General features: G+C 32.1%; 1 protein-coding gene across 1 annotated transcript; it reads right to left on the reverse strand.

Annotated features, from left to right (window-relative positions):
* Nucleotides 1-7,519: 7,519 nt before the first annotated feature.
* LOC129961596 (uncharacterized) lies at nucleotides 7,520-86,993 on the reverse strand. The gene is made up of 2 exons (XM_056075100.1): nucleotides 86,456-86,993; nucleotides 7,520-10,481 (listed from the first exon to the last, which is right to left on the reverse strand). The coding sequence occupies exon 2, from the start codon at nucleotides 10,445-10,447 to the stop codon at nucleotides 8,111-8,113; it is 2,337 nt and encodes a 778-aa protein (XP_055931075.1). The 5' UTR covers nucleotides 10,448-10,481; nucleotides 86,456-86,993; the 3' UTR covers nucleotides 7,520-8,110.
* Between the last annotated feature and the right edge of the window lie 57,186 nt (nucleotides 86,994-144,179).

A 144,179-nucleotide genomic window follows, 5' to 3' on the forward strand; every position in this document is an offset into this window, starting at 1 on the left:
TGAAAAGGTAATTGTTTGAATCTTATGTTATTACAAACATCATTTTTATAGTACATTTGTTTTGTAAGATATAAACATCTAATTCCAAAGGCTAGCGATCGTACTTACAACTCTGGAGAAGGTTAAACCTGTTTTTTCACTCGATTAAACTTTCGGTTTAAAATCTACTTCCTCATTTCCTGTATACCTTTTTTTCTCCTGATAGAATAGACACTTTGTTTACATGTAAACCTTCTACAGAACATTTCTAATGAAACTGCTGCTTTATTGAACAGTTAAGCAAAACGCTCAATTCAGTGTAGCTATGAAACCGTTCAATGAAGTAGTCTGAAATTTGCGGATGGTTTGTTTACATTTGACTGTTGTCATTCGAATATAAATAATAAGCACGATATACTTTAGCATTTTATATATACAGATTCTTGTTTAACACAGGTTTTCTCAGAGGGTTCATTTTGGCCTCTCTGAGAAAACTTTTCGTTAATTTTCTTCAAAAAAATTGTCGCTATGTTTTATGATAATATTTTAATTAATTTTTACTTACATTTATTAGACATATAATCGCAAATCTTATATTTTTCTTTTTCTCAGTTTCGGAGGAATGTATATAGTAAACTTGCTTTTACCGAAGGAGTCATTTTGATCATTCGAATAAATATTGTTGAGAATACATACATTTATATTTAAATATGAGTCTTAACAAAAACATTTTTAAGCTGGCATATTTTCTGTATATTACGTGATGCAAAAATCGCTCGAAAACATTAATGGTTTTAATAGGTTAAGTTATATTAACGACCCGTTCTAATGCAACACTTGGACTATTTTGGAACAGACCCCGTAATTTTGAACCGCGGTCAGATGATGATGATGGCACCTAAGCTGGCCCCAAAACCCCTCCAATCTACACCAGTGGGAGGATGTTTTGGTCCCGACGGATTTGGCGTGCATCCGACTCGCTTACATGGCGATTTTTCTGTGGAATTGGGTCTCGAACCAGAAGCCCTCCGGTTCCGAAGCCGAAACCTTACCACCAGGCTACTGCGGTTCTAACGGTTTTATTAGGAGCTGTCGTAATTGGCTCATAGTTACTTCCTGGCAAATAGGTGCTCATTAAGAAAGACTTTTCCCAAATTTTAATTAGATTCTTAATTAAAAAATTTTTTAACTCTAAGCAATTCACAACGATATTATTCCACAAAATCTGCGTTCATATCATTTTAAAATTTTTAAAAAAAAATCCCTTTTAATGACAGAAATTTTAAAGAAAAATTTTACTTTCATGAATAAATTCTGAAAATATTTGTAGTACAAGGTTTGGTTTGATTATATGGGATTTTTTTTGGCGCAAGAGCCATATTTGGCTAAACTGCACTCATTTATTGTACAAAGGCTGGTGCAATAATTTTTTAGAACTGAATGAACTTTTCTAATGAAATAGAATTTTATTGAAATGCTTAGTATCCTGTTTCGGTTATATGATTACGTTCGGAGTTAATATTTTGAAATACATAATAAAATATTTATATATTGGAATTTTGCATAAAATAGATTGAAAAAATACCTATGAGATAAAAGCAGTTAAAAGTATTTTGAAAGTTTGAAAAGGAAACGTTTTTAAATAGAAAGAAAAAGCATCATATTTAAGATGTTTATCAAATGATTTGTTCAAAATTTTGAAGACAACTTGAGAAATATATTAACTAGTTCCAAAATTAAGAAATAAGCTGTGTTTCTACCTACCTAGTATTTAAATAGAGAAATTCAACTAAAAAATATGAAATTTCCAATTAAAAAATTAATTACAAAATAATTTTAAAGGAACGGATTGTTTATTCTATAAATCAGGGAATGTAGAACATACTGAGAAATTATTATACTAAATGTGAGCAAAAAATATGCTTAGATTTCATGAGGTTTTTCGTTAGAAGAATTCACCAAGATTTAGGATTTGAAAAAATGACGGCTCAGCTCCCGTATACGGCCTCCGCCAAATTGGCGAGAAATTTGGCGATAAACGGTAATTTCTGGCTGCCGTCACGGCTTATGTTCTCTTCTTTATGGTAACCTTAAACCTTAGAACATATTCAGTATTTTTATGTGTTTTTATAAGGAGCAGCTCACATATACAGCTATTAACTTTTATAAACTATGCTTTTAAAATGAAAAAAATATGAATGTTTTAATGAGAACATATTCAACATAAAATTAAGAAATCATTTTGTCCCGGTTGAGGTTCGAACTCGCAACGTTAGGGTTCATAGCCGTGTAACATAACCACTAGACAAAGGAGTTCTCTCTTCTCCGGTAGTTGTTATCTGGCTTATAATGTTACCACCACAATTTTAAAAAATTGGGGCAAAAAATAATTTCGTCATCATTATTTAATATTAATTTTGAGCATTTCATCATGCTTCCTTATACTTATAATTAAACAAATCGTTTCATTTGGATCTTTATCATAAATATTTCAATACCCCCTCCCCCCCGACTTACTCTCGTGTATTTTGTCAGTCCTAGGATTAAGCCTAACATGGCTTCAAAAATTAGAGACAATAATCACGACATTTATCTAAAAAATTATTTAAAAAAAAAGGGGGGGGGGTCTGTATTTTGTCAATCTTAGAAATAAGCCTAACGTGGCTTCAAAACTTCCGGGTAAGAATCACAACATCCTAAACAAACACGCACTATTGGCGACTTCTTGGCGAAAAAAAATGGCGCCAATAGGCCGTATACGGGAGCTGCTCCAAAATGACATTTAAAATGGGAAAGGAGAATTAAGCATAAATTAACAGAACTTCCTAAGGATTCAAACAGTTTTCTAAAGAAGAACTGTTCAAAAATTAAGATTATTATATAAAATATATATCCGATATTTCTTTTTTATGTACTTTTGTTTCAAATTTAATTGAAATATTTTGTATTGCTTTGATATTATTTTATAAATTTGTAAATTCTATACAAATCTGAAGAATCTCTTCTTGTATAGGGAGAACCAAATAATTTATTAAAGGACGCTTTGGTAACAATTTTGGGAAAGATTTTAATTCTTCACAGTGTATTACAGTTGGAAGGTAATTTTTCTTTTCTCTTTATAAGTACTATTGTTTAATTTGTTTCATTTTTGTAACAACGGAATATTGAAATATTTTTTTTTCTTCCCAATGTGTTATAGTTTGAAATTTTGAACCTTTGCACATTTTCGATGGCATTAATATGTATTTTAATACTTTTAAAACCTATTTATCATTTGTTAATTACATTAAGCTATGATTACATATCAGTAACTGAACTTAGAAAAAACTATAAAAAATTTCTGTTGCTTAGTATATTAGTTCATTCTTTTTTATTAGATAACATTACAATACTAACAAGCTTCAAACCTAGTTCATACCTATTCATTAGTTTCGTTTCATATATAAAATATCAGAATCATCTGTTCTCTATATTTTTGATAATAATAAATATATATATGTAGGCATTTATTTTGAAAATTTGATTTTGGAATTTATTTTGCACCTTGCATTGGAAGTTTGGTTTGTGTTTTATAAGATAAAAACATATATATGGCTACACCACGTCAATCTTGCAAGAGAAAAACATGAAGATGATGTCTTAATACAATGAAAATTACCATGCACTTAAATCTTAAATAATTTGACATTTAACTTAGACATTTTGCGAATTGGCTCCAATGTCCAGTTCATATGTGGAAAAAACAACAACAACTAAACAGAATTTATCCTCAAGATAAGAGAATATAATAAAAGAAATATCTCATCACTGTATTAAATAGTGTGTACGTATTGTTTGTTGTGTTCTTGCTTATGGCACTTGTCATCGACAAGCCCACTGACGAATTCAGCGATTTTAAACCGAGTTTTAGCGTCTTTTGTTTCAATAGCGCCATCTAGGGCCAAGAGAACGCGTCACCGCCCTTTCCTCGAATGCAGGTTTCATTCACACATTTCCTTTCACTCATCCACATATCGTAATTTAGACCTGAATCAGAAAGAGATCATCTGTTCCAGTACCCCCAGTTTGGATATGAAGGAATTTGTGGCTACGATAGATTTCATACGTGCACCAGCCACAATATATACGGAGAGGCTTCGGCATGTATTGGTTTAATGTATGAGGCTAGTAATAATTTCCTTTTTTAATTTAAAAATGAAAGCAAATATAAAATGGATTAGCAATATTTATATGTTCAAAATATTAAAGAACAAATTAATCAAAATAATCTATAACTTCCGACTGCATATTCCCTGCAAAGTTGATAGTCCGGTTTCGAAGCCGAAATCATACCATCAGGCTACCGTGGTCCTAAAATAATCGAGTGTTATTATAATGAAAAACCGAAATTAGAGAAAGTCAAAATCCTGAGATAATATCAACTTACCGGGTCTACATATGTCCAATCGGTCGGTGAAAGACCAATCGGCTGGTTGTTTAAACTGCTACAATAGTAAGAGTGTGTTACGTTAATCATTGAATAAATTTATTATTGGTATTATTTTTTTCTCATTTAGATTTATATTGTTCTCTTTAGGTTCAGCTGCTCATTTAGATTAAATGTTATTTAATATACAGGGTGTTCATTAATTATTGTCGGGGTTTCCGTACCTCATAACTTTCGAATAAAAAATATTACGCAAAAACCGATTACGTATTCGTAAAGTACAACTCCAAGAATTTTATTAATGATATTAAAGTGTAAAGCTTGCACAATTTGCACTTTGTCGGCATTCAGCTGAAGGCGATTATGTATTCGTAAATTACAACTCAAAGAATTATGTATTCGTAAATTACAACTCAAAGAATTATGAATACGTAAATTACAACTCAAAGAATTATGTATTCGTAAAGTACAACTCAAAGAATCGCCTTCAGCTGAATACCGACAAAGTGCAAATTGTGCAAACTTTACACTTTAATATCATTAATAAAATTCTTTGAGTTGTAATTTACGAATACGTATTCGGTTTTTGCGTAATATTTTTTATTCGAAAGTTATGAGGTACGGAAACCCCGACAATAATTAATGAACACCCTGTATTTTGATATATTAAAGTAACATTCAACCAGATATTATCTGGTTATTCTCACCAGACTACGTGAATGATGACATTCACCTGAAAATATCGCCATTTACAAGATTTCAGTCTTGAACACAAGCCGATCCACAATGATCTATTGGAATTCAGGATATAAAGGTATATGAAAGTGACAGGGATGATTATGAATCTAGATTTGCACATTGAAGTGATTTTTCATATTTGTGACTATTTTGCAGGGAATGAGTAACTGGAAGTTATAAACCTATTTTGATAAAATATTTTATGAAGAAGCAAAACACTTAATAGCTAATCTATACTTATAAATAAAGCTCAATGTGTGTGTGTGTGTGTGTGTGTGCGTGTTGGCGCTCTACAGGCCAGGTCATTTGACCTACAGCTACCAAATTTGGTACATGTATACCTTAGAGGTCGGGAATGTGCACCTGGGGTCCCTTCTTTTGAATTTTTAATTAGAATTTTAATTATTAATTAAAAAATAACTTTCCCGCCAAAAAAATCTTCCATTTTTCCCACCACCAAATGAGTAAGGCTTCAGTTTTTTTTTTCCCAACAGTAATGAGGCTAGGGTTAACAGTTTTCGGCCGATTATTTTAAACGATTCTATTTATTTTCTTAATATTTGATGCATTTAAAATTTAACATTGTTAATGAATCCATCTTTCAGATTCATTCTGAAGTACTTTTGAATTAAAATAACACAGAATAAAGGAAATTAAAAATTTCTAATCCGCATAGCGTTACCCCAACTGGCGTAGAAAAAATCACGCATTTGCGTTACTTAACTGGCGTTGAAAATTCACGCATGCGCATTGTGTTCCGATTGTTGACATGACAACCATTATCAACGGATGATTTAAATTATTTTTAAGTTAGTTGCATGCTTTTGTAATTAAATTGTATTTATGTTAGTTATATATTTTTTGTATGCTTTGTTTCAGTAAAAAATATTATATTAATTGCAGATTAATTCTTTCCACTTTAATTTAAAGCATAAATTCTACGAGAGGTAACAGAAAATGAGAGAGATACATACTGCGTTATGACTGAAGGCCTTTATAATATTATGAATGAATTATATGACAATCAAAATTTGAAGTTTTAAAATATTTTGATGAAGCTATTAAAGTAGGAATTGCATAAAATGTTTAATTATTAAAATTTAAACGAACATTAAGATTGGCGAACCGGCTGGTCGCCAAAGGCGGCTAGTACTATAATAAACAGTTAGAAATTATATGTATAAAGAAGAGAAAAACAGTCAGTTTTATTTTGTACAACTTTTAAGTGCAAGGCAAGAAAAGAAAATAACAATTTTATCGGGTTTCCGCCCTTTCACCATTTTGCAACTTTTCCGATGATATTTTTTCAATTTATCCCTGTAAACCCTCGAGTAACCATATCCTTTTTTCTTTCTTAACATTTACACTCAAATAACACTTGCACGGTACCACTGTTGCTCCTAGACTTTTGAGGACAGTTCTCATAGATTTCTTCCTAGAATTGGTTTTACTAAAAATTTAAATAAAATATCAATAATTGTATTCAATCAATAATTAAAATCAATATCAGTTCTAGGAAATTAATATGAAAAATTTGAGGAAATGATTTAATAGCGTTGTTTTTGTCTCCTTTCTAAAAATGTCAACGTCCTAGAAGTAATAAAACTCGTACACAAGCAAGCTTTATGCAAACTAAACCTGGCTAAGGAAAAACTAAATGTATTGTTACAAATCTGTAATTTTGCTACCCGGCTCGAATAGTGTCATCCTGGGAAAAACCGTTGTAAGATCTGTCCTATGCGTCAATGACCTGAGAGCTTGGCGGCCATTTGGCGACTAAATGGATCATACTGGAAAGTTCGAGAAGTTTCCCGATCCATCCAGTAGGAACCAAGATACACTCAGATACGCCCCGATTGGTCTGAAGATTTTAGCCCCGCCTCCCGGAACTATAAAAGACGGGCACTCTGAAGCTGCAGTGAGGAACTTGTGTGGTTCGTCTGAAGTTGTGTGTGAGAGGAGTCGGAGTGGCCGACAAGTAAAGAAACTGGGGGATTAGACAGCAAGCAAGCTGAACTATATCGATTAAATGCGTTACGTTATTATGATTAATCGACGGTATTTTGTTGTAGAAAAATTTTTGTAAAAGTATTTTACAACAAAACGCGTTTTCGATAGATTTTAGTGGAAAATATATACGACATTTTCAATGAACAGCTATTTCGCCTAGAAATCAACATCTACAAAAAAATATATTTTTAAAAAGTGTTTAACAATGTGTGATTTATTTAAATTAGATTAAAATCTCATCTTCATGAGTGAGTCAAACTGTTTCATTTCACTAAAAATAGATACATAAGCAACAGCGTTAATTAAAAAGTGTAAATATTAAAATTACAAGCAAGAAAGAAACCAACAAAAATGATGAAACACAACTAGCATATATTATGTATTTTATTATAAAATTAGGATAGCCATTGATTTATCAGTACAAGAATTTTGAACTAAACATTTTTACTAGTCTAGAAAGAGAACACAAAAAAACAGGGGGAAAAAAAAGTTGATTGAGTGTGAAAAATTATCACAGCGTTTTCAAAGTATGACTCGATTGTGTGAATGTGTGTGTGTGTGTTCCCTTCGAAATATAATTAAACAAAAACAATTCCCTTTGTGGACATCTTGAGCTGTTTGCCTACACCGGAAAACAGCTTCGAACAAGAATTCCAAACAAAATGGGGCTAAAATGAAAAGATCAATCAATTCTAAAAAAAATGATGCAAGCACAGTCGCAATGTCTCTTCAAACAAGGTGTAAAAAAAATCTATAAAAATACAAGTTATCACCAGAAAACATCACGTTTGTAGTAAAAACTTGGCTAATAATACATGATCGGAAACAAAAAGCGTTAAAAATTTTTTTTTTACAAACAGAATAAAGAAAGCAGTTCAATTTTCGCACTTCTGAACTAAAACGTGCACCAGCCACGAACATTGTAATTATTAATATTAAACCTAGCACAAAAGTCTTTCATAAATAAAGAGTTCCAAGTTTTTTGGAGTGGTGCGTGCTTCCATAATGGTTCTTGGCATATCTTGAGGAATCAGGCATTGAATAGAATTTAGGACAGTTGATTTCTGGTGGCTTTATGAGATCATTCTGAACAAGATTATAATAGTTATGATTGTCCAATCGCTTCTTTGGCGTCACATCCCCAATCAGATTGGACAAAGATTTAGGTCTGGACAATCTTCTGGAGACTTTACCGTTTCGGTGAATGTCCTCAACTATGTCTGAAGTGTCTTCCAAGCCATCTACATCGTCTTTGGAAGACACAGACAGACTGGATCCAGCTGATCCGGAAGGTTTTTTCCCGGATGAAGTATTGCTGGATTCAGGACTTGATTTCTTGGTATCCATCAGCAAATCCGTCAGGGATTTGTACCTTATGTGGAAAAGTGGAGACGTGGCGATGGTTTTAACTCCACTGTTCACCCACGAACTTTTCTGCGATTTGTTGTTGCGGTTGATCCCGGATACCTCTTTGTGAGCATGAGAGTTGTTCTTGTTGTTCTTCAAGAACCGGGACTTGCCGTTGGAGACATTCTGAGAAGGATTCAGGTGAAGTTGGAACTGACTTTGTCTCTTGTAAGGAAGCTTGGTATTATTGTTGCTGTCGCAGTTGGCACTGCCATTTTGGAAGACCTTGCTAGCACTGTTGGATCTCAGGGGAGCATTGCGATTCGGTGTTTCAAACACCTTCACGAGTTTTAAGCCGTTTTTCCGCTTATCAATCTTTTCGTAGATATGATCATCCGATGACTTTTTAGATTTCTGACTTCGATGCGGATAGTAGATATCTTTGGTCTTGAAAGACGGGGTTCGATTTACAATGCTAACAGTAATCTTCTGCGGTGTGTTTTGGCTATGTCGAACGGTGCCCGTGCTTGCCTTCCGCGCGGGTATCGTCTCAATGGGAGGAGGATCCGGCGGCTTACGCTCACCTGCCTTATTATTTCCATCAGATATTTGTGGCAAGATTTGAGACTTGTGTTCTTCACTTGCTGAAAACTCATTCTTGATATTTACCGGCAAAGGTGCGAAGCCTCTCACATAGTCATATATCTGATCTATCTCGTCATATCTTACGTCATCAGAATCAGAAAATTCTTCATTAGGAGATAGCGAAGCATCGTTTGGGGTCGACATTCCTCTTTCTAAATGAGCCCTTCCAGAAAGATTAGTGCCTTGAGGGTCAGAAGCACTGCGTTTAACAAGAGGTACGGTTCGATAGGAATTGGGAGCTTGGCGACGAGTATAAACATACTGAGGAGAAGGTGGTGCATTTTTAATTTCGTGAACAGAGTGGACATCGCAAACCTGTATACATCCAGTAACCTCCACCATAAGATTGTGGCACTTATTAACGAGAGCTGCGTGCTCTGGCATCTTCATTAAGGTTTCCGAATTTTTAGGAGCCAAAACTTTAAGGGGTGCATTGGATGGAATAGGGACAACACCAGAGTCTTTTGATAGTGGCATGGCTACAAGGCATTCTTCCTCTATTAATGAATACAACCTCATTTCATTAACAAATTGTGAACCAGGTTTGACGCCCACAGGAGGTTTGCCATGCACTAACCGCACCATCAAAGGAAATCTCTTAGTCATCAGCGTCTTCACCGTATGGACACCAGAGATGTTATCCTCCCCAGCGATGGTGCTAAACCTTCCTCTCAGCTCCAGAGGTAAATACACAGTATCTCCAAAAGAAGTGACGCATCCGAGATACTTGCCACTGCCACGATTACCCCTGGATATTCCACTGACGATATCACCGACTGTAAGAACCTCACCGGGTGATATCACTCTTGTCTTCTCCCACACACTGTCAAGGTCATCTGGACGAGGAAGGTTTACTTTGATGCTATCCCGAACCAAGCAGGATCTCGGTTTCCTCCTGGCTAACTCTGCTACGCTCTCTATGCATCGCACCGCTCGACCTTCTTCAGAAAGAATTTCAAACCATCCCTCGTAGTCATGAGGTAAGGCTAATCTAGGTCCAAGGGGTGCCATTCTCCGGCCATCTTTCACCTTGACGCACTGAGCGATGACTTTAAGCTGCTTTCCAGCTGAAGCGACGAGCACAAATTGACAGAGATTAGGAGAGGGCAAGCTAGGTACACCCAGATTCTGGTGCTGCCCCTTGATGATCTTGGCAGGTTGAGGAAGAGGGGTCTTGGCAGCGAACTCCCGCAGGGGTCGTCCCTCATGGCTCCATTGGACGGCGGCCAAGTAGGGAGCGGCTTCAGGCATGGACATGGGAGACAGGAGTATCGGCGGCAGCAAGAGGAGGGAGGAGCTCATGGGAGAGCAAGGTGGTCACCCTTCCGCCACATATCTGTGAAAAAAAAGATGAGAAAATAAATCATCGTGCACATATGTAATCACACAATACAAATACTTTAAGACTGTGGAAGCATTTATTAAATAATTATAATTTTATTATACATTTCACTCGATAATTAATTGCCTCTAGTTACTAAATAATAAAAGTCTCGGTCGAATAATGATCATTTATACAACAAAAATGTACACAGCTAACAAATTAAGTAGTGCGCTACACTTGTTCAAGTTTCTTGCAATGACGAAATTGCATTTGAAATCTGTATTATGCAATACATTTGAATCTCAGAGGAAAACCACCTTAAGTCCAATATTGTTGATTTAGATAGTTTTATCGTATTTGCATAAATCGGGCAATTTTCCGAATAAATAAGAAATCGTATTTCTAAGTCAATAAAAAAAAAGTAATCACTCTAGGAAAAATAAAATACAGCAAAATACAGTTTCATGACATTTTACTACTACAATTATACAATTTCATGGCTTTCAGTTTCTTTATAAAAAAAAATCAAGATTGTAACTTAAAATAATGAAGATGAATTCGAAGATGGCAACTTACTTTATGTTTACTTAATATATGAGTATTCATATTTGAAAAGACCATAATATAGGACAGACAAAAAATTAAAAATAAAACCGCATAACGTGATTTTGAAGCATGACTAAAATCTTGATAACAAATATTAAAAAACAGGAAAAATAGAAACTATGTACAGTAGAACAAGAGATCGTTAAGGAAATGCAAAAAACAGAAATTATCAAGAAAATACTCTTGAAATGAGGGATGGATTCAGTTAGGTACCGGCGGATTTCTCATTCATCAAATTTCACACAAAATATTTACTTCTCATAGAATTTTCCTCCGTAGAATCTATCCCGAAATAATTCAGAAAATATTTTAATATGCGCGCGAGTAAAACATACGTATAAATAGCTATTCATATAATATAAATTATTTAGTTGGAAACCAGTTTAACTTCAATTTCATCACTTCAGGATATCTTTATAAAACAAAGAACTGAGATAATTATTTTATCAAATGGTCCTTTTCATTAATAGAAAGAAAACTAACGATGTTACAACCAAGCTCTTGTGAGCAAACAATTACCCGGCTATTGATCAGGATACCCCCAAATTAAAACCATTGTTCTGAATTCAAGAAGCAATCACCTTCAAAGCATTACTCTAAACCTGTCCGCATATTCTCCAGTAACCTTGGAGGACTCCACCTCGAAATCAAACTCGAGTTAACATTTTCGACTTTGAATCGGTTGTTTTATTGGCTTTTTCAATTTAAAGCCTCCTGACCCGTAATTGGGACATTAAAGGCTGCCCGTTGACAGGCGAGATAAGGCTTTTCTAACAATGGATCGATTTGTTTGCTGCCCGTCTGCCCACACGAAACAGGCTTCTTCAAGGACTGCTCGGTTGATGCAAGCTGTTTTGGAATATAACAAGTGATGCGCACTGCTTACATCACAGCTTTGGGGAAGGTGGGATGTTTGGAAACCAGGAACTGTTTTCTAATAGGCATAGGCATATTGAATGTGTTCGATATAGGCGGGACACGCAAAATGTCCGCAAACCAGAAGTGCGTGCAATCTATCAACCTGCAAAGTAACAATGTTTCGGTGATTTGAATTAGAAAGCCCCTGGTTGTAGGCTTAATTAGATTTTAGGAAGAAGTTTAAGTATAGGAATATTTTTGCAAATAGAACTTACAATAAATAAATGTATAAATAAAACGGGGTAATATCTAGTTTCTGGTGTCAACTAAAAGTTTGCAATCTTACAGAAGTGAGGACTGAACAATAATCCTCAAAGTTCTTTTGAAGAACATCTTGCTCATAATATTAAATATATATTAAATAAATCAATAGTCGATAGAACGACTGAATAAAATTAACGAATATTAGGCGGCTGGAAATAATGATTATTGCGTTCACTTGATATAAATAGAAAAAGGTTTAGAGAACAAATCCATTGAAGTTAGAAAAAATCATTCTCCCCCCCCCCCTCTACAATTCAAAAATACTATCTATTTTATAAGTTGGTTACTCGCAAAACGATTTAAAGATTTCTTGCTGTGCATTCATGTTTTAATCAAACTTGTGTTATTGTCAAATTATTTCAGTACATCAGCAGTATTAGAGGGGTTCCAAAAATTTAAATATATAAAAGCCTCCATTTTTCCACGAACTTCGCAGCAAGTATAACAGTCGATATAACAATGATGGAGACACAAATTGCTAAAAACAAAAGTCAGCGAAACCTTCAGCTTCAAAATTCAGCACATCCCAAGAAAAAACAAATCGAAACCGATTCGGGAATAATAAGGTAATGCTTTCGGAAACGTCTTTAATCTCAGCTGACGTCCAATGGCTCGATAGAGGAGGGTATAAAAGAGGTCGTGTCCCCTTCGCTTGAGACAAAGACACACGCAACAATGCGATTCGGAAAGGCCAGTGTCATAAAATACAGCCTTCCGCATATTAAAGAGCCCGATTGTAGTAATACAATGTTCATTCCGAACAACAAGAGAGGCATTTCTTGATGGCCCAGGTTAAGGTGATCACACAAATTCGCGGATTAATAGACGTAAAAAGAAAGTATTGTCTTCTTTAAGCATTTGGCCACTTACCGAGCGATTGCATTGGAACAAATAGGAAAATATAGAAGTGGAACCATTTTGTACAATTTTAAATACAAAACTGTCTTTTCATACAATGCAAGTAAGTTCACGAGAAATAATGCATTTAGTTTTAAAAACTCGTTTTTAATTGGCCAAAGACTATTACAAAATGAGAAGAAATTTATTTTGAAACTTTAAGATCAAAAGGAGAATATTGCAAATTAGCAGAATATACTTGAATTGTCTTTTTCGTATGTTGCTATAATATGACAAGTTTAGTGTATAACGAAGAGAATCAAATATAAATTTTGACACACCGATTTTACAAGGGTAAAATTAGATCTATAATTATGTTACAGTGAGAGCAGCAAAATACGTTTTGAGTTCGTTTTAACAGGAATAGACAAGCCACAGGTTGTCTATCAAAAGATAAAACTAGCCCAAATTTTATCAAAGTCCTAAAAGGATACAGAAGTAAGATGAGCCAAATTTCGTTTATCAGTGAGCCAGTTATTTTTCACTTGCACATAGACGATCAAGCATACAGCTTTGCCAATGAAGGAGTTTTGTCCTAAATCTCATACAGATAGATATACGAGTGCAAAAACATGCAAATTCCTTCCTCTTCTGAGTTTATATGTACGTATATGTGTAGACCGATAAATGGTCCCTTGACATAATTGGTTTAAAATTTGATACTCAAACACTTCAGATGCTAAAATGTGTTCTAAATTTTATAAACCCAACTCTTTGTTTTATAATTATAGTATCCATTTGTGCTGGAATAAATTTACAAATTTTCATGTAAAGTTTTCGTCCAAAATTTGATTGAAACTTCAAATTTTGGTGAAAATATTACATACCAAATTTCATACGTTTAGCTCAAAGCATTTATGAATTGTGTTCATAGAGAAAGATATTTCCAAAAGTGTGTTTTCGGACTTGGAGAGGTCTGAAATGTGAAGGTGATCAAAATTTCGAGTTCATTTTTTTTTTTTTTTTTGGACGATTACAGTTTCTTGTCTTATATGGTAAGGGGGGGGGGGGCTTTCTATGTTTTAATCCTTTATACGGATTTTTCTATTACCAAAAATTTTAAGTTTTACACGCATTTTTATGAATATTCTTAATTCAGCGTAGCGATAAGCAAATTATTTTTTATTTTGAAACTCGTGAATCCATAAAGGACGTTAAGAGGTTTCGTGGCAACTGAAAAACACTGGAAAAAATGGCATACAAAACAAATTGAAACAAAAGAACACAAAGTAAAAATGATGCAAGTGTTCTCTTTCCAAAATGGGTTGTTCCACGGTACTTGATTGGTTCCGATCAGTTAGAAATGAGAAGGCGGGGTTGTTAACGAAAGCTATTGAATAACGATCCAAAAAGGCCACGTAACTAAACGAAGGCACACAAAAGCGGGAGGCGTTTAATGTAGGTTAAACACAGACGGTAAGTTCACGCACGGCGCACATTAAGGTCGGATAAATATTTTAGAGGGAGAAAACGGTCCGATTGTAAACCTTCCATTGAGGAAGAAAGCCGATGCTGTTTTAATAAGACTTCCTTCAAAAGCTAGGGTGTCTCTGAATATGTATTTCTATAAGAAGGAGATTTAAAACGATTGTTTACGGAAATACCAGGCAAGAAAGTTATTATGGAAGGACATAAAAAGGGATAGTGAATATAGCATCACATGTTCCAGTTTTAGCAGTAAACATGTTTTTCACAATCTTTTCAATTCTTTTTTTTTTTTTTTTTGACAATGTAACTTTTTTTTGGCAATGAAATAAAGGATTTTTTTTGAGGTCAGAAAAGAATAATAATAATACATTCCAGACAATGCACCGTTTTAATTAGACTATCTAATTAGACTCAAAGACCCAATTAATTCCCAAGAAAACTGTTTCAAATACTTTATATTGAAAGCCGAATTACCATTCGGACAATAAGCCTTTGCATTTGATCGATACTTAATACGTTAATGATGTTACCTTGCCGGGATTTTTTATGCATATTAATGGTTAATTTAATACATATGTGTGAATAATAAAACAATGAAACGAATAAAATTAATAAACTTAAATTTCAATAATTGAGATACTGTTTCAATAGAACTTTTCTTGAAAAATACTGGAATTTTAACAAAAATATTTTATAGCCAATTTGCCAAACAATAAAAAAAAATTAATTTTACAGCGAGGCAACAATTTAAAAAGAAATATAATCTTCATCTAAAAACTTATAAATTAGATGAAAAGAAATGTTTGGGTATTTGAAAAAAAATGATATACACACACTTTCATAACCCTCTCTATAGGATACAAGTATTGCATGTGTTACCGTTAAAATATATAATGCAGTTATTTCATAGAATACCTAGTTATTCCATGAAATAACTGATCGTGTCCGTTAAAATGTGTAATATATTATTAATTTGACACTCTAACTAGTTATTCCATGAAATAACTAGGTATTCTATTAATTAACTAATGAGAGACAGTTAAAGTGTAAAATAAACAATTTATCTAAAATGAAATTAAACTAATGATAGACAATTAAAATGAAAAAGAAGCAATTTATCTAATTTATGCAGCTTATAAATGGTATTTATGGAAACGTACCATAAAATCATTTGGTACAACAAGGATTACTAAAATGACACTTGGAATTACAAGGAACATTGTTTCTAAAACAAAAACATTTTTTTGTTGACACACTGGGTTTTACACGAATATTTTTTAAATCCCTGACCAGTACCTAAACTTTGAGCTGTAGTTCATAAATGCAGTAGGGGTGGAAGGTAAATGTATTTGTCGTGCGAGATATACGATATAGATTATTTTGCACTTTAACGGGCTGCAGATCGTTATTCTATGAAATAACTAGTTAAACCATGAAATACAAGAGAGTTTTACACTTTAACGGACACGATCAGTTATTTCATGGAATAACTAGGTATTCTATAAAATAACGAATTTCATACTTTTACGGTAACACATGTATATAAATACAATGATGTATATTTAAAAGCGAAAGTAAGGGAGGTAAACAGAATTTTGTTAATTGTTCTCTTTTACAATTTTCTTTTACTTTCTCGTATTTCGAAGTATATAAAATATTACAATAGTTAAATTAATAGTTTGTCTGTTCAGCTGTCAGTGGAACACGATAATTACGACAGAGTAAAATGTTAGATAAAATTTCGTACATAGTTTTAGCAACAAAGTCCAGTTCGTTGATTTAAATCCCTACGATAGTTCAATTCATTAAACACTGATTACGATGGATGGTCAGTCCTCAAAATGATTTGAGAGCCAAATCCCTCTACGAATTGACTATCTGTTTGTGCCTGCGTCGCAAGAATTCAAAAAATGAAACGACGTAGATCAATTAAATTGATTTGTTAAAAGTGTTACTCATCAAATTTAGGTTCCAAATAATCAAAAAATAAAAACACCCAAAATGCATAATTGGTTTTCTTTGTTATTTCCGAAGTATGAAACGTTCATAAGCAGAACTTTGAAAATAAAATTCTAAACACACGTAGCCCTCGTGATCTTGTTAATTTCAACGAATTTTATACAAGGGGGAGGGGGGATGACACATTTATTAGAGAGAGAGAAAATTTCGGAAAAACTCCTTCCGCTGATTCTTAACCCTTTGGGCCTCACTGGAACATTTATGTCCCGCTGATATTTTTAAATTGCCGAAAGGGTTTAGTTTAGTTTACTTATATCAACGTCCCGTTTGAAAGCAACACTAGGGCTATTTTGGGACGGACCATGCCGCGGTTCAAAATGACGAGGTTCGTCCCAAAATAGCCCTAATGTTGCTTCAAACGGGACGTTAATATAACCAAACCAAACCTCTTTTCGACTGATTAAAACCAAAATGTGGCACAGAACAATTTACATTGCTAAATGCTATCATTTATCTCAGTAGTTGAGTTGTCTATCGCATGCGAATGTGCACAGCGACAGACAGTTAACCCTTTGACAGAATTATTTCAAAATATGATAAGGATCTTATAATTTTGATGACTAAAGTTTTCTCGATTAGCTTTTTATATATTTTAGTTGTGTTCTCATGCTTTCATACAAAGAAACTTCCACAGACTCGATTTTGACTAAATTCTGAGAGAAATTTATCAATTTAGTATAAAGCGATTTGGTATAAAGGTTTGGTTCTAGCTCAAAGCGTTTTAAAGCTATATTCACAAACAGAGAGAAATAATTTCTAAAATATGTTTTCGGATTGAAGGTTGCTTAAAACATGGGGATTCATCTAAATATAGAAGTGGAAATTTCATCACTGCAACGTTTTTTTATTTTGTATCTTCGAGTACAAGAATGTTAACATTAAATAACAATAATTAGAAAGCACGGGGGGTGAATATATAATAAAATTCGAAAACGTAACTTTACATTATTTTAGCATATTTCTGTTTTTAATTAATGCATTGCAAGACTTTAAATAAAGTTGGCATTTCTAATTTTTTAAAGACTGCGGGATTTGAAACCAAAGCTTCAAGTTGCATTGAAACCATTGATTTGCAAAAATTCAAATATACAAATAAATTCGAAAAGTATCTTTATTGTATCTTTCTTTCAACTTCATTCAACGTTAGATATCAAAGATTTGTATATGGTATGTATAGTATTTTTTTTTTAACTTTGTAGCAAACATATCAAAAATAGCAATATGAGTCGTATACAACATTTTGGCACAATCAAAATAACAACAAGTGAAAAAAATTAAGTTGTCCAGCTATACTGATCATTCAATAAAGTCTGAACTACTTCACTGACATAGTAAAGCATATTTAGCTTACTTGTAATCGACGATTAGCAAAAAACTCATGTTGGAAGTGTTAAATACAGACTGTCCAGCTGCATGCACACTTCAGGACATTAATCAGAGGCACGCAAAACCTCTTCTGGTCCGTAAGTTGACAAAACCCACTGATGTGTTTCAATGAGTCATCGATTTCCAAGTAAAAAAACTTTTTTTTTCAAAAGAAAAGAAGAGAATGGGGGGAAAAAAGCACAAAATGTTATAAAAAGAAACAACTGGCTGCTAAACGACCCATTGCCCTCTCTCTCGCCGCCTGCTGTGCGTCACAACAAGCAAATAAGGTTACACCAGCAAAACAAAAATGCTATTTTTTCCGTCACACCATCCACGGTAATCAATAGGTCAGCGCTAACCAGCCAGCGTCACCTGCTGGAGCCAGTGACCTTGCCCGCCGAGGCCCACACGCCATCCTCTTTGCCCAGGAAGTTCCTTTTGGAAAAAAACAGCCGGCTTTTGTCGATTCGGGATTTAGAGGGATCCATTTCCCTGATGGGACCCTGAAAGCTGGAGGACCTTGGACAAAACAAAAATGAGGCAGGAAATTGAGGTATAATGGAATTATTTTATGTAAGCATGCTGTGTTGCATGATGGGCAGTTTATCGCTTATTTCTATCAACGGGCGATAAATTGTGACACGGTTGTTGATGAAGAGTACGGTTTGAATAAGTATTTGTCGAGGTGGTATTAGTTTCGCACTAAAATTATACAATGATCTTTTGGCAAAGGATTATTCTGCGCGAGCATTCTTCTCTGGGTTAAATCGAGCTGTGAAGAATGGACTAGGAAGATTATATTCTAAGGGAATACTATTATTTGAGGAAGAAAAGAAAGAATTGGGTTGAATGCATATTTCAGGTTTAAAACGCATATAACTTTTATTTAAACAATATTGACATATCTTTACTGAAACTGTTATTAATTTCGGTTGTTAATCAACACTGTTATGGCGTCTTTTAAAGAATTTAACAGGTGAATACGATGTGTAAAGCATTTTAAGTATTTTTGAATGATAAAAGATTATAACTCTATACAAAAAAGAAAATATTTGTCCATCAAGTCTAAAGAAAGAGTAGGAAAACAATACAAGATCAGCAAGTTAATCATAAAGAGCTTTCGTTACAGGTATATGCTTATTTGTAAAGTTAATGAAATATTTCAAATTATAATGGCTATCTAAAATCGCTTCTGCATACGAGTTTTGAAAAATCCTACAGAATCCGACGCCATGTGTGAATACTTGACACCCAAATGCAAATAAACAATAGTTAGGATTCACAATTTTTTACACCTACGTTCAAACAGAAATGTAGCATGGAATCAGTGGCGCACTGACCTGGGAAAAATTGAAATAGAAAGTCGGTAAAATAATCACGTGTACCAGGTTTCATCAAATCGGGACACAAGTTACGAATGAAGAAATTCTTTTACATCCCGAACGCAATTTACCCTGGCTATGCCACTGCATTTAGAAGTAACAAATGATATCAATGGAACGAAAATTTTATCAAGTTTCTTCAGCTGATTTCATATTAATGCCTACAGAATAAAAACTATGGTAATTTTTCAATGGATTTTCCTTGTAAGTATAAATGCATATTAATATTGAAAAAATTCAAAACTGGTCTCTAATTTGAGCGCATAATTGTTCTAATAAATTACAAGATTTGTTCTGTTATTATCATTTTGTATTTCCTTCGTCCGGGTAAAATTATGGAAAATGATAATAGTTCTAAGCATTAAATAAAAACGATTCGGTGCCAGTTTTCATTAAAATTAAATTACAAAATACTATATTAAGACTAAAAAACTATATTAAGATGAATGAAATTCCTATTAAGTGCCGGATTATTCAAATGGCGATGAATGTCAATCTAATAGTACATTCCAAAAATAAAATCCCAGTTAGCCATTTGCGTTTTCTGGAAGCGTTTCTTTTCTTAAAGAAAAGCTGAATGTTGGCTACATCTGTTTAAGAAATGGCCACAAAAGAAAGCAAGATAATCAGCATTAATAGGAATGTGAGAAATTAATTTTATTATAAAGGATGCTTCGCCTAACAAAAGCGGACCAATATTAAAAGTAGGTAACAATCATGCATTGAGTATACCCGTGCAATTCCATCCCATCCCTCAAAGTACAAACGATTTATCGTGAACAGTCTTCCATCAACACTTCACGCTACAAAATTCCATTCTACAAAAGTGATCTATAAAAAAGACATCTTCATTTCAAAATTGAATAACTCGACAACAATCGATCGATAAAAGAATAAAATCAACGGTATGTTCATTTTGAAAGCCTAAAAATCTGACACAGAAGTTTAAACATAAAGGCAAATGCTACCGATAGATAAAGAAACTACTGCTAAAAGAGAACTCTGAAGCATATTTTGCAACAAACCATCATTACTAAAAGGTAATCTGCTGTTCGACATATTACAAATGTTACAAAATCGGCCCGTCACTTTGAGGTTAATAGAAGATCGACTTCCATTTCGTATTAACCACCCTATCGTTCCCGTCTCGGCGAATACATTGAGAATATAGTTACTTATCTCAGTTATTCCATATTTACGGCAAGTATGGATACGTCAAATTACACAGTAATCCGTTCATTCTTGACGAATACATCGTGAATATGGTCAACGATATGAATTAGTCCACAGTAACTGCAACAAATATGAACAGACTTTCGTATTCGCAGTACTACTTACTAACCGAAACAATCCTTCCATATTGGACGGAACTGAAATTTTGATATCTTAGGCATATACGTCCACTTCCATCAGCAGACTACAGAAGTTGACTAAAATTTTTAGTCTTTGTATATAATATCTTTGTGGCGGGAAGAAGAGATTGTGCTGGATCTTTGTGCTGGTATTTTGAGCTCATTGTGATGTGACTGAAACGATTGCTCCGATAATTTATAACCTTTTCCTCGGATTCCGCGCTACGATACCTACTGGCATCATTTGAAACCTTTGCATCACATTTTTAAGGTACTCAAAATACTCACTGCAATGTTATTTAATCTTAAAATGAGAGGACCTTTCAGGGACATACTTCTTGCGAAATATCCTATTTATGCTGTACCTTTAATTTTCATTAAGTCATGTTGCTTAACTTACTCCAGGCCTAACAATGTCCTCTAGCTTGCAATCAAGAAATTCTTGCTCTAATGGTACCCCCTGCAGAGTTTATTTGTTTTGAAATGCCTCCTTTACATTTAAAAAATGGTAGAAATCCTTTCAAGTACTTTTTCTCACATTTCAATATAATATAAATTTCTTAAAATCTACATTCTCAAGTACATAAAAAGAGTCGAAGAATACACTCCTGGTAGGGGTGCAGCAACCACTACAGATCCCAAAATGACAATTAGAAATTAAAGAACACTCATTATCAAGATTATAAAAGACCGCGGGAATATTATGGAAGAACATTCTTGAGGTCATAATTCTTCACCAATTAAAAACATTGCTACGATTTTCCAAGACATTCCCAAAGTTGAAGGAAAGTGGAGTAGGGGATGGATGGGTGCATGCAGCGTTCTGTCAAACGGTGCCGACAGAAACTGCGGGACGTCGATGAGATGGAAAAACTCAAGTGAGCGCCCCAAGCCGTTTTTCGCACTCAATTAAACGGCGGCTAATTTTGTATCTTTTTACCAACTCTTATTTCCTTGAGGAGAGGCAGAAAAAGTTTGGGACTAATTACTGTGGGTGGTCTTCCAAATGAAAAAAAAGGAATGGAACAAGGCGCTCGTTTATCGATCGTCTGAGATTCTGCTGCTGCCCCACCCCTTTTCTCGAGTTCAAGGAGAATATTTTCACACGATTAAGAACAGGCTGGAAAGTTAAGGATGATAAAATTATCTGGATGGGCGACGTAAGCGGACTATCATTCCGAAAAAAATGACAGTTAAGGTAACTTAAAGACCGTTAATAACACTCCATAAATCCAGAAAAAAGTTATATAACCTGTATAAGGTATAAATTAAATAACAGTAAACAAAAAAGAAAGTTTCTTTTTTTTTCAAGCCCTTCTCATTTACTCAAAATTATATTCGCAAACATTGATGATTTAAGCATGATAATGAGGCAAGAGGGCATTGGAATATATATCTGATGTTTTTCTTTCTTGCGTTTATATATATATATAAATTAAGCGTTTGTATGAAACTGAAGCGAATATAATTGGAAATCATTTTTAGTAAATAACTTTAAAACTTCTCCCTTTTACTTTTTTGCTTAGTTTGAAGATTTATTATTTGAAGATTAGATTTATTATTTATTATTTGGAGATATATTAAAAAAAATATTTTTCCGTAAAAATTATTGCAAATATATTACGAATTACGATTACTAATACTTATCAAAACAGATTTTTATATTCTCTTACATGACGTATATAAAAAGAAAATATTGTAATTATCCAAGAATTGTAATTAGTACTCAGATTATCAACAAATTTAGAAAAAGAAATTAATCTAAAAAAAGAAGGGTTTGATTTCAAATATTGACCAATCTCCATGTTTCATATCTCAGTGAGTCCGAGAGCCACATTTTCAAAAAATTATGTCATGTTTTCAAACTAGGTGAGACAGGCAAAGTCAAGAACGCTGTAAGCTAGAAAGATGAAATTTGGTATGCAGTCTCACAACAAATATGAAGATTTTTATCATATTTTGAAGCGAGTTCATTATTAGGAAGTTTGCCCCAGTTCCAAGTAAACACGATAGCTACAAAAAAAAAAAAAAAGCCAGAGAGGGGGAAAAAAAATGATATACAGTTTTAGTGTTTAAAATGTTTATCCATTAAATTTTGAGACAAACTAGTCAGCGGGTTGATTATCTGCTTTTAAAAGTGATAACTCAAAAACACAATGGTTCAGGAGTGCGATTATATTAACTAATTTACAATGCTTAGACAATAGATTGCAATTCAAACTTTTTATTTTTCGATGAAAGGTGCATCCGGAGCATTTCTGCGATCCTAGAAGGCAATTATTTGAAAGACATTTTGATAATATCCCTTGCTAAAGTATTCTTTGGCGCTACTCAAAGGAAAAATAATATCTTAAATTATTTATATTCATGGAACCAAAAACCGTTTGAGACTACATTTTTAATAAGTCGATTAAAATCCATTTTATTAAAGTCGTAAAAAAAGTCTATTTAAAGGTCGAAAGTTAAAAAGTCAATTTTCTGCTGTAATATGAAAGTGTTTTATTTAATAATATACGAACAGTTCCTTGAATTTTGTTTCCAAGTCTCTTTTTTTGGACTTTTTTTATATACGTTTTAATGCTGTTTTGCATTTTTAAAAGGTATTTTCTCAAATTCTTATTTTTGGTAGAACTTTCTTATTAAAAAACTCGAATTAAAGTTTAATGCATTTTTTGTTCAAATTTCGGATAATATATCTCGACGTGATTATAATGTAATTTCGGATAAGATCTTAACGGATAGTCTCTAGTTTAGGAACTAGAGATTAAGTTTAGGAATATTCTATAGTTGTTTTAATACTTCACAATCAGAAAAAAAAAAAAAAAAATCGTGTAACTTATCGATTGAACCCCATTATTTAAAGAACGAATAGAAATACAACTGATTCAAGAACTAGGTAATATATTCCTTACGTTATCTGTAAAATTATAAACAAATCATTTAATGAATCTCTAAACCGAAAGATTTTTGTTTTATACTTTCTTTTTATCCCATAAATCACCCTTTTTTCTCCATTTTTTTAAAAAAAACTTTTGCTATTTAACTTGAATAGTTTGGTTTTCATACTTTTTTTTTACAATAATATCTAGACAATATATAATTATTTTAGAGCATTTTTCAAAAAGTTCGCCCTGAACTTAGCCACATGCCTAAACATTATTGAAATAAAAAGAACTTAATTCTATTTTGTCATTGTTAAGCATACGTTAGACAGAAAGGAATTTCACTCGCCTGCAAATTTCCTAGAACTGCAATACAAAAAAATTTTAAAACTCACTTTAGCAGATAAACAAATACATCTTCACTAACAGTATAAGTAGTATAACAGTAGTATTTTGGCATCTGTAGTTCAGTGAGCTTTAGAACAGGTATGAATCACCCTGAATTTCATACTGATAAAAATAAAGATTGAACGGTTTATTTAACTGTTCGTGACAAACTATCATCAGTGGTTCCCCTCCCCCCTGTGCTTATCAGTAGGACGGTGTGATTGTTTCTTGCAACGCGTGAGTCACTCTCTTCGTTCCACCTTCTACTCGACCCTGGCGTTATGGGGTCCACCCCTAGCCGACACCTATCCGGCCTTGAATTTTCCACACAAACGCCTCCCCCTTTGCAGAGACAGCACAACAGGTGTTTGTGTTGTGCAGTGACGCATGACAAGCATGTGGGAAAAAATCAAGGAGATGGAATCTGAAATACGCGAGTATGTCTAATGTTTTATAGCTTCGTCTATATATTACCAGCAGATGTTGATGTCATTAAATACTTTTTTACTTTACTAGATTTTTTTCCGCCCGGGGGGGGGGGTTCGAACAAGATTCGAACTCTTAATACCTTTTTCTTAAATTTCACAAGTCATAATTAACCATAAACATATATGGTTATTTAAAATTCCATATCAGTTATCATGGATAATCAGATACAATCAGTAACGGTACCACAAGCATCTATTACAAGATACTGTTTTTTCAGGATCATTTCGCTTAGAAGTTGTACACAAAGAAGATGAGTGTTTATTGCGTCTTCTAATTCCGCAAATAATCCGAGTTAACCCTATTGCTAAATTTAAACATCTCCTTCCATCGTTCCTCTCACCCCTTTTTTGACGTAATAAATGTCTCCTGACGCATGCGCAAAAGCGTCGAGGGTTACAGAATCCGAGAATGAACAATATTTCATTGTAAGGCAGCGGATCACCACTCTATTAGAAGATAGTTCATATTTTGTGTCAGAAGTTATACTCAATACGTTACTAATCGCTTATGAATTAGTTACAAGCTCAGAAAACGTAATTTAACTCTGAGTTCACAGAGAAATATTATTAGAAATTAATAAATTTGGACGGCTATATCTCTAGGCAATGAATGAGATGAACCAGTGAAAATTTATACGAATTAAAAACATCATATGACATCAAAAATAATACATTAAAAGCCGTTCTCCTATAAATATGTGCATAGTCATATGAGCTAAAATAATGATGGATTTTCGGCAGCTGTTTTAGAAAAAATTTAAATATGAGCAAAATTCCATTAGTTTATTTCTAAACACTTACTTACAGTTTACAAATAATTTCATAACTCATAATACTCTTATCAATCAAATAGACGTGACTATTGTCAATTATAGTCAAAACTATCAATCGTTCCTTTGCAAGACAGACTTTAACACATTGTTGTCATTTGATTTCCTACCTACTAATTGATGCAAATTGTTGATTTGTTGGATTAGTATATAGCATAAAAGGAAATCTATTAGAAGGATATTAACAAACTTTCAGTCCTCACAAAGGTGCTTGATTCCGGATGATTGAAAATTCGGCACCATAGCACAGAGCAAGATCTGAAATCGGAACCTAAACCCTGCAATCTTCAGTTTTAAATTCATCACCAAATTACTGCATTCCAAGCAATCGGAACCTAAACCCTGCAATCTTTAATTTCAAATTCATCACCATATTACTGCATTCCAAGCAATCGGAACCTAAACCCTGCAATCTTTAATTTCAAATTCATCACCATATTACTGCATTCCAAGCAATCGGAACCTAAACCCTGAAATCTTTAGTTTCAAATTCATCACCAAATTACTGCATTCCAAGCAAACAGAATCTAAACCCAGCAATCTTCAGTTTCAAATTCATCACCAAATTACTACATTCCAAACAATCGGAATCTAAACCCTGAAATCTTTAGTTTCAAATTCATCACCAAATTACTGCATTCCAAGCAATCGGAACCTAAACCCTGAAATCTTTAGTTTCAAATTCATCACCAAATTACTGCATTCCAAGCAATCGGAACCTAAACCCTGAAATCTTTAGTTTCAAATCCATAATCAAATTACTGCATTCCAAACAATCGGAACCTAAATCTTGCAACTTCAGTTCCAAATCCATCACCAAATTACTACATTCCAAGCAATCAGAAGTCACAAAAATGAAAGTGGAATGAAGAGTATCATAACACACAATTTATGAAAAGAAAATTCTCTGTTGTATCAAATAACGAAGGAATAAATAGGAAAACATGGTTTGTCTAAAATTAATTTAAATATAATTTGAAAATTATAACTGCAACTAATCGTTATAAATTATAAATTACTGCTTTTATTTAAAAATAATTCCGTAGCAGCCAGGTCAGGAATGGGTTAATGTTTCTCACTGCGCCCGAGTTCTGTCACGCTATCAGTCGGCGTCGTTTCATGTCAATGGGCAAATGGGCAGCTCACCTCGATTCCAAAGCATCACGACGTTCCCTTTCCTTAATGGCTCGCGATCCAAATCGGGAGATAAGAATCGCTCTATTATACTCTAACGACACTGCCTGCATCTCACGCTTCTGATAACCATTTTTAGGAACTACTCAGAAATCCCTTCGCATCAAAACAGCACCTTCTGTTATCAGCTTTGATTTTTCTCTCATTTCTTTTAGAATAAATTTCATTCCTTCATTTGTTTTTTAAAATCTCACTCATTGTATTCTCACTAAATTGCAATAGTCTAAGCCCTTATGAATGATCTCAAGTTACAAAATTAACTGGAAACCATATTTACGTATAATCATTAAATAATCTCAAAAAATTTTAATGCTTCCTCTGAAATAAAATATCTGAAAGACAGTGCTTCATTCGGCAAGGTTTTCTTTTTCGTGCGTGTGTGTATTTGTGTGTGCTGCGTGTATAAAATCGTGTTTTTTTGTTGTTGTTTTTTTGAAAAATATATTTAGATACGAATCCCATATAAATTACATATGATTATTTTTCAATCTTACATATGAAATGGTCATTTAAATAAAAAAAAATCATGAATGCACTTAGTTTATAGTTTATCTTCTATTACTTACATTACTGAACTTACACTCAAAGACTAAGTAAGGCAGGGGCATACGGGGCAGTTGGCCCGGGCCCCCAAATCGAATAGAAAGTTTATTTTACGTTTCCTTCTTTAATTAACTTTTTTTTAAAAAATTATCAGAAAATCAATAAAATGGACAGACCGATATGTCGTCTGACCATTGGAGGGTGGGGGTGGGGGGGACTTTATAGCTATTTTAGATTCTAGTAAATATTCTTGTTATATATCTATAATGAGGTGAAAAATTTAAATACCTCCATAAAGTTTGGTTCTTTATTACTGAAGTAGAAGAAGCATAGGGGGTGCCCCCAAAGAAATTTTTGCCTTGGGCTCCATTTAGACTAAGTCGGTCCCTGCTTGCACTCAGTTTTACCATGGTGAAACCGGGTTTAAGATGGCGCTATATGATATTGTAAGCACGGCAGCAGATAGAAAAAGGCTCCAATATTTAGTTATAAAAAATGTTTTTTTGCTGTGTATGTTCTGTCAAATCGCATTTTTTCAGGAAAGACACATATATAAGATAAAATTAAAAAGCAAAATCTTATCTAAATATAAAATTTGATCCAAATCGTTTCCGAGATGCACGGAATAAATAAATTTATAAATATATATACATACAAGAATTTCTGGTTTAAAAGATAAAATTTTATACACTTAGAAATTAAATATTCTTAATAATGCCTCTCACAACAAATGGATCAAAATTTTTGAGGGGTGGGATGTACTGCGATCGTCAAAAAACACGACTCCCAGGCTTTGTGAAACATGGAGATTCACCCATTTTCCAGTTCGAAAAATTGAATTTTTGAAGTAATGTCTGCGACTACAAGCACTTAATATTGCAACAAACCATTGGGAAGAAATCTGCAAAATGCCTTTGCATCCAATGTGAATTTGTCAGTCTATTCCGCCACGTGCATATGAACAACTGTAACAAAACAGCGAGTTCGACAGATATAATTTGAAATATCATCACATTAACAGATTCGTATCAGATATTTGGATAATAATCATCAAAAGGTGAACTATCAATCGATTTGCTTATTCTACGAGGACCTAAATGAGATTTGATAAGTGATTTTACCATCACAGGCTGATGATGTTAAACTTCAGACTCGATCGACCCAAGGAAAATGATCCGAATAGAAAAAGCGTGTACGCATGAAATGATGTCCAGAGCAGTATACTCTCACTGGTCAGAGCACTGCAGAGCGAATGCCACTCTACTCAGCCGGAAATTTAAAAATAAGAATAAAAACTGAGGCACAGACTCGAAAAAAAAGAGAGGTTGAATTTTGATGCAGACAACCTCGTTTCTAGTTGAACTGGTTCCGTGGCAAAAGTTCCCTTATTCCAGACAAGATTCCCTGGCATTTCGCAAGCGATTTCTTCGTTTTCTCAGTTAAATCGGAATATTCATCTTCGGAAACGCGAATTACGAGTGCAACGGTCAAGGACTCCAAAAGAAGATTATACTTTCGTCCATTCCATTTCTAACCTGATTTTTGTCACCAGCCGGCGTGAAAGTAAGACTCGGTCTAGATGAAATTTGAGTCTGCAATATAAATAACAACTAGCGGCAGAGATCGTCCCAAAATTTTCTCGTATCTCAATACATGGCATTGGTGTACAATAATCAAGAAATATTATTTGATGTAAATTTAGCATTTTTATGGAATCTATTGCATGGTCCTTGGGGATATTTGGCAATTAATTTCAGTCATAGCATCCGAAAACCAAATTTGTCTTTTAGACTTTAGAAATTAAAAAAGGTTCCGTCTGAATGGCTGTAATGACTGTACATCACTCAGTTCGCAAAAAGAATACCGGCGCAAAAATATTATGTTAATTAAGTCGAAAATTCTGCTTTGGAATTCGTAGCCAAAGAAATTTGCTTTCTTCTTTTTAATATTATAGCTTTAACACTGATAAAAGTACCGAATGAAATATTTAACGAAATATAAAATTAGTTTGATTTTCATTGCAAACGATAAAAAAAACATTGGCACAAATTGTGTAAAAAATATTTTTTAAAAATTATTAAAATAAAAGGAATCGCAAGGAAATGAAATTTTTGTCAATGAAAAGATATTTTTTTAAAATTCCGAATCAGTGCAAAAAGAGATTTTATTCGATAATATGCTATCCAATATTATTACAGATAAACGTTAAGGTTATTAAACGTTTCAAAATTCAATAAAATTAAAATTTTGAAAATTTCCTCACATGAGAGAATATTCTATCCAAGAAATAATTACCATCCTATAAGCCCAATGGTCAGCCTTGTAGAACGCAATATTCAGTGCTATATGCTTTGTATATCGCAGTATTCATAGAAAACACGTCAGCGTAAAATCACGTTAAAATTGCAAGTATAAAAAATCAATTGAGGAAAATCACTTTTTTTTCTTAATATAAAACGTACAGGATGATAATTTGCTTATCAAACAACTACTGAAAATATTAACATGATTAAAAATATTACTGAAAACGGCCAATAACTATTTCTCTGCAAAAGTGGTTTGATGAGACAAGAGAAACAATACCGATTTTTAATATTTAATTGATGTTGTCTTCAGATTTGTTGACGACGCTTTGCTATGACGTATGCATCTGCCTTTGAGTATTTACTTTCTGGAAGACACAAAATGGATTCCACCATTAAAATGGCGCGGCACTTTCTATATGCATTGAGTTACTTTGAAGTGATTTAGATACTTTATTTTATAAATTAGTTTTAAATCAATAACGAAGACATATCATCAATGAACCCTTTTCTTAAAGATAGGTTTTCATTGTTTTGATGCATCTTTACTTACAAATGAACGCAACTGAGACATCCAAAAAATACAAAATTTGAGATGCAATTGCAGAACAATAAGAAAACCCGATATAATGGTCTCCCCAGAGCTTTCTCGCATACTTTCCTATAAAGTTGTAATTCTGCTGCATAAAAACAGAGACGTTCTGAGACACGATTTTCGTTTTCAGAATTCCCGTTTCGTAGAACAGTGCACAAAACCGATTCTGTATTTCTGACCCATTTTTATAGACCAACTGAAATCAAAATTTTATAAAGAAATACAATTTTACATACAAGATCACATACTAATTTTCATTTATCTTTTTGTGTATTTGAATTTTGTTCTTATATATTTGGATGGGCAGTCAACAAAAAGACGGCCAACCATTTGGCGATTTCGCCCAAAATACGATACGTATTTAAACGTTTTATATTAAATCCATTTACCAGCTCTTATCCATCTAGTACGTTATGTTTTGTTGCTATCGCCTTTACTTGCACTCTGAAAATCAGACTTCCTGCGAATGGATTTCGCTCAAAATTTGATAAAAAACCTACAAATTCGTAAAGAGCACATACTAATTTCATCCACCTAGCCCAAATCATTTTTTAGAGTTATGTTTACAGTCAGTCAACATACAGATAATTCTAAAAGTGTAGTTTCCAGACTTCGGGGGTTCGAAATGCGTTTTCTAGTGAAAACCAGTATATACTTTCTTTTCGTATATACTTGATATACAAAAACTTAAAAATAATTATTTTTCATTCTTTTTTTGAAAATTATTTCCTGGAATATAAGTAATGTCACACAAAGGAATGCAATTCATCCAATTTTGAAGAAAAGATATATTTAAGTACAATTCCAGCAGTGAACTTAATATGCATAAAATATCGATTGGCCCCCGATTGTTCAACTACGCCCCAATGTACACGAAAAACAAACCAACCCTCAACATTTCTATGCTTACCAAACGAAATATTTACATTCTTTGTACGGAACATCTTTTCATTATATACATTCATAACGGAAAGTTACCTCACACCTTCAAAGGAACCGATTCAGACCAGTTTTCGAACGACCTGGCATAAACAAGAGTAGATCTCAACTCTCCAAAAGAGTTTCAATGGAAGTCGTAATAAGTTCATTCAAATCCCGAAAGAAAAGCGAAGTGTTTAATGAATCCAGGACTCGGGCTGTTTGAAATTCTGGGGCGCAAAGGGCGTGAGTGGGATCTTCTTTTCACAGCAGGGCTCAGGTCATCGAGCACGAAAAGGAAGAAGCCACTCTTCCAGCAAGAGCCTCTCATTGTCTGCACTGCAACATCTCCCGAATCACAGGTGGTTCCGCTCTGTTTGGTAAGCCCTCTTAATGGAAGGGAGAAAGTACACGAAAAGGTGGAACAGGCACCTCTTTCCAACCACAAGCCAATCCTCCCAAGAAGGTTAAACTGATTATATTAGGCTTCAACATACTTTCCAGCTTACAAATGCATGTAATATGGCTATTTATCAATAGCTTAAAAATTAAAGAGGGCTCCCTCCCCCTCTAAAAAAATCTCCAAAAATCAATGGGAATGGTCTTTACGAAACATTTTAGCATACTCCCTAATACAGGTGTTATTTTTTCTCCCCATAAAAAAATTGTGGACCTTAAGCAAGGCAATGAATGGAAACACGAGTATTTATTTTTATTGTCTCGTACACTTGAGCTAATATAATACATTTGAGCTAAAATTCGATACAAACATCAGATAAATGAAATTTGACATGTGATTTTGCATGATATACGAAAAAAAAAATCGTCTAAAATGAATACTAGATTTTTATCACTATATAGAAGTGAAGTGCGGAACTCAGAGAAAAATTGGAGCAGTCGTAGTGTGTTCACAACCATGTCCAAGACTCACAATCTTTATACGATAAGGGCGTTTTAAATAGGGAAAATGCATGAAAATTTCTGGGTGAGCATTCCCAATGGTTTATAATTAGATGGAATCAACTGTAGAAACATTGCTATACCGTATATACTTTATCAAAATACTCTTTTAGAGTCATCTTTCACAAAGTAGATGAAGTGTCGAGACGTCTGGAGACCGCGAACTCTTCAACTACTTAATGGTATGAAAGTTATTCTAGAAAATTCTTTCCGAGAGCTTACGCACTTCATTTCCAAGTACCCTTAAAATTCTGCAAAATGCGTTACAGGCTTAATAAACTGATGGCATATGAATGAAAATTGAAAAATTAAACACTTATTTAATGTTACACTTTGAAGAGTAATGATTCTTCAATGATACATTTGGTATAAAATTAATTTTATACGTCATCTTTCTGAAAAAGCGGAATATTTTTAAAATTATTTCATTCGAAAACTTATATTCTTCCACGTAATGTTTTGGTGAATTTTCAACAGTATTCTTAGCACGATCCAATAAAATGAGAGAAATGTAAAGTAGAAAATCGAAATCGCGATGCAAAAGAAATATAATAAGGTATCTCCAAACATATGTATGTAATAGTTTTAATTCATTCGTGTTCCTAAAAACGATAATTTTCTAATCACTTGAATTCTCTACAACTTTTGAATTGTGTACGTTTTTGCTTCCTTCACTTTTCAGGATTTCCAAATGCTAAAAATCAAAATTCTTTCTTAGCTACATTAAAGGAAATTCCCCTTTTGAAGCTATTTAAGCTCTGAAGCGTTTCCATTTACACTTTTTCTTACTTTTTGCCTTCTTTTTGTAAGGTGTCGCCCACTTTTTTTAAATTTAATAAAGAAATCGTAATCTCTACAGAAGACAAATTTTTCCTAAACCATAGTAAAGAAAGAGATGATTTCGAATTAACTCATCATTTACTCTCCTTTCCCGGAAATTATGTATACATATGCACTTGTTCTCTGCCTTCGGGTATACTCATTTACTAAAACATACTTTTTGTATACGTTTTTGTAAATCAACTTTAAGAATTCTCTTTATATAACAATTTTATTCTGCTTCATGGTTAAACAAAAGATCCAAGTTTAGTTTAGTTTAGTTATATTAACGACCCGTTTTAAAGCAACACTAGGGCTACTTTGGGACGGACCTCGTCATTTTGAAACGCGGTCAGATGACGAGGACGATACCTGAGCTGGCACCCCTCTCTCCACACCACGCCACACCAGCGGGAGGACGTTTGGTCAGGACGTTTTAACGTGCTCCAGACCCGCTTACACGACGGTTCTTCGGTAGAATCGGGTCTCGAACCTGAAACCCTCCGCTTCCGAAGCCGAGACCTTACCACCAGACCACCGCGGCCCAACAAAAGATCCAATTTTTAACAGTAATGAAAAGATTTTGGTTAAATCCATAACTAGAGAGCGACACATTTAGCAGAGCAAGTCGGAAAATAGGAAAAAAGAAACCCTGAAAATATATTTAGAGCTCACATAGATTTCCAGAATTATAATTCGAATGTTTAAGAATTTTAATTAATCATATTTCATTTTTGCAAACAATCAAATCTATTGCTAAACCCATAGTCATAAGAAGGACGTCTTCTATGAAAGGTATTACTGATTAAAATATCATGATAATAAAAAAGCTAATTCATCCATTTGCATTATTTCGATTGCTTGAGTTGGAAAACATCATTAAAAGTGTTTTAAGTGCTGTGTTTAGTGGCCTAAAAATTTCAGTTTTGTTGAACGTCTTCCATCCGTACTCCGTCAAAAAGTAAAATGATCATTTATTATATTAGTTCAACTCAAACCTGTTGCAAGTTTTTGGGGTTATCAGCCGACATAAAACTTTTCAATCACAACTGACAAACCAGCAATAAATGAAACGGGCAGAAATTCGTGACACAACGGGAAAGTAAACCAGCACGCAGTAGCAAAAAAAACCTGTCTTCTGCAAACACTTTCGTTTTCAGAGGGGATATCGGAAATCTTAGCAGGAAAAGGGGAGTATCGGCATCTGGAAGTAAACACCTGCTTTTGTGGTTTCCTTTCGTTCGATCCCAGCTTCAATACCCCTTTAAACTTAGCAACGTAATAAACTGTATTTTTTAACACCGTTATGTCGTAATATTACAGATTTAAAAAAAAATTCAAGCATTGCAAAATGATAAGGTATAGGCATTTAAAATGGTTTCTAGAAAGCTGTATTGCCAGACGAACATTATTAAAAACGACTGCGATACTAGAAAGGTGGAATTTGGATTAGAATAACAAGTTCATGAATATTAAAAAAAATATTTTATGTTCAAATCATGTAAAAATATAATTAAGAAGGAAATAATCCATGCAGTAGAGTTTTGTATCTACGTTAAGAAATGCACGTTTTATTGACAACGTTCCTTCTCCGGTTTTCAAAAAATTATTACATATCTTTCACCGATAAAGGCAATTTATGCAGTCATTCGCCCTTAGTGTGTATATTAAGCTTTCATTCTTCCAAAAATTTTCAAATAAACACCCATATCTAAAAAGACTTGAGTTTATTATTAAATTATCTTTATGGCAAAGTGGGATTTCTTTACTGGAAACAAACTCGTTTATGGTAGGGTAAAGATTTCATTTATGTTTAATACTGGGATTAGATTAACCCCACGTATGCTTGAACCAAAAATAGAGAATGTGTGTGTCCCAGAAGGGTTAAAAAGCACTTCCAAAAACTTTCTACACTTGTTCGCTTTATAACTTCAAAACAAAGGATAACTGTTCTCGACTAACACACTTTAAAGGGTATCTTGTTACATATAATTGCTTTCATCCACTCAACAGAAAATTCTAAACACCCATTCTTGAGAACACTGCATTGACAGACATCTTTCCTACGTCTCCACTTCGTAAACAACCTTACTTGGAGGACACTTCGCTGGTGTCACCTCTTCCCCAAACAACCGATTCCTAGGAATAACCCGCGATTTAAAAAAAGAAGAAAGACAGAACCATTAACAACAAAAGCAAAACCAAAATGGCGGCAGCGAGAACCTTGGATGATGGTGTTCAGACCTTGAAAAAGAGACTAATGAAGTTTCTCCAGGACCGTTAGAAGTGCGTGGGTTGAGTCAGTTGGAAAGCGCAACTGCCCAGAAAGATGGAAGATCCATTATTCTCGCAATTCAGGCAGATGTGTATCGAGTTCCATTATCCCCGAATGGCAAGGGCGATCATTAGATGAACGAAGCAGTTACCCTCGACACCAGTGGCGTTTGGTGCATCAAGGTTTAAGGGATTACGAATGGAGAGGTACGATTCTTTGTGAACTGATTTGTAAGAAAGCAAAGGTTGTGCAATGCGTTACACTGAATGGGGGGGGGGGGGGTGATTCGTTTTCTGTTATTGCTGAATGTTAGTTATGCTGTTACAAAGAGAGAAGGCAAATCAAACAGCTTGAAAATAATCCCCAAACATTTTTTTCTTACCATTTCTTCTTCTTTCTTACCATTTCTTCTTCTTTCTTACCATTACTTCTTCTTTCTTACCATTTCTTCTTCTTTCTTACCATTTCTTCTTCTTTCTTACCATTTCTTCTTCTTTCTTACCATTTCTTCTTCTTTCTTACCATTACTTCTTCACCAATTCAAATTAGAAGAATATTAGCATTTTAACTTCAATACATTAAAAAAACCAATTTAAGAAGATAAAAGTATTTCGATGAAGCTGAGAACTATTTTTTAACATGCAAAAAAAAAAAAAACCTACACATCAAGAGTTCATCCAGTTGGATATAAGTTAACGAAGAGGAAGGTGAAAAGATGAAAATAAATCCAAAATAGAACTCGTTTTCTTGGAATTGTGCAAATAAGTCAATGAATACTGGATATATACGTAATACAGAGAGCATTTTGGTATCAATTATTTGAAATTCGAAACTATTGAAAGCTAACAATTTCAAACAAGTCTAATTTAATTTAGATAGATTAACGTTCCGTTTTAAAACAACACTAGGGCTACTTTGGGACACAATTTCAAACAAAATCTTTACGAAAACGAACAGCACAACTCATAAAAATAATTGTTCCCAAGCATTAAAAGATTAGAAATCACTTGACTAGAATAAGGCATGTTGAGTGATTTTCCAACTGGTGAACACAGAGATTTAACATCTTTATATATATATATTACCACCAGGAATTTAAAAGCCATTAAATGCTAAACTGATTCAGGATCAAAGAGTTTTTAAAAAAAGAATTAAAGATATTTTTATAATAAAAGATGTGGTCAGAAGATACCCTTCTGACCACCATACTCGGTGGTCAGAAGGGTATTAATTCTATTATTTCTAGTCTATCAGTAGTTAATAAACAAAATTTTTGCCCTCAAAATATTAGTTTAAAAATAGAGTGTAAAATTTTTAAACGATTATAAAGCTTTTTGAAGACAAACGCAACAAAGAAATTGCGACGTATGTCATAGGATAAAGGATACGCGAAAGTTGAATATTAAATTTTGAAGAGGAAAGATAAATAGAGGACGAAAGTTCACAAACGTTGAATTAAAAGACATACCAAGTTCCCAAGTTTCGATTTACCCATTATCAAATACTTGATCAAGAGCAGAAAATCATTCAAATCGAATCAATAAAATGCTATCGAATTAAAGAAGATTTGGAACTAAATAAATGATTTCATCAAAAAACTTGTAAAATTGGTAAAACTTGGAATACCAAGTCAGATAATGGGAGAAAAACCAAAACAGCTAAAAAGAATTAAATACAAGAGTATATGGTTATGTGCTAAATCGCCAAAAGGTATTTGAAATTAATGAATCTGTTAATGTATAAATTAAAGGCAATTTGTCATACTTCCAGATAATTTAAACTCCAATGTGTATTTAACATACAATGCAGAGAAACTTCCCCTTCTGAATATTTTTATGCCCAAACGGAAGTATTGCCGTCGTTCTTCGAACAAAGAAAGTCGAACGACATCCGAGGTGAAGATGTGGCGTGCTTGTCCCTGCCCCTTTCGTGTGTGTCCAGAAATGGGTTAGAGCCGCCCTGTTCGGGTCAGGGTCGGGCGACACCTGTTGTGGCGAAACATCGTGGTCAGTGGGACAGAAAGAAAGTGAAAACTTCTCAAAAGCCCACCCTCGCTTGGATTTTCAGTTTCACTTTACACTTGCAGATTTTGAGATTTCCGGCAGGAGAGGTTTAATTGAGGATAATTTTTGTGCCAAGCCTTTAAGAGAAAAGTCGGATGCAAAATGGTTTTTCTCCTTTGCGTCATCCAGGTTGACTACATTTTATAATCCTTTTCAAAATATCTTTGAAAATCTCAAAGCATAGAACTCTTTTTGATCCAAGTATAAAAAGTGAATCAATTCATACCAATACAGTGTAACCTAAAGTGAGTCAATTCATACTAATATAGTGTAACCTATAACCAGTCACTAATGTAACCATGTATATCATCAATGTAACCTTGTAATCTATTGCTTATCTGCCAGATGGAATAAATAAAACAATGTCACAGCTCAACATAAAATTTGCAGTTAAATTTTAGGCCGCATATGCAAATACAATTATGTTTACTATGCCATCTCAATTTATTCTTTTCATTATCGGTAATAATTTTAAACACAACAGTGAAAATCTTGTCTAAATTCCACCAGCAGCAGAAAACCATAAGATCTTTTAGGATCTACTAACTGCACCAGAAGAATAGGCGGGAAGTGCACAATAGTCTTCAATCTGCAATTATTGATGCTTTATGTAAACATGGTTTAAATGATTAAATTTTTTTAAAACTACTAAAACCGGAGTTGCGCCAGGATCAATGAAAGTGTAGTTTATAGTTACGCAAAATCTTTCTTTACTTTTTTGATAATTTTCTCTATATTACCCTAGTTTTCCAAATGCTATAAAATGGCAATCATATCATTATTAATTATCATTTATTTTATCATATTAAAGAATTTTCGACGCGTATACTATGCAAATTTCTAAAATTTAAATGGCTCGTATTAAATAAAGTAAATGCATTTTCTTTCTATATCTTACTAATACTGGTTGAAAGTATGAACATATATTATTGCAATTGATTAAGTAGTACAAAGATACTAATACAATACTGACTATGTAATACAAGGTTACCATTAGTTTTATGAAAGTCTGATATAATTTTGGGATCAATTTTGCCTTCTACCCGTCAATAAAATGTAAATTGCATCAAAATAGAAGAAAAAATATTGAATGTTTACATATTCTAAAATAATGACGGATAGATGCTTTATTAGTCATGTAAGTGCCAGAGGGAGGATTTTAAAAGTCAATCATAACGACAATGAACAGATAACAGATATAAAACAGAACGACAACGTTACAAAAAGTGAACAATTTTATCTCTTAGAATTCCAGTAAAGTCCTCAGTAATAGTAATTTTAAGTAATAATTTCTACAATAACCAGATAGGTCAAAATCAAGGAGATATCTAAAGCTTCTATATCTCAGAGGTTTTGCGAAGGATTCAAGTATAATATATTAAGAATAACTATGTTGGAAGTACATATAAGATAATATTTAAAAGAAAATAGTTACTTTAATAATTTTTATTTGATTTTAACAATAAAATCTGTTCGAAATTACAATTGTATAATCGTGACAACTATTTTGAGAGCTATCATGTGACTGAATAATTAAAATTTCATGCTAAAATCTATTTTTATGTCAGTTTGATTTCATGCTAAAAATTATATAAAAGGACTACGAAAATATATTTTTTTAAGTTTGATGATCGAACCATAAACAATCAGTTTCTGTTAAATTTTATTTTCACTCCTGACTGCAAATGGAAGCTCAGTTTGATTTTCAGTCAATTCTTTTTCTTAAAAAGTTTTTCACGTTGAAAACGTTTTATTTAAAACACTTGAGAATAACAGAACCGTTCCCTTGCGTTAAATAACATTCTGTTTACAAAAACAAGATACGATTCGCGCAATTTTTTATAAACTTTTCTAACACAAACGATTTTTAAAGTTGCTGAATCAGGCTAATTCCAAGTCTTGGTTCAGTTCTGTTTAAAAAAGGGGAAATGCTGTTATTTTTTTTAAGGAGGAACCTTCACAAACATCCTACATTTCACGCATCATTAGATACACAAGCCTGGAGTCATTACCCCAGGGTTGTGTCAATGAAGCATCTGGAAAAGTAAAAAACTTCTAAATAAAAACATTTGTTTCCTTTCGCACTGAAAGACGCAAAGTTACCTTTTCTACAAGATCATTGATATCTTATTTTAACACATCCTAGAGTCTAGGGCCGAGCTCTTTTGATCATATATCTTTGGAAATAATGTTAATACTAAAGTATAAACAATAAAGCAAATGACCTTTTTCACCCTTCTTTGAACCCCCATCTTTTCCTCTTTAATATTCGTAAAAGTTTGAAGATTAAACTCAAAACCAAAATGTAATTCTAAAATCACATTCAATGTTATTTCTGTAAGTTATTTCAAAAATATGAATTTCTTTCAAATAATCTTGTACAACATTAACAGATTTTGACTCTGTTGTCGCTTGTTAGCAAAAATATGCTCATTATAAAAATGTCCACACTTTTTTTCCCAAAAACAACAGCAATAAAACTAAAAACAATAAATATTCGCATCGAAACTTCCGTGCATACTTTACTGTAAAGATGTTATTTCCATCCACCCCCACCCCCCGGCAAAAAAATTGTGGACCTTAGGGCAAAGAGCGTAAATGCAACGATTGTTCATATTATTTTTCAGAGTCCTACCCATGAGCGTTTTACGCTTAGTAGTACAAAGAAAACTGAGTGTATTTGTTTACGCTTAGTGTACTTGTACTTACTACTATGGAATCCATTTTTAATTTAGATTAGTTATATATATATTTTTTTTATTAAGGTCTTGTTTTAAAGCAACACTAGGGTTATTTTGGCTTGGATAACGTAATGTTGAAGTGCGGTTAGACGACGAGGACCACACCTGAGCTGGCAACCCCCTCCCACCTCCAGACTTTCACACTACACCAGCGGGAGGATGTTTGACCCCGACGGATTTAAAATGCACCAGACCCGCTTACACGACGGCTCATCGGTGGAATCAGGTCTCGAACCCGAAATCCTCCGGTTCTGAAGCCGTGACCTTATACCACCAGGCCATCGTGGCCTGGAATGCATTTTTATGACAGACTGAAAACAAAATTTGATATATAATTAAATTAAAATTTTGATATCAATACATTTTAGATTCTAAAACCACGCAGTAAATTTTATACATATAATTTTTTACACTTGTAGTTATTTATACATATAATTTTTTACACTTGTAGCACTAATTTACAAGTTATTGTGTTAACTTGCACTCAGACAGGCAGACAAAATTCCTGAGTATGGATTGCGCACAAAATTTAATAGGAATTTACAAATGTGGTGTAAAGACAAAACCAAATTTCATTTGTATAGCTCAAAATGTTTTTGAGTTATCGTGTTTACAGATAGACATAATTCTAAAAATGTGTTTTTCAGACTCAGAGATGTCTGTAGTGTTGGAGTTCCAAATACTCGAAGTCGAATTATTATTATTAATTTGGCGATTACAATATTTTCGCTTTGCATACTTCGTATACGAGAGAGTAAAAAAACAGCCTTAAAATAAATAGAGCTTTAACGCCAATTCAACACTTCGAAGCTTTTAAAATCTCATTTTAGATGATACATGCTATATCTTAATTCAATCAATATTGCGACATTTCTATGAACCCATAGAATGTTTCAGATATTGTGGATTCTTCGTAATTAACTGAAATTCACATCTACGAATGATTTAATTTTAATTTACAAGTTAAAAGTTATGGCAGTTTGATCCATATACGACATATAGACAAAGCAGTTAAAGAAACAAGTGGTAAAAACAACTCAAATGAGATGGACTTTAAAATAACTGGAAGACCACCAATTTCAAAGAACACATTGTACTGACTTAATATCTGAAGAGTACTTGTTTTAACCTATAAGTCAATTGTATGAACGTATACCGAAATAAATTTAATCCCTTGGCGGAAAGGGGCCTTTTCGGGGATGGACCGTGGGACGAAAGGAAGCAGACGATTTTTACTGGTATCGTATGGTTCCCACTTCCGTGACGAAATGTGAGAATTTTATATCCGTATAGAATTGTTGGCAGGTGGGTAGGGGTAGAGGAAGAGACACTTTCTGTCATGCGATGCGATTCTCTCTCCTCTCCCTCCTACTCCGCCTCAAGTTCGAAGTATTCTCGAGTGAACCAACCGCCAAACGATACAGCACGCAACTCGTTGAATTCGATTTTCCAGGACATTCGCGGAAATCTGTGTTCTTTCTCGCGAAGGAACATTCGATTTTCCCACAGATGCTGGTTCCTTCCGTTACTGCTTTCGAAAAAGAACATACATACCACTGATTTATGAGTATATATATATAAAAAAAATAGATTTTTTTTTTTTTCCTTCTTCCGATTTTAGTGTTCTTTTTTGAAGGTTCATGCTATTCGTTGCGGTACTTGGACGAATATAAATATATGTCGAATAACGGGTTAAGTGAAGGGTGACATTTCGAGAGACTTTTTTAGAAAACTGGATAGACGAGGCCAATATCAGTACCGAGATTTTAATGAAGAATAAATCAGTGAAATAGTAATATATATTATTTTCAGACGAAATATTTTCTCTTCTACTTGACTGTAAAAAAAAAGGAAAAAAAAAAGCCAATTCAATGCTTTAGCATAAAATTGCGGTGGTCTTAACGCTAAAGATTGCGGCATCAATTCCTTTCTGTATTTACGGTACTGTTTCGAAGTTCTCCATATCGTTAGTGGAATCTCATAGCAATAACGCTTGTAGAATGAAATCGATATGTAATGATTTATAACAAGTACTTTGACCACATTTCCTTTTGTTATGTTACATATTTACGTTTATTCCTGTTAAGTGCCGGTATGCTTAAGCATTGTGCAAGAAAGATTTGATGCAATGTCGATGTGACAATTTGGGGTTAAGTTTAGTTATATTAAAGTCCCTTTAAAAAGCAAAACTAGGGCTATTTTTGGGACCTCATAATTTTGAATAACGATCAGATGATGAGGACGACTCCTGACCTGGCACCTCCCACCCCCTTCAAACTTCCACACCTCACTAGTGGGAGGAAGTTCGGCCTCGATGGATTTAACATGCACCAGACCTGTTTATACGAAGGTTCTTAAGTGGAATCGGATCTCGAACTTGGAACCCTCCAGTTCCGAAGCTGAGACTTTACCACCGGGCCACCGCGGCCGTGACAGGTTGGGGAGCTGGGGAATATGGTTGGCACCTATATTAAATTTCATTGTGACATTTTAAAAATCTCCTCTAAATTTTCCTGAGTTTATATCCGAGATACCTCCCCTTCCTGCAGAGTAATTGTTAAACGCAGAATAAGGGGAAAACTATTTTATGATCAACACTGCCTTATATTCAAGTCATGAGTCACACCCACACCATTGCACTGAATCAAAGAAAGAGAAGATAATACTTTCCGGATCTCTACTTTAGCCTTCGATGCATTTCATTCAAGTCGTGAGTCATCTCACCTTCCGACAAAAGAAGAAGTTTTTTAATTTCTGAAAGAGAGAGAGAACAACCGCGCCGTGATTCGACAACAACAAAACAAGAATCGATGGCTGGTGCAGAAATATTAGGAATTCTTGAATGATGACACGAGACGATTTTTTATGGCCATCTCGAAGACCGATGCCTTCTCTTTTGTCGCCAAACGGTTGTTTAGGCAAGTGAACAATGGCTTGCGAGCTGGATGATGTCATCCACGAAGTACCTATTGTCAAGCATCGAAGATGTCGGAAATCGGTGTTTTTTCCGGATATCCTAGCTTCCTATAAATGTTTTGTGGTCATTTGATGGCATCTCCTCCAACGGACTGGTAAGCGGCGATTGTGTAGAAGTATAGAGAAGGAAAAATGCGATAAAAATAGAAAAATACGATATGAAGTCCTCTAAAGGAAAAGAAATACAGGGCGTTTATAAAGTCCCGGACCCATTTTGATGTTTAATAACTCATAAAATAATAAAGATATAAACACACTTATGGCATTTATTGATGGAATAACTCATATATTTTCCTTTTCAGGTTTGAATATTTTTACTTTTGTAAATATCGTCTGAGCGTGTGGTTAATTTCAGATAATTTCATTTTCCAGTCTAAATATCTGTACTTTTCTAAATATTGTCTGCTTATTAATTGCATTTTTCTCTTTTATTTTTGGCAACTATTGCAATGTTATGTTTACTTTTGATGTGTTTGTTCTATGTAGTACTTTTGTATGTGATGTTTTATTCGAGCCGATATTAAGGAGAATGCATACACCACTAGAGAAAGCACCGATTTTATGGTGGTTAATAGAAATGAAATCGATAGGGCAAGCACAGAGAAATTTCAGAAGAATTTACCAAAAAGATCCTCCATCCAAAAACAGCATCTTGCGGTGGAAAAAGAATTTTCTTGAAATTGGAAGTATCGAAGATAAGAAACGTTCCAGACGTCCTTGCACAAGTGATTTTGATGTTGAGCGTGTCAGAGAGACATTTTTACACAATCCTAGAATATCTGTGAGATCAGCAGCAACAGAATTGGATATGCCAATTTCGACGGTGTACAAGGTTATTAAGAAAAAATTAAGACTGCATGCATACAAAGTTCAAATTGTTCAAGTTTTGGAACCGAACGATAGGCCTAGGAGGATGGCCTTTGCAACAGATATGCTAAGGAGGATAGAAGATGCTGCTGATTTTCTGAAGAGCATAATGTTCTCCGATGAAGCATCCTTTCATGTTTCTGGCATTGTTAATCGCCATAATGTGCGCAAATGGCTCTGTGGATGCCGACATGCTTGTCGCTACCTGGCGTGAAATTGACTATCGACTTGATATTCTCCGTGCGACGAAGTAGGCACACGTGGAAGTTCATTGACAAGGGTCATGAAACTTTTTGAGTCTATTTAACCATTTATGTTATTAATTTAAATCTATCTTCATTATTTTATGAGTTATTAAACATCAAAATGGGTCCAGGACTTTATAAACACCCTGTATATATGTTACCGTTAAAGTATATAATGCAGTTATTTCATAGAATACCTAGTTATTCCATGAAATAAACTGGTCGTGTCCGTTAAAGTGTGTAATATGTTATTGATTTGACACTTTAACTAGTTATTCTATGAAATAACTAGGTATTCTATAAATTAACTAATGAGAGACAGTTAAAGAGTAAAATAAACAATTTATCTAAAATGAAATTAAACTAATGATAGACAATTAAAATGCAAAAGAAGTAATTTATCTCATTTATGCAGCGTATAAATGGTATTTATGGAAACGTACCATAAAATCATTTGTTACAACAAGGATTACTAAAATGACACTTGGAATGAAAAAGAACATTATTTCTAAAACAAAAACATTTTTTATTTCTAAAACAAACAAACAAAATCATAAATGCAGTAGGGGTGGAAGGTAAGTGTATTTGCCGTGCGAGATATACGATATAGATTATTTTACACTTTAAAGGGTTGCAGATCGTTATTCTATGAAATAACTAGTTAAACCATGAAATACAAGAGAGTTTTATACTTTAACGGACACGGTCAGTTATTTCATGGAATAACTAGGTATTCTATGAAATAACTGCATTATATACTTTAAAGGTAATATATACATGCAATGGTCTATCAGATCACGATTCTCCTTAAAAACTTATAGAATTATTTTTTTTGTCATTTTGAACATCTATATTCTAGAAAATATTATGTTCAATTTTTTTTTAAAATTTTATTGGAGGTTTTTTTCCCCCCCTCATAAATTTAAAATTTTGGATTTAATATAGGGAATAAATTGTGCAAAATTTAATTTTTTAAAAATCTTATTATTACCAAAATTGATTACAGAACAGTTTAACATTCGAAACTTGACCGAATTAATCTAAGTTATATGCAATCATATAATTTGGTTGCCAAATTGTAAGAAATAATTCAGAACTTTTTTTTTCTCTATTTGTAGCAAGAGAGTTAAACAGAAGCATTTAAGAAGGAGAGATCGTTTCTATCATAGTACCGTTTTTCCGAAGTTACTCAATATTTTGTTTTCAGTTGACATCATAATCGTGTTTTACATTTCAGACTTTATCTTGACTGCAAAAACTTAAGAAATCCACTTGACATCACAATCACAAATCAAATTATACATGCCATCCAAAATTTAACTTAGATGACTGCAACTAAATTCTGGGAACTACGCAAGAGCAGCATTAGAATGAACTTCGCGACTCTAAATCATGGTCAGATGACGAGGCCGACGTTTGAATATTAGTACCTCTTCCAAAAACTAACATAATACGTTTGACCTAATAGAACGCAGCACATCTGTATACATACAAATCAGGTCGAAATCCATCTCGGACTGCAATCTTCCGATTTTGATAGTTGTGAACAATAGCGCACTTCTTTTGACAATAAAACCACGCAGTATTTGTATTATGATTTCATGTATTTTTCTCCTCCTGCAAATAAAGAAATTCATTTAAAAGTAATTAATGCAACTCGTTTGATGCAACTCATATGGGCATTATCTTAATCGCATAATATATAAAGCTACATTTTGAATACTTCATAAATAGAATAGCTATGTTAAATGTTTATGCCAATTTTAATGGACAGAAAATTATCGTAGTTGAAATTTACACCTCTTACATGTAGTCAAGAAAGAATTTAAACAAGGAAATGCAATTTTTAACTAATCATCTGGATATAACGTTCATATATGTCAATGCTAGGTGCACTGAGGCTTTGTAAAACGTACAGGCTGCGGTGGCCTGGTGGTAAGGTCTCGGCTTTGGAACCGGAAGGTTTCAGGTTCGAGACTCGATTCCACCGAAGAACCGTCGTGTAAGGGGATCTGTTGCTCGTTAAATCCATCCTGACCAAACGTCCTCCCGCTGGTGTGGTGTGGAGAGAGGGGTGCCAGCTCAGGTGTTGTCCTCGTCATCTGACCGCGGTTCAAAATTACGAGGTCCATCCCAAAATAACCCTAGTGTTGCTTGAAACGGGATGTTAATATAACTAAAACTAAACTAAAACTTGTAAAACGTACATATCCGCCAGACTGATATGATGCACTTTGAGCATGGCGGAATGTTTCGCCATCGAAACGATTCGCTAAAAAGTAAAAATTCTTACATGTCACCGTTGTACAGAATAGATTAACGTCTTTATAGAGTTAAGCATAAAAATCTGATAGTTTATAAAATAAAGTTAGGTGATAAAACATACAAAATTATTTGAATATGATAGAATCAGAGAAGCAGAGTAACAAATTTCATGTACTAAGTTAATACCATTAAAATTAATTAATATTTTTATTAGTTTTCATATTTTTATTATTATTTTATCTATCAAGAATTCATACTTGGAATTAAAAATAATTGATGAATAAGTACAAAAAATTCAAAACCATCTAGAAATTTTCAGGGCGTAGTTGGTTAACAACACGTAACTTGATCAGATTAAAAAGAGACGTTTACAGAATACCCTGTATATCTATCAAACATGTGAAAATTGGCGCATATTTCTTGCATAAGACACAGCCAAGTTCGAGTATTACAACACCAAACTCGTTCCTTTGAGAAAAAGATACCAGATCCGTCATTAGAGCACGATGTTGAAGGCTATTATATTATTCATTGTGAGTTTATTTCCTGCTTTGCAAGATGTAAATTCGACTTTTGTATAAATGAGGTGCAGCATGTCAAAGGAACCTTGAAAAATCAATGCAAAATTTTTTCTTACCGATCATTCAGAAGCAATTAAATTGTCGATAAATAAAACCAACTGAATCTGGACAAAGTAGAAATGCTACAAACTAGGATACTGAAAGCACATCGCTATTCATGGCATAAACAAATACAATTGTGGACTATTTAAAAGATTTAGAGAATTCACATATTAAATGTATCCAGATACTTCTTCATTGCTTTAATAAAAATTTGTTTATAAGTGGGTTAAAGTGGTTGAAAATGAAATAAATGAACCATACACAAACAAAAAACAAACCCATTGCCGCACCGTTGTTAAGTTAGTTCTTAAGCAAATTTATTATCTGCTTGAAAAGATAAGACAAAATCTGTTCGAATTTTAAGCACAGTGTATATTATAGCTTACATACACATGCATTTAGTATTATTTTTTCATGAGTATACCTAATTGCAACATAATACTATTGGAATTTCTAAGCTAAGTTACATTTAGAAACAGACTAAAATTTGAATTAGAAATTTAATTTCGCAAATTTTAAAAAGATAGCAAGTAGTCTTTGCGTTTCTTATTTAACAATGAAAGCATAATTCAAATGGTAATAGAATGCATAATTTTATTGCGTTTTGAATGATTCGTTCTACCATTTTACTTTCAGACTGATTTATTAATGTAGTTCTACCTTAAATGTAGATAGTTTTAATAAGTCTTATTGTTTCTTTTAGCTATGAATAGCATCGAAGTTGAATGATTAATTTCTTTTAGTTCTGTTTATTTATTATTATTATTCTTTTAGTTTATTTATTATTATTCTTTTAGTTTTTATTATTATTCTTTTAGTTTTATTTATTTATTATTATTCTTTTAGTTTTATTTATTTATTATTATCCTTTTGGTTTTATTTATTTATTATTATCCTTTTGGTTTTATTTATTTATTATTATCCTTTTGGTTTTATTTATTTATTATTATCCTTTTAGTTTTATTTATTTATTATTATTCTTTTAGTTTTATTTATTTATTATTATCCTTTTAGTTTTATTTATTTATTATTATCCTTTTAGTTTTATTTATTTATTATTATCCTTTTAGTTTTATTTATTTATTATTATCCTTTTAGTTTTATTTATTTATTATTATCCTTTTAGTTTTATTTATTTATTATTATCCTTTTAGTTTTATTTATTTATTATTATCCTTTTAGTTTTACTTATTTATTATTATCCTTTTAGTTTTATTTATTTATTATTATCCTTTTAGTTTTACTTATTTATTATTATCCTTTTAGTTTTACTTATTTATTATTCTTTTAGTTTTACTTATTTATTATTCTTTTAGTTTTATTATTATTATTCTTTTAGTTTTATTTATTATTATTATTATTCTTTTAGTTTTACTTATTTATTATTCTTTTAGTTTTATTATTATTATTCTTTTAGTTTTATTATTATTATTCTTTTAGTTTTATTATTATTCTTCTTTTAGTTTTATTTATTATTATTATTCTTCTTTTAGTTTTATTTATTATTATTATTCTTTTAGTTTTATTCATTATTATTATTATTCTTTTAGTTTTGTTTATTTATTATTATTCTTTTAGTTCTGTTTATTTAGTTTTGCTCTTAATGCAACAGGTGCCTGATAATGTGGCAAAGCCACCAAGTTCAATAGTCAAGAAAAGACAATTACATCATTGATTTCAGCCTTTACATTTTAACTTTTTTTTTTTTTTTTTTTGAAAATTTGAAAAGTTTGTCACTATAGATATAAACACAAGCTTGATGGAGGGGGGGGGGAGCAATTATGTATATGGTACATAATATGCTCTATACGCACAGTATTCATTTATATTATTATATTTGTAACAAAAGAATATTTATCAACTAGAAGCTACGACACCTGGAAATAAAATGGCGATAAATATGTCCGTGTATGTCATATTTCTCGCCATATCTTAACCTTTTTAACTGCATATAAGCGTGATATATAATATGGTCATACAAAAAAAAAAAAAGGGAAAAAAGGAAAAATAATTACAATTGTGACAACCATCTCACTGCAATAATTCCATATCAAAACAGCAGCTTTACGAGTCATGCCCTGTCTTCCTACAGCTCTGTATCAAGATAATGCCCTTTTTTGGACTTAAAAAAAGGGAGCAAGATTCAATAGACGTGCTTGAGAAGAAAAAGAAAAAGTAAAAAAAAATCTGTTTTAACGTGTAAGATATACAATACACGAGAAGGTTAACTGGTATTGAAAGCAAGATGGTCACATTCATTTGCTCTTACTTTTTCTTCCTTCAGGTGAGACATTTGAAATGTGAGGTGATTTTTAAGTGCGGGGAGAATAATAATAAAAAGAAAAAAGATGTAAGCGCGTTAAACCTTCGCACAAGTCATTGGTATTCCTACTCCGTCAGTATCTCACAATGCTAAGATCAACTTCAACAGACTTTTTCTATGGAAAGAAGAAAGTATCTAAAATTAGCAAGTTAAGGGATGCATTGAAAGTGTTAACTACTCGCTTTTAAATAGCCTGCCCTTAATTCAGATTCGATGACCATGACGCGAATTAGCACCTCGCGGCGGGGATGTTTTTCGAATAACAATTTTTATTTCAACAAACGCTCTGAAAGTGTTGATGTTATTTTCAAACACGTTCGGATGGGTGCTCAAAACAAAATGATACATCAACAGAATATTTGACCCGTGCTAAAGTAAGATATAACCTAGTTATGTATGATGCAAAAAAATAACACGGAAGTTTCAACAAAAATATTTCATCCGAAACTTCAATGTTCTTTTAAGATTTTGGGGTAGTAGTTAAGGTTGAAAAATATGTAAAACCTCGATAATATCCATTATGGTATATAGAAATATATGTTGAAAGATCAAAAAATCGTTTGCAATTTCAACATATAATTCATTTTCTATATTTATCAATATATGTATCAAGTCTAGATGAAAATATAATGGAGTTTTCAGTAGTATTTGAAAAATCAGCTTCATATGAAACTTTTTTTCATACGCAAACAGTTTAAAATTCAATTAAGATGGGGGGAAAAGTAAACTATAGCAGTTGAATTTCAAAATAATAAAATATTACATAATAATATCTCTAAATGATGACTAATAGTTTTAGCAAAATAGATACAAGTCAAATATATCGCAAGAAACTTCCAAGCCATTCAACAGTTGCCATAACTTAATTGCGATAAACAAACATTTAGACCACGGCAACCTTGAACCGGCCACTCCCGCAAATAAATGAATTAATTGTTGTGAAGAAACTTGCCATTTTACATGTAAATGAGCCAAACTAAACAGCACCTACGCAACTTCACTCTCATTTTGAGGGTAACCTCGATAAATTGGTACTGCCATTTGGAATTTTCAAAATGATTCATTCTAATTTAAACTTGATTACTTATTAAACAATCACTTGTACAGAGGCTAGCATAATCTTTCAACCATTTAAATATCTTAGGATGAGGAGAGGAGGGACGTTATAAATTTTGTAATCACGTCTTCAAACTTCAGATTTCTGCATGGTTTCAACATTTATAACCAGCGGGAGTGGTTTCCTAAAAACTTTTTAGTATACTCTTTTAATAAACTTTCCATGCCAGAGAACACCTCGCATAGCATAGGCTTACAATAGTTACGAAATATTAACCTTTGGCGTGAATTTGGCATTTTTACTGAATCTGTCGTGTCATACTTGGGAAGGTTTTTGGAGATATATCTCTGGCATGCGTTAATAATATACAAAAATCAATTTGTGTTTTGCACACTTTTTACCCACTGATTGTAACAAAAACTTTACCGAAATTTTGTATTTTAAAAATATTTTTATTATTTTCTACTTTAATCTTTAATATATTTCATAGATCATTATTAAAAAACGTGTAAGAAATCAGAATTCCGGCTATATCAAGATCAAGAAGTGTTCACAGAAACAAATAAAACAACTCAATTTGACAAAGTTTTTTTACATCGAGCTAACTTGTGGTGCTATGGAATTTATTCTTCCACTTAAAATATTCAGAGCTTCAAGAAACGCTACGGTATTTTTAACAAGAACAAGAATGGATTTATTTTACACAAAAAGAACAAAACAAAACAAAAAGATTAATAGAACAAGTAGAAGTAGTTCTTCCGAGCTACTTGTTGTGAAAGAATTAAGTTCTTGCCGGCCAGATTACATAGTGGGTAGTGAAACAGCAGTACCAACAAACTAACTGGCATTCAAAAACTGGATTCTTGGAGAATTAGGAATGATTTTTTTTATTATTCAATCAAACAACCAAATTTCTACACCGCCGAAAATTCAGACGATATAAACAGATGATATCAAAGCTAGCATTATCTATCACAATCAAGCCGTTAGAATGCAGACTTAATATCCCCCTACTTCGTGAATCTAGACTGAAATTTACGCGGTTCCTATTCAACCTTTTCCGCATATTTTCATTTATCTACCTTAAACTTTCACCTACAGCTTTGGTACATCCACTCGTAACAGTTGATTACAGAATTCCCGATCTCCATTCTACAAATAACGGACTGCGAAAAAAAAATTCCCCCTCTCGCTCCAAATGTAGATTTGATAATAGATCGGCTTCCCTCTTTAATTTTCATGTCTGGAGACAATTGTGGTATTTATATTATAAAAAGCAGTCATTTCTCACACGAATATTTGCATTCTTTTCTTTTTTCTGTTGTTTCTTATTTCAGAGGCGATTGTAAACAAAACAACAACAAAAAGTTTGGGAAAAAATTCAAAATCCGTCGCGTACTGTTTCCAATTCGAGAACGGTCGTTTAGAAAGAAAAAAAAAGTGGCGGGAATTCAACGCCAACATCTAATTTTATATACCAACAATTCATTAAAAAATAAAAATTGGAATTGGCAGAAAATAATCGTACTCCTATAGCGTAGTTGTAAAGAAAATTAATGTTTCTCAAAGAACGATTGAAAAATGAAGGTGTTTGTTAACATACTGTTCGGCCAAAATATATATTTGAGAAACAGATGATCAAGATTATAGAGTATTCTCAAAAGGTTGCAGATGCAGAAATCCGCTATTATAACCCAGCATCCGCCACAAATAACAATTCCAAACAGAAGAACTAGCGTAAACATTTTACATTCGAAATAAAATGCCAGATATTTTCACTTACATCGGCTCAAAGTTGTAATTAAAAAAAAAGGCCATATGAAGTCAGTTCAAGTTATAACTAAATTAAATGACAAATATAAACATGTATGTCGTTAATTAATAAAAAGCTGCAATTTGACTTACACTGAACATTTTCGTTCTGGTTGTGCACAGTAATTTGAAAATTAAATCAGTGACAGTGCACTTGATATGCGTGAATGAATTAACTTTTAAACAGAAGTTTTGAGTGACCTTATCTGAAAATGAATGGTTTTAACACTGAATGTAAGTACTGCAATAATTTGGATGAGAACATATAATCATTGTGGTTTATCTAAAAAGGATTTGATGCATCCAACCCAACATGGCTAAAGGTTTTGGTATAAAACTAATAGAAATATCTGAGATTATTATCAAATCAATGGGAGGGAACTCGCTTGATAGTTTAAAGTTGAACAAAAATCGTTGCCGTAAAGAAAAATCTAGTATACTAGCTGACGAGAATTTAACATACAACTTATACTGATGAAACCCACAATGGATGACTTAGAAGCTAAAATGAAAGTAATCGACAGTCAATGCGGATGATAATACACCATCATTGCAGGCATAATTCCAAAAAATATGTTTTCTATATTCCGGGAGCTCTGAAACTCGGAAAATGTCAATAATTTTTGTGTCAATTTGCTCAAGTTTTTTGACGATTATAGCATTTTCTCTTCCTATACGAGAAAGTAAATATATCACAAATACTTTACAAGTTTTTCATCAAGAAAGAACTGTAGTGAAATTTTTATCAAATTATCGTAGTAACAACAACAACAACAAAAAATGATTAAAAAGAAATCAAATATATCTCGATGTCCTCGAAACAATTCGAATTATACATGCTGATTTATTACATTTTGTGAAGAAATATCCAACGGGAAGGAAACCACAAACTGTATCTAGTTTAACAATTGAATGGATTATGCTTATTTATTATGTATTTGAAAAAACGATAAGATTCTTAAAATCTCATGAAATGATGACGAAATGGCACCGATTAACAAACTGACGCCAAACAAGCCAATTTAATCAAACTCAGATGGAAATGAATCGAAAATAATTTGGTCCTTTCTTCTGAATAGTAAAATGCTCGAAATGTAAATTTATGCACGAATCCCTCCAATTCAAAATCGGAATTCAATGTTACTGAAATTATGTAGATCATCCATTAACAAGTTGAGCAGGACATTGCCCACCATCTCATTCATCCATTCCAGATCCGACTCACGAAGAGCTGTGACATTGTGTCTTGAGGCCACAGCGTGGGAAGTGAAGAAGAATCGGTTTTTGGCCAAAGATTTTGGTCACGTACCCCTGTACTAACCCAGTTGCATTCTTCTCCGGCGATAGGTAGGCAGATGCAGTGAGATACTGAATCGGAGTGCACTTGTGACCGGCAACCAGTTCTTGGCGGGAAAAATCCCGTAGGAAGATTTCAGCCAGTGATTTTGCCCACGAGAAATTAGTCAGCGGCAGACACAGTTACCTTGGCATGCCTGGCTTCAAGGTGTGAAACAGGAACAGGCCATTTGAAACAGTTTCCCTCAATTAGAACTTGCGGACTGAAAAGCAGAAAACTATTTTCTATGCATTAAGTGGGAATAGGAAACGGCTTCTATTTCAACTATAGAACAATATTTCAATTATAAAAACTGTTAATAGTCGAATGACAAATTCCATCCGTATTAATATGATTTTAAAAAAAATTTTAAAAATAAAAATGCTTAAAGCGTCGATTTACCGAAATTCATTCTGAAGACTTAAAATTATTTCTGGGATTTTATTTTAACACTGAAACATACACAGTTTTGCAACTTCATCAATCATGTTTTCCCCTTTCTTTATTTTAGTAATATTATCATAATAGAGAACTTCCAGTACTATCGACTTCAGTCCATTTTGTGAAACAGGTCGTTATTCTATTACTCTTTTCAAATATTTTTCAATAAAAAATTTCAGCTTTCGTCTTCTCTTACGGAAGAAAATGTATCTTACTAAGTATAGTATTTAACATTAAAAAGTTCTTGTAAGTCAGCTGATTTTCATATTCCTCTATTTAATGCTATATTCATTTTTCTCCGTTTTTAGGGCCCTGAAAATTGGCAAAATTTCAAGAGGAATAATTCCAGTCATAACATTTATTGAATCGGTGTTAATAGATTATAATGATAAGCATTTTTATACTACTCAGCCAATGCTCCTTTTCAAATTATATTTAATATCCTTTAATTAATTAATCATGTTACAGTTATCCGATAAAATTCATACGAAAAATGCTCTTTGTCAAATTTGTTCGTTAACAATCTTAAATTATATATTGATTCTAACAGAACAAGATTAAATAATATAGTGTTGCATCAAAATCTTACTAAACTAAGCACAACAAGATAAGCACAAACAAACAAAAAGCACAAAGATTGTTAAAGAGTGCTACGTGCAAATCGCATTGTACAAATTCCATGCTGTAGGACGATGGGACACAGATTAAATGGGGACAGTGAATTCAAAACAGATGAGAATCGATTGAAAACAAGATCAACTAATCTCGAAACCTATGATAATTCCACTTTTATTTGAATAACGGTAAATATTTCAGTACTGGGATGTATTTAAATTCACAAAAAGAATAGTTCTTGTCAAAAAAAAAAAATTCGTTAAATCAGTTATTCTTATCTAAAATACCGAGACATAGCACCTGAATAACAAGATTATCATTATTGACACTGAGAATGAAAGTTCCAGAAAACGACCTTCTTTAACTATAACATACTTCGTTAACAGATGTTTATCTGGCAGTGACTCATGAATTGTGAATGAGAAAATAAAATGTAATCTATGGTCGAAGTTTATCTAATCACTTTTGTTTTTAAAACAATGCTAATAAAAACAGGTGATTCATTCTGTTGGTTTATCATCCCATTTAGAACAAGGCTTTTTTTTTGTTCTATATTTTTTACTTTCGGCCGAAAAAAAATTAACACCACACACTATATAGTTGAAGCACTGATTAAAAAAAGTATAATTAGTTGTTTAATTTTGCTTGCATACTTTATTTTCATACTTAATTCTTAAAGAACAAAAAACAAATGTTTAAGATTTCAAGATATCCATTTTTTTTTTTTTTTTTTTTTGTACATGGTTACTTACATAGGAAAAATGTTTTATGGTAATTTTTGAACAGTTTTCTTAATACACCTTCTGAACTTTATTTTTAAGTATATTCTTTGGGAATTTACTTTGATTTTTATATTTTCATAATTCGCATTTTAATGTTGTTTATTCAAGTTTCAGTTTTTTGTAAAATGTTCGTACAAGAAGCCACAAATTAAATCTAATACACAATTTTCTTTCCAATTTGGCATAATAATTTCTGAATATGTTCTTCAACTCTTGAATTATAGAATAAGAAATCGGATGATATAGAAAGCTGTCAGATATTTCAACGTTTCCAAATGCAAAAAATGAAAAAAGACTTTTTGGTTAGTAGTCGAACCACAAAATTTAAAGAATGTATGTATGTATGTATGTAAATATAGCTTCGTACAGAAAAAAAGTAATATATTTCTTAAGTTATCTGCAAAATTTTCAACAAATCGTTTATAAACTTCAAAGTAAAAACGTTTCTTCGTCATAACTCTTTTCATCAAACAAATATTTTCCAATTTTCAAAAAAACTTTTGATTTTTAACAGGCATAATATAATTTTTTTCTCCTCATAGGATTTTTTTTTTCTAATTATTGCTTGCAAAAATTTTTTAAATATATGCATTTTATAACCTTTTTTTTTGAAAATTCATCTTAAATGTAGTCACGTCTTTTAACATCTGGATTCAATTAAATTTTCACGAATTTAGAAAATCAAACAGATTGATATAGCTGTTAATAAATATGGTCTAACACCCAAAATGAAAATTAAAAAAAATTTGCACGTATTACATAATTTGGTTTCAAAGACTAACAACAATTTTTGTTGACTATTGATATTTCTAAATTGGAATAATCATGATTAACATAAAAACAAGAATTGATTCTTAAAATGTAATTAATCAGATTAGTGATTAGACAAACACGTAAGCGCACGCACACACACACACACACACACACACACACAAAAAAAATCTGTGGGGGACAAATGAAATATTTAAAGTGATCATACCGTAATAAGCTTGTTTTACAATATACTATCATTAACTGGCGTCATTTAATAAATTTTTAAAAGCATGTCATGTTGTGAACCAATACAATTCGATCAGAAAACTTCTTCAATTATTAAACAGTTTTTATGAACTAAAAATGATCAATTTCAAATTATTTAGGATAATTTCAATCATTTCTATATTACGAGACGCGTGTGTATATAATTTCAAAATATATTAATTTTAAGTGAATGAATGCATACCAGAATGAAGATCCTTATTTATTAAGAGATGAAAATGTTCTGTCTGAAAAATTTCGAAATCTGCCGACTGAAATGCATATCTCAAATACTTGATTTGACACTCATTTAAAAAATACAACTCATCAATATTATATCAAACATACACATTATATATAAAATCCTGAATATTATATTAAGAAACTGCTAAATTTTCCTAATGTATTATTGTAGATTCTTTAATTAATAGCATTCTTGAGTTTCGGACTGCAATCATAATTTAAATTTCTGCCAGATTTTTAATCATCAAAAGGCAAAAAATAAGAGGCTATCTTTATCAAAGACATTTTATTCAATGAGCACAAATTCATTGCCATTACTTACGCCTGATATTTGGACCATTACTTAATTAGATGTCCCCCTTTTAGGAATGATGGAAATGGGGTCATCCAATTACATAAGATGTTTCGGTAAATTTAGATAATAAATGAATCACTGGTGAGTCACATGGTAGTCAAAGTGTAAATTAAGATAGGTTTATTGTAGCTACTGATTCAGCAGCCCATTTTATTTTCGAACCAACATTTACAGTTAGAAATCACGATGAAAAACATCTGTGCATTATTTTTGTAATAACTGCAATTTTTGGAAATTTAATAGCGTCCTTTATACCAGCTCTTTACAAGATAATTTACAGCCTCCTAAAATATAACACAAGCTCACACCGAGGTCAGTATCCAGAAAAGACAAATCCCAATACATCAGGTGGCCTAGATGCTTTCCAACATCCAAATGAGGAAAACCGACATCAATGAAAACAATGAAAGTGTACTTAAGAAACATGCTCGCCCTCCCTAAGAGACCGACAGTGGCAGCGGATTTGCAATTGCGCCGCTTGTTAAGCAATCAAAACCGATGTCGTACCTTTCATTAAGACAGCGGCGGGATTAAGGCCAGACCAAACCCTTTCTCTCTACAATGACGTCAAGAAGCAAATTGATGGAAAATAATGGATGCGGCTTTTGTTTAGATTCTCACTCAAAATCAGTCAGTTCTGGCTTGTCGATTTTGAGACGATGCCATTAACCTCCAAAGGTGGAGGAAAAAAATCTGTTTGAAGATAAGATAGATGAAGATGACAGCCTTTGTCTGGCAAGACCTGCAAGGTTGATAAAGCAGTTTCCTCCCTTTTCATCAATATAAAGCAATTTACCAAAATTGTATACAATTACATGCATTTTCAAATTGATGCGTGGCCATTTTTAAAGTCAGAGCTAAACCCAGTTGATTTAGCATAAATTGAACTATGAGTTCTATGTTCGGCATCGTAACATTTCCAATAAATTCGTTAATTGATAGCAAAAATTGAAAAGTTAGCTCTTTTCTTTTGAAAACACAAATGGAAACAATAGCATCAATTCAAATGATGACACAGGGAATAGGAAGATATTTTAAAGTTATTTCGGATTGTGTATTTTTAGGCCTAACTCTCACAACATTAACCACTACAATGATATATAAATGATAAAAATAATTAATATAATGATATATAAAAAATTCCCAAAAATATTAAATATACAATTAAATTCTTATAATTCATATAATTAAATATCATACAATTAAATTCATATTTATATAATTTCAGTTAAATTCATATAATTTATGATAAAATAATAATTCGAATGAACACAAATGATTCCAATATAAAGAGAAAACAAAAAACGTTTAAAACAATAAAATGAGAAGTAGAATTAACATACTGAAAAGAATATGAAGAAATAAATAATTATTTCAATCAACAAATGGCATTTTTGCAGTTTACGAGCAGTAGATGCGAAATTTGAATGGGTGAAAGTCACTTTATAATATCACGTAAACTTGAATTGATCGTATAGAATCAAGTATATGTTAATTATCGTTGCGTTTCTTGATTGCACAATTATTCATTTGATAGTAAAGATTGTGTTCTGGGTGAAAGGACTTGAAGACACATGTTGTCTTTTCTGGGGTTTATTGGTAACAATAACAACAAAAGGCACATGAATACGCCTTAGTGTAGAAAGCCTAGAAAACTACACATAAAACTCTCTCGGAGAGAGCCGAGATAACACTCCCCCTAGTACAGGAGTCCAGATCGCTTCTGCTAGAAAAAAAAATATATACTAAACAACAACAGGGAGACCACGCGACACATGATTGGCAGCTAGTTCCGCCCAGGGATATCACGTGGTTAACTGAATTCTCAACATACATCTTCCTTTCAATAAGAAATTAAAAGGTAATAAACACTAATTGGAGAGATCAGAAAAGATTTTAAACACTCAAAATATAAGGTGATCCCTAAGGTTTTAAATATAACTCACTATATATAACTAAGATTATATATAATGAGTCTTATATAGAACTAAGATTTATATATAACTTTTAAATATACTTAATGTAACAGATTTCTGTAATAGGTTTGATAGATCTCATTGAGCTTTAAAAAAATACACCTCAACATGAAGTGGAAAAAAAAAATGTCTTCTAAACCACTTTCAATAAAATATAATATATTATAATGAAGCTATATGATCTTGCTGCATTTTTACCTCACACGGAAACCATATGTGACTTTTCACATTTACTTAATCAAAAATAAAATATTTGAAAAAAAGAACATGTCGAAATAATTAAAAAAAAACTTACATAACTATCAAAAATCTTTAAGTTATAGTTAAGGAGATACTAAGCTAATGTTACCCGGCATGCATAGTTCTCAAAGATCAGTCACATAGTTTGACACTAGAAATGATTCATTAACAAAAAGATGAAGAAAGTTTCATTGATTTCGAAGAGAAGATCTAGGGAAAATGACCGTCTGGCATTTTTTCAAAGTCAATATTCCTCAGTAATGTCCACAGCCATTCCTCAATTAAACACATAGAAAAATTTTGCGTGTTAGATTCGCATTACTCGATAAAAAGAGTTCGAACAGAAGAAAGACCCTTCTACGTCCTTTCATCGTGGAAAGTAATTCAATTTCGGAGTTCTTTTTTTCGCCCGCCATACTATCAGGCCGAGAATATGGAGATCACGTGACAAAATCTAAATGGAATAGCTCACGTGAGAGTGGGAGTAAGAGACAAAGAAAAAAAAATGTATCCAAGTCGAGAAATCGAAATTTGAGAACTTATTTCACTTTGACCGAGAACAGCAGCAATGAAAATAAAAAGTAATTATAGATATGACCTTGTACAGCTGAATTAAAAAAATACATTTGTCGGAAAGCGTCTTTGATCAAAAATTTTCTTTGACAAAGTGATCGAATCGTGCGCTGAAAAAGAATAACGTCCATGAATTTAGTTAAAGCAGAAAAAAATGGCATACATTCTTGCAATTAAATGTTCCATGACAAAACTAATTTGGGCATTTCTTGACATAAGTTTGGGCCCTACATTCGAAAGCTTATTTTAAAAAGATAGTGTATAAAATACAGAAGAATAAAGACCTTATATGAAGAACTAATAATAAGAACAGTATTTCCTTATACGATTAAATAATAAATGCCATTTTCCGATTGTTTATAAAAGTTTAATATGTGTAAACATGATAGTAATTGTACTTCAGTTATTGACATTTGTTCTTTATTTATTACTTTATATATTAATTATTGACATTACTTTTATTTTTTGGATATATTATTTCAAAATGATAATAGTAACTAATACTTAAATTTATATAATTAAATACTGATTTATAAGAATCCAGTAAGAAAATGTAAAAATTAAGAATATTTAGAAACATATCAAAAGTTCTGGCCCTCAAACCATACGCAGAAGGGAAGAAAAAAACTGAAGCCACATTTAGGAATTAATTAATATTTAGGATAATAAGATTAATTTTTGATTGCTTAGAATAATTAATAAGGTTAACAAGAAAGATTTTGGCGATACTAAGAATAGCAACTGGATTTTCTACAACAATAGTTTTTGCAGCCACGAATTTTTGGGGAAGAATATTGCATAAGGCTTCTATATTTTTCGAATATTTGAATAACATACCATAAAAATCATATATAAATTAACGTCAGAAAGGACTGTTCATTGGATTTATAAATTATTTTTGTTTAAAAATACTTTAAGATATATGAAAATATATGCATGGAAAAACGAAATTACTTATCTATTTAAATAAATATCAGTCCTTCAATTCGTGTCAGTATCTGATCGGATAATACCGTTAATAATTGTTAAACTGAAAATTACTGTCGAGTTAGTCGGCGATATGCATACTTTCTTTTAATCAGATTTAAATTTATTAAGCGTATTTAGCAATCCAGAATCCAATTTGAACATAAACATTTGGAAATATGTTGTATTAATAAAGCATTTATAAACTTCTGTTTCCAAAATGAGTTAACGTTTTTTAAATAGTCTGTTCTGCAAAAAATCGCAATTAGTTCAATTTCGCACAAGTTAAAAATGCATTTGTGCATTTGCAATATATAAAACGATGATTGGTTCGAAATGCATTATGAAATCCATTTTAATTTATTCCTAAACAGAACAGTTTCTCATTTGATGAAATTCCGGCGGTTGGTTGGCCAGTGGTATGGTTTGAATTCCGGCCAAAGAAATTAAGTTTCTACGAAGAATCACAGGCGATGTCATATTCTCTTTTCACGCAAAAATTCCAGTGATGCAAATGGATTTTCTAAAACAGCTCCTTAATATGCATTAGTGGGTGGCAAATGTTCCAGAATGTCAAGACCACCATTCTGAAAGACATTTCTAAAATGCCTGCAATTTTTGCGGCGTCAGATGAAAATCAATTTTGTTTAAGGCAAGACAATTTCGTCAAACCACAGAAGAATAACTGATTACGGCAATGAAATATAACTGGTATGGTTTTGATGAAATATAACTGATTATGGCATTTCATTGTGAGAAAATCTTTCTTCTGGGTATTATAAAACTAAATTCTATTCCACAACTAAATTTACAAGCACTGTTTAAGTAGGCAAGTATCTAAGAGATATACACGACGTTATTTAACGAGTTCTCGCATCGTGCACATTGTAATAAACTTTAAAATAACGTAGTAAAGAAATTAAAATTACCGAACCAGATTCGTAACGTCAAGAAATAACATTTTTACGTAAGAACAACGAAAGTTTTCGGTGACTTACTTTAAAAATAAATAGTAATAACATGAACCATTTTCTTGGAATCTGTAAAAGCATCTATCATTAAAATCGTTTAATTTTCATATTCTCTTTTCAACGAAACATTCCAGTGATGCAACTGAGTTTTCTAAAACAGCTCATTAATGTGCATTGGAGGGTGGAAAATGTTCCAGAATGTCAAGACCACCACTCTGAAAGATATTTCTAAAATGCCTGCAATTATTGCGGCGACAGAAGAAAATCAATTTTGTTTCAGCACGACGATTTCGTCAAACCACAGAAGAATTTGAAGAGAGGTCGTTGAATAATTAAAGCAAGCGGCCAGGTTCTTATATATTTATGCAAATAGGAGAAAGAAAAAGAGAAAAGATTTTATTTTCCGTTGAAGGCGTTGACTTGCAAGTTCGAAAAATATAAAATCTATTTTTTTACAGATTCCAAAAATCAATTTTCAAACGGTGTTTTAATAGCTACAATCACAAAAAAAAAAAACATGAAAATAATAATCTAATATCATAATAATAACAAACATAATCTAAAATTTTGTATTTGCTAGCTTACCCAAGAAGCATTTTTACATATTTAGAATTTGATTTTAAAAATAATAATAGCTTGAATTGAAATTTCAGTTCAGGGAATGATTTAGTTTATTTCGAAAAGTTTAATGAATATTTAAATTGTTTTTTCAATCAACCTTTAGATTACAGAAAAGAACTAATAAAGATCTTCTCATAAAACAAAGTCTTTAAAAAAGGAACAAAGTAATTTCTCCTCTTTACAAGCATTGAAAAAAAATTGTGCCTTCCGAGATCGTTTGTAGATTAACCTACTCATATCTTTCCTTAATAGGTCCAATTTACACACGAATAATCGTCGTTCGCAACAGACGCCCATGCGACCTCAGTAACCTTGTCACTAATTCACAATTTGCAGCCCCCCCCGCAATATACGAGAGTAGAAAGTTGAAAGATTGGGCAGAGACAAATATTTGTTGACATCACTTCTTTTCTTGCACATGAACTTTCGGGCTGTCAACTAAATTTAGTTTAGTCATATTGACGTCATGTTTTAATGCAACACTAGAGCTATTTTGGGACAGACCTCGTCATTTTCAAACGCAGTCAGATGACGAGGACGACACCTGAGCTGGCACCCTCCTCTCCAAACTTCCACACCACAACGGGAGGACGTTTGGCTCTGACGGATTTAATGTGCACCAGACCCGCTTACACGACGATTCTTCGGTGGAATCGGGTCTCGAATCTGAAACCCTTCGGTTCCGAAACCGAGACCTTATCTTTAATAGGCCACCGCGGCCAGGATGTCAGCTAAAGAAAGATTTTGAGAGGTATGTTGAGGGTTAGAGATAGTCCCTGTGTAATCAGGGTCTTAGAACTAAACTAGTCCTTCGAATATGACGTGATCCAAGAAATTAAATGTAAAATATCATTGTCTACAGAATCGCGGGTAATTGTTTAGGATTCAGTGTATCAGAAGCAATTGCACTGTCCATGACTAAAAAGTTAATTACAAAAGTTGTAATAAATAGTAATCTATTATATTATAGGCACAGAAAGAGAAAACTGTTATATTGGACGGTTTTTCATATCTTTATACGAAATGAAAAAAAAAAATTATTCGAAAACAACAACCATAATTTCAGATAGAAAATCTCTGCTCCAGTTCTTTTCCAAATGCAACAAATTAAGAGATTCTTGCAAGTTCCACTGCAAGTGCATAATTTTGCCTCCGAAATATGTTCAACATGAGAATCAAAGTTATTTATAGGATTTAAAGTCTTTACAAAGGATGGAGAGTCGATTCTGATGCTATAATAATCCGAGTACAAGCAACAGGGGGTTCTAATCATTTCAACCAAATCTCAATTTACTTTGTTTTTGTAGACGACATCAATCAATAAAAAGATCTATCGCATTAACACTTACAATCCGTTCTTTCTTTTTTTTTTTATTGCGCATCAAAATCTTTAAATGCAGAAGTCAAACTTTTCAAAACGAATTCAGAAGGTCTGAAATGCTAAATTAAGATTTAGTGCTAGTATTAATTTTAAACTTCAAATATTAATGGAATGCAAAAAGGCAATTTAAACTAAAAAAGCATACAAAAATAGCTATAGAAGCATTACAGAGCGAATGACATCACGGTTGGGTGGGTGCATGATGTAATAGGTTTCTAACGCCTTACGGAAGTTCATAGAAGTATTTCGTTTTAAATACCCAGTTTTATTATACAAAATATAAGATTACTGAGGTATAAAAACAAATTCTGTTCCAATATATGAATTACTTTTAAATACCTTGGCTTGATATTTGGAATTATTAAACTGGGAGTAATGAAAGTTAACTAAATTTAATCGGAATATGAACTTGAGATGCCACTGACTCCACTATAAAGAAATGCATCTCAAGGAAACGAAACAATCAATAAAATTTTGCTATAATAAGATGTGAATGAAGTCAGTTGGCAAGCAATAACTGTAGTACAGTTAATTTCCAAATTCCTTTTGTATCATAGAGAAAATATTCTGTTTCACTTTCAAAGAGCTTTCTTGCTTTTAAATATATAAATATTCTAATCGCGAAATATAAATCACATGATAAACTTAGCCATTTTGGTTAAAACACTATTGAAATTGTTTAGAAGGTTACAAAAAAAATCGCTTTACAACTTGTAATTAAACAAAAATAGCGTAATGATTAATGATTCGAAAATGATACCTCACATTCCAAACAAAACCATAAACTAGCTCTGGGCAGTTTGAAGAAAGGAAATCTTCCACAGCACATAGGCTCTCATGGTGAATTTTTAATTCAAATTAATGATCAGAGACTATAAGCAGGTGGCAGTAGAATCTAACTAGGTTACCACAACACTGTTGTGCAGACAAGAAAGAAACAACATCCACAGCCAAAATAAACTTCAGACAAACACGATATGTAACAAAACTATCGCCTAACCGCAATGTTTGAAAGAATATAACAGCCGTCTATTATCCAGAACAATTGGTCTACCGAGAAATCTCAATTACCCGATCGTTGCCATCTGCAATTATGAAGTTTTCTGGTGTATTTCACCTTCCCACAAAATGACACCAGATGCTCCCGGAGAGACACCTGACGGCCTTGGGGCAGCACTCGTTTGCAGAAGAAAAGAGGCTGATCAGAAGAGGACAGATCACTCGCCTACAGACATCCTTGACCTGGATACCCTTCCGAATGTCCAGCCACCGATGATGCTGTTATGGAAGGGAAAGGACGCGTTATCTAACAGGATGGAGAAGGGGGTTTTCCTGCACTGTAACGGGAACGTGACGTGAGAAAGTCAGATGGGGGAGGTCCGGCCACCAAGAATAGTGGGTGGTGTTTGCCGAAGCGTTTCACTAACAAGTACTTCCTGTAGATTACACTCACGATATTTATATTTATTCGCTAAGTCAGTGAGGGAGTGAAGGTCGCGAATCTGCTTTGTGGAACTGTATTTTCTAAAAATTTCCGATTCACATTGAAAAATTTATAAATTTCGTTAAATGGTATAAAGCATTGTTTCTCTGGTATTTAATGCTTCTTTTTTGTATACAAAATAGAAGAATTATTGTAATCATTAAAAAAATCAACATCTCGATTTTGATGAATCTTTTGCTGTTGTTGACCTTTTTCAATTTGAAATAATAATAATAATAATAATTAAGAGTTATCTGCCGCTCTATAAGCGTAATCTAAAATTGAAATAAAGAAAATTTCGTATGCAATCTAATTTCCATGTATACTCAAAATTGTATCAAATTCCCAGCAGAATACTATCAACAGACCTGCTGCTCGTAAAACAGAATGATAAATATAAGGGAAGATTAGGAAGATCAGAGATTGATCACCTGTGCTTAGGGCCAACCGCCTCGAAGGTAACTACCAGTTCGGGGAATTTGTCAGTAGTAGAAAAATGCAAACAATATTGTATGACAGTGATCAATATTCGCAATATTGTGGAATAATGTTTAATATCATGTAATACCGCACAATACTGTACAATATTGTGATGTACATTATTGTACAATATTGTGCAACAGGCTGTACTAAGGGGAATATGGATGGGTTATGTTAAAGACAGCAGTCAGCCACAACAAATCCTGAAGACACTGCCTCGTTCAGTGGTGGCGGGGTGGTCGTCTGTAATCTAACAATATGACGAAATCTGAATGTTCTGTGAATATGTTAACTCAAAACCACAATGGGAAAGCAAGGTGAAATTCTGAATGCGATTTTACAGACAAATTATTAAATCAATATCGCAGTTGTTTTTACAAAATTTGTCCAAAAAAGATGATTAACTGAAAGTGTGGTCTAAGTCTTATGCTACACCTAAGCCTTTTTCTCATGTTATATTTATATCACGAAATCTATTTTCCTTTCAAAAAAGAAAACTACATATCGATATATAAATAAAAGTTTTATTCAGAGTATTATCAATATAAATTTTAATGTTTTCATTAAGCACTGCTTCCTGCAGGATTTTCGTGTAAAACGTATTAGAATGCAGATTTATCTAATAAGTTTATATAATAAACTTATTATATTAATTTATCTAATAAGTTTCAATCAATTTTTTAAGTAAGTTAATTAAATTGAAAAGATTCAAAAATTATTAATAAAATAACATATTAAAAAGGTGCTGATGCAATTAATTACAAACAACACAAAGAACAGAGCTAGAAGAAAAATATGCTGAAGATGGCAGCATTCAAAAAAGCAGACGATTGTTTCCGACACCGAACAAAGATATGTCGCTTTATTCGATTAACGATAATGGTCGTAGCAAGTTCTCGCTACTTTAAACAATGCGTGATTAGAGTAGAGGAGTCCATTGACTCTCAGAAAAAAGTGCTTTTGTATGCAGAGAAAATAAAAATGCCCTTAGTCATAAAAAACATTAAAAATAATGCGTTGCATGCGCAATGATCTCCTACAAAATGGATTAGTTTGTGACATGCTATTTAAAATAACCAAAAGAAACCAGTCAATATTTTTTTCCAAAATTTATACTTCACTCGAACAATTAGAAATGCTTCAACAATTTCTGTATAAGCCATTTTTTTAAAGGAAAATGGTCTATTGTTCTAGGATAATGACAAACAAAGTGATTGATTTTTTTTTAACTTTATGTAAAGAGTTGCTATAACAGCTTTTTCTCCCCAAAAAACTTTTGCTAGCAATTTTAAAAAAAGATTTTTTTCAAACAATTTTAATTTTGCATAAGTAATAAAGGTTGTGTAAATGAAAAGACAATCTAAAAAGATGTCATGATATTTGTGATAAATAATTTAATGCAAAACTGGCCATTCAGTCAAATTTTTGAAACTCATTTTTTGAGTGGATATCGAGATTGTACTGTATAGGACTGAGAACCAAAGTAATTTTTTTTATTTCTATATAAAATAATGAAAATGCATAACAGAAAAAAATTACTTAAATATAATAAAAGAACACTTATAATAAAATTTTTATTCCACAACTTGTTTTTCAAAGACACTTTTTTTAAACATTTCATTCATTTCATACCGCATCGCCTACTACATTTGAAATTAAATAAATTCAATAGCTTACTCTTTTCATGCTTAAGTTTGATTTACTTAAATTCCAGATGTTTTAAATTTGGATCCAGCTTAAGATTTCATTAATATAATTAATTACAATTTTAGTTTAAGGCAAGTCCTTACAATTTATGAATAAAATTATTTTTGAGCTAAAGGGACAGTGGACTTTGAAATAAGCAAAAACCGACAGAAACATGAAATTTTATTTTTATCGTTTCCTTACAAAAAAATTTTAATATTCAACTAAAATAATGTTATAAAAGGCCTTTTCAATAAAATTAATAATTTCAAAGGTCACAATTAAAAAAGCGCATTTTAATTATTTTCCTCAAAATAATATTATAATTGAATTTAAATATCTTTGAAATGTTCCAGGTGTCTTAATTTTAGAAGAAATTAAATGAAACTGATAATAAAGATTTCTATTAAATATTAAAAGAAAATAAGGTCTGCATTTTATATTTGTTTGTTAGATAGTTAAAAATCAATTTTAGTTCCGAAAAAAAATTCAGTAAGTGTGCATAAAAATATTTCTAAAAAATTACCATTTAATTGGAATTACAAAATCATACACAGTTTTATTCTAAATAAATTTATACTGGGTAATATGAAAAATATAATAGAAAAATATTTATAATAGAATAGAAATATTATAATAGAAATAATATTTCGTTTCAAATTATTTTAAAAAAGTAATTTAATTTTTTTATATTTTAATACATATACCTAAAAAATGAAATAACTCTAAATGAGAAATTCGCAAAAATGCCTCACAGAGTCCACTGTCCTCTTAAATTAGTTCAAGTAATATCTATTCTTTTAAGAGCAGTACTTTGAATTAATAATTTGGCATTTCTGAATCTTAATACATTTAAAAAAAACACCCGAAGGAGATTTTATTCAACATTTTTTTCATTTTCTCATAACGAAGTTTGCAAAAATTTTATAATCGTTTAGCAATTTGATATGAAATTTTTGATAAACATTGAGAATCCGAAAAGTATATTTTAAAATTATTAAGCCTGCGATATGTGATCAAGTTAGATCTCGTCTAACGTCTCGTTACTTTTAAGTTATCTCTTATCTGAAGTAAAAGAGGTAGTATAATTAGAAAGTGTTAACTACCTTGATAGTGGTGTTAATTAAGATGATTCATGCATAAACAAACATATTAATTTACATGATTGTGTCAGTGTGCTTAATAAAAATTTAAAAACATAACAAGCCAAACAGAGGATATTTGATAGTAAGATTTATATAAGATTTGTATGAATTTGGCAACCAAAAACTATATTTAAAAATAAATTAGACGGAATAAATAAAGGCCATATTCTCGAAGATTTTTAAAATATGAGAATTATTATTAACATATAAGGAATGTTACTTTTACTTATCGATTTATTATGCGGATTATCTTTCTATTTAAAAAATATTAAATATAATAAAATAAAATAATCAAAAATGGGATTTTTTAAAATAAATACCAAAGAAAAAATTTCGCACACAGAAAAAAAAATTCCAATATATTTTTAATCCCATTATTAAGTAGAAAATTTAGCGTCATTTTCCTAAAAATCGTTTTCATTTGGTGATTATTTTTTATATGATAGAGAGAAACATAAAAAGATGCGATGCAACCAGCGGGGGTTTTAGACTTCCTTGTCCATTAACATAATCCCGGGTAGCACAGTATTGTATAATATATTATTCAATAATATTTCATAATATACAATATATATATAATATATAATAATATAATGTACAAAAGCGTTTAAATGACAGGTGTCATTTAGTGGTCAAAGAGGTGCAAGACTACGAAATTTATCAAAATTTCGAGGTTGAATTTCTTGGTAACATCAATATTCTTTTTAAGCAAGAAAGTAAAAACAGTAACAAATTGTCAATAAAAATGATTGGAAGATTATTGTGAGTGCTATGTGGAAACATTTGGCTGCTTATTTTATTTGTATAGAAATCCTTGACTATATATTATTAGTTATATACTTCCGTGAAAGTGTAAAAAATGCCCCCCCCCCTCAAAAAAAAATATCTTTAATAATTTTTCAGAATATATAATTTCTCCTCTTTCTTCTATAGTAAAGTAGCCAGCCAAAATGTTACTTAATATAATATTAAAAAAAAACTAAAATAAGCTTCTTAGAGCAACTCATGTCCTTTTCAAAGTTAATAAGAACACTAATTTATCTTTGATACAATAAAGTTTATATATGTTGGATACAATTCGTAAATTGCAGATACATTATTCAAAATGCTCTACGATATCGACTCTTAGATTTAGAACTATCAAATTCGATAAGATGTTCACCTTGAGATTTAAATTTTAATTAAAAATTAACAGAAATTTGTCCTTTTTTCTCAATGCTGAATATATTACAATAAAAAAATATTTTCACACCACCTCAAAATTAAAAATATTAGATTTTTATATCTTTAATAAAAATTAATGATACCAATTTTATTTCCATGTAATCCCACCATTTTAATAAAATAAAATTTAAGTATATTTTACAAAAATACTTTTCATTGTTTAAGTTAACTCGATTATACACACACACGTTATAACAGTAATAAATACATATTTTTTTAGGTGTATGTTATAGTATCTACAATTAAAAATAATTATCTTTAAAAATACATTCAAGCGTATTAAATCTAAAACATTAACATGCTTCTGCTATATTTTTAACATAGGTTTAAATATCCTTTAAATTTTCTTAATATAATATTTCTATAACAGAATGTTCCCTATCTAGTCCGAAGAATTACATTACATGAAGCTAAAACACGGAAATTCAGAATCTCAAAACCACTACTTTGATTTCATCATTTTTGAAAAACTATGTCCAAAAATGTTAAAAATCTTGTTCGGAATGCATTCTTGTGATGTCATTCGTTGAGTGTTACATAATTCGAATACCGCATCACATCTTCCAGAATTTCTCCAAACCGCAGGAAGTTCAGATTCGGTTTTGTTTTTCAAAAAGTGATTAGACATGAATTACTCACGACATCTGAAAGGTATGACGCAAGAAAATCCCCCCCCCCAAAAAAATCGATTCTCTCTCTTTCTTACATACTTACATGACGATATTTTTACAGAATAATGTGTCACTGCCTCGTAAGTCCAAAATATGGACATGCATATAGGTTTGAAAATCTGCGATGAACTCCTTAATATTCTCGGACTCTAAATTTTAAGTATCATTCAAATCTAAATAATTAAATCCATTCCCTTTTCATAAGCATATATTTTCAAAAGGCCGGGATAGCCTGGTTGGTAGGGCGTTGGATTCGCGTCCCTTGGGGTGCGAGTTCGAACCCTGCTGGCCGAAGACTCCCCGCGTGTGTGGTGGCTGGCGCGCGTATAAATCTGTCGTGGTCACGAAGTCCTCCATGTTGAGAGTAATACCAAAGGGGGTACTGGATCAGGGGTGATCGTTCTCTGATTCAGGTCTAAATTACGATCTGTGGTTGAGTGAATGAAATGCATGAATGAAGTCCTCCATGTAAAAAGGGTTGTGACATGTGTAGTGGCAAAGTCGTACTCTTGGCCCTAGTTGGTGCCACTAAAAACAAAGAGACGCACCCTATCGGTTTAAATCGCTGTCTTCCTAACAACGGGCTTGTCCATGGCAAGTGCCATAAGAAACAACATATATTTTCAAAGTATGGCTTATTTATGAAATTCGATTCTTCAAAATGAAAAAAAAAATCATAATTTATTAAACGTTTGGAAACAATTTTGTGGCCTTATTTCAATTAGAAAGCATGATAAGTAATAAAACTAACCAACGATATCTTTCATTAACAAAACTTATTAAATTTAAGTGGTGTCTGAAGCCAAAATGATTTAGTCACTTTTACCAGAAACTGAGAATTTCACATCTATCATCTGGATTTATATTTAATTTATATATATTGTGAATTGGCTAAAAATCTAACAAGAAAATTATTATAAGGTTGTCTAGGTAATATCAAACACAAAAAGTGGCAGGAGATCTCAAACAAAGAAATTAGAATGCTTATTTTTTTTTTTTTTCAACCTTAAAAAAATAATGGCACGGGTCATAACGTTGTTGCTACTGCTTATGGCACTTGTCATAGACAAGCCAGCTGACAAGGTCAGCGATTTTAAGACTTACAGGTCGGCTTTAACAAGTCATAATAGAATTAGCTTTTCCGAGTTTCTAAAAATAAAAGCCGTTAAACATATTATAAAAATAAAATAAAAAATTGATTTTCATACTCATATGGAAACACGGTTTTAATAAAATATATTTAAGATTCAGAATTTCCACTGAAAAAGAAAACCCATAACCTGCCCGCAATATATTTAAATTACTTCGTATAAATAATAAAAATTTCATCTACTGGTTTTATTATCTTTTATACGAGAAGAAGATTCATAAAACACTTATATTAATTCAAGCTATATTATTATTCACAACACATGTCACACCATTTAGCACTATAATCACGCACATGTTAAAATTTTTTTTTCAGAGCAAGTACATGACTCAGTTATTCTCACTAATTACTTCTGTTTGATCATTATAAAAGAATTTTAACAGCACAGAAGTGTCCCTATTTCAATGCAATCAACAGACTGAGATTCAGATGCATGCATGCTACGAAACGCTGTTTTTCACATCCTTATTTATTGAAAAGTAACGGTTTTTATCATGAGTATTAACGGCCATACCTTCGAAAAAGTCGATCATTTCAAATACCTTGGGCACAATAATTAATGACAATAATAAACTCAGAGCAGAAATTGGCAACAGAATAAAAATGGCTAATAAATGTTTCTTTGGACTGAAAAAAACAACTAAGATCCAAATCAATCCGTTGAAAAACTAAACTAAGAATTTATGACCCTTATTTTGCTGTTCTTCTCAACGCAAGTGAAACTTTGACACTCAGCGTTCTCTGAACATGTTCGAGAGAAAGATCCTTAGAACTATCTTTGGCCCAGTACTAGAGAGAGGATGTTGGCAAACTTCAATTTAGAACTATATAAACTCTAGGCAACCACAAATAACACTGGTTATCCGGAGCAATAGGTTAAGATGGCTCGGCCATATCTGGAGAAGCCATGAAAACAGTGCCCTCAAAATATCCACTTTTAAAAATTTTATGGGATCCCGGGCCAGAGGAAGACCAACTAGATTGTTGTTTCTTATGGCACTTGCGACGGACAAGCCCGCTGTTCAAAGACAGCCGATTTAAGCCTAAGGGGGAGCGCCTCTTGTTTTTATCGTAGAGCCGACTTGGGCCAAGAGTACGACTTGATTACTCACGCATCACTCATTCGCTTGCACAACCCCTTTTTACAGGACGGCACATTCACACATCTCACAGATAGAACAGGAAGAACAACCATGCCCAAACCGGGACTCGAACCCGAGACGCCCAGATCACGGGGAAGATGAGCTACCCCTATGCCAGGACGCCGGCCCTCCAACTAGATGGCTGGATGATATGGAAAGAGACCTGAGTGTTCTGAGGATAAAGAAATGGAAGACAGTTGCGGGGGACAGAAAGCTCTGGAAAGTGCGCGTAGTTGAGGCAGCCAAGGTTTGCAAGGGGCTGTTGTGCTCATGAAGAAAAAGAACAGTTTTTATTATACGACAAATTTTATAATCGAGAACAAAAATTCTGCACTTAAAATGTCGCGCAACTCAAACTTCAGCGAAGAACATGGTCTTTCAAGACAGAAATTAATCATCACTTAAGAAATCATTCTACTTATAGTTGCATCGAATCAGATTATATTAAAATTCAATGAACTTCAACTGTTCAAATAATAATGCAAATATGTAATATTATAATTTACATTAGATAATAAATTATTGATGACAATTACGGATACGGGTAATCGTTCGGGGTCATACACTCATGTTGACGTGACCTGAAATTCCAAAAGATGCATTCGTCTTTTCGACGAAGTGCACTGCATTCTTCCCAGTTTCTATCTATATCATCTCATGTTAAAAGATTTATCACATATTTATTTAGTTATCTTCTGCCATCAGTTCCGAGTTTAAATTAACACACAATACATGATTGAATATACGTCGCCCTAGAACTATTTGACAGGTTTATGCGCAATTGGGGATTTTTCTCACGCAAAAGGGATTTACATAATAAAGAATAGATTTGATCTATTTCGGTTTGGAAATTAAATATTTTTTTTTCTCTCGAGTATTGAGGGGAAACGATTGTCTCACGACACAGTCGACATCAGAGACAAAGCAGAGCAAGTTCGACTACGGATTCTATAAAAAAATCATTATGTAAATGGGCTTGATGCTTGCTAAATCTATCGTTGTTGATCATACACTACCCTGGTATTCTAATGAAGTTATGTCTACTTATTTAAATAATTTTGAAATGGGACGATAAGTAAACTGAATTAATAAGTAGCCTGTAATAAAATTATAAAAGCTAGCTTCATTGACCCTTGCAAATTGCAAAAAACAGCAAAAAAAAAAAAAAAAAAAAAATGCTAAGCTTAAGCAGTAATGAATAAAATTGCTCTTTTACTGTAATAATGCCGGGTTTACACTCAGCCAGTAATAAAACGCCCAGTAGGCAGCGCATGCGTACAAAGACTGAAAAATGCTGTTCCGTCGATGGCAAGTAATTATCCCGATGGGACAACAACATACCGCCGTATTGTATTTTTTTTCCCCTTACTGCATATCATTTGTGTAATTTGGCGCTTTTTTGGGGGGGAAGGCGTGAAAAAATTGATCGTTTATAGATTAATCCTGACATTTTTTGCTCTTCCTGATGGTAGGTTGTGATTTTTTTTTTTCATTTTATTTGCCATTTTTTTTTATAGTTTTCCAAATTTAAGTATGTTGACCTTTTTTTTTTCGTCATGTTTCTTTGTGTAAATATCTATAATTTTAATACGATACGCAGTGAAAAAAAAAAAGAAAAATTCAGGGACGCCAAAACGGCAATTTATAGCCAAGCATAGAATGCCGTAATCTATCTTATGAAATTGTAACAAACATAAATCAGTTCCTTTCTGCGCATGCGCTGCTTACTGGCCGAGTGTAAACCCGGCATAATAATAAGCAGCTATAAACACATCAAATTTTATTTTCAAAGAGTGGTATCAAACCTTAATACATTGGCTGTTGCGTGATTCCCATGTGATTCACATTTTTATTTTTTTAAAACCTTTTTTTCCACTAATAAGAGAATTACTATGCGAATCACAAGCGTAAATCATGGCAGCAAATTACTATCTGATTGGCGAAGTATGGCCAAATATGGCTCTTGCACCAAAAACTAACCCATAAACCAAACCATAGCAGCGAATATATTAAAAATCACATAGAACGAGAAATTTTTTTAAATCCATGTCTCTGGCCAACTTTTTTTTCCAAACGTGCTTCTATCCAATGCTTCATTTCCTTTATAGGTTCCTGACCAAAAAAATAAGACAATCAGCGTCTCCCCCCCCCCGCCCCCTACACACAATTCCTTTTTTCTCCCTCGTCCCTTTTCCAACAAATGATCCTAGGAAACATTTAAAACAATTACAACACAGAATGACTTACGAAACGGTACGAACTTTTGTTTCAAGTAAGCGAATTTTCGACTCTCATTGTGCAAAAGACACACCTGAGCGGGGCTCAAAGGAAAATAGGAAAGGTGATTCGATTCTCCGAAGAAGGCTGCACGAGCACGTTCGAACCACAAACCAGGGAACGGGCATACACACAGCTAATGCTAAAAGAAACAAAGAAGCCGGAAGGAATTGAATTTCCTTTACTGTTTTTTCTCCCTTCTTTTTCTTGCCAGCTTTTCACGTGTATATCATCCAACCGCGCGTTTATTTGTTTATGGTAAAGTTTATGATTCCCGATACACCTCGCGTGAGGCCGATCACGGCATTACTGGGAAGAGGCGGCACATCAAAGTGGGTGGCTTCCGGAGAAGAACAGTAGCATAGTCAAATACAGCTGAATATGGCAGAATCCAATGTATAATTATGTTAGTGAAATAGTCGTGGATTATGATCCTATGGCCTTTAACCTTGAATTTGGAGAAGGATGAAATCGCAAAACGTTCTTTCGATCAGCTAACGTTCACTCCCTATATTTTCCCGCTAATTCTCGTTTAAGGATATTATCCTTTCCAACTCCTGCATAAAAAATGGGATGCTTGGATAAGTTCGTGAAAGCCACGAATACTCGTATCTTTTGAGACCCACTCTCATGCAAATTGTTTACTATTTCTAGAAACTAGTAGCCACATACTAAATTCTTTTTCATGTTTATTTTCGCTACTGTTTTTTCATTATTATAACCTGACCTATTTTACATGAATGTTCGACAGCTCCTTTTATATACTTTTTTGTTACTTGTTGTTTAAACTTTTTTCTCAGATCAAAAGCCTATTATTTAAACGAAACAAAAAAGAAATGATATGATGTTTCAACTTTCCTTACCCGAGTGTAAACGTAGGTTTATTTTAAATAGCCAATCGAATAATTTAAAACAAAATTGTTATTATGTAGCTCCCCCCCCCCTCTTTTTTTTAGAAGTTTTCATGACAATTCGACAGGACTAAAAATATATAATCAAATCTAAAAAAAATTAATTTAAAATATAAATCTGTATTTCAAAATAATAAAGTTTATACTGAGAAAGCCAATCTAGAATTAGAATACTGGGCATTTCAGTAGCGAACGAACAGTAAAAATCAACTACATCAGCCACTACTTAAATTACTAAAACATTTATTTAAATTATAAGAAAAATTTCACGGGAATACAATTGTCAACACTGGAATGCATTTTTAAAATTTCTTTTATATATATTTCATTTCAATCAAAAAGATCTTATCATTTTGTTTTAGAAAGCATAAATGAAATTTTCGGAGCATAAAATCACACAGAGAGCTTTTGTGTGGTTTTATGCACCGAAGTTACTATAAGAGAAAAAAAGTAAAGTTTCGATTAATTATAATTAAAAATTACATTTTTGAAGAACCATTTTTTCTTGTGCTCTTAATATCCAAGCTGAAACCACGAGTCAAATTTGATAGTCTTGTCAAGCAAAACATTTAGAAAGATCTTTTTTTCCTTTTTTTTTTACATCACATAGTTTGTGTGATGCCAAGTGTGCCAAGCTTAAAGTGTTAAAAGAAATCAAAAATATAAATTTTACGAAGCAACTTTTCAAAATAGAAATTTCTGATGTGCAGAATTTTAAAACAACGACAACAATTAGACTAATCAATCTTCAGCAATAATATTATTAACAGATTGCGTACGGCGCTCAACGCGCTCCCAGGGCTCGCACATTTTTTGAACAAACACACTAGAAGCATGCTTGGCAAGCAATAGGATGCATATATGCACATGTTTAATTTCCATTGGTATTATATTTACATAAAATATTCTTAATATATATTTATACATGTATTATATAAGTTTTTTTTTTTTTTTTTTTTACATTTTAACTAATATTTATTTCACTGATTCGAAGAATACTTTAAAAGCGTATTCCTTTGTGCAGTGGTGTTCGGCACGATTTGCAGCAGTTCTTGTTTTAAGACATTAAGGACATCTCACGAATTTTCTCATGTTTTGCGTCCCATCTGTTACGGACCTCTAGCGAGTTTTCTTCTGTTGCGTGTCCCGTCTGTTATTGCTTCATAAATAACAAAGTTATGGTGATTTTAAAACGTACAAGTTTGCCCAAAAACTTGCTGTCCCAGGCCGTATGTCTTACAGATTTGTTTGCGGGCCTTAATGTGTTAAATATTTGCCTCTGGTTGGTTATGCATCGATTTAGTCGAAAAAACATGAAAACGAGATATATCGTGACCCGGCCACAATGTTTGACTTGCTAAAAACGAGAAATCTCGTGAACCGTACGCATTGTGTTAATACGGCTTTGTTGTTATAAATATATATCTGAACAAACACTACCCTCACCCCCCCCCCCCTCCCTCATAAATCTGGAAACAGCGCGAACGAATTTAGGATAAACGCACTTCCGCACGATAATCGGAGTTCTTAATCTTATTTCACTTTGGCATTATGCTGGATTATTCCGTTTCGGTATACGGAGCAATAGGGAAGAAAAAAAGCGAATGAGAATGCTTATCCCCCCCTTTTTCACATGCAGCATTTTCAACCAGAGGGAAATGATCAAATTCTTCCGAAAATCGTGACTTGTCCGATCAATTTTGTTGAAAAATGCAAAAACCGGTAAGTGAACAACACGCGTGGTCAAGATTCGAATCCCTGTTCCAGTTTCTGCCTATTTCACTTGAAGGACGGAAATATTCCATCATACAAATGAACATTTCCGTTTCAATCTGTCTCCCAAATGCGAACGAAGAGCTACTATATTTGCCCACAAACGGTGGTAAGATTTTGTTCACACTGTTTATAAAACAGTACAACTACCGTTTACCAGACATCTCCTGGAATGAAAATGTGTACTGGTTTTGAATTGAATAGCTTTCATTTTACTTATAAATTAGCCCATAACGGATTTGTTAAAATGTCGAGCTCAAATTTTCTGACTATTACAAAATAAACATTTAAAAAAAATCAACTTAAAAACAATTTAACACATCAGATCTGAATTGCGTATTAATTTTGAACTTTTACCATACAATAGTCGATTCAAAATATTGAATTTTTTTTAATTAAATATTACTCGCTTAGTGACAATATTTCTTAAATCACACTTTTTTTTTTTTCATAATATTTCCCTACTTTTTAAATATAATATAACATAATATATCTTTTTAAAATTATTTATTTATTATGTATTATTTATCAAAAAATATTAAGTATAAAAAAAATTGCTGCTAACATTTAATTATAAATTTTCCTTGTTGTACTCATTTTTAGATCCAATTTTTCCTTATTTGAATATTTTGATAAGTCTAATTTTTGTTGATGTTCGCCAACTTCGAATTGACGAAATTCCATTGCATCGTTAAGAAGCAAAAAGGCGTTTAAAACATCAAAGCAAGACGGCCATCATGATGTTATCTTTACAAAGAAATTCTTAAGCATGCCTTTCCACAGCTAAGGAAACGTGAAGAATTCTTGCTTATATTACGAAATAAATGCTAATCTCCTAACGTCCTTGTTCGAGGTTAAGGCTAAGTTATATGGACATCGCGTGCAAACTGCGCGATAAACGTTTCCTACTATTTTTAAACAAATTTTATGATTATATAGCCTGTTGAGGGAAATGAAACATAATTCCAGAAAACATGTTTTAAAATAATGACCTTCAGTCTTGAAAACTATATAAATGGATTTTAAAAGATTTTTTTTGTTCGAATAAAAGTTAATGTTTATTTTTATCACTAATTCAACTGTGAACGATCATCCTACAAATAGCACGTTCTTTTTTTATTTTAGGCCTAGTATTTAAATTTTTACCTTTTGTCCTTTAATTCTGAATATTAAACTGATGAATTCTTTAATTTTGAAACTACTGATGGCCATTTGACAAACTTCTACTACTAACACTTGAAAATCTGCACGTCAAATCGAAACACCCATAAAAAAATGCTCCGAATAAAAATTATCCTAGATTATCCATTCATAGGAAAAATTAACAAAACATTTACCTCTAGTTTTGATAGATAAGGATGGCAATGCATGCTTTGCTCTTCTAAGAACAAAAAAATGTTCATATATAATAGTAGCAAAACGCAAAACATACGCAGCCATTTCTTTCGACAATGTTTTCAGGCAGAAATACCGCAAGAGCTTGGCCTCAGCGATATGTTACAGATAATGACGGAATGGTTAATTTGCGATTCACCTGGACTTCATGGATCATTTATACACCAGGTAGTAACAAGAAGCTGGAACAGGTTAACATATGGTTAGAACAAGTGGCATCTAATAGGTCATCGATGGAATCAAGCATCTAAAGGAAAAAGCGATCATGCTCCAAGAGGCAAGCAGGAATTATATCAACCCAAACAAAGGAACGACGTTCGAAAACGGAACCCAATCACTGCGGAAGTATCAATTCCCTCTTTTTTTTTCTTTTCCTTTTGGAATCGAATTCGAAGTAGAACGTGCCTCCGATAGCACATCGTTCGAGGCTGCCGAAGCGATGATAAGAACAAAGGCCGATAACAATGGACATAGTCCAGAATGAAAGACAAGGAGATGTTTCGAATCGTTTGCTAATGAGGAGGGAGGGCGTAGACAAAGAAGAGACACGAGATCCACGGTCATCGGGATCGATATAGTAATTAAGGAAGAACCCTATCCTTATAGGCGTGTGGACAATGGTTGGTAAACGAAGAAGATATTGAGGCACCTATAGCGAATACCTAGAGTTGAATGTAAAGCGGTAAAAGAGGCTTAAAGGAAACGAGACATTTCTTGCATGATTTAAAAAAAATAAATTTGAGACTAAAGGATGGAATAATTCCTAGTCCAAAACATTTTTATTCCATAATGTTTGGGTTTGGTTCGTGTATTTTGGCTTCATTTAGTTTGAAACAGCCTTAGCACAATGACTATTATATCAGGAAATTTACAAAAAGAATGCAAGCCTAAAAAATTATGTTAGCAAAGGAAAAAGCAAAAAATCAACTTTTAAATATATATCTTTCACATTGTCAGAGAAGAAAAGTAAAGGAATCAATAATGAAACAGGTGTTTTATATTTATTTTGCTGCTTTGAATTGTGCTTAGAATCAAATTTAAAAAATTATAAAAATTACAAAATGCTCAAAAAAAAAAAAAAAAAAAATTAGTATCGTTGAAAAAGAAATTTTGTTAATTTTCAAACATTGTAAAAATGGTTTTGATTGATAATATAAGCTTAAAAGATACCGAATTAATATGTTAAAATATTTAAAATTGAATTCATTAAACGGGCGCACAATATGAAATATTGGACTGATCAACTACTTTATTTCGCGTGCCTTTAAAATAATGTAAACCTTCAATAAATAATAAAAAGTGTAAAAGAATGAAATATTTAATTTAAAACCTTAAAGAAAAGCAATTAATGAAAGGAAATAATGTATTAAACTTTATTCCTTTAACAAAGATCACTTTATTAAAATTTAAATCTAGTTCTAGATAGGTAATATTCCCTAACAAATCTTTAAATACTGATATTAATGATGTCAGAATGTTATTAATAATGTTAATAAATAAGGACATTCTAGTTCAAAATACACAGATGATGTAAAATACACTATGTTTTAAATAACTATTTGCCACCATTCTTATACGTTTCTTAATACAGTAAATTTCTTATAGTCCGCAAAACATCAACACAAAAATGCCTTTGAACAATTTTCATTTGGAGTGCTGGTGCTACTTATTTAATTATGATTGAATCGACTGATTTCTATATTTGCAATTTTGTTGGTTTACATTCTTAAAAATCGGATATTTGTTTTTGTATTATAACATTTCCCCCATCTTTTTTTCTTTTTAAATTTGAAACTGAATTTTTTTAATATTAAAATTTTAATCGAGTGTTTACTCGATTATATTTAAAGATAATTTCAAAACTTTTTAAAAATAAAAGCAGAATCGATTTGAAATAAATGTATATTAATATTTTAAGCAAACTCAGAATTCAAACAAATATATGCTTAATTTTTTTTAAAGAAAAATATTTGCTTTAACAAGTTTAGAAATTTATACCAATACAAATTTTCAAAATACCCGCGAATAAGCAATGTGAGATCATAACTATCAGAAAATCTTGTTCCAATTAAATTATTCTTTCATCAAAAAAAGTATGAATAATATTTTAATCTAAAAAGAGAAGAGTGACAGCTGAAAAAATATCACTCAAATTATCTACTCGGAAAGAAAAACAGCTGTACATAATTAACTAGAACAGGAATAAGTCAAAGACTGGTGCATTTGACAGCGTCGCTTTAACAAATCCACATGAAATAATCGATCGCAGTGTTTTCTGCGGGTCGTTGAAAACTTTTTGCACTTGGTTGAAAAAATTTGCAATTACTCGCTGAAAAGAGGCCACGAACTATTAGAGTCGATTACTCAATAATGTTCTTTGGTTCAACAACAGATCGCTCACGAGATTTGTTGTTTTCTTTCAAATTGACATCCTTAATATAAACTATTGACTTAGGATCACTGGTCCATTAAAGGATTGCCGCAGAAGGACATAACAAAGTATTTTGAAAAGCAAAAAAATAGCTAATTATTTCAATCCTTCATAAGGTGTCCTCCAAACATTGCTCTCCAACCGTAACTGGTAGTTAAGATAGCTTAGCCTTGGAAGCAAACTCGTCCAGTAGCTAAAACCTACACCTGATTTTGTTTGTAGAAAGTAGTCAATCTGCTTTTTGAAAATGTGTTCTCATAGAGAGTTCTTTGGTCGACGTGTTTTGAAAACCGATAAATATATTTAGTCTTGGTTTTCTGATGGGGAAATGAGTTAAGATTTAATAGCTCAATTTTTAGATCCAAATAATATCTGATCCTATTAAAGTAACTTATGATTCGACCTTAGAAGGGCTTAAAGAATCTACAGATTCATATCATAATAAAATATTTTATTCTTAATTCAAAAAACCATTCACAGTTTATAATATTAAAAATTCTAATTCTAGATCCAATAACTAACTCTTGAAAATTAATATTTTTTAATAAACTTTTTAAAAATCAGATTTCTCCGATATAACCGATCTCCGATCAGGATATTTCTCCAATTAGGAATTTTCTGCTGAGTTAATTTTATATTTAATAAAGTTAACTCAGATTCTACGATAAGACCCATGTTTAATTTTTTAATTACCAGATATTAACACACATTTTACGAATGAAAACTATTAGTATGTCACTTCTTTATAGATTTAATAAGAAAATTTAAGTATTCCTTAAAATTGTCCCAATTAAATTTGAAAAGTTAATTCTTATGTGTGGATTCAAAACAGATTTCCGACTCCATAATTTCGATGAACAATTTCGAATCAGGGATGAAAATCAGTTGAACCAGTTTGCACTTACTGTCATTTGAATTGGTAGATCTTCCAATCAATATAAAAATCTTTTTTTTTTTTTTTGTAATATCAAGTAAGACCATTAAGAATACGAATTATCAAGAATATATCAAGTATCTAGAATACATATTCCATTCATTTTTCAAACAAGAAAACGTAGTTACCCCGATGCTTTCATTGACTGCCTAATTCATATTAAGTGTGCTGTTGGCAAAGATTTGCTATTTCACAAACTGTATGAAAAGAAATCAGATTGATTCAAAACGGCAGACTTAATTTCAAATCATCAAGAAAATAAGTAGAAATTATTTAAAGTAAAGTCCAATGTAAATATAAGCAAATTAAATACATTACATATTACACTTACATGAAACGCTTATTCTCCATTAAGAAGATATCTACGGAAGACAATTCTAAACTCATGAGGCAAACTATAAACGTCAATGATATGGAAAAATTATTATTAAAAATTCGACAACATAGGATGGCAAATATGAAGTACCAAAGCAAGAATCTCGTTGACAGGGAATTAAAGTAAAAACGATTGTTTTGTTGGACTGCTGTAAATTTGTAAAACATGCGTCCCATATTTCATCTAGTGTGCCCATTTCTTTACTTGTCCTCTCAGTATTTGCGATCAAATGTTCTATAGTAAAATTTGCTTGTTTCTTTATGGGGGTGTTATTCTTTAAAGTTTATTCCACGATTTCAGAATGACAGTTTGTTAACAGTAGATCTGAGCATATCATTTTAGCATAAGCGAAGTTGCATAGCTGATAATGAAAAGCTAACGTTGATAGATAGTTGATATATAGATGATAAATAAAGTAAAACTTTTCCGCAATTTTCAGGAGGTAGATGGATATACTGCCAGATCTCACTCAGAAATATAAGATGAGAACATTTAGATGTTCTTCGGCTGAGCAATTACGTTGAAAACAAGAAAGAGATGCAATATGAATCAATTCAATTCAGCAAGCATCAAACTTAACATGAATTATTTAACGAGAATATAAAAGGAGAAAATGATGTGAAAATTCAATTTAAAGTAATCGAAAATTATATCTCTTTGGAAAGCACGAAAGCTTAAGATAAGGATTTTTCGAAACTTAATTACAGACAGGAGAAAAAAAAAAAAAAAAACTTGTTAGTTCTGCTTCATTCCACTTTCACCCATTTAACATATTAACTGGCAACAGTAAACACAAACTGAAAACTGTTTTTCGCTATTATTTACAGCCTTTTATTATTCCCGCCATTTTATCTCAAAACAAAGTTCGATACAATACAAATTTTTTCATTATTTCAAGCAATTACAAGATTGAAGGGGGGGGGGAATCTCCACTTCCTAAACCATGGACAAGATCGGTGTCTCCTTAAGTACGATTATCTACTTTAAAATACGCATTTTGGGTTAAGCAGACACTGAATCTTCTTTGTTGGTTCAATCCGTCCAATGACCCAAGCAATTTGAAACGGATTTCAGAGATTTAGAAAGTAGAAACAATTTTTTCCTTCATTCGATAAAAAATAATAATAATCAGCTTAGAATATTAGAAGCGATCCATCCATCGTGTATCAAGAAATTTTCAGTTTTCAGCAGCAATGAAAATTTTTGAATTAGCTTAACAGACGGCAATATTTATTGATTTAATATTTTGATTCATTAACTTAAAGTCAATTTGATAGAATTTACTTACTTATATTCAAGAAATATATATACATAGTATTATCTATTCTCTGCGAATTTTTTTAAGCAAGATATTTTGTAATCAATTAAATTATCAAATTAAATTCATAGATGATCAATTCATTTAAATATAAATTCAGAATTCGAAACATCTTAAAAGAATGTATTTTGTTTTCTTATAAACGTTAATTTATTTTAGATATTGTTCTTTATCAAACAAAAGAACGGATTTTTAAAAAATCGTCTGATTACGATAAGAAAGGGGAAAAAAACTATAGTTTTTAAAATTGGCAACGCCTTTATGTTCGTGCATTATTCTGAAAAGAAATAATTTATAGTCAATGATTCGAATTTTCGAATACGTCAGTTAACTACAATAAAGATAACAAGCAAATAAAGTTATGGTATGCATGCAAATTCAAATTAATGCTAATTTGAGTCCAATTCCTTATTAATATCTCAGTATATTTAATTTTTCGACTTCCATTAAAGGATGTAACGAATTAATTAGAGCATAAAAACGTAGCTTACAAGAAAGATAAATCTGCAACTGCATTCGTGTGGCACGAGTTAGTAAAACATAAAACGCTTCGATTGTCCTGAAGAATTGAGTTTATCAAAACTTCCGCCCGTTGAAAAGGATACGCAACGCAAAAGAATATGCAAGAAATACACGTCCAGATCGTAAGAAAATAAAAAGCGATAGTTTTCTTAAACTTTTTTTTAAATGATTATTGTTTCACCTTTGTTTTAATTCATATTTCATGCTCTAACGGCTTTTGCTATCATACCGGAAGTATGTGCGACATTATTCAATTTACTCTTAACACAAGCAACAAAATTTTATAAATGGAAAACGTGATGCACGATTTTTAAAGCTCTGGCTCATATTACGACTAAAAATATATTAAAATAAAATATGCGAAATTAAAATAAAATCTTGGATGATTGATTGTATGAAATTTTCAAATAAATAATGTAGTTACTTGTATTTTCACTCATTCGCTTACTCTTTTGTTCTAGACATCCCATTTCAATAAGTTACATTAAACTTTTTTATATAAATTTCCTTTAAAAAAACCTCCTATAAACAATATTACATACCTGTACATACTTTTAAAAACAATATTAAATAAACTGTTGGCAGTTTCACGATATTTTAATACTAACGTACGTTGCGCCTCGTCTATCATATACTTACTGCGAAGGGGAAAATAAATTTTTACGAGACCGGCGCTAAAATAACATAATATCCGTTCACGAAAGAGAACTTCAAATATAAAAATAATTATATTGAAATTGGAAATTTAATTTTTCAACGCTGAACAAAAGTTTTCACAACAAATTCCAATTCCGCTTCATATTAATTGATTAATTTTTTACAAATTTAAAAATACAGATTTTAACTTTTATTCAAAAAATAATAAATTTCAGAATGAAAAACAATTTTAATATTAAATATATTTTTCAGGTTAAAATATTATGAAATTTTCCAATTATGCTGGCGTCTTTTTTCAGTTATTGCGTTGCTTACATAATGCTTGACATCACTATTTTATTCCGACAAAGATAATAACAGTTCATTTCCAAAATTGTCTTCCCCACCCCTATTCTTTCGATCATGAATTCACCAGGTGTCCCACCAACGGAAGAAAAGACAGGGAAAAAGGAAAGGGAAAATTACGGAATGTACTGCTGTGCCACCTGTCATAATAACAGAGGAAATATCGTCTGTAGTACCTAAAATTATTTTACAGAAAAGAAAACACTATCATTCGAACTAAAGAATTTTATAGCATTATTTTTAGTAATGTTTTAAAGTGTTCATTATAATTGGATTAAGAATGTGTCTTGTAAGTACTATAAATAAAAAAATAAAAAAATGTAAACGAATTTTGTTAACTAAACTTAAGTTTAACACAGAATATTTTTATATCGACATAAATTAAATTTCAAAGTTAATAATTTTTTTCGATGTAAAATAAATATCCTGACGAAAAAATTAGAAAATAAATAAAAAAGAATCACAAATGATAAATAAATTTAAAAAAATACAAATTTAAAGTGACCTCGAAAAAAATTGAATAGATGACAATCTTAATTTTTACTTTTAAAAGTTGAAAATAAATATTTTTGCTACTCAATATTGAATTTATATTTCGGTTTAAAAAATGTTCGGATAATCAACAAATGTTTGTCATGCTCAGGTATGACTCGTGGAATATTCGTTTCGGTTCTTTGGAACTTTTAGATAATCTTAAAATATAAATTTAAGCTTTTAAATCTGAAAGTTATTGAAGATCTAGGTTTTGCATGACGGAAATATATATCATTAAAACGTCTAATGGTCAGCAACCAGTTTCTCAATTTACTATTCGTTTAACTTTTAAACCTACTAGCGCAAGTTCATGCCCATTAAATTTGTTTTAATCAATGTCGAAGAATTAAATTCGTTATCAAGTATACAAAAAAGGTGATAGGTTTTTCAATCCGCCAAAATTTAAAAAAATATATCATGCTCTAAATAATAAATACTATGCTGTGACTTAGATATTTTAGTATATTTAGAAAAATTTTACAACGGCGAGTTATAATTATTGCGAAAAGATTTTGACAGCTTTTCAATACTTCGTGCTGTCGTAATTCTAATAACAAATTCTTCTTCTCGTGAAATTAAATGGAAATACATATTAAATAAAAAAAAATCACTTACCAGCAGTGAAAAGTATTGCCATTTGATAACTAAACTAAACCAGAAAGTAACATGCTTTCCACTGTCTCAATACCAAGCATATTAGATGATCATAAGCTCATGGAAAACAATTAAAAGCAAGGGTGATTGGATTTATCCAAAGTTTTCTCCTGACATTCATGCAAAAACAAAATAACTTGGTCCAGCACCAATTAGCCTTTTTTTTTTCTTTTTTCTTTTAAATATTGTAGGAGGGTGAATGCGTTTTATCCTTTCCGTAGTAAAACAGAATAAATAAGAATTTGATAATCCAGGTCACACTAACACCCACATAATCTCTTTTCACATGGCACAAAAGAAAAAATAGTCTGCTGTTTCGAAACGTTGGAACATCAAAAGAACAGGATTCGAAGATGGCTAAGGACGAAAAGAAAAACCAAAACACACTTCTGGCTTGGGAAAACGCGGACTTAGTAGTTCGTCTATGAGGAAGACATCAGTTCCCACTCTTCGAAATCCCAGCCACACACTAGCTAGTCCGTGGTTGTTCTGAACACGCGAGAAGTCGTCTGCTACAAGGGATGAATGTACTGAACAGAAAGGCAAGCGAAAATGGAGTATTGTGGCGCCATCTGGTTGGATTTTCTTTTTTCTTTCCGGATTGAAGTTTTGAGTTTCTCTCTTTCTTTTCAAATTTAATCATTTTTTTTCTCTCTCAAATGGAATAAGGATTGAATTAATCAAAATATTCGAAGATCTTTCATACTTATAATATTTGGAATTTTATGAATAAACTTTCTAAATCTATCCAATAGTCTAAATGAAAATATAAGGTAATTTAAATAAAGTAGATTTGAAATGCGCCTAAAAGTTTTTTCGAAGTTATAAGATCTGTAATACTGTACAGAAAACTGTTCTGTTTAACATAATTTAGTAAAAGTTATTTTAGGATAGGCTTTATTATTTTGTAGTTATAGCAATTAAGACTTCAAATAATAAGAACTCTTAATTTTTCTTCTTCATTGCGAGTTAATGACTCATCGATTAAATTTCGTTTGTAATTAGACCCCACTGAGGTCACAAAAAAGACGTAAACCTAGTCGCAAATAGAATAAATGTAAGAAAAATGCTCTAGAGCACCTGAAAGCTTTATAATAAACTACATGTATATGCAGCTCTTTGAATACTTTTTTATTATATTAATTCTTAAACTTCATTAACTTTTTTATTATATTCATTCTTATTGTTTGCCGCCTATGGAAACCAATTTGTGGACCCAAATTAATCATTTTTTAAGCTGTTAAATAATTAAATAAGACATGAATATTCAAATTTTTACTGTCAGAATTTCGCTCATAAGTATTTTGTGCTTCATGGTATAGTGAAGGCGGGAGAATGTGTTCTGGACGCTCTTTCATTTTTTTTTTTTTAAGACCAGTTGAAATCAAAATTTAGCTTTATTTTAGTAACAAGGCCACCACATTTCATTTATCTAGTCTTACGATTTTGAGTACTCGTGTTTACATGCTTGTGAATATATTGGCAGTTGATCTTCAACTGCCCATATATCGATCCATTGGTGGATTTGGTTCAAAATTTGATATGTGTCAACACTTAAGATTTTAAAGTAGTTTACCAGTGTTAGATCATTCTGTCACATAGTATTTTCAGTTTATATTACATAGTCTATGCTTGAATAAAAAGCCGATATTATTTCAAAAAATACAGAATAATAATGCGATAAACATTGAAGTCCGTATATACTCATATTCTCAAACAGGTTTGGCTTGGTTTGGTTATATTAACGTCCCGTTTGAAGCAACACTAGGGCTATTTTGGGACGGACCTCGTAATTTAGAACCACGGTCAGATGACGAGGACGACACCTGAGCTGGCACCCCCCTCTCCACACCACACCAGCGGGAGGACGTTTGATCATGACGGATTTAACGTGCAACAGACCCCCTTACACGGCGGTTCTTCGGTGTAATCGGGTCACGAACCTGAAACCCTCCGGTTCCGAAGCCGAGATCTTACCACCAGGCCACCGCGGCCCATTCTGAAACAGGATCACCAACGATGTGAAATTGGAGACCTGATGTATTAAAAATGAATTTATATTTCATAGCATCATTCACAAAGTTACTTTTACTTTTATACAAATATTTAAAAAAAAACGTTTTGCTTAATCTGCTTTACTTTTTAGGGAGGACTAAAATTTTTAAAATTTGTACAATGATTTTTTTTTTTTTTTTGCTAACTATTGAGAAATAAATTGATATAAATAAGACGTTTCGACGAAGACAATATCTTTCTGTATTAATCTCTTAAGCATTAGAGTCTGAAGTACTCAATATGTTTTAATAAGAGGCTACTAGCAGAAGAAAAATATAAGTGAAAATTACTCTTTGAAACTAATACCCAAGGGAGCACTTTTTTTTTTTATCATTACATTTACACTGATAAAAGTGGTCGAGAGAAATATTAAATAAGTGGTTTTTGAATCATTACAACTGTGGGGAAAGGCAACGACCAGCATTAATATGAAAATATATTTATTATAATTAAAGGACAAAACATTACTATACTAACATAAAAAACACATAAAGATACATGAGCGTGAACTGTACGTCTTACAGACTCACTGCCCAACTCTCGTCTGCCAATAATGGCGGGAAAGCATCACGTGATTAATGACGTGACGCAACATGGCCAACATGGCGCCATACAGGATACGGGATCTGTCAGCACTTCCCACACAACAATAAAAAGTATTGGTACAAATTCGTTTTCAAATATTTTTTTAAAAAAATTATTAAGATAAAATTATACAGAAAATAAATTTGGTATCACTGAAAAGTGAGATTTTTGGAAGTTGTGCAAAAATGGGTAATTTCCAAAGATATGCGCCGAAGGTGATAAGAAAAAAAAAATGGGGAAATTCCATCTAATTTTATTTATTTAAAAATTTTAATGAAATTTTGAATTATTTTTTTTAATGAGCATCTATTAAGCACTAAATTTGGTATATGTGGTTTGTCGTCTAATTTTGAAAAGAAATTTGTTCAGTTAGCAATTTATTCCAAAACTCCATACCAATTGGGTTTTTAAAACATTTTTCTTTCCCGAATTTTCCTATGCATTTGAATTCAATAAGAATAAATAATATTTTACCATGGTTTGTTGTAGATTCAAATTCTATCATTATTCTTTTCTACGTGTGTTTAGGTAGAAGCTTGTATTATTAAATTAAGAGAGAAATCCAAAGATTTGTTGAGGATTTTGTGTCGTTTATAATATCTCTACTCGAAACTGGATCACTAAAAATAAATCAGTATGGGAAAAAAATGAAAAAAAAACAGACTTTCCTTTAACTCAAGAGAGAAATTTAAAGATAATACAGTATAATCTGAAATTGTAGAGGTCGAGTATGAAAAATTTAAGATGGAATATCATTATCGACTAAGCTGTCTTGTAAGCTTACGATGTAACTAATCACTGCGATGCAATTGGCATTCTAATGTGAAAAATTTCAAAATGCTGGGAATTCAAAATTGCTATCTGCTCAACTTATCAGAAATGAACATTTATATATTTTTTTAAGTAATTTAAATAATAGCTTAAAGCAAACTATTAAGTGTTTTTAAAATTTGATATGTTAATCAATGCTCATTTAAGATCGATTAGCATTATCAAAGCTAATCCAAGACCGATTGGATACCATAGATTTTAAACTTGGATGATTTAATCTTAAGATCCTGATATGCAGAGCATCCCAAGAAATTTTTTAGAAAGCTTTTAGATTCCTAATTATTTCACCTAAAATATACCTCCAATCATGAAATTTTATTAAATTAGGTGACTGTTTAAAAAACATTTTGGCTTCTGTGGAAATTAAAATTATAAGATGAAAATGATTATATTTTTATACAGTCCCCTTATGGAAAAGTGTCAATTAGCAAATATCAGTGTCTTACATTCATCTATATATTCATCTAAATTTCATCTATATATTCATCTAAATTTTTATTTATATATACATACCAAAAGTTTTATGGTTTTGTGATCGAAATGGGCAGAGGCATGCTTATTTTAAAATTTAGAAGAACTTGGACATTTAAAAAATAAGGAAATTGAGAGGAAAACTGAAAAATAAAATTCTTTGGAGAAAAGAAAATTCTTCCCAAATGAGGAAACAACGAAGAAACTTTTGAAATGTTGATGCCTTATATTGTATATAATTATAATGCTGGCCTAGTTGCAGAGGAATACTTACATTGCTCTCCGAGTTTCCAGCACTCTTTTAGAAATGTATTTACAGATTGTATATAATAAGAATTTTTTTTCTCCGGGAAAGAGGAGGAGTTATACAGAAATTAGCATTTAGATTTATTTATTTTTCATATTTCCCTCATGCCAATGTTCGAATCATCGGTTCGGAGCTCATCATTTCAAAAATGACATTGTAGAGAATACTTCAGTGTAATTACTGGCATCCATACAGCATTCGGGGATTCTAAAGGCAATTGCAGGGGCGCGGTGGCCTGGTGGTAGGGTCTCGGCTTCTTAACCTTGGGGTTTCAGGTTCGAGACCCACTTCCACCGAAGAATTGTCGTGTAAGTGGGCCTGATGCACATTTAATGCGTTGGGGCCAAATGTTCTCCCGTTGGTTTGACGTGGAAATTTGGAGAGGGGGCGCCAGCTCAGGTTTCGTCCTATTCATCAGGTGGCGATGCAAAATTACGAGATCCGTCCCAAAATAGTCTTAGGGTTTATGTAAAACAGGGCGTTGGTGTATCTGAATTGAACCAATGTAACCTGCAATCTGGTGATGGTAGGCAGCTAGTTTTACAATTGTGCTCCAGTTCAAATGGAGACACATCTTTACTTTCTCAAATCGTAATTTGGACAGACGAATGCCTTTTAATTGAGATGTAGCAATCATCAAAGCACTCACTTTTCAAACCAAAAAAATGTTCTTTCTTCGTATAAGAGTCTCATCAGCAGTAAAAATTTTCTACGAATAAGTTGTATGATATTTTTAGAAATTATTTGGTTGTTTCTATTTTGTACATCAGTATGCTAATTGGTCACCGATATAATGAGCTAATTTTGAATGGCATTATGTCTGAACTTTAAGAACTTTGATAGTAATTCTGAAGATTTAGTCACAAAGACACGGTGTCTTTTCTCACCATATCCCCACCGTAAGACGATGGTTGGCTGCAGAATTGTTTTATAAGTGAAGTGGTTTACAAGGACCTGTTGAATTTCCTCCAGATTTTAACGAATCTGCACATTTCACACCCCACCAAGACCGAAAAACACATTTTTGGAGGACAGGGAGTTGATTTTTCCGTTTGTAGGTCGGTTTGTGAGCACGATGAGTCAAAAGCTTTTTGAACTAGAAAGGTGAAATTTGGGTTATTATCGTAGCACCAAGCTTGTAGCCTTGTGTTAGATTTTTGGAAAAATTCCTGTCTATCTATTACTTTGTCCCAGCACATGTAAACATAATAATTTAAAAAAAAAAGACATAAAAAGTTTAAAAAATGCTAAAGAACTAAATGAATTGCGTAAATAAAAATCTGCAGATAGTTTTATTATTTAAAATAGAGATTTCAATTAAATTCTGAAGCAAATCTTTGAAAGGAATAATCGTAGGTCTATCTGTATATCTTATGCATATAAACACGATAACTTCAAAAAAAGAAACGATTTAGATAAAGGAAATTTTGCGTATGAACTTTTTTAGTAAAATTGTAAATCCATATATGTTGTCTTCAATCTGCGAAAAGAAGGCTGCCGAAATGCCTCATCTCCCCCACTCTCTACAGTATAAAGCACAAAATATTCGAACGCGTTTCTGTCACTCCACATGAATGCCGGAAGGTGGCGGGGGCATTTCGCTTATGTTGTCACTTGTCCGATTGTCCCGGTTTCGGATTGAAAGGATAATAGAAATTTGAATGCTTCGAAAGTTCAAGTTCTTGCCCAACATCTACATTTTCTGTGCCATGGGAAGGGAGGGGGAAGCACCTTAATCAGGGAACGGACTGATTTAGTCTAAAATTTGACTAGGATCTACTCTTTAAATGGTAAATCTGTGCACCCATTTTTTTCTATCTAGCTCTGTATGCTTTGCACTTACCGTGTTCTTTTATACTCGGATCCACATAAACTTCCTTCGTATGGATTTCGTTCAAGATTTGATAGAATAAGTGCATAGACTATTTATCTAATTTTGTCTGTTTAGCTGAAAGCGTTTATTTAGATAGACTTCATAGATAGACTCAGTTTCATAGATAGATTGTTTTCATAGATAGAGTCAGTTTCATAGATAGATAGTTTTCATAGATAGAGAGTTTTCATAGATAGACTCAGTTTCATAGATAGATAGTTTTCATAGATAGACTCAGTTTTATAGATAGAGAGTTTTCAGGGTTTTCATAGATAGACTCAGTTTCATAGATAGAGAGTTTTCAGGGTTTTCATAGATAGACTCAGTTTCATAGATAGAGAGTTTTCATAGATAGACTCAGTTTCATAGATAGAGAGTTTTCATAGATAGACTCAGTTTCATAGATAGAGAGTTTTCATAGATAGAGAGTTTTCATAGATAGACTCAGTTTCATAGATAGAGAGTTTTCATAGATAGACTCAGTTTCATAGATAGAGAGTTTTCATAGATAGAGAGCTTTCATAGATAGACTCAATTTCATAGATAGAGAGTTTTCATAGATAGACTCAGTTTCATAGATAGAGAGTTTTCAGGGTTTTCATAGATAGACTCAGTTTCATAGATAGATAGTTTTCATAGATAAACTCAGTTTCATAGATAGATAGTTTTCATAGATAGACTCAGTTTCATGGATAGAAAGCTTTCATAGATAGACTCAGTTTCATAGATAGATAGTTTTCATAGATAGACTTAGTTTCGTAGATAGATAGTTTTCATAAATAGACTCAGTTTCATAGATAGAGAGTCTTCCTAGATAGACTCAGTTTCATAGATAGATAGTTTTCATATAGAGACTCAGTTTCATAGATAGATAGTTTTCATATAGAGACTCAGTTTCATAGATAGATAGTTTTCATAGATAGACTCAGTTTCATGGATAGAGAGCTTTCATAGATAGACTCAGTTTCATAGATAGATAGTTTTCATAGATAGACTCAGTTTCATAGATAGAGAGCTTTCATAGATAGTGAGCTTTCATAGATAGACTTAGTTTCATAGATAGATAGTTTTCATAGATAGACTTAGTTTCGTAGATAGATAGTTTTCATAAATAGACTCAGTTTCATAGATAGAGAGTCTTCCTAGATAGACTCAGTTTCATAGATAGATAGTTTTCATATAGAGACTCAGTTTCATAGATAGATAGTTTTCATATAGAGACTCAGTTTCATAGATAGATAGTTTTCATAGATAGACTCAGTTTCATGGATAGAGAGCTTTCATAGATAGACTCAGTTTCATAGATAGATAGTTTTCATAGATAGACTCAGTTTCATAGATAGAGAGTTTTCATAGATAGACTCAGTTTCATAGATAGAGAGTTTTCATAGATAGACTCAGTTTCATAGATAGAGAGTTTTCATAGTTTTCATAGATAGACTCAGTTTCATAGATAGAGAGTTTTCATAGATAGACTCAGTTTTATAGATAGACTCAGTTTCATAGATAGAGAGTTTTCATAGATAGACTCAGTTTCATAGATAGAGAGTTTTCATAGTTTTCAGAGATAGACTCAGTTTCATAGATAGAGAGTTTTCATAGATAGACTCAGTTTCATAGTTAGAGAGTTTTCATAGTTTTCAGAGATAGACTCAGTTTCATAGATAGAGAGTTTTCATAGATAGACTCAGTTTCATAGATAGAGAGTTTTCATAGTTTTCAGAGATAGACTCAGTTTCATAGATAGAGAGTTTTCATAGATAGACTCAGTTTCATAGATAGAGAGTTTTCATAGTTTTCATAGATAGACTCAGGATGGTCTGAGAAGAGGAGAATCTAAAACTGAATTTTTTGACGATTTCAATATTTTCTCTTTGTTCGCATTCTTGAGATAGTGCAAGACGTCGAAAACGAAAAGATGTCAGAAAATTACATATAAAATAGAACGGCTAAGATAAATTGCACGAAGCAGTTTTTATTAAAGTACAAATTTGCAATAAAACAATAGTCAGTTTAATGAATAACAATCCTTGGAGCAGGACCGGATTAAGCCTTATAAGAACTTTTAGGCAATACAAGTCCCTGGGTCGTATTTCCTCATACAAGTTTTGAAAAACCAAACCTTTTTCTCGACTTTATTTTAAACTTTACATAAGTAATTTTAGATAGCTGATTTTTAAAAACATTGCAAAACAATTAATTGTGGTTCACTTTCAAGAGGAAAGGTTTCAATATATCTCGTATAAAAAAAAACAAAAGTGCCGGCGTGCTGGCATAGGGGTAGCGCGTCTTCCCCGTGATCTGGGCGTTCTGGGCTCGAGTCCCGATTCGGGCTTGGATGTTCTTCCGTTATTCTATCTGTGAGATGTGTGAATGTGCCCTCCTGTAAAAAGCGAATGAGTGATTCGTGTCCCTAGTTGTCTTGGCCATAGTTGGCGCTACTATAAAAACAAGAGACGCTCTCCCACCGGCTTAAATCGCTGCCTTCGTAACAACGGGCTTGTCCGCGGCAAGTGCCATAAGAAACATCAAAAGTTAAATTTAATTTTAAACAAATTGCAAACCTTTTTATCATAATCTAAATAATAATTAATTAATTATAGAATTAAATATGATTTAGATATAATAATATTTAATTATTATTTAGATATAATAATATTTAATTATTCAAGATTGTTTTAGTCGGATAAATTGATTTTATTTAATTGCACTTAGACTGCCTAAACATAATTTCATGTCCATAATTCCTTCAAATATTACGGACATGTTATTTTGTTTGTCTTACATATGATCTGTTTATTGAGCAAGATACTTTTGTACTGGAAACAGTTCCATAACATCATAGCAGTATTAAAAATATCCGGTTCACCTTTCTTCTAAATTTATCGGTATTTCATTTCTTTTATTCGTCCTATAAATTGCATAAATATTAAACAGAATCCCTTTTTAGGTTTCCTTAATTGAAGAAAATCACGCGATTAAATATTTGATAAAAACAATGAATCAATTTGAGTTCGATTCGCAGCATTGAAATATATTTAGAAAATATGTTTCAAAGTTAATTGAATCTTAATTAAAGAATTTTGCAGCAACTAAATTATAATGAAAAGCTAACTGTTGAGCTTTAAATAATTTCAGACATCATTACGAAAAACATCAAAAGATAGTTTAATAACTAATTAATTAAAATTTTAAGAAAAAATTGCACCAAGGGAGCACATTTCCACTGCCCAAAGTACATTGTAATGATTCAGCTTCTTCCCTGGGCGACCACTGTGACATTCCTTTTTCCCACACTCGATAATTTACATTCCGGGCCATTCTTCATCAACGAAACTTCCACAGTGTTAAGTGACTCCAGATTGCCAAATGGAAGACCCTCCTTTTAAGTACGGTCGTCTGGCCAATTAGTGCTAATCCAGATAAGGAACCTGCACGTGCGTTTCCCAGAGAAATAAATCATGTCTTCGAAAGGCGAGAGTGTCAAACACTCCAGATGTCCTTCATTTTTCCCATTGTGGAGGGTGGATCATCAATGGACATTTCCCACGGGCGACCAGAAACGATTCAGGTTGTTCTGAACGGTGATTGGGTAACAGGGAGTGGACAGGAAAGGTAGAGTCTGAGAGAAAGATAAAAGGTGAGATTTTTCGGAAGAAGAGGAGAGAGGAGCTTGGTATGAAGTGGACTTCTGAGAAAAATTCAACCCGAAGGAAATTCGGTGGATTCCTAGAGCTAACCCTGCAGTAGCCTGAGACGCCAACCGCCTGTTAGCTGTTCTTGTGAAGGCGTTTTCTCCAAATTTGTTCGAGGAACTATTCTTGTTTAAATTTCGTGCTATAAATAGCATCATTCATTTAACCTAGATAAGAAAGAGTTGTTTTTATGTAATAAAGCTGTAAATAAAGAATTTGATCATAACGCTACCTGTTATTGGATCGAGACTTTACAACATCTATGTCATATTTGATAGTTCTAGGTCAAGCGATCTAGCCTGTAGAGAGCCAACATACACACACGCGCGCACATTCGCCTTTATTACAAGTCTCCTTTGGCGACCGGGCATGTTGGTTATCATTAATTTCAGTTGATTGGTTTAGATATAGCTTCATATTCAAAACATCGTGAAACTGACGGAAATTATAGCTGAGTTAATTTAATTGTATTACATACCTTTCCACTCATTGTGAGCATGAAATTTTCTAAAGGAAACCAATTCCATTACATCATGACGTTATGTAAATGCGTGGTTTATTTATTTTCTAAATTTCGCGGTAGTGTAACTTCACTTTTTATGCCTCTTAAACTGCCCAAATATTAAACAAAAATCCTTCTTCTTTAACTTTTAACAATGAAAGAAACTCGCGCGAACAGACAGTTCTTGAAACAATGAAAACGGTTTGAACTTCAGAGCAACAATGTGATCTATTGTTGGAAATTAGGCAATAAAAGAAAAAAAATTAATAATTGCTAAAATTCAGCAAAATTTCCCACGGCCATTAAATTGATATCATTAAAAAGAATTTTAAGTGATGTAAAATTTATTTTAGAGCAACAATATTTTAGAAAATCTTCCTGGAAAAATGCTAAAATTCAGCTTAATTTTGAATAAAATTAAGACTTTCGGAGCGATTTTGAAAAAATCGCTCCGAGGTGTACATTCGCATTCTTCAACATTATATATGTTACCAGCCGCCTTCCGCGACCAGCCGGTTCGCCAATCTTAATGTTCGTTAAAATTTTAATAATTAAATATTTTATGTAATTCCTACTTTAATAGTTTCTTCATCAATATATTTTAGAACTTCAAATGTTGATAGTCATATAATTCTCTCATAATATTATAAATGCCTTCCGTCATAACGTAATATGTATCTCTCTAATTTTCTGTTAGTTCCCGTAGAATTTATACTATAAATTAAAGTGGAAAGGATTAATCTGCAATTAATATAATAATATTTTTTACTGAAACAAAGTATTTTTTTGTAATATGATTACTGAAAACAGTCACTGAGCGTTTAAACTTTATGGGCACTAAAGAATATCTTTCCTAATTTATGTAATATTTCAAGAATTTGGCAACAAAATATTCTTAGATTTATTATGATCAGAACGATTAATTAACAATGTTTAATTTTAAATGCATCAAACACTAAGAAAATAAAACGAATCGTTTAAAATAATCGGTTAAAAACAGGTTTAAAAAAACTAAAAAAACAATGTACTTAAAACTATAAGCGTATACAAAAAAAAATTAATAACTAACATAAATGAGATTTAATTACAAAAGCATGCAACTAACCTAAAAATGATTTAAATCATCCTTTGATAATGGTTGTCATGTCAACAATCAGAATACAATGCGCATGCGTGAATTTTCAACGCCAGTTACGGTAACGCAAATGCGTGAATTTTTTCTACGCCAGTTAGGATAACGCTATGCAGATTAGACATTTTTAATTTCCTTTATTCTGTTTCATTTTAATTCAAAAGTACTTCAGAATGAATCTGAAATATCGATTCATTAACAATGTTTAATTTTAAATGCATCAAACATTAAGAAAATAAATAGAATCGTTTCAAATAATCAGCCGAAAAATCTTAAGCCTAGCCTCAGGACTGTTGGGAAAAAAACTGAAGCCGTTCTCATTTGGCGGTGGGGAAAATAAAAAGATTTTTTTGGCGGGAATTAGTTTTTAATTAATAATTAAAATTCTAATTAAAAATTCAAAAAAGGGCTATCCTATCTTTTAAGTTAGATCAAACTGCACACGGTGTGCAAATTTGATTAAAATCGGTTTAGTAGTTTAGGAGTCCATCGCGGACAAACAACGTGACACGTAATTTATATATATTAAGATATGTGTGTGTGTGTGCCAAATTTGATAGTTGTTAAGTCAAACGTACTGGCTTGTAGTGAACCATCATACATAGACGCATTTATTTTTATCACTAGTAGAAGCATAAGATTTCCAAATGGTAATAAGTTATAATGTAAATTGATATTTTAAAATGTAAGCAATATTTGATTTTAAATTGACGAAATTCGATTGCACGGCCTTTTTGATTAAGTGAAAGTGCAAAATTAAATACCTTCAAAAACGCTGCAAAAAAAAAAAAAAAAGTTGAGGACTTGGAATTTCCTGAGTCTCTAGCAATCGCATGCTTTGCCTATTTAATAATCTGACCTCGCCTTTGAGCACTAGTGCTCCAAAAGTGTGTTCATATTTCGTCCTGCTCGTTCATATTTCGTCATTTTGGTATCATTTATGCCACATTTGACTTGCAACGGCGTCATCAAATTTGTAAACAAGACGTGGTATCTACAAAGTTTGCAAAGTTAATTTTCTGTTGATGTTTTTTTTTTTTTAATTTTTTGAACTTTTTTTTTATATTTTTACTTTTATTTTTTTTATTTATTATTATTTTTTTTTTCTGAACGTTTTTATTCCCTACATAAAAGTAGAAGTTTGTGTTCGAAAATTTTCAGTTGAATATCCTCGAGAGAACTGTTCCTTATTTACTATCTTCTAAGAAATGCAAATATTAAATATAAATTCAGCCGATTATTAACCACCAAAATCAAAAGAGGAAATACATATCTCAAAATTATTGGTATAACTTTAGCAAATATAAGCAATATTGGTATGAAAACCATAAATAATGTAATACATGAGGGGACTACGGTTGAATCATCGATTTCCCGCATGCATGAGTGAGCTTTTGAAATTCTTCACTGCATAAACTACCATAAACTACATCAAATATTGCCGCTATCAGAAAATCTGCTCCCTGAAAATTTGTAAAGAAGTGAAAAGAATGTGAAAATTCCTTTCGCTGATCTTGTTTTTCTCGAATTGAAAGTTAAAATAACATTTTTTGCAAAAACAATCCTTTCTCGTTTTGAATTTGGATAAAATAAAATATTCAAATCATGAAATGAAAACATTACTAAAAAATTCGAAAACAATAATGTAAGTTAAGTAATGCAATTTTTCTAAAAAAAAATGGCACTCACTTCCTGTTGTTCTTTAAATAGCAATATTCCAGTTAATTAACTAGCTTAGTTAATTATTATCAGAGCAGTATGTAGTACTTGGTCTTTCCTTTATAAAAATCTTGTGCCAGAGAAAAACAACAGAGCATTTTATTTGAATTGTTTTAATAGAACATTGATTAAATTTTAGTGAAATAATATAAAGCTTACCACTTCTCTTTAACTGTACAGTATATCTGATCAACCACTGACAAATGTGTATAGTTTCACCAAAACTTATTCAGGAAGAAAAATACTAACAATTCTATTTCTACCCATTTCGTAAATACATTCGATAAGTTCATATGGTGATAAAGATACTTTTCTATTTCCAAGATCGTTGATGACAGTTAAATTATTTTCTCCAAATAGCCAACAAAAAAATTGTAAAAAAAATCACCAACAATTTGGCGATTTTTTAACAGCCCTCGGAAATGGAAAAGTATCATTATATTCCAAAGGCCTTTGGCAACAGTTAAATTATTTTTGTCAAATGGCCAAAAGTTTGGCGATTTTTTAAGGCCCTCGGAAACGGAAAAGTACCGTGATAAGTTAGGGTCCATTTAGCATAACAAATTTTTAGAAGAGCCATGGCGAATGTGTAAACTGAACATCAAAGAAATTATTTTTTAAAAGAACAACAAAAAACATGTAAAATGAATGGCATCAAATATTAAATTTATTGCATTACACGGAATTAAATGGGCACACATTTAATAAAATTGGATAACAATCGGACCACTAAAAAGATCTTTTTGACTTAACCGTTGTACTCGAAAAAGATAGATACCAAAACTTAGGTAGATTGACTGCCTGAAAAAAGATTTGAAAGACAAGACAAGTTGAAAAATCTTAGCGAAGAACAGGATTGCATGGAATGGAGTTCTGAAGAAGGCCATGTCCCATCCGAGGTTGGCGTGCCCATGAAAAAGTTAAAGAATAATATCATCAAAATTGCGTCAGCTATTCTAAACAAACATTCCTGTATTCTTTAGGAGTAGTTATTATTTTTTAGATTTGTCTAAAGATTTTTTTTAATTGTTATTTTAATTTAATTGTTTGACCCATGTCAAATGCATTTCATACTAATCAGTCTTTTGATTCTTTTTATTTATTTCAAAAATTCATTCCTCCTCAAGCAAATCAAATCAAGCTCGTGACTGATTACATGAAAATTTGTACTGATATTTAAACGATTTTAAATGCATAAATTTTTATTTTTAATAAATAAAATTTGAAATGAACTCAGAAATAGGTGCTAGTTAATGGAAAACGCACACACACACACATCGGATTTTTTTTTTAAACTTTCAAAAAAAAAAACTACTGATGTATTTCTACAACATTATAAACAATCACTTCTTGAGTTCTATAAACCTACTGCATACAATAATATAATATTTCTACCATAAATAATACCTGTCATTACTTTGCAAAATGCGAAAATTCATGAAACAATTATTTTTAGCATTTAAACTTAAAGGAACATTACATTTGCTGCATGACTACTGTGTTGTACCCTTATATAGTGGAATTTTACACCTCAATCTTTTTGAAAATATAGGCCAGTGTCCAACGCCGTCTTTTCGTACATCCATTGACGGCAACGGATGTGATGACCTTCTAGGTTTAGTGAACTGATGTATAAACGATTTTGCCTATTGATCTATTTTTACATTATGAAAAATGCTACATTTTTCTTGACTAAATTTTTCAATATATGCAAAAATATAAATATTATTCGTTACTCTTACCTTGTTTCCATACTCCCCGGGGGGCACCTCGAAATGAGGATGAGATGCTTCCAGCATGGTGGTTGGATCTCGCCACCCTGGAAGGTACATAAATAGGTGGGGGATCTGACTCCTCCCATCGATGACGGGACGTACTTCCTTCCGGGAGGGTTGTACCGTGGCCGGTGATGGCCCTTAGGACTCAACCACAGTTGCTGCCAGTGTTTCTGTTGCGGCGATCCGGTCATTCAGCCTTATGGTTTAAATCCGTGTGCTTTCGTGGAGGGTCGGAGAGTCAGTTGGTTCACTTACCTTGTTTCGATCCGAAAACAATTTTTCCTGTATTCTTTTATTACTTTTCATATAAATAATCGTAATTTGTAACACCCATCGAAATGAAATTGTATTCAGATAGCGCATCAACAATGAAAATTGTTACAGATAAAGAAATAAACTAACAAACATTCTAGTTTGAGTTCCGAAACAATAAAATAAATTTGGTAAAATTAAAATAATAAAAAAACACTTTTCAAAAGTTGCTTCATAAAGAGGTATGTTTTTCAACATACGTTGCAGATGTACATCGCTATGCATTTAAAGGTTAAGGTAGTGAGTTAGTATTTATTTATTATTACAGGACTTTTGGTCGACCCATGAGAGCACCAGGTTTCATTAAAATCACCTCCGCCGCATCACATTTCATGTCAATCAGACCATTAGGTGCATATTTTTACACGACTTTGCCTCTTCATTCTCCTGCCATGAGGTATTGACTTAGATTGCAATACTTTTTGTCAATCACTGAGGAACATAAGCGATAATCGTTACCATATATACTTTCGTTTGTTTGTTTGTTTGTTTCTTATGGCACTTGCCACTGACAAGCCCGCTGTTACGAAGACAGCGATTTAAGCCTGAGGGGGACGTCTCTTATTTTTTATAGCAGCGCCAACTAGGGCCAAGAGTACGACTTTGCTACTCACGCATCACTCATTCGCTTGCACAACCCCTTTTTACAGGAGGGCACATTCACACATCTCACAGATAGAACAACAGAAGAACAACCATGCCCAAACCGGGACTCGAACCCGGGACGCCCAGATCACGCGGAAGACGCGCTACCCCTATGCCAGAACGCCGGCATATATACTTTCGATGATGAGAACTGCATCTCATAGAGATTTCTTTTAATTTCAATTCCAATTTTAATTATTTAAAAATTAAGCGAAATTTGTACACTTTTTTTACGGTAACATCCGAAAATATTTCTGCACGAAATTATTTTTTCAGTGATATCAATTTAGTTGCTGCAAAACTCTTTAGTCTAAATTTAATTAACTGTTAGCTATTTCTAAATATATTTCTCAGCATTATTTCCATTTCTGTAAATGAAACTCATACCATTTTCATTGTTACTATTAATGTTTCATCCCGGTTTTCATTTTTGATAATAAAAATATGAAGTTTCCACTGATATTTCTATACTAATTGCCTCAGGTATCCAACTGGTTCCTCGGGAATATTATATTTGACTTCAGATAAAACGTTTGTATATAACTTCATATCCAAGATTCCGTCAAATTGTCTGACATTAAAGCAATCTTAGTTTAATCGTCTCACTTCACTTCTGTTTATTGTGTACATGAACATTTCTGATGGAGACCAGTTTCATGACGTCATAGCTGCTTTAAACAGTAAATGTCTGGTTCATTTAACTTTCGCGGTATAGCAACCTCACTTTTTTATTTGTCCTGTAAACTACAAAGATATTAAATAGAATCCTTCTTCTCTAGTTTTATAACAATGGGAGATCAAACTATCAAATATTTGATGAAACAATGAAAACGGTTTGAATTTCAGGGCAAAAATGTAATCTAGTAATCTACTGCTAGAATTAGGCAAAAAAAAAAAAAAAAAAAAAAAAAAAAAATTGAAGAATTGCGAAAATTTAGGAAAAAATTTTATTATTATTCATTAACTATTTATATTATTATTTATTAACTATTTATATTATTATTCATTATTATATTATACCTTATTTAAAAAAATTTTAAATCTTAAAATGGTGTAAAATTTAGTTTTGACAATTATATCTTCTATTATAATTACAGAAAAACGTTAAAATTTTGATAGATTTTTAATTTATTAAAATTTTAATCAAACTTTCAGGACAAATGCTCCTAGGTGTGAATTTGGGCCATCCAAAGTATATAAAATTGCAAATTTGGTAGCTATAGGTCAAAGGGGCTGGTTTGGAGAATACCAACACATATTCATTGGAGAAATCAACACACATTTAAAGCACCCTTTTAATGAAATTTTTGAATACTTTGGCAACTACAGCTAAAGTTTAAGCTGAGGAATGACGAAAAAATTTTCAAATTCAAGCATATTTTCACTCAATGAATCTGACTGTTTGCTTTCATATCGTAAAATATTGATTCCTTTTTAAACTGAATCAAAGAAATTTTTTATTGCAAAATCCTCTGATATATGACACAAATTATGAAATATATTCTGTAAAACATGTAGAAATGTAGAATTTCAATGTAGTTAAAAATTCTGCTTTATCTATATATATATGTTACGAACGTGATTTGATGCATCAAACATGTTACTGGATTAGTTGAACTGTCATCACTTCCACTCAAAATTGAACTTAAATTTTAGGTGAAATGAATAGAAAATTAGAGAGATGTATAATGCAATTACTAACTTAACTTGCTTAAAATTACAAAATTAAAACTACTTTGCTTAGTGACTTCATGGATATTATTAAGATTAAATTAGTTAAAAAAAAAGATACGATAGAACTTTTACGTCACCAATAATTCTGACAAACCTCAAACCTAAATATGACTAGTACGAAGGATAAGATTGTAAAGTTGCAGTACCAACGCAAACGACATGCAACTAGATTAGTTTAGTTTCATTATATTAACGTCCCGTTTTAAAGTAACAAAGATCTATTTTGAGATGGTCGTCGTAATTTTGAACGAGGTCAGACGACATCTGAGCATATACTCTCCCTCTCCAAACTTCCATACGCAATAGCGGGAGGAAGTTTGGCCCCGACGGATTTAATGCGCACCAAATCCGCTTACAAGGAGGGTTTTGGGTGGAATCGGGTCTCGAACCACGTGCAACAAGAAGATAGTTGACTCGGAAACTTTTCAAATCACTGCATTTGATTCCATTAGAAAGAACCCTGGGATAAGATGTAAAGCTAATAAAATAATATGGCCATAGTATTCTTTTTTATTTGATGTTTAAAAATACTTCTTTATAGAAAATCATAAACTTCAAATTATGCATAAAAGATATAATTTAAATTAGACACAACCAATATTCCCGCCGAATCAACTAATCGCCATAGACGGCTAGAAATGTAACATAAGCCCTTTTTTATTGGTAAATTAAAAAGTGGAAATCATTTTTAAGCATTGATTCAAAATTAATTATTGTAATATTCGAGTATTTTGAAATAATATATTTTACAATTTTCTTACATATATTTTATTGTATTAATCAATTAAATGATAATCAAGTTTTGAAAATATTTAAATGGGCTACTGCCATTAAAAATACGCGTGTGTGAGAGTTTTCAAAACTATGGCACATAAGAAAATAAGTTAAAAATGTATGACAAAATTCTTTTTTTACAAATGGGAAACAAATCAAGTAAAATACAAGTGTGTCATAGTTTGTATTTTGAAGTTTGTTAATTATTTCAAGCAATTACAGTTACTTGAAAGACAAATTAATTAAATTAGAATTAAATAAATTAGAATGGTAATAACTAACTCTCAAATAAATTAATTCATTAATAATCCGTTAAATATATAATATATCCCTGTAACAAAAGACGCTGATCCAATACGAGATATTCTTTGTAAAATGTCATGCAAATGAAGGAACTTTAAATGTTGCCTCTCCACATTAATCTCAGAATTACAGAGAGTAAGGAAGTTGACTTTCTTTGGTTTTTTTCCTTAATTAAATTAATCAGTCTACACATCTCCCAACTGGTCATTTTTTTTTACTTAAATTTTCGGGCAGGAAGAGGAGAGAGGTCAGCTTATCAGACCGAAATAAGCTTCCGAAACATTATTGAATGACACTGATTCCGACCCGCTGGGTTACTTCCGGCTTAGAACGATACAAATCGAACAGATTAAAACCTAATGAAACGGGATTGATCACATGCTGGAAGTTAAACTAAAATTATCGAAAGGGTGGTGCAGAGGATCGTCTGCTAAAGCTCTTCGCATAGTTACTTTCTATCACTTAATCTTATTCAAAGTTAAAATACCAGTTTCAGGCTATCCACTCGGCATTTAAATTTCGCTTTTCACCCCCGGGGGCTACTGAATTCTGGTAATCCGCCAATGAATATTGAATACCCTGAACCCGGATGTAACGTCTGTTCTGTAACCTGATGCGCGTGCGCCAGTTAATACATCATAAATGTCATTCTTGATGTAAGCGTCCCCGCATCCTGTGATCTATGAGTTTTACGAGGACGGATCAGAAGTAAATTGCATGCGTTTCGAATTAAAATAAAAAGAAGAAAATTCCTGCGGAGCAGCGAACGAGGGAGGGGGCAAGCAGGAATGATTATGACCATGTTCGAAAAATCCTGAAAGCTTTTTCAAAATAATGGTAAAAATAGTAATATAATAATAATGAAAACAATAACTTAAGAATAGTAATACTATTGATACAGGTACTACTGCTGGTGCACATATGCTTATTTCAAATCAATAAAGCACAAAGAAAAAAATTTTGAAACAATTTATTAATGATTAATTAATGTTTCGAAACATTATTTCATCAAGTAGATCATTTTTTTTTTATTTTTTAATACAAGTGAGTCTTGCATTATTTTTTTTTGGAAGAAGAGGAGTAGCTAAGTGTTACGTTTAGAATTTATTGTATTTCTGTCTTTCTCTCCTGATAATTTTTCTACGTTAACTGTCACAATTATTGCTCTCACAATTATTTTCACTAACAATTATCCTAAAACTATTGTTACAAATCATTGTTGTTATATTTCAATTTGAAAACAGGCTCGATATATTAACTTGACTGTTGTAAGTAATTTCTTTTTCACTTAACCCTTCAATTATTCGGCTATTAGAGCCCGAAAAATGGAAGTACTGAGGGTGAAAAAGTAAGATGATCAAAAAGGGAAAGATTCGCTAATTTAATAAATTATGTTGTTTTTGTTTCTTATAGCACTTACCACGGACAAGCCCGCTGTTACGAAGACAGCGATTAAAGCCGGAGGGGGAGCGTCTCTTATTTTTTAGTATCGCCAACTAGGGCCAAGAGTACGACTTTGCTACTCACGCATCACTCATTCGCTTGCACAACCCTTTCTTACAGAAAGGCACATTCACACATCTCACAGATAAAACAACGGAAAAACAACCATGCTCAAACAGGGACTCGAACCCGGTATGCCCAGATCACGCGGAAGACGCGCTACCCCTATGCCAGGACGCCGGCTTTATAAATTATTAGTGCGTTATCTAATTATAAAACAGTTTCTTGGAAGAGATCGTCGTTTCAAATAGATCCATCATGTCTTCATGGGAAAGAAACGTTAAAACATCCAGATGTTAAACATTTTCCCCCTTTATGAAGAGACTTCTCATTTCGTCAAGATCCGATCAATAACCAGAAACCGTTGTCATTAAGTATCAAACCCAGGTGCAATTTAATCGATGTTAGCTGCGAATTTATTATAATTGCCAGGTGCTCAAGAGGCGGTCGGCCTCAAAGATAGATCCTTCATAGACACTCCCTCGATCGAGTTTAGACTATTGAGAAAGCGTTGTTGAGCAGTTAATGGCTGATAGGGTACTCAAACAGTTTCTTGGAAGATATTTTTTACTCCAAAAAAATTCGTTGCAATGATTATAAATATTTCAAGCATGGGAAGCCCCTCCGAGAGCACCTCAAATATGGAGATGAATAACTTCAGTATGATGGATGGTTACCTTTATCCTGGTGGATAAATAAACGGGGACAGCTTCCCCCTACCGATGACGGGACGTGCCTAATTACGGGATGGGTTGTACCGTGGCCGGTGATGAGCCTTAAGATTCAACAAAAAATAGTTCCCGTTACGCTGTTGTGGTGTTCCGATAATTCAATATTTCAATGTATCTTCGGGTGGGTTGAAGTAGTAGTTTATGGTTCACGTATTGGAATACCATCTAGAATGTTGTCAAAATTATTCTGCTGTCCCTGACAATATTGGACATAGAATTATACTCTCCATGTCCACCCAACTGCGTAAATAATCATAAAGATTATAGTTTCAGGGGCATGGAAAGGTGTCCTGGACATAGAATTAGTTGGCGGAAAATGATACGTTAGTTCTAAAATAAAATACAAGTTATTGAGAAAAATATTCAAGAATCCGGATATTTATATCTGGAAATATCCTTACCACGATCACTTCTAAGCAAGAAAAATGTAGTTTTCAATTCAGTGAATAATTTCTCTGAATACAGAATAATAATACATGGTACTTTTCCATACATCGAACATTCATCACCAAGAAAATCATTATTAAGGTTTGGCGATTTGTCACATTTATTTGTAAGATTTTGTCTGGGATTTGTATAATAGCAAAGCACCTTGAATATTTATACCATAATATCAGTTATGAAGATAATGGAGGATATATTCCCTTGGTGAAATTCGGAAAGTGAAAGTTGCATTATGAATTTTTCCCTACTAAAAATTAAGATGTGTGTGTGTGTGTGTGTGTTGGCGCTCTACAGGCATGTGATTAGACATAGAGCTATCATTTGGCACAAATATACTCTGAAAGTTTAAAATGGCACCTTGAAGCAAATTTTAAAAAACATATTTATTAACTAAAAACTAAGCAAAATTCTTAAGTTTATCCACATTAACTTCTAATATTATTATAACATAAAAATGATTTTTGCATCAGCTTAAAATTCAACAAATTGTTCTTTTTAATTACACCAATTTAATCCTAAAAGAATATTTTTTGATTAATTTTTTAAATATATTTTCAGCATTATTTACAGCAATACAATTTATTGTTGTAAAGAAATTCAAATCTTTTTTTTTTTCATTGCTGCTACCAATATTTCATCCTGAGTTTTTCTTCCGTTGTTGAAGTTGAAGGTATAAAGTTGCGGCTTATTTCTCCATATATAATCAACAGGTTACTATTTAATGTATATTTCTACAATACTTTTTGAAATGGTTTGCACTTGCAATTAAAGTTTACAAGAGCAAATAAAGATGGAAATTTGTTAAACTACATTTTAAAACAATGTTTTCAATAATCGATATATAAAACCGAAATAACATAATCGATGTATAAAAATATATCGTGACTTTAATTGCTTGAAAATTGCTTTCCAAATTTAGTGCACTAAATTTATTGATGATTTAGAGAAATTATTCACTGAATAACTTTTAGAATTATTACACAAATTGTGAACTATATTTAGTAGTACATATAAAATTTGAAGGCAAAGCGATTGTACAATTTTTTTTAATATTTTAATAAAAATAGGTGAATTAATTTTAATTGTATGAAGGCTTTTTTGAAATTTAATTATTTCCACTTTTCCAATCAGAGTTCATATTCATTCAATCATTCCAATCAGAGTTCATATTCATTCAAACATTCCAATCAGAGTTCATATTCATTCAATCATTCCAATCAGAGTTCATATTCATTCAATCATGCCAATCAGAGTTCATATTCATTCAATCATGCCAATCAGAGTTCATATTCATTCAATCATGCCAATCAGAGTTCATATTCATTCAATCATTCCAATCAGAGTTCATATTCATTCAAACATTCCAATCAGAGTTCATATTCATTCAATCATTCCAATCAGAGTTCATATTCATTCAATCATGCCAATCAGAGTTCATATTCATTCAATCATGCCAATCAGAGTTCATATTCATTCAATCATGCCAATCAGAGTTCATATTCATTCAATCATGCCAATCAGAGTTCATATTCATTCAATCATGCCAATCAGAGTTCATATTCATTCAATCATGCCAATCAGAGTTCATATTCATTCAATCATGCCAATCAGAGTTCATATTCATTCAATCATTCCAATCAGAGTTCATATTCATTCAATCATTCCAATCAGAGTTCATATTCATTCAATCATGCCAATCAGAGTTCATATTCATTCAATCATGCCAATCAGAGTTCATATTCATTCAATCATGCCAATCAGAGTTCATATTCATTCAATCATGCCAATCAGAGTTCATATTCATTCAATCATTCCAATCAGAGTTCATATTCATTCAATCATGCCAATCAGAGTTCATATTCATTCAATCATGCCAATCAGAGTTCATATTCATTCAATCATGCCAATCAGAGTTCATATTCATTCAATCATTCCAATCAGAGTTCATATTCATTCAATCATTCCAATCAGAGTTCATATTCATTCAATCATGCCAATCAGAGTTCATATTCATTCAATCATGCCAATCAGAGTTCATATTCATTCAATCATGCCAATCAGAGTTCATATTCATTCAATCATTCCAATCAGAGTTCATATTCATTCAATCATGCCAATCAGAGTTCATATTCATTCAATCATGCCAATCAGAGTTCATATTCATTCAATCATGCCAATCAGAGTTCATATTCATTCAATCATTCCAATCAGAGTTCATATTCATTCAATCATGCCAATCAGAGTTCATATTCATTCAATCATGCCAATCAGAGTTCATATTCATTCAATCATGCCAATCAGAGTTCATATTCATTCAATCATGCCAATCAGAGTTCATATTCATTCAATCATGCCAATCAGAGTTCATATTCATTCAATCATTCCAATCAGAGTTCATATTCATTCAATCATGCCAATCAGAGTTCATATTCATTCAATCATTCCAATCAGAGTTCATATTCATTCAATCATGCCAATCAGAGTTCATATTCATTCAATCATGCCAATCAGAGTTCATATTCATTCAATCATTCCAATCAGAGTTCATATTCATTCAATCATGCCAATCAGAGTTCCTGCATCTCCTTATTTTCTGTCACCTTTTATAGATACAAGATGACAGAAAGTATAATGATGTGATGCAAAAGGAGATGCATAATGAACAAAATTGTATAAGTTTTTAAAAACTTTTATGAGTTGCATGTCTATCAAATTTAAAATTTGAGCTAGTTGCATAAAATATTTCATTAGAAATCCAGCAACCATTAATTTCAGCGAAAGAGCAAATCGTCAAAGGTAGCTAGTCAGTAATGCCTTGTGCAATTTTATTATCATTCGTGTAAAAAAAAAATTGGTCAAATAATTTTTTGTAGCTTTTATACTAACATAAATTAAATTTTCATTGAAGAAAGAGTCCATCCTTCCCAAGAGAAGATTTAAAAAAATTTTAATGTATTATGAATAGAATGTTAATTGGAATTCGTAAGGACTGAGACGTGACTTAGAATTCGTTTTGACGATCGTTTTCGGAAACGAACAGAGTGCATTTGGAGCTTAATCTGACATACCAAGATCCAATTTCACTGTTTGTTTATTCAAACAATCATGAGAAAATAATTGTTAGAGTGAGAAAAGACGTGAGCAATTGAATATATTGGAATACACAACAGTCATTTGTCAGCAGTCTCTCTTTAACTTAATTATGCCCTTCAGGTCAATTTCAAAATTTGCATCGTTTGGTCATTTTCAAATAATTTTGTGCCATTAAATGCATTTCATGTATGTGTACTCGGTTTGTAATTAATCACAACAAATAGCAAACATTTTCGTTCATTTTATTTTTGTTTCATATTTATGTTAATGAATTTTCATCTCTTGGAGGCATCATATAAAGAAGATCAAAAGAGAAAATCATACTTTAAAGAAAAATGAAGAAACTCTTTGGTTTGTTCCATTTTGTACAACAATATACTGAATGTTGACCAATATAGTCAATTAGTTTTGATTGGTATTGTGTTTGAACTAAGTGATGAATTGACTTTAGCAGTGCCCTCTCTCAGTCTTTGCGGCAAATTCAAAAAGTTTGTTTTTAAATCAAAAGTGATGAAATTGATCGTGTATGCGCAAGTATTGTTAAAAGAATGTAATTTTGCATAATTGTCGAAAGCGTGCATTTTGAATAAGTTTCTAAACACTTCAATTAACGTATTTATTATATGGCCATTTTTTTAAATTTAATGAACGTTAATAAACGCATTATTACTTTCCGATTCTGCCCTTTTAATAACCAAATTCAGCTAGACCAAACAAACTGCACTTGTGACTTAGGTACCAAATTTGCAGATTTCTATGAAGCTTAGTTTTATTAATGTCCTATTTTAAAGCAACACTTAGTCTATTTTGGTATGGATCTCGTAATTTTGAACTCAGATGACGAGGACGTTTGGAGGACCAGTAGGAGGACGTTTGGCCCCGACGGTTTTATCGCGCACCATACCCACTTACACGACGATTCGTAAGTGGAACCAGGTCTCGAATCGAAAGTCCTCTAGCTCTAAAACCGAAACCTTATCGCGGCCTACATGTTTCTCTGAAAGTTTCAACGAAATCTATTGATGACGTCGTGTCCGCGTTATCACGGAATATGGGTGCAGTAACTTCTGTGGGTAAAGACCCCTGAGTACCCGAGGGAAGAAGTCTGACTTTTAGCTCATATGAAGATGACACACATACATTCACTTGCACAACCCCTTTTTGCAGGGTTGCACATTCACATACCTCACAGAGAGAACACAGATGAAGGACAACCGTGCCCGAACCGGGATTCGAACCCGGAACGTCCAGATCACGGGGAAGATGCGCTATTCCTATGCCAGGACGCCGGCGTCTTAATAGTTCAAAACGAAGTAACATAAAATGTGTGCACGCTGTGATACGAATGATATTTCTTCGTTTAGATACGAAATTAAAGATAAAACTGGGCAGATGAATTAAATAAAGTCAAACTGATGATTTAAGTAAAGTGAGAAAGTTGAGAGGAGAACACGCTCACTGGTTTTCTATTGACTGTTTTGCACAGAAATATCTTATTTCTAATTACAAAATAATACGTGTTATGTTTTCAGAGGTGTCCCCTTAGTTTAACAAAGCTACTTAACCACAACGAGTCCAATCTACCGTTGGGAGATTATCTTATCAAACAACGAGAATTCTGTGACTGTCACTGGCATTGAAAGATATCAGCTACTGCAAGGCTGGGATTATAATTTCGGTGTTAGAAAGTCACCTGAGAAGTGCACGTATAAACAGCTGAACTAGGCCATGAGTTCTAATTTGGTATTTGTTTTCAAAGACAGAGGGAGGAGATAAGACATGAAAAATAATCTAAACTATTCATCTGTTTGAAAGAAGCGTTTGCTTTGCATGTTGAATGTGGACTCGGCGCTAGAAGCTAAGATGCAAAGAAGCTTATCTTCTTATTTGAAATTTTTAAGAGCATTTAAATGTAAAACCTCTTCTGATTTCCATATAAGTCACAAAAACAATTTTTAATGCTGTTTTGCTACGATTACAAAAATTCAGAATGCATACTATATTGTTCTTTGTCATATTTTAAATATTTGTTATAAAACTTATATTTAGAAACACTTATGCATATATGCGACTATTTTTTTTTTCCTCCTTTTCTTTTCGTACATATTTTTTTTTATTTGAGGCAGCAGTTATAAAAGAACGTTTACATTTCAGTGACATTAATAATCTCCTTAAAATCTGCGAATATTTGTTCCAATACTAGCGAAGGCCGTGGTGGCATGCTAGTAAGGTCTCGTCTTCGGAAGAGAAGAGTTGCAGGTTCAAAACCCGATTCCACCGACGAACCGTCTTGTAAGCAGGTTCGGTGCACATTAAATCCGTCGGGGTTCTCCCACTGGTGTGCGGACGATTGGAGAGAAAGGGTGCCAACTCGGGTGTCGTCCTCGGCATCTGACCGTGACTTGAAGCTCTAAAATAGCCATGGTGTTGCTTTAAAGACGAGACTTTAATATAACTAAACTAAAAACGAATGTTAATGGTAAATGTATCGTTATTTCTCAACGCTTTTTATTCACTCGTATACAAAAAGAAAAAAATCATTACAATTGTCAAAAAGTTTAACCCCGAATCTCCATATTCTTTAACTTCCTAGAGCAGAGAAGCACATTTATGGAAATAAGTCTGTTTCCCCCACTGTGTGTATGTAAACATGATAAATGAATTTTTGAAATGAGTCTGGCAAATGAAATATGATAAAGTGGTCTAATTCAAGAATATAGTTAACTGGTATATAATATAGAATATTGTTACAAACCTGTAATTTTGCTTCCCAGCAAGACGAATAGTGTCATCCTAAGAAAGACCGTTGTACGATCTGTCCTGTGTGTGCTGAGCGGGTGCCGTGTCAATGAACTCAGAGGTTGGCGATTAACTTGGCGATCATTTGGCGACTTGGCGTTGAATTTGGCGAGTTTGGCGACTAAATGGATAGTACCGGAAAGTTCGAGAACATTCACGATCCATCTATTAAGACCCGAGGTACAGCCAGGTACGCCCTGATTGGTCTGGAAGACTCTAGCCCCTCCTCCCGGCACTATAAAAGACGGGCACTCAGAAGCTACGAAGTCGTCGTCGTGTCGTGTGTATCGGAAGAAGTTGTGTGGATCGTCAAAAGTTGTGTGTGAGAGAGGAGTCGGAGTCGCCGACAAATAAGAGGTCTTGGAGGATTAGACAGCAAGAAAGCTGCTGAACTGTAGCAATTAAATGCGCTGAGTAATTACGATTTATTGGCGGTATTTGCAGTAGAAGAAAAAATTTTGCAACAATATAGAATGCTGGATAAAATTCCCCAGCAACATTTCCAATTCGATTAATTGTCTTAGGTATCTGCATTATATCAGTACGATAGCTAATAAACGGAACAATCACACTTTGGTAGATACACAGCAATTGTAAATTAGTATCAAATTTGGGGTATGGGGACCACATAAAGAAGAAATTTTCTCTGTATCAAGTTATTGAATGCGTGTAATTACGTCCCTCTTGGGGGAGGGGGTATATCTCGAAAATGATAACAGTAAAATAATCTTGGCAATAAACTAGAAAATACCCCTGGCGGCTCACCAATAAGGGCTTCAGAGAATGCATTATTCCTTGAGATTGTTTTTCAAAGTTACGTTTTCATTTTTTTTAAAATCTAATTTGCTTGTTTTTGACTATAGAAGTACAAAGCTGTTTGCTTATTGTTTCACTCAGAGTGAGATGAAAATTGACGTACCTAAAAAAAATGATAAGCCGATTATAATGACATCTGCCATAGAGAGTCGTTCTAACGAAACATGAAAATGATTGAAATTAGATGTCGATGAATCCGGGAATAGTTAATGCTCCAGCGCCTTAGTTTAGTTTTATTAATGCCCCCTTTTTAAATCAACACTAGGGTTACTTTGGGACGGGCCACGCAATTTTGAACCACCATCAGATGACGAGGACGACACCTGAGTTGGCACCCTCTCTCCAAGCTTCCACACCACACCAGTGGGGAACTGTTTGGCCCAGACGGATTTAGCATGCTAATTCTTCTATGAAATTGGGTCTCGACCTTGAAATCTCCGGCTCTGAAGCCGAGACCTTGCCACCAGGCCACCGCTGCCCCTTCAGCGCCTTAGAGCTGCACATCTAGCAGTTGAATTTAAAAGAAATTTCAAAAACTGAATTGCTCGAATTTCCCTTGCACTTCAAATGAAGATAACTTAATCATGTTGTAACAATGCCCCGCCGACTGTTTCAAATGCTTACGCCAAAAGTAAACATAACTTCTGATTTAAAGAGGCTCGATGAGCGTATAGAAAAATTGCCAAATATTTAACAAAATGAGCAGGAGGATATACACAAATGCAGATTTTACCGTCAGAAAAATAGTGGGAGTTTTAAAATCACAACAAAGCGGGAAGGCAAGTAGATTTTCAGATCGCTTATCAGATCATCAGATTCATATCAATCATCCCACGTAGTCTGCCAACTGAACAGTCACAGGCGAGTGTTTAGAATGGAATCTACCCTCGTGCTGGTCGTTTAGTTTTACTCCAGTTGTATAAAAGTGTTGTTACGAAATGATGCTCAAAACATTAATTTAAAAAATTATCAAAATTAAAGAGAGAAAATGAAATTACTGACTCTGAAAAACTAATTAAAAAATTGTAATGTAAAAATATACACTAAAAAAGGAAAAGTTAAAACTTAGATTACATTTAAATTAATTAAAAATCTTATAGGATGTAAAACCCTTTTTTCAGAGAATGCACACTACATCATACTAACGATTAACCAAATTTAGTACTTGTACATTGAGCGGTACAAGTACTAAATTACAGGTAGTTACAGTACTCAGTCCTATAATTCATTTTAAACGATTTTTGCATTATATATAATGTGATTGATAAAAAGCAAGCTTAAAAACATTTTTGTGTTAAAAATAGGGAGGTTGCTATTACTCTCGAATTTAAATGAAAAAGAAACTACTGATAATAACCGAATTTCATAACAGTAATTTTTTTAGATGTAAATACATAATAAAATACCATACACAACGGCGATGAATGTTAGATAAGGCAGAGAGAATCATTTCGCCTTTCAGTCTCCTTAATTTTCGGAATATTATTTTCAACTTTTATCATCACAGCTTTTTAAAAAATTTAATAAGCAAAACATCGTTTTAACTAATAAAAATAATGTACTCTAAAAAAATTCTCAAAGAGGGTTGCACGAGTTGGGAAATCGAGAACATAATGAGTTTTGGCATATTAGTGTTATAACATTAGGATAGTCATTCATTAAAATATTAAAGACAATTACCAGCCAATTCCAAAAAAAAAAAAAAAAAAAAAAAAAAAAAATCCGTTAAATTTTCAGCATTGCTTATATTCTAGTATGTTATTTTTATTAATCAGGGCATCAGCATCGTTGGTAATGTAACCATCACCCTGAACGGCACTCCGATCCGCCATTAAGGCATACGGAAAAAACTGAATGACCGACCGCCACGACAGCAAACTGGCGAGTCCTAAGGGCCATCACCGGCCACGGTATAACTCTTCACGTGTGAAGTACGTTCCATCATCAATAGGAAGTAGTCGACCCCTACCATTTCCGTACCCATCAGGATGGCAAGAACCAACCGCCAACCGTAACCGGATGTTTCTCATCCTTATTTCGGAAGTGACCCAAGGTGGGAGGCATGTTTGGTAATGTATTAGCATATTATCATATATATATATATATATATATATATATATATATATATATATATATATATATATATATATATATATATATATATATATATATATGTATGTATGTATGTATGTAATGATATTTTAATTCTAATTTCAATTTAATTAATTTCTAAGATTTTATCTGAATTTAGCCCATAATAACTTCATTCTAAAAATATTCTCTTATTTCGTGATCCAATTCCACTTTCGGTTTAATTAATTCCTCTGTAAAATTACTCCGCAATCAATCTACGTATCAAATGAAAGTGATCCCTTCGGTGCCCTTACCAAGGTGTCAAAGGTCACCACGTGTATTGAATTGGCACGTGGCCGGAAATCCCATGTTATATAAGACTTGTGATTATTTGTTTCGGCCCTTTTCGCTCCCTTCTTTCCTACTTCTGCTTTTGTGCCGCACTGCGTCTGCTTGAAAATAAATTGCCTTCTCGAGATGAATATTAAAGTGAACTAAAAATACAACATCTCGTCTATGTCTTCAAACCTGCCTCCTGCTGCAAACAAAATAATGTTACATGTATATATATATACAAAAGTATTAAAACCAAGTTAATAGGAAAATAAAAAAAAACAAAATTAAAATTAAACCAAAAAAAGATATATATAAAAAAGAATCCGGCCTGAAGACTTTTTCAATATATATATATATATATATATATATATATATTTATATATATATATATATATATATATATATATATATATATATATATATATATATATATATATATATATATATATATATATATATTAAAGGATAATCTTAAACTAAATTAATAATTTACAAATATCTTATTATAAATTAATTACTGTACAACTTTAATGGTATCAAGTACTGATTAAAGCTACTTACTAAAAAAATACATGTACTTTTTTATTTGTAAATTTTATAATTTTTTTATCTATTAATTTTTGATTATATACAAGAACAAAGATTAGAATTATCATAAAAACACTGGTAACAAAAAAAAATATTCTGATATCTTGTTCAATTAGTAAACGGTGGTTGTGTGCCTCAACTGAAGCAGCGTCTCTTCCAGAAATCTATTGATAAATTTACTTCGTATTCTGGAGCATCTGTCTATGTATTCTATAGATTAACAGCTACTGTTTGTTTTCAATGTGGTTCCAAGGACCTAAACAAATTTAGGACGAAATTTTGTAGCATTTATAATCCAATAATTTAAAAGTATTAATGACTTTTTTTAGGATAATAACAATTATTGTTTATCACCATTGAAGCTGTTTCTATAATTATTTCGCTATTTTGAAATTAAATAACCACATGAATGAAAAGCTATTTAATGGATAATATTTTAAAAAATAATTTGTAAATAGTTATGTACAGAGCAAAGGGATGCACATAGGTTGAAATTTTCTAAATGGTCCGACCCCTGATTTAAAGAAAATTATGCTACAATATAAGAAGAGAGAGAGATTGACACTATTGCTCCCTTATAAGGCAAAAGAGAAACTATTATTTTGTTGTCACTTATAGCACTTTACAAGCCCGCTGACAGATCTGTCGGCGATTTAAGCCGAGTCAGCGTTTCTCGCTTTTTCTGTAGCGCCATCTCGGCCAAGAGTATGACTTAGCTATTTCATACGTCATATTCGCTTACACAACCCTTTTTACAGAGTGGCACATTCACACACCTCACAGATAGAACACACGAACAACCACGCCCAAACCGGGACACGAAGCCGGGACGCCCACATCACGAGAAGACGCACTGCCCCTATGCCAGGACGCCGGCAAAACAATTATTATTAATCTAGGTGCAAATAAAAGGGAGAAAACAACGATGAGAAGCGAAATTGCGCCATCTGGTGTGGGAGACATAAATTACTGCAATCTTATACAAGTTAATTTAATTTTAAATGAAGATATGAAGAATCGAATCGGATCAGTGATTACCTGCCATGCTTAATTCCCGAATAGCAGCGACAATTTAATAATATATAAGTTTTACCCGATGTTTAAGAATTATTTTTTTGGCATCAGTTAGCCATTGTGCTTTAATATTTTAATGCAAGACCATCCTGAATATTTACAATACGTGTGCCGTTTCTCATACGGAAATGTATTTCCCCGAGCATGCCTCTTTATCAGTAAAGCACAGAATTCATTACTTTTCCGATTTTAAATTTCTTTTCTCGTTAGAAATTGTTTCGTGTTTCATTTGTCGTTTTTAGAAACAATTTCAACACCGACAAATTAAATTTTTATTCGTAAATCGAAATGAGAATTTTTATTTATTTATTTCAACCGATTTAAATTCAGAATAGATTTAAATTGAACAACTTCTTGGACAAAATTAAATTTTAAACAAATTTCTCGTCAAATAACTTTCAAAGGAAGCAAACTGCTGTGCATCAAATATTTACTTTTGCTCAAATTATTGCGTGCATTTTGAAAATCGGATATAAAATTCATTTTCTTTTTTTAAATATAATAAAGCTTGGCTCTGGACCTCACGCAAATGTTTGTATTGAATTCAAGTTTGGGATCTTGTTCCCTTACATTGCCATAACAACTGCTCATTTTTAATTTATTTCCATTTAAAATGGCTGGAGAAAATGTGATGGAGATTTCGAAGTAATTATTTTCACATGCAGTGTTTTGATAATTTTTGTCTACTTTACAAAGGTTTTTGCTGAACATAAATTAAATACTATTATGCAAAGAATGGATGAAAATTGAATTCCTGTCCCAAGAGGAAGTGATTTCTATTTAATATATATATATATATAAACAAAACAGTTTCGAAATCGCAACTAAAATTTATTACCTATTCAAACTAAAACCAAAAAAGAACTTCATAGTATTTAGAGAGCGCAATTGCAGCTACTTCTAAAACACAGATGAATTGATACAAAAGTATTAGAATCAAGTTAATAGGAAAATCAAAAAAAATCAAATAAAAATTAAACCAAAAAAATTATAAAAAATATAAAAAAGAATCGTTTCGTTTTTCCTTTAGTGCTATTTTTTGTTTTTATTATTATTTTTGTTATTGTATTTTTACTTTGTAGTGGTTATTTTCTTCTAATTTGTTGTTTTGTATTTTCCTTTCTGTTAAAATGGTATATCACTTGGGCATAATTTCAGGGGATTTTCGGGTCACGAGGAATCATTATTAGACAAATGTCTGCATTTCCTCACAGAAAAAATCCCTTTCTTTGAATCCCTGCCTGAGGGTGACCCTTGAAAAAGTCTTCAGGCCGGATTCTTTTTTATATTTTTTATAATTTTTTTGGTTTAATTTTTATTTGATTTTTTTGATTTTCCTATTAACTTGATTCTAATACTTTTGTATATATATATATATATATATATATATATATATATATATATTTGGCATATTTCAGTATCGTTTTCAAATTCGCAACATTCATTTTCAAAAAAAAAAAAAAAAAAAAAAAAAACATGATGTTAGAAGTCGTTTTTTTGAAATTTAGACTTCCGTCGTATTGATAAGTACCTACTTTTTAATTAATTCAAATTCCAGCATAGAATACTGAACTGATCAATATATAAATGTATAAATTTTTGAAGTTTCAAAACCAAGACAAATGTTTTAAATATTTAAAAAGAATTAGGCATAATTTAATAGATGATTTATTTAGGAAACATATTGCATATGCAAATAGAAATCACAAAAAAATTATTTTTTTTAAGAACAATTAAATTTTTTAACTAATCTTTAAATAACCACTTTTAGAATTGCTACTGCAGTAGTGACGTTGGGCTAATCGTTTTCACTATTTTCATTATTTCGTATTTTAAAAAAAGAAAGAAAGCAATGCGCATTCTGTTGTTCAGACCTCTTACTCTTCTTTCCCTGATACTTGTAACAAAAACAAATACGTCCTCTCCTCCCAATCCATTCCTAAACCACTGCGTCTTCTATTAAGTCCATACAATCAAAAAGATCTTGACTCTCGCAACGATTCCGATTAACGAAGAACGATAGATTTATGTGGACGATGTCAATATTTTGAATTCTTCAGAAAATTATAATTGTATACATTGTGCGAAATTCTATTGAAGTATTTCAGCTTTCCCAAGTATATTTATCCTTAGGTCCTAACTTCTATCCGGAACATTATCATTTGTCTTCATGTTAATATACTGCAGGATATTCAAAATAAGCACTAACCAGAAACTGAAGTGATCGTTTCCATTTTAACTCTTAAAAACGAGACTGGCATTATTTATTGACTCCGACAACATAAGTAGACTTATGTAAATAAAGGCAATTGTCTGAATTTTTTCAGAAATTGTCATTTACAACGTTTTACTGCCATCGCAAGTTAAAGTTTAAGCAGATTTTAACCATCCAAAGCAAAATAAGCTGTTACAAAACAAAATAGTGTTTCAATATGACAATATATAGCAGACGGATTACGCTATCGAAGCCCGTCCGGAACGAACTTTACCCAGAAAGAGTGCCCACCATTTCCATTTACACCCTTAAAAAGTTGATTGACATTCTCCCAGTGCCAAACAAGAAGAGATCACGACTTTCACTGCAGCTTCTTTGGAATATCACCGATCCGGTGACGTCACCAGTGTCAAAGACTAGGTACGCAAGAGCTTTTCCAGGTCGCTACCCCCGGCCCGTGTTATTTGCATGAGGAAACTGGTTTGTCTGCGAGTGGTTGTTTTGCTTCTGACGCATCATCCGAGCCAAGGGTGACTGATCAGCCCAGGCAGACAGTGGTCGCTCCTTCGGAGGTGTCCGAACCCTGCCCGCAGATGGGTCAGCTTTTGTCTTTGCGAAAATGAGTCGAAGAGGTTAAAATCGTTGACAATTCGATTTGGGGGGAACGAAGAGGAAAGGGTAAAACCTAGCAGACGATCCAAACAAAACATGCTAGGCAAAAAGAAAGGGTTGAATAGCCCTATACTGCATGATTTTATGTTTTTTGAATTAAAATTGCTTAAATCCAAATGAATGAGTAAAATATTGCAAGAAAAATAACTAATCATCTTAATTTCAAACTTATTCATTCTAAAAAATTAATAAAACAACACGACTGAAACTGAACGTTTACAAAATTTACTATATCATATGTGTGTCACCATATGTCAATCAGCAAGAACTTCTTGCACGTGATTTAACCTTTTATAGAGCATAATTCCGAGGTATTGACAAATATTAATTTTTAGGATTATATCATGATAAATTGACGATGTAAATACTAAAACATCAAAAATTCATTCAATTTTCATTTAATTTATGAAATAAAGGGTGGTAAATATGCTCATCAGAGATCGTTCAGGGGAAACTGAAAGTGGTAAGCATATTTACCACTGAACTTTAAGGGTAAAAATTATTAGCGAATGTTAAATGGTAAATATAATTACCATTTAATTTTAGGTAATATAAAGCAACTTTATACAGTTTTTTAGTTATAAAACATGAAATTATTGGAATTCAAATTCAATAATGTCTTACATTAAAGTTTGAAGTTCATTTTGCATTTGTTAGACTGCTGGGCGGATTGCTACATTGCTTAAAAATAAAATTGTCCCAATCTTATGCAATTTTATTGCCACGTTTTGCGTTAAGAAATAAACTAAAATGTCGTAAATTATAGTATTCACATAATAAATATATCAAAAATAAAGTCAAAGTATGCATAAAATCATTAACAGGAAGATTCCGAATTTTAAAAAAATTCCAACCGCATCAACAGCTTTTGTTTATTTTTTAAAATGATTATTGAATTTAAATGAAATAAATTCAATAACAAATAACGATAGTTAAATATTAGAATATCTTGCGTATAAAGAACACAGCGCAGTGGTATTACATTTCTGAAAACCAAAAAGTTTCTAAAATTTAATGACAAATGTAGGAATTTAATGTCTCTGCGAAAACCCTTACATCATGAACGGACAGTGGTAAGCATATTTATCATTTTTTAAATATAAATGGTAACGGTAAATTTAATGTATTTCTGAGCTATTTAGGTATCTCAATCGAATTTCAAGCATCTGATTACCCTATTTATCATTTTACAATACTTTTTTTCGCCCTCATAAAAGTTTTTTGCATGTGGTAAGAATATACGCCAAAGAACTGTAAAGAGTTAAATAGACCTTGCAATGCAAAAAGTTCATTAGATTAAAAAAAAAAGAAAAAGAAAGAAAGAAAAAAAAAGAAAAAAAAAACATGAAATGGCGTAAATCATGTGAACACGATTTTACTTCATTGTATCCTTTGTATGATTTTTGCTGAAGAACTTTCCTTCTTTAAATCAAATATAGAGTAAATAAAAAAATTTCAATTATTAATCATTACAAATTAATTGAGAGGAGAAGGAACTAGAACAAAACTTCAAATATGGATCAATACGTTATAAATGTACAAGTCTATTCTATCTTTATTTTTTTTTAAATTTTATTTCATTTTTTTTTTTTTTTTTACTCGTGATATCGTTTGATTTTTAAATTTTATTTCATCCCAAGTCTCGAAATTACAAATCACCACATGACAAATAAAGGAAATGAAGTTTAAATAAATTATTTGAAACAGTAAATCTTTAGTTTCCATGTTTGATGTCAGTATGATTTTCTGATACTTTTTTTTTTTTTTACTTATAAATGTTAAATCTGAAAAAAAAAAAAAAAAAAAATGCCTGGATGAAGTCTTAAAACGAAACAAAAGAAATCTTGATCCATAAAATCGCATTCAATTGTCTGTTCACAATACACGTGCACTGGAAATTTTAACTATCAAACACTGCATATGATCGGAACTATAAATTTTTGAACACTAACGTTTTACAGAGATCATTTATGGAAAAATTACTCATTTTCATCAGTTTTCTTGATACGATTTCGAGAAAAGTTCTGCTTGTTTGATCCCAAGAATTCAGAACTATCCGCTTTTAAAAATTTATAAAATTATCGATTTGTCGTATATTGTAAAGTAATAATTAGAATAATATTCATTGAATTTCAACAGGAGTAGGATATGCTTTAGAAAGACTTCATGCTTTATAGATATGCTATAAATATGCTTTAGAAAGGACGCCAATCCTTGCTGGATTCGAAGATCGGATATTCGGCTAATAAAAGACCGAAATAGTGGGGAAAGGATTTTTTTTCCGTCATCGTTATTCCCTTATTATTGAAAATAAAGATGATAATAATTAATCAAATTATCTCTTCAAAGTAACGAATAGTCTCGAGATTTTTTGTCTTAGAATTTGTGAATTGAAAAGTGGTCTTCAATCCTCAACAAAATTTACTGCCACCTTTAAAGCTAAGTATATATCATCTCTCAGTATATACGGTACGCGGTGGCCTGGTGATAAGGCTTCGGAATCGGAGGGTTTCAGGTTGGAGACCCGATTCCACCGAAGAACTGTCGTGTAAACGGAACAAGTGCACGTTAAATCTGTTAGGGGCCAAAGGTCCACCCACTGGTGTGGTGTGGAAGTTTGGGGGGGGTGCCAGCTCAGGGGTCATCCTTGTCATCTGACCACAGTTCGAAATTAGAGGTTCGTCCCAAAATAAGCCTAGGGTTGCTTTTAAAAAAAAGTGACGTTAATAAGCTAAACTAAACAAATTGAACTCTCAGTATTTATCATCAAAGTATCCAAATAACTTTCATCAGTTGCGGTCTCTCACCTTATCACCATCTTCTCTCGATACTTCATGAATTAGGAAAGAAAATTGTGGAAGAAGAGAATTATTTTTTTTTTTTTAAATATATATTTGAACAAGTGAAATCTTTTCGTCTTGTCAAGAGTATTCCCCACCCTTAACCCACTTCAGAGAAAGGCCAAATCGTTCTCAAATTAGCGGAAATTTCAAATGATTTTAATTCAAATAAAGGCTCTCAAGGCCAAATCAGAAATGCTTTTTTAAAATGAATCATTCATTTCTTAGATCTCTCTGTCTTCCTTCATATCATGCTCAGCGAAGTTTTCAGTTTGAATTGTCGCGCTACAATTATTTTATGCATTTTGAATTCAAAGAAGCATAAGCGTATCATTGTTTCAGGAAATAAAAATCAGAAGTCAACAAAAGGATGGATAGAAGAGTTTAAGTGATTCAAAAAAAGCTTCTTGATATTTCTTTTTTAATTGATATTTCGGTTCATTTATGCAATGTGAAACTGTCTCCCAATTAGATATAACAAAAATCCTTGTCTTGTATTTTTTTTTCAAATTAATTGTTGCATTACAAATTATTTATAGTTCAAAAGTTTGCATTTGTTTCAATTTGTATGTAGCAAGTTGCAATTCATAAGCGGGACGGAAAGCATTTCAATTAAACAATGAGATAAAAAGTCACGTATAACGCGTAAGTTAATATCTCTTCCAATATAGAAGAAAATGAGTGTGTATGCGTTTTAGCATTGTGCAATATAGATCGTTAAACCTAGAACTACCGAATTTGACTGAAATATACTTTGGAGAATGGGGACGTTTATTTAATTGGGAATTTTATGTAATTAAAAATTATTTGGTGTTTTTTGGTATTATTATAGTAGTTTTACAACCATAACTTCCAAAAATATAAAAGCACAAAAATTCTTTTTACAATATCTTAAATTTAAAAAAAAAAATTATCATGTCAGTTGTTTCAATTGGAATTGTCGTATAATTTTTTTTATCTATTTTTAATTAATTAAAAAATACTTTCAAGTTTATTTTACAACAATAAACTCAAAGTTGTATCAAACTTAATCTTTTTCAGAATAGCGAGAAATATTTTATCATGTATTTTTTCCCCTATTGTTGATGATGTAGGTATTGTTACGAATTTGAAATTTTACTTCCCTATTCAGTAAGTCTCCTGGTAAGGAAGAAGCTTTTAGAGTAAAGTAATGACTGCTGAAAGGGCGCCAAGTCGATTACCGCTGACCCTGGCGATAAATTTGGCGACTTAGTAATAAATTCGGTGAATCTGGCAATAAAAACGATAGATCCCGAATAATAGAAAACATTGAAACACGATTTCCAACGTATATTCTAGAACATTCGGTACTTTGTCTCGGGAGCTATAGAAATTTGAGAAAGAGCTAAAGGTAGGCATAAGTTGAACTCAAGAAAATAGTAGGACAATGTCTCTTCGTGAGTTCTCTCTGAATACTTTGTGCAGTTGCAGTTGTTTAATAACGATTTTCTGTTTGTATGTTGCTGTTTACCGCAAATGCTGTTCTTGTATACGCTTCGGCTAAGTTTTGCCATTCATGTCGAATAAAGTGTTGTTATTTGTTACTAATCCTGACGAACTGTTCACCGTACAGTCCACAGACGGATTGCATGGTGGATTTTACAATTTTTTTTTTTTTTTCGTAACACTATGAAGTTGAGGCTTATTTTTCCATATTGAATAGATGTCTGCATTCCATATCTAAGGATATTAATGGATAAGGATATTAAATTAAAAAAAATCCATATTTTCACAAAATAGCGATTTTTTTAACGTAATCACTTACCTTAAAGCTCTTTAACTTTTCTTCCCATGTCACAAGTTCGAAAATTTCCGCGGTTCCATTTTCGTCTACGACATTTTTTTTCATTCGTCATATTAGGATTGGAAAATCAGCGAGGCGAAAAAATTTATCATTAATAATTCTTAAAATAAAAGGAAAGTTGTTTTGAAAAATTTATTCAGTCAAATTTGATAAATGCGTTTAGATAATATCATTTAAAAAAAATATTTTCTCTCCTTAACTGAAGAATGCAAATAAAGAAAGGGAAATGTTCGTTTTCAAGACTTCACTTAGCAGCACGACGCAGTCTTAAAATACCTGTAAAGTAGAAAAGAGAGATAGAGATAGCTGTTTTACTTTGTATCGTTTTTAAAAATGGTTATTGTTCGGATTTGCTGTGAATTTTTTTACATCGGTGAATTCTATAACGCCAATAAACCAACCGATTCACTATGTAGAAATAGAGGCGGTTTAGCATGGTAAATTGGAACCTAGGATTATTTGTTTTTACCAAATCATATCTTTATGACTGGCTATGATTAGAGGACTGAACCCTTAAGGCATTTATACTCCCCCCCCCTCTTCTCTTGCATTTCAGTAGGCCACTTAAGTTTTTCAATTCTTCAATTAGGAGGCCTTAACTCCAGTTAAATCAATGTTTTGTTACCACTTATAGCAAATGTGACCAAAGGCATACTGGCTTATTGTGTGTTATTAAAGGAAAATGCATATTATGTGTGTTACTGCTTTCTGTATGTACTTTTCAACTTAGTCTCTTGAACCCAGAATTGGTTTGCTATTTAATTTAAATATTTTATTTTAAGGAACTAAATGAACTATAATGTTTACCCTCAATTTACTGCCCATATTCTGGCGATGATTATAAGACTTTTAATAAATAAATAGTGATTCTCTCTCCGGTGACCTTCAAAGTCTTACACCCTTTCGGGTAGGCAGGTCGTCGTGGGGTAGACCAAGGCAAAAAGCCTATTTGTAAACTAGAACCAGACATGTGAGAGAAGGGGTGAAAATGAAACATTTCTGCGTTCTCATAACATTTAAGCCAACAAAATAGATTTTGGAAGAAAAATATTGTGCCCTGGAAAAATTGTGCAGAATATTTGTTGAGAAAAAAAATTCTTTAATAAAAAAAAACATTTTGAAATTGAATCTAATTTATTGTTTTATAAATACGAACTATTTACTTATGAGCAAAAATGGGATCAATCCAAGAAATTTCATTCAAATTTGAGACAAATCATGATTTTTTTTTTTTTTTTTTTTTGGCTGAAGAAAATCAATTGAAAATTCGAACTCAGTAAAATTTATTATTTTCGAATGCTCAACAGCGCAAAAAGTATTTATTTCTGTTCCGTGAATTTATCTCCAAATTCCGTTTCTCCCTTAGACTTTTCTGTTTCCGCATTTGAATGCGATCTGCCTTGTTTTCGCCGTCATCGTCGAAACAAAGAAGGTAGAAAACCTGTTCTCCCGCCGAAAAGGTATTCGATCCCGGGAAGCGATTGGGATGACGGCATTGTGCAGAAATAGAATGGAACGTGGAGAGGTTATTATTCTTTCTTTTTTAATAATCCATAATCGAAAGCATTTGGTATCGACTCTGTTTCGATGTGGATTTAACATTCGCGACCATCGCAAGGAACGTTTCAGACAGTGGCGCTGGCAATGTGGATGTCTTAGTCAATGGGGAAGATGTCGCTGGCATCATGGGGGGAGGACATCGGAGGACATGGGAGAAGACAAAAAATATGCTTACTCCACTTTTAAAAACAGAATATGATAGGAGGGAGAAAATAATACAATGATAATAGCTTCACTTCTTCTTACTAATACACGTTTTCATGTATAGTCATTTGAATAGGATGTTCAAAAACAGAGCTCTTATGATTCTAGAGGTTATATGAAACTCAATGGTATAGTAAAGTCAGCCATCTGACTCTCCGACCCGCCACGAAGGCACACGGATTTAAACCATAAAACTGAATGACCGGACTGCCACAACAGCAACACTGGCGGGAACTGTGGTTCAGTCTTAAGGGCCATCACCGGCCACGGTACAACCCTCCCCGAAGGAAGTACGTCCTGTCATCGATGGGAGGAGTCAGATCCCCCACCTATTTGTATACTCTCCAGGGTGGCGAGATCCAACCACCATGCCGGAAGCATCTCATCTTCATTTCGAGGTGCCCCCCGGGGGTTAATGGTATAGTAAAGAGAGCAGGGCAATGAATTCCATTTATCCTTGAATTCAAAGTACGGAATAAACAACGGTAAATGGAATTATCATTTCCAAGAACGGCGATTTCACTTGAGTCTTCAGAGTCAAATAATCTTGCTCTTCCGGACTGTTTAGAAACCTCAGAAGCGCTTCTGGAAAAGAAAATATTTTGCGATAAGTCATTCTTTTAAAAAAACAAAATGCGATAAATAGGTGAGAATTAAGAAAATAATGACGGTATTCGGGACAGTATTTATCCTTGATATGTCAATTTCCGAATCACAAATCTCTGCACCCATAAGGTGATTCGTTCCACGGATGCACTTAAATTTGCAATAAAAGTTTTCCATCCATTTATCGTTTCCTATCCACATTTCAGCAGAGTTTGAAAATTAAACAGTACGCTCACATTTGGTATACAAATCAGTGGGAATATATTTTATGTTTCGTGTGCATTGTTGCTGTTTTCAAATTCTTGAAGCCCATCTTTTCATAAAATTAAATAATTACATAAGTTATACGTTTACTTTCATATGAAATTGATGGTGACTTTGTATGAATTTAAAGGACTGAGTGAAAGGCTCTTTATTCTTGGGAGCTTTTGCTTTTAGAAATCTGCTTTAATAAATTTGTTCACATAAAAACAAGTTAACTTGTAAACTAAACAACTATCAATCCAGAAATAAACAATATGAAAATTATTTATATAAAATTTCCTGAATCTATATAATAAAATATACATTGTATTTAGAGAGCGCTAGTGCTGCTACAACTAAAACACAAATGAGCTTAGCCAAAATAGAATTAGAAATAAATATTAAGTTTACAGTCAAAAATCAAAAAGAAAGATAAAATCAATCCGGCCTGAGGACTTTTTCAAGGGTCACTCTCAGGCAAGTATTCAAACCAGGGATTTTTTCTGTGAGGGGTCTGACACTCGTCCAACAAACTGCCCCCTCGTGACCCGAAAATCCCAGAAAATTGAGATTTTGGTGACAAAATTAGTATCACAAGATTAAAATAATTATACTAAAACAAGTAAAATCTTTCCAAAAAACAATCCAGATAAAAACACAGCAAATCAAACTACAAAATACCTTGAAAATGGAACCAAAATCATTTAAACAAGAAAGCAAAGTACTTACTAATTGAAAGTATAATTCCAAAAGACAATGTGAAGTAAAAACTTGTTAGTGCAATTGCACTTCGTTAAATTGAACTAAATTTAATTTTTCGACGTTTACAACTATATATGCCTACCACGTTTTGTCATAATGCAACGTCATCAAAGTTGAAGCGCCATCTGTTGAGTCAAAACTCAAAAGTTCAAACTAAAGTCTTCAGGCCGGATTCATCTTTTTGATTTTTGACTGTAAACTTAATATTTATTTCTAATTCTATCTTGTAAACTAAACATACAACAGAATTTGAGATATGAAAATTCTTGTTGTTTTGTTTTGATATGTGAATAAATCTCAAAGAGTAACTCCAAAACAATGGTTTTGAGAGTAACCACTCTATCAGATCTTCCATGCTGTGTGTTGAGATCTGACTTTCTTCTCATACACGAAGTATGCATATAGGAAATATTACAAACGTTAAAAAAATACGATTAATACATTTTGACGAATATCAACAACTAAGGTTTCTCTGAGCCCAAAGTATCTTTTTCGGTGTGATATCTATGTGTATCTAAACATGATAATTGAAAATCAGATAGATAAAATGTGACCCTGTAATGATTCAGCTTCTTCCCTGGGTGACCACTGTGACATTCCTTTTTCCCACACTCGATAATTTACATTCCGGGCCATTCTTCATCAACGAAACTCCCACAGTGTTAAGTGCCTCCAGATTGCCAAATGGAAGACCCTCCTTTTAAGTACGGTCGTCTGACCAATTAGTGCTAATCCAGATAAGGAACCACACGTGCGTTTCCCAGGGAAATAAATCGTGTCTTCGAAAGGCGAGAGTGTCAAACACTCCAGATGTCCAGATGTCCTTCATTTTTCCCATTGTGGAGGGTGGATCATCAATGGACATTTCCTACGGGCGACCAGAGACGGTTCAGGTTGTTCTGAACGGTGATTGGGTAACAGGGAGGGGACAGGAAAGGTGGAGTCTGAGAGAAAGATAAAAGGTGAGATTTTTCGGAAGAAGAAGAAGAGAGGAGCTTGGTATGAAGTGGACTTCTGAGAAAAATTCCACCCGAAAGAAATTCGGTGGATTCCTAGAGCTAACCCTGCAGTAGCCTGAGACGCCAACCGCCTGTTAGCTGTTCTTGTGAAGGCGTTTTCTCCAAATTTGTTCGAGGAACTATTCTTGTTTAAATTTCGTGCTATAAATAGCATCATTCATTTAACCTAGATGAGAAAGAGTTGTTTTTATGTAATAAAGCTGTAAATAAAGAATTTGATCATAACGCTACCTGTTATTGGATCGAGACTTTACAACGCGTAGCTCTTAGATTATAATATCAAATTTGCATCAATTCGTGGTCCGAATCTGTCAAAGGGTGGTATTATATTACCTATAAGAGCTCGATCTTCTTTCGTATAACAGGAACTATAAGAGCAAAAATCATATTTACAAATATTTTTGTAATAGACAAACTTCTAATTTCCATGGATGAAAATTCTTTTTATGTATTTATAGTTGAATCCTCGGAAATATCAGCATACTTTTTTTTATGCATGATTAAATTCCAAATATCTCTCTATATAAAACACTAACGTATGTAGCACAAAAAACTGCACTTATTACATATTGAATGACATAAGTATATGTAAACAATAACTATACGAACGCTTCAGAGTGCTGGATTCTCTTTGTCTAAAGCTTCAATGAACGTTTTTTCAGCTGCACGTACTTCGGCGCTTCAATATTTGATGAAGCTGCAAAATATCATTAGAAATTCCCTGGGCCGGGATAGCCTGGTTGGTAGAGCGTTGAATTCGCGTCCCTTAGGTTGCGAGTTCCAACCCCGCCGGCCAAAGATTCCCCGCGTGCTTGCTGACTGATGCGCGTTATATCTGTCGTGGTCACAAAGTCCTACATGTCGAGAGTAATACCACTGGGGGTACTGGATCAGGGGTGATCGTTCTCTGATTCAGATCTAAATTGCGATCTGTGGTTGAGTGAATGAAGTCCGCCCCGTAAAAAGGGTTGTGACGTATGTGTAGCTAAGTCGTTCTCTTGGCCCTAGATGGCGCTATTGTAAAAACAAGAGACGCTCCCCCACCGGCTTAAAACCGCTGTCTTCGTAACAGCGGGCTTGTACTTTTCAGGTGCCATAAGAAACAACAAACAAATAGAAATGCTCTGGATAGGGGGTCACCAAAAACTTCATTCTTTAAGGGGGAAGAATAGCTGAAAAAAAGAAGAAAGCAAAGTTTAATCAAGCGCGAAAACAAGCTTAACCATTGACAGATGGGTAACTTCTATGACTCTTTGCAATGATGACTCATCACTTACTTGTGGAAATTGGTAACCATATCTTTCAAAACTGCTATAACACAAAAATGTTTTTTCTTCTCACTTTCTTAAAACTCAAAGCACTACCTTTTTAATGGTATCATTTCATATCTGTACATTATTTTCTTTATTTTTAATAATATTATTAAAGTTTTCTTTATTTTTATAATAATTGATTTTTAATGTTATGATGAAATTCAATCTCATCCGTCAAAATATTCAATTGCATACTTTTGTCAATGTTAAAATTAAGGTTCTTTAAAAAAAATGCTACCTTTTATACTTTTATTTTCCAAGTAAAATTTTTACATCAACTTTTATTTCGTAGTTTATATACACTTTTTAATATACATCTGTTAAAATTTGTTTTGATTTATCCAATTAAATTCATGTTTTTCGATCATATCAAATGGCAAGGTGATATTTTATTTTTAAAAAATACATATCAAATTAATATTTAACTGCCTGAAATATCAATAAGGTGGGCTAACCAACTGGTCATCAAAGACAACTGGTATTTTTAAAATCTTTATGGATATCAGAGGAAACACAATACAGTAATGAAATGGACATAGGAATATAATGATTATTTTACATCAATATGACATGAAAAAAACTTTTCTTCAAAAAATAGCTTTTGAATTTATTACTAAAAAATTTTAAGATATCTAAATTGTCAGAATTCTATCTAAAAACGTAAAATGAAGAACACTTATTAATGTGATTCAAAGACCTTTAGTTTCAAGACATTAAGTCGAAACAATTTTTCACGTTATATTGTTAGTGATATCCTAATGTTTCAAATATACGAAAATATACTCAAATATATGAGAAAATACACTAGATATACCCGAAAATATACCCGATATTTTAAAACAAACTACTTTTGGAAACCAGCTGGTTTGCTAAGATTAATGGCCGTTAAAATTTTCAACTAAATATTTTATGATGTTTATTCCTTCGGTATGTATTTTTAAATTTCAAATTTTCATAGACATGTAATATGTATTTACTATTTTAAAAGTTTTGCATTTTGCTACTCATTGTGCAGCAATGATGCATCTCTCTAATTTTTTTAAGATTTATGTGTTTTAATACTGAGTATTTTTCATAACCTATCCAAATTCTCAAATTATTATCAATAAAAATGTGTGCAATTCAATCAATATCAATTCAATTATCAATAAAAATGTGTGCAAAAAAAATCAATTATTACAATAAGGAAACAATTTTCAGACTATAAAAGAATATATTTTTATACATTCAATTATATTGCAGGAAAGAACAGGAGTGTTTATTATTGGTCCCAATAAAAAAAAAATCACCAATATTTACTTCTGAAGTTAAATTTTTATCGGAAAATTAAATGATGAAAATTTCAAAAAGTTTATTAAAAGTATATTTTAAACAGAAACTTATCATGAAAGAAAAAAACCGTATCTTCATACCTTCATAATCAACAAACTTAATTACTTAAAAAACTTACAAAATTTTTATATTGATATAATAATTTAAATTATGAATCAGACATCTACAACATTTAGTAATTATTCTTGTTTGTGTTTTAAGTACAGGAAGTATATGGATATCTGGAAAAAGTAAAATAACAGGAAGGAAAAATTAAATTATAGAGAGAATTAATAATGAGAAAATAGAACAGAATGCCTGCGAATTCAAACAAGGAAAAAAAAAAGGAGGAAGAGATATTGATAAAAGAACACAAAATACTTTAGACGGCAGGTTCATTAAGAAATTTCAGCCCTTCATAAATGGCATAAATTCAAAAAATGGGACATTAAGGTCTAAACAAGCATTGTAATATTTTTCCAATAAAACAAATTGGATTGTCGTCTAGAGTAAAAGTAATGTGAACATTTGCACGAAGGTTTTTTTATCAATAAAAAAAAGAAAATACGTTTTCAGCAGATTACATTTCAATGTATTCATCTTTATCTGATATTTAATTTCATTTAGAACGAATCTATTTGATTTCAAATTCTTATAAAGGGATTGTTAAAAAATGAAGATAGAACAACTGATATATTTTTTAGAACAAGTATATTTGATTTGAGATTCTTATAAAGAGACTTTTTTTAAAATGTAGATAGAACACTCGATATTTTATTTTTCATCGAAAAGAATGTGAAAATCTAATTTGGAGTCAACTTCATCTTTAGCGGATTACTTATATCTTTAAAATGTCACAGTAATATGAAATTCCATTGCCATCTCATTTTAATTAAAAAATTTTAAAGTATTTTTTTTTTAAATTTGAGCGGAGGGAAAATAACGGAGATCGTTTAAAAAGAAGTGCTGCATTATGATTACTATTATTGTCACATATGCAACTAAACTGTATATGTGACGATACGTTAAATATTTAAAAATAATAATAATAAACAAAAAAATCTCTTAACAATCTAAAATGAAGTATCCTAAAGAACCAAACGTTATGTAAATATTTATATCTTTGATTAATTCTAATTCTACACGCAGCTTTCCAGAATAAAAATAACATCATTTACAAATTTATTCTTTCATATTTATTTAAGTAAAAGTATTTGCTTTGGTAGATAACATTAGGGAAGAAAAAGAAGATTATTTTATTTTTCTTCTTCTGTCTTGGGATTACACTAATGCGTGACATGAAAAAGAACAAGTACTTCAACTTCGACTCTGTTCTTTTCGTCCGTCGGAATTCTTGTATTCGTTTCGCTTCAGTTCACTTTCGCCATCGAGGCGCCTCACTTCGTAGAACTGACAAATATTAAAAGTTTGAACAATTGATGGAGTTCTATTTTGTTTCCTATTCCTCCTCTTCTCTTCTTACTATTTTTGAATAGGAATGAACTCGTTTGTTTGAACTTTGAGGCGAAGATCATTTTTTTTAGAAGAATGCTAGATTTGATATGAAAGTCAGACGATAATTTCTTTATCGAATAAAAGTGACCTTTGTGCCATTAAACCTTTAATAATAAAAAACGATATTATTGATTTTTTTTTTCATTTGTATACATTTTGCTTATAGCTGTAGTGTAAAAATTGCATTTTGTAGGCTACAATGTTAACCTTCATATTACTCGTTTTTTTAAAACTTTTTCAAACAAATTTAAATGTAAATCTATTTAAATGACTAACTAAATTCAAAATTCGAAAAAAATATTTTAAAATTAAGTTGAAAACTTAATTTTTAATCACATTTAATTAATTAAATCAATTTATACAAATGTGATTTATGACCGATGTCTATGCATATTTTTTGGAAATTCACTTTATATGTCGCAAAAAGAAAAAGAACATGTTACCTCCACATATCGTAAGGAAATCAATAATTAAATTTTAGAAGGCATGCGCAGCTACATTTAATGAATATTTACTTTCATTCGAATCCCTTAAAGCTAATATCATTTAAATAATTTTATAAATGCTTCTTATTTTTTTTCTTGCACTTAAATATTTGTAACAATCAACAACATGGTTATTAAAAAAATTAGAAGTATTCTTTTCATTATTTCTTGTTATTGATTACAACTTATGTTGAGAAAATGTTGATACTTCAATGCCAAGCAAGCAAAGAAGTATTCTCAGATAATATCGTTTAAAGCCCTCTAAAAATAATCAAAGTGATTTTTTTTTTGTTTCTACTATATTTTGATCTTAAATTTTGATATTTTTTGCTGTTTGTGAAAATTTCATCATTAAAAAATAGATATGTCATTAATTTTTTTAAAAATAAGCTATCTAATAAATGACGATCAATAAAATATATTTCAATTTGGTTTAGTAATGAATAGTTTTCCTTATGCTCCTTCAGAAATTTAGAAATACCCCCTAACTAGATTTTCACCAATTTGCTTTTAATTGCATGGCAATTAATGCTTTTTTTAAAGGTTTAAAACTTTATATTGTTTTCTAACCCTTTCTTTTAATTTTTTATGAGGCACCTCGTAACTGAGGATGAGAAGCTTCCGGTATGGTGGTTGGTTCTCGCCACCTCTGTGGGTATACGAAAAGGAGGGGGTCTGGATCCTCCCATCGATGACGGGACGTGCTTCCCACGGGAAGGATTGAACCGTGGCCTGTGATGGTCCTGACTCTATCATAGTTCTCGCCACAGTTGCTGTCGTGGAGGATAGGTCAGTCAGATTAATCCGTGTGCCTTAATTGCGGGTAGGAGTGGTCAGTCATGGTTATTTAGCTGTACTGTTATGTTTAATTATCAGTACAGCATGGTTATTTAGCCGTACCTGAAATAAACCATAATCTTCTTTGTTAAATTATCTTATTACTTATCTTATTATCTTATTGCAAATCTTATCTTATTGTTTCAAATACTGATACAATTACGAGCTTTCAAGTTTTTTAAAAGTACTTTCTCCAAAAGGTTTCTGCAACTTTGGCAACTACAATAACTTTATTCGTCTCATTTTCGTAAAGATGGAAATTTGTAACCAATTTTTGATTCATTTCTGGATGTGCTGAACTTTTAAAATGACTAGAGGTTGATATAATATCTGTACATTAAAAATGAATATGAAAATCAAAGAACGAGTCTATGAAACCAAGCATTGATCTGATTTCATCAATTTTTATTTCATCTAAAAGCTCATGAATCTTAGATACATCAATAAAGATAAGTCTTTTCCTATCATCTCCTATTTTTGAGAGATGTTCACACAACACAATGTCAAATACAGTTTGTTTTTTGGAACTCATTGTAAAATGTGCATGTGTTCACATAATGCAAACAAGCTGCATTTGTGGAACGACTGTATCGCTAATTGATTATTCTAAATACGTCACCACTTTTGAACTTTTGCTGAAAGTACATGTGGTCTGTAATGGTAAAAAAAACTTGTTATCAAAGTACTATGAGATTCTCAACAACAAAAATCATCTGAACTGAATTGTTAATAAATAGAATTTTTCAAATAAAATGTATGCCAAGATTAAAACACAATACATATACAGTATTGCATATAGATAAAGAGCACAATAAGCATAGATTTTTTTCATTAAAAATATTTCTTACTCAAAATATTTGTTTTTAATAATAAATCAAAAAGTTGTTGTCATATGAAAGTTCTTAAATATTTAATCACACATATGAAATTTCGGAATAAACAATTTTGCCTAAAATCGTCTCAAATTTAAATAAATTTTTAAAAGTTTAATAATTATCTTTAACTTATTTCATTTTAATACAGCTAAAATTAAAAATTTAAAAATACTGTATATCATATATTAAAAATTTTTTTTAAATACATGAAATTTATCATTAAAAATAGAACTTTTAAAATATATTACCATTCATGAATGAATTAAAATAGGTTTAATATATGCTGAATCTTATAAATATTATTGTATCAAATTTTATATAAGCCAAATGGAAAGAATTCTACATATATATATATATATACTTAAATATAAAAAAATATTTGAAGGAGTGGTGTGTTTTTTTAAACTGCAAATTATTATTTTTGTATCAGACTGTCTCTTTAATTTACATTTTAAATGTTAATTCAAGCGATTTCAGAAATTCAAACTTATATATATTACGGCATAGGTGAAATAGCCTCTATTTTATGAGTCTAACATTTAAAAAAAATGATTTTTTTCAACTGCACGCAAACCTTAGTTGGATAGAAAATATATGCCTTTAAAATTTTGATTTTCAAAAAATCACAATATTTCATCAATTTTCTCCAATTTGAGTTCCACGGTTTAAAAAAAAATTAATGAGCAAACGCGATGTCATCTTTATTTGGTTAGTTTCAAGGTGATTATGTCACAGAACTTGTGGAGCACGTTAAGGTCATATCACAAGCGTTCTATCTAAAAAGTAATAATAATTAGAATGTAATAATGATAACCTGCTTTTCGAGAAACGAAGCATGTCGGCGTACTTCCGAATCTGGTAAAGAACAAAATGATTCAATCGAAAGTAGGCAACACTTTTGGATCGTCTGCTGAAAAGTAAGAAAACAAAATATCTGAGTAGGTTAGTGAAATTTTAATGTATAAAAGAACAAGAAACATGCTCTTACATGTCCGTAAAAAGAATGAAATTTCGACATTTTCTATTTTAGACAAAGTAATTTGGATTATTTGAATTCCTAAAATAGTTTTAAAATTCGTTCTGAATGATATTTCGAAATAATGACAATGCAATGAATAATTTAGGAGAATAAATTAAATCTTAATGGCATCAAATAATAAATTAAATGTAATAAATATTAAAAATTATTAAATTCAATGCAATAAAGATTTTAAAAAATATTAAATTAAATATTGTAAAAATAATGTTAAAACGTTGATGATAGTTTCAGAAAGTACACTTTTTGCTGATAAAATTAGGAAATATATTTTCGTCTCATTCGTAATATACACAAGAAAATTTAAAAAATCAAGTTAAAGAGGCCATCCTTTTTGCACGTCAAGTGTAATGTGGTAATGTATTTTTAAAATGCAGAAAGAAAAAATTAAAAGAAATTAGAAACCTTTAGTCAAAAATATCGTAGCGTAACAATTTTTCCGACTTAAATCTTTTATATTTGAGTTATTTAAGAAACTTACACGTAATTATTGCATAGAATTTAAGGCATTTTTTTTTGTTTTAGTTATATTAACGTCCCATTTGAAAGCAACACTAGAGCTATTTTGGGACGGACCGCGTTATTTTGAGCCGCGGTCAGATGACGAGGACGGCAATGGAGCTGGCACCCTTCTTCCCACACCACATCACACCAGCGGGAGGACGTTTGGTCCCGACGGATTTAACGTGTACAAGACCGGCTTGCACGACGGTTCTTCGGTGGAATCGGGTCACGAACCTGAAGCCCATGGGTTCCGAAGCCGAGACCTTGCCACCAGGCCACCTCGAGCCTGTTGAAAAGACAAAGTGCATACAAGGAAAAAAATGCATTGAATATGATTCTAGAATACGGTATTATTTCGAGAGGTTTTGCAAAAATGCAACCACAGATTTAAGAATTATTAAATTTAAATTCAAAATATGAAAAAAAAAAAAAAAAAAAATTACGAATAGACATTCTAAATCTTTGATGGGGGAAAAAAATACTGAAGTTGAGATTACCACTTCTTTGCAAATGTGGTCATAAAATGATTAAAGGTTTTTTTTGTTTTTTTTTTTATGAAATTGAGTTTTTATTCACGGATATGAATTGTGAAGAAAGAAATGATCGATGTCAAAAAAATTCGACCTCTGATGAATTTCATTAATTAGATCAGGTTTGGTCCTCCTTGGGTCGGAAAAAAATTATAAGCGCCAGAGCTCTTCATTTATTTATTTATTTTTTGAAGTTTTGTTTCTTTATAGACTGCAGTTATGAAGTTGGCAGTTGAAAATGGTTGCATGCATTAGAGGGACGCCATTTTTAAACACACTTTAAAAAGGCACATAATATTCGACGTATTGTATACATTATGTGCATATTAGTTGAATACAACCAATGAAAGTGGCATAACATAACTATTATAAAATAAGCTATTACATTTTATTTATGTTTTGGTATTTTTAATTAATTATTTTTCTTCTTCTGACAATCGAAGCTTGATAATGGCCTTTGGAATGTTAACGCGTCAGATCGGATCTTGCAGAAAATAACGACTACATAATCTTTGCAATATAAGTCCAGGCATTGCTATACAGGTTACTTACTCCAGAGATATTGAACTAAGCAATTCTCTCGGTAGAGGTCAGTACAGGCTAATCCCTAGACCAAGAAATCAAAAGAAGAAAATAAGTATGAAAGAACATTATGGGAAGGCTTATTTTGTGGGGGATGTACACAAATTACCTTCGTTTTAAAATTGCGATCCAATAAATTTATCTTGGTGCCTTTCTTCTATTGTTATCAAAAAAACTAGAAGAGTTTAAAATTCCTTTAAGAAAATCAAAAAAACCGTTTGACAAATACTGGACTGTTTTTTTTAAAAAGATGTAGCATTGTTTTAGATTAACAACTAAAAAACTCTATCAGTATTCTTCTCATAACCTCGTGGCTGAAACTGATAATGAGAAATAAAAACTTATCTTTTCAAACAATCTCAACTGATTGCTTAAACACTGAAGAATGTTTAAAACAAAGATTGACAATGATTTATTTGTAGAAACAAAAGTGGAGAATGCTAATCACTTAGATGACAATGATTTATTGGCAGATGACTCGATTTCCCATGTTAAATGAAACGGCTCAATGAATGCTGATCTTTAACTATCAGAAAATAAACTGATAAATCGATTGCTTAAAAGCAAAAAAGGTCGATAAAAGCAAGATAAATCGATTGCTTTTATTACTATTCATAAAATGCTTTCAGTATTTAAATTGGTTTGATTTTATACTTTTCTTTTATTGCGTTTATGTTATATTTTAATACTTCAGTTAATTTGAGAACAATATTGGGGTGTGTAATCATGTTCCTGTTGTTTAATATAAATCATGTGATTAGTTAATGATTTGCAGAAATAAAGCTTTTACTAATTATTATTTATAAATAAATATGCTCATGAAATGGCATATATTTTTGAAAAGATTATATTATTATCATAGATCTACATCATGACATGGATATATTGTTTTAAAACAATTATACGCAATTTATATAGCAGTTAAGAAACAGAAGGTAAGAAAATCATTAAATTTCGTTATAATGCTTCGTTGTCACATATCAACATTGAAACAAGGATTAATAAGTTTTAATTTTGAGTTTTAATTTTTTTAAATTTTAAAATAAAATGATTATTAAGCTGGTTTACACTACAAATTTAGTCTTCAAATACGTTTGCTTCAATTTTTCTCTTTAAAATTTTTTGCACAAGTGTGCACACACCTAACTTTGACCTTGAGTAATTTGCTTAAACTTTTAATATAAACCTTTTTAACAACTTATGACACGGACATGGAAAGCACATTAAAAACTGACAGATATATTTTTCGAATCTGTTGATAATTTTATGAAAACTTCTTAGCGGCCAGTTGAGTAGTTTTTGATAAATTATGAAATTATATTTGAATTTTGTTGTGATAAGATTTATGCATACTTTATAGAAATTGAAATCCATTTTGACAGGAACTGTAGCTAACTTATGATATCAAATATTTGCTTTATATTATTTGAATGAATAATAATTAAAAAAAAATTAATTTAACATGTTTTGAAGAATCGTTTGTGTTAAAATTGGTACATTTGTAAGTTGCATGTATTTGCTTTCGTGTGAAAAGAATATTTGTTATCTTTAAATCTTCATTGTAAAGATGGTCCCTTAATCCTTCAATCGACGTGTTTTATCGCCAGCTTTCTGCGCCTTCAGAACAAAGTAACAAGAAATTATTAAAATCGTTTCGAATCCTAGGGCTTCATTAGCGGAAATGTTCTTCTAAGAATGTAATTCTTTTGAGTAAAAACTTTTATTCCATCTAATTTCCATCGTTTGGAACGTTCACCGTTACGAGGCCGAAGAGTTCGAACTTCAACTCTTTTTTTATAACAAGGAAGAGAAACTGTAAGAAAAATATTAAAAAAACACATTTAAGATGCGGATTACTTTGTACTAACTTTCCAATAAGGAAAAAGGGCGGGAAAACTCGAGACAATGGTCGAACCACTTAAAGAACTTATAATTAGTTATGGGTGGGAAAATAATGGAGGGGGAAAACGATCTTTAATAAAGGCGACGGTTATAGTTGAACGATGCCAGATGATAAATAATAAAGTACCGATAAGTGAAGCAATAGAATAATAACAACAAACAAAAGCTATAAAGAATAAAAATGAACGAGATGGCGCCATTTTTTTTTCTTTTGTTGTTCATGGAATACAAAAGGTGAGGCTATCCGGATATATATATATATATATATATATATGCTTATTTTCCCACGTATTCTGCCATCTTGGACCGTGCAAAATGTCCCCTCTCACACAAAAAAAATATGATAAAGTAATGATAATAAATAAAATGATCTGAATGGTCGTTTACCTTCGGAACACGCTACTTCTTCCTGGTTTGGGTGAAAAAGCGTTTTTATTTGGATAGTCTAAACGTTATGTTTTCGCCGCTTTGGTGAAGCGTGAAAACGTTTCCTATGTCCGCTTTCATTAAAAGTTTTGCCATTACAAGTCGCAAACATGTTTGTTCGTCTGAAAGATAGCTTGTATTGTCAAAGAAACAGTAATATAGATATGCAGAAACTGTCAGAAAATAAGAACAAAATTGAAGTTTGAAAAATCTTTTAACGAATGCTTAAACAATAGGTTTGCAATTAGTTTATCAAATCGTCAAAACAAATATAATTTCAAATTTACATTTATTAGTTTATCTTAGAAAAATATTACATTTATCACTTAGAAATGCATCATAAACAATCAACTCTCAAAATGTACTACTTTTCTCTCTGAAAATTGGCAAACTCGATGGAAATGCAGTTATCGTCTCATAATTTTATATAAAATTATCCACTTTAACAGTTGAAAAAATATTTTTGTGTTAAACGAAAGAAATAAAAAAAACATAAGAAATTCTTTCCCAGGAAACTAGATACAATCAGAAATTCCTTTTGTAAAAAGAAATTGGATGCAATCTTCGCAAAAGCAATACAAAAATTTGCACAAAATTCAAATGAAGAAAGGTCTCAATTTATCTGAAATTATATAATAAGCATTGAAACCAATGTTAACAAAGGATTTCCATTTTCTAAAATAGCCAAACTGATCGCAATTAGCATTTAAACTGAGCACATCTCAAGAACGCTCGTGATTGCATAAAAAAAATAAAGAGAAATGGAAAAAAATCAATTTATAAACAATGATGATTGAAAAACATTAAAAATTTAAACATAAAATCGATAAACCTATATTCAGAGAAATTTGTGAAATCTATAATAGAATCTTGGTTGAAATGCTATTCCGGATGGTCGGGTTTTTTTTTTTTTTTTGTCTTTTTGTCTTGTGACTATTTTAAGGCAAATTTTTTGTGCTGTAGCTTCTGAGGGTAAAGACCCCTGAGCACCCGAAGGCAGAAGTCTGACTTCTAGCTAAATGAAGATAGCACACACACACTCGCTTGCACAACCCCCTTTTACAGGGGGCTCATTCACGCACCTCACAGAGAGAACACAAGGAAGAGAACAACCATGCCCGAACCAGGACTCGAACCGGGACGCCTAGATCACGGGGAAGACGTGTTACCCCTAGGCCAGGACCGGACCGGATGGTTATTAATTTCCCATGAAGAGCTAAATTATCAAATTATCGTAATAATTACTCGCAACTTTGCTGTTGCAATCTTTTGCAACTTTTCAAAAAGGGCCGAATACCGAACTTTGTGAAAGACCTTTCTGGACTAATTTTATTTTACGAATTTGCAAAAACGTTTCCCTATACATTCAAAGTAATTTTTTTTTGTTGTTGTTGCTGCTTTTTGTTTTGTTTAGAATAGATTGTAAATACTATTAAGAAAATTCTGAAATATAATATTTGTTTATAATTATAGAACCACTTTGATAAAATTTAAAGGTGTTCGAATTTCTTTAGGAGCTACTAGACAAAAAAATTTTTTTTTTTACATATATATGCTTATTCTTACATGCAATCTATAAAATAAGTCATCAGAATATAGTTTACTTTTGAAATTAAAGAGCTTTATAAAGTTTTTTTTGTAACAATATAACCTGTTTGCTTGAAAAAAATGAGAAAAACTTGTATAATGCTAGTGTAAACAACTTGAGTATTCTTTCTCATGTGTTTAGATAATATAATACCTCTTAGTTTGTATTACCTAAAAATATCGCAGTTAGTGAGGAGAGAGGTTGCAAACCCTCGAATTTCAAGGAAAAGTCCGCAAGTGGATATAACCCACCCACCCTCACCACCCTTCTTTGGGCAATATAAAATGTTCCGTGTTTTGTATCTAATGAAGAAAACCAAGTATGTCTTCTTTTAGATCAAAGGGGATCAAAATTTGATACAATTCTATTATTTTGGTCACAATATTGAATCCTTTGGTGATCACATTCCAAATTTGAACTCCCTAGCCAAATGCTTTTTTGGTTTATCGTATTCACAGTTTTTTCTAAAAGGTTGTTTCCGGATTCAAGGAGGGGGGGGGTCTGATTGAAAATTAAAAATAGATTTACATTCATTTAAAAGTGAATTTGAATACATGAAAAAAATATCTTACAAATAATGTTCTGAAATGACAACGATATTTGCTTTATTTTAATTTTATTGATTACATGGTTTTTGTAAATCAAATGAAAACACTTAATTA

This window comes from Argiope bruennichi, chromosome 2 (genome assembly GCF_947563725.1).
Source record: "Argiope bruennichi chromosome 2, qqArgBrue1.1, whole genome shotgun sequence".
NCBI classification, from domain to species: domain Eukaryota; kingdom Metazoa; phylum Arthropoda; class Arachnida; order Araneae; family Araneidae; genus Argiope; species Argiope bruennichi.

Bases quoted from the DNA above. Each gene is read 5' to 3' on its own strand.
- LOC129961596 (XM_056075100.1), bottom strand. From the start codon at position 10,447: ATGAGCTCCTCCCTCCTCTTGCTGCCGCCGATACTCCTGTCTCCCATG.